The sequence below is a fragment of the Nerophis ophidion genome, linkage group LG15 (assembly GCF_033978795.1).
Source record: "Nerophis ophidion isolate RoL-2023_Sa linkage group LG15, RoL_Noph_v1.0, whole genome shotgun sequence".
NCBI classification, from domain to species: domain Eukaryota; kingdom Metazoa; phylum Chordata; class Actinopteri; order Syngnathiformes; family Syngnathidae; genus Nerophis; species Nerophis ophidion.
Window position 1 is genome coordinate 7,570,022 of NC_084625.1, and position 127,500 is coordinate 7,697,521.

Sequence of the window (127,500 nt, forward strand, 5' to 3'; positions counted from 1 at the left end):
AACATTTGATAAAAAGTTAAAGTAGTAATGACTAGGTGTGGTGAAATTTGACCCATCCCCTTGTTCACCACCTGGGAGGTGAGGGGAGCAGTGAGCAGCAGCGGTGGCAGGGCCCGGGAATCATTTCGGTGATTTAACACCCAATTCCAACCCTGGATGCGGAAGTAACGGGTCCCATTTTTATAGTCTTTGGTATGACTCAGTCGGGGTTTGAACTCACGACCTACCGATCTCAGGGGGGAAACTAACCACTAGACCACTGAGTAGGTTGAGCTTTAAGGGTCAATAATTCACAACAACATTGATTTTCACTAAATGACAGTTTGTTTGTTTTTAAATCCCACTAAAATCCTCAGGGACCCAAGGGGGTCCCACTCATAAAAGTGTTAAAAATAAGTCATGCATTTTTTGTTTTGTTTTGTTTACTTTAAACGCTTAAACCTCTAGATTAAACTTAATCCATCTGTTGGTTTTATGTTTCCAGAATTTATTCCAACATTTCCTCATAGAAAACTTTGTTTGTATTGGCAAACACACAACATGTGCAATATTTCCCCCCAAAATAGTACATAGTGGAACATTTGATGTGAAGTTATTGGAGATTTAAATAGGTCAATAATTCATAACATTGATTTAGATTACTTTTTTCTTCAAACCCACTAAAATGCTCAGGGATCCAAAAGGGTTAAAAGTCATACATATTTGTATTTTTTTTACTTTTCAGTGCTTAAATATATAGTTCAACTTCATATCCGTCGATTGTAAGTTTATTTTTTTTAAAGTTCTTTTGTAATAAAATTGATTTTGATTCATTATTATTGTCGAGTATAACTAAACCAGGGGTCAGTAACCCGCGGCTCTTTAGCGCCTTCCTAGTGGCTCCCTGGACCTCTTTCAGAGATGTGTGAAAATGGAAAAACATGAAGAAAAGAAAAAAAGTTTTGTTTTAATATATTTTCTGTAGCAGAACAAACATGACATAAACCTTCTTGTTAGAAATCCCACTGTTTATATTATACATGCTTCACTGATGAGGGTATTTGGAAAGCGTCGTTTTGTCCTACTAATATCAGCCATCCTTGAACTCTTCGTAGTTTGTAACTTTTTCCAATGCTACCACAAAAAGTTTTTTTAGAGTTTCATGCCACTCCTTTATCTCATTTTGTCCACCAAACATTTCATGCTGTGCGTGAAAGCTCTGTTTTGTCCTACTAATATCAGCCATCCTTGAACTCATCGTAGTTTGTAACTTTTTCCGATGCTGCCACAGACAGGTTTTTTAGAGTTTCATGCCACTCCTCCTTTGTCTCATTTTGTCCACCAAACATTTTATGCTGTGGGTGAATGCACAAAAGAGAGCTTTGTTGATTTCATTGATTTGCTGGAGTGCTAATCAGGCATATTTGGTCAATCCATGACTGCAAGTTATCTCACCCTCTGAGAAGCCTCCATTTTACTAATGTTTTCCAATGTTGCAAAAATGTATAGAATAAAAAATAAAATACATTTCAGGGAACGGAGATTTGCGGCATCCTTTGATAGTAGGCTAATATAGACACTTACACCATGTGTTGCCTTCATTATAAGACTTATATGAGGCTTTGAATTTTTTTTGTGGCCCCAGACCGATTTTTTTTTATGTATTTTTGGTTCAATTCAACTCTTTCAAAATTTTGGGTTGCCGACCCCTGAACTAAACTGTCTGCATGACAGCTTTGTTTTTAGAGTCAACATTGCATATTTTTCTCATTACATTTGACCTGTACGCTCTTTTATTCCACGTTTTGCTGTTTTTTGTAGTATTATTTTTAGAATATGCCGCAAACCTTTAAAAAAATGAGTTGTGGGCCACAAATGACTCCTGGGACACATTTGATCTAGACACACGGAGGTTATGTACCACAAACTTCATATGCAAAGAAAATATGAACTTAGGTGTGTTCAAGTGCGTGACTATTGTTGCGGTCGTCCTGTGCTGGTAATTGGACACAAAGAGTCAGATGACCTGCAGGGTCAGGTGACACCTGCAGCACCACAGAGTGAACACCAATACAGTTAGGACTTGGCCAGAAGTGGACATGAGGTTGGTGTTTACTTAATAAAAGGCAGCGGAGTGAGAACAGGGGCGTGAGATGTTCAAGCATTCCTGAAGCTGCACCCATGATGGGCAACAGATGAGCTGCTGGGACTGCATCCAAACGGCAGCTATTGCCAGTCAAGTGCTTACTTCCTCCTTTACAGTTCTGTTACGCTGTGAGGAGAGCAACCTTTTGTTTGTGGACATGCAAGCATGTTCTAATAGTAAGCAATATGTCAACACTTGATTGAAAAAAAAACATTCAAAACCAAATAAAGCAGAAGTCTCTAAAAAAAACCTGGTGTCAAATGAAGGCCACATCATTTTATTAGGCCTGTAAATAATATGCGTCATTAAAGTACCTTATCTTTTTTTACTTAATGTATTATTTTCTCCCATTTTGACAGATAATTGTACAGCACAAGCCAAATGTTTGGACACACCTTATTCAACGTGTTTTCTTTATTTTCATGACTATTTGCATAGTAGATTGTCACTGAATGCAGCAAAACTATGAATAAACACATGTGGAGTTATGTACCGAACAAAAAAAGGTAACTGAAAACATGTTTTATATTTTAGTTTCTTCAAAATAGCCACCCTTTGCACACTCTTGGCATTCTCTCCATGAGCTTCAAGAGGTAGTCACCTGAAATGGTTTTCATTTCACAGGTATGTTTGAAGCTCAGGGTGGCTATTTTGAAGAAACGAGAATATAAAACATGTTTTCAGTTATTCCAAACTTTTGGCCTGTACTGTGTGTACTGCATGAACATACATTTTAAACTTGAATATTACCCAATATTGAAACAATTATATCAGCGTATGTTCAAAACAATGTTTTTGACATAATACTTAAATATCTGCTTGACTTATGATTTCAAAGCAAGATATCCATTAAATTATACTCTGAAAAATTGGCTGTAGATTATACCGAAAAATGTACACAGGTTTTTTACAGCTTATTACTACAAATGTATACAGGTTTTTTACAGCATATTACTGCAAATTGAATTTACACACGTTTTTAAAGCACATTCCCGCAAATTGAAAAAAACTACCACTGCCAGGTTGTTTACCATACAATCTATGGTTGTTGTTTTCATGGTTTATTACTATAAGTGGAAAACTACTATTTTTAAGGCAAAAAATTAGCAGCTCATTTGCCAGAATTACAAAGAGGCACTGTTATTTCATAATGTTGTAAAAAAATATCGTATTTTTTACAGTAAAATTCTAGTATGTTATTAGTTTGTTTTATCTAGCGTATGTAAAAAAATGTATAATAATCAAATGCAAAAGTAAAATCATATATTTTACAAGATGACTCCCCTGCTCTAGAAGCTGCCATGAGACCTTTTTGTTACCTTCAGGTAACAATGGTCCTTCATCTTTGGTGCCATCTTCTGGCCATTTAGTGCACTGCAATAAAACCACTAACCAGCAATGGGAGTTGTTTAGCTGCAAATTTATTGTGCAATGTTCCACACAACAAGTCTACTCGTCTGCATCAGACTCTTCATCATCCTGGCTAATCTGGAAGTAGCGCAGCTCGTAGGTCTCCTTGTTGGACGCCACCACTCTCAGCCAGTCACGGAGATTGTTCTTCTTCAGGTACTTCTTTGTCAAGTACTTTAGATACCTGCAAGACAATAGGGAATTTTTGTACATAATGAAAGTGTACATGTATATATATATATAAATATATATTTTTTTTAATGATTCTTTTCTGATGTTCCCCACCTTTTAGAGAACTGCTTCTCTGATGTGACGTCGATTTTGTTCTTCACGCAACTGACCGACACGACGTTGGCAAGGTTACCGGTTTTCCCGTTGACCTTTATCCTCTCTTTAAGGAATATCTCCTATTGGGCAGAGCACAGTGACACGCTAGGGAAGGGAACCCTAGCAGGATGGGAGCTAGGGAAGGGCACCCTAGTCCAGAAGCAACGTTAGCAGCCTGCTAAGACCACTAAATGATAAGTATGGTGGTTCCAAGACTGGAATGGAATCGTAGTTGTCACCCCCCAAAAGACATTGCGTGTTGATTTAAGACTTACAAAGTTGGCAGAGTCCATGATGCCATCCTCCACAGGGTGGGTCAGGTCCAGGGTGAACTTCCACCCAGGACCCTTTTTACTCTTCTTGGGAACAGTAAACTTCTTCTGACGGATCTGTCACGTCACAAAGTGGGCGTTTTAAATCAATATTAGCAGCAAATGCTCCGTAATTATCTACGACGACAACCAACAAAAATTCCTAGTTTGTGAACCTGTTCTCAAAACAATGGCAATAAAACTATTTTGATTCTCATACTTAAGTCGTTGATAAAGTAGAAACGACAAATTCTTAAAGGCCTACTGAAAGCCACGACTAGCGACCACGCAGCCTGATAGTTTATATATCAATGATGAAATATTAAAATTGCAACACATGCCAATACGGCCGGATTAGTTTACTAAATTGCAATTTTAAATTTCCCGCGAGGTATCCTGTTGACGTCGCGGGATGATGACGTTATCGGTTAGAGCGGCTATTTTATCCCAGCGTCACTCACGGCTAAAAGTCGTCTCTTTTCATGGCATAATTACACAGTATTTTGGACATCTGTGTTGTTGAATCTTTTGCAATTTGTTCAATTAATAATGGAGACTATAAAGAAGAACGCTGTTGGTGGAAAGCGGTGGATTGCAGCTGCCTTTAGCAACCGAAACACAGCCGGCGTTTCTTTGTTTGTTGTGAAGCTTTAACACAGAGCGGTCGAGCGAACATGTTTCTTTACGTCAACCAGCAAGTTTTTGGATGGGAAAATTGTGATATTAAGTTGCCTCTTACCGGAGACATCAGTGGAGCTTCTATACTGCTGCAGCCGCGTGACTTCCCTCAGAGACACTCGCGGCCACACTCCTCCGACTTTAAGGTACTATTTAATCTCACTAAAACAACACAATAGGCAGATAAGGGATTTTCCAGAATTATCCTAGTAAATGTGTCTGATAACATCTGAATCGCCTCTTTTTTTTCTTTTTCTAGTCCTTTACAAATTTTCTCATCCACAAATCTTTCATCCTCGCTCAAATTAATGGGGATATCTTAGCTTTCTCGGTCCGAAATAGCTCTTGCTGCTGGAGGCTATTATTGTAAACAATGTGAGGAGCTCTACAACCTGTGACGTCACGCGCACATCGTCTGCTACTTCCGGTACAGGCAAGGCTTTTTTATTAGCGACCAAAAGTTGCGAACGATGTTCTCTACTAAATCCTTTCAGCAAAAATATGGCAATATCGCGAAATGATCAAGTATGACACATAGAATGGACCTGCTATCCCCGTTTAAATAAGAAAATCTAATTTCAGTAGGCCTTTAAAGGAGTTGAAAAACGTGTTCGGGTGTTACCATTTAGTGGTCAATTGTTGGGAATATGCAGTGTAAAGTCCACTAATAAAAGCATGAATGAAACATGAAAACAGACACGTGTGGACGCCGGGTCAAGCTAACACTGCTAGCTAAGCTACACGCTAACTCCCTTCGACGAATTAATATCTGCTCCAGGTCGCAAAACGAAGCATAGGTTGACTTTTACACCAACAGGTGATGTTAAATGTTTTTTACTTTTTGAACAAAGCCCTATAAAAATAGAAAAAAAGGCTTCGACGGAGAGAGCCGCCTCGACTCACCGGCGCCATGTTGGACAGAAAGAACCGGAAAGGGAGTTCCGGAAGTGACGAAGGTTCTCCACACGTGTGTGGACATGGCCACATTCACTATAGAAGACATCACATTTGGTACTTTTTTATAAACGACTGTAACATAGAAATGTTTGTCAACTGTATTATGTGCCAGTCAAAAATATTTTCTACATATATGTCGATGTTTGAAAGCAAGATCTGCATTTTCTAATTGGCTTAATACAGGGGTGTCCAAACTTTTTCCACTGAGGGCCGCACACTGAAAAATCAAAGCAAGCTGGGGCCATTTTGATATTTATTATTTCAAAAAACAATACAATATATGTTTAAAAATATACATTTAGGCCTCCACTCACAGCTTGATCCCGGTGACCCCAAAGGGTTTTGGTCCAAAAATTATAAAAATGTGTCATTATTCAGTATTATTAAATCTCCAGGTCAACATTAGGTCTATCTGTCAATATAGCATTAAAAAAAATGAAGTTTTATGCTCTTTTTGTCAAAGAAAACCATTTTTTTTATACAAAAAACACGAAATATGCAATATTTTCACCCAACAACATTTGTAAGTGGAATATTTTAGATTATATAATAAGTGTAGCTTTAAAAAGGTCAATAAGTCATAACATTGATTTTAATTCATTCTTATTTTTTGAGCAGTGACACTTAAAAAAAAATCACAATATAATTATTGGGGATTCAGAAGGGTCCTACTCATTAAAGTGTTAAAAAATAAATTATAATTATTTTGTTTACTTTTAACACAATAATCTTGAGATGAACTTCAGATCTATCCTTCAATTATGTTTTATTGTTGTTTACGTTTATTTTTTGTATGTTTTAAAACAAAAACGTGTGGCAAACAACATATGCAACATTTTACACAAAAAATATTTCAGAGTGGAATATTTATTGTGATGTAGTTGGAGCCTTGAATAGGTGAATAATTCACAATGACATTGATTTTGATTTTTTTTTTTTTTAAAGAAACAGCCTTCATGGCAGCTTTGTGTTATTAGAATCAAAATTGCAACAATTTCACCTGTTAGCTCTTTTATACCAGTTTATGTTTTGTATTATTTTAATCGTATTTTTAAAATGTGCCGTTGGGCCATTAAAAAATTGCCCACTGGCCGCACTTTGGACACCCCTGGCTTAATGGTTTACAATGATCAATCAAAACTTGGAGAATGATTAAGAGTAAAAAAGCTTTTAAATTGATGTTAAAAAATTTTTAAATTAATTTTGGTAGTCTTTTTTAATGTATTTATTAATATTTGATACGGTGTATTTGCTTGTTTTCTTTGGATGTTATTTTTTTTTAATTAATTTCAGTAGTCCTTTTTCTTTTTTTTAATTTATCATTTATTAATGTTAAATATTCTCTGTATTTGCTTGTTTTCTTTCCTTGTTGAAAGTGCCTTGACTGTTAAGTGAGTTATAAACATATTTTGTTCAATTAAAAAAAATTTAAAGTTCTCTCCAAACATCAGTGCAACATGCACAAACATTTATGATTGTCTGTTATTGCTGTTCTATGTTCTACTCGGGAAAAAATGCTACCCAACACTACTGAGCATCCGCACGCACGAATGAGTCAAACTAAACAATAGCAATTAAAGTAAAAAAAACCTGTTGCTGTACTGTGGTTATTTTTAGCATTATTTTACACATAAGGAAACAAAAAAAAACCGGTATAAACCTTGATTAACCTGAATGGCGACAGGTATAACGTCAAGGATGTTGACAAGCTCATATATGAATAATACAAACTACAAGACTTATTTTGTGCCATTAAAACCTGTCCATTACTTCTTTCTAATCTTCAAACCACCATTTCAAGGACAACCCAAACTCACCATGTGAATCATTAACCTTCCTCCACCCACGTATTAGTCACTAGAACCACAGCTGCTGATGTGTCCATCTGTCAATTGTTTGACTCAGCTGAGGAAAAAATGATTCATCAAAGGAAGTCACTTTGCATTTCAGCATCAAGCTGACCAGAACCCAGGCAGGCAGTAATAAGATACAAGCTCGGTATTTTAAGTCCACTTTGTAGGTATTCAAAACCGACACACAAACACAAAAGCAGAGTTGGTCAATTTGTTATAACGTTTTATTTCAGCCATCTCCAGTCAGGTGACAAAAGGCCTCGAGTGAACAAAAAGTTTGCGCCTGCCACCCTCCCCCAACCAGATTGAGTTCCTCAAACTGAAAGCTCACTGCAAACTGCCTCCCACATTTTTGGAAGCTCACAAAGCTTTTCCACACTTGCAACTCCCTTGAAAATTGAAACAAAACAAAAAAAAAGCACTCGTTTAGTACTGGAAGGATGGCTGCGGGCAGAGGGGCGGGGCCTCATATGCCTCCATGGGTTAAAGGTGAGCGCACGCGGCCCTCATGTCGTTCTGAGGCTAAATCACATGTCTTAGCAGACCGTAAAATAAAAAAACAACACTTGTGTTGGATATTTGTCACGCTGCGGTGGGCCTCACGCCAGTTGCCTGCGCCGACGACGCTTGACTGAGACCAGAGAGCAGGGCCGCGAGAGGGGCATCCAGAACCGGTAGCTACTATCTACAGGGACAACACCCCCATTTAATTTGCTCCTCCCTAAGAAGCTTTAAATCTAATGTTTAAAAATGATAGAAAAGCTGAATCCGTTATGTCAACATTCAGGAATGTGAGCAACACTTTCAAGGCAAAAATAAAGCAGGAATGAGCGGCTGATCATTATTTTTTGAAGTTGTTTTATATAAATTCAATTTTGTTACCAACAAAAAGTGAGTGATCAGGCAGCGAGCTGCACCGAAACATTCCCGACAGCAAATGGAGAAATTAAAAGGAGAGATAATGAAATGAAAACAATGATTGATGTTCGGTGGAGGCCGACGCTTTGGTGACAGAACCAATGAGAATGCAAGAGACTGGTTGTGGGCGGTGCTTGTTGCAGGGGCTGCAAAGTCCATCTCCTTATTTGATGGCCTGGACTTTGGTAGCCACAGCAGACTCCTCCCCCATGGCGGACATCACGGTGACCTGCGGCACACGTGTAACACCTGAGTGGGGTCATGTGACACGACAACACACAAGATGGGCGCCTGCACTCACCACAAACTCTTCACCCTGCTCAAACTTCAACTCGATTTCCTTGCCCAGGTCATTATCTGGAACGCGCAGATCCTCTCTGAGCTCGCCGCTGTCGTTCATCAAGCACATGAAGCCCTCGGTGATGTTGAGCAACTGCGATAGGAAGACCACAACGTTTATAAACCCGTCACATCAGTCTGAGGTAAGGGGCCATCTTTATGGCTTCAAATTTTACAATCCAGCCAAAAAGGTCTGGAACTAAAAGTCTACCCAGCAAGACTCAGATTAGACCAGGAAAACCTGACTCCCCCCTAGAAAAGTTTGATTGTTTGAGCAAATGGTAAGCAACACCAAGTTCCTGGGGGTGCAGATAACTGACAATATAACCCGGTCCCTACACATCAGAGCTCTTGTAATAAGAGCTCAGCAGCACATGCACTTTTTGTGTCGGATGAAAAGAGCACAGCTCCCTCCCCCCATTCTACAGAGGCACTATAGAGAGCCTGCTGACCAACAGCATCTGTCTGGACTGCAGCCTGCAATGCCTCAGACGAAGTCTCTCCAGAGAGTGGTGAGGACGGCGGAAAAGATTATCAGGACTCCTCTTCCTCCTATCCAGGAGAACGCAAAAAGCCGCTGCCTGACCAGGGCTTAGAAAATCTGCAATGACTCCTCCTACCCCCACCAAGGACTGTTTTCACTGCTGGACTCTAGGAAGGGGTTCCGCAGCCACTGAAGCAGAACCTCCAGGTTCTGTAACAGCTTCTTCCCTCAGGCCGTAAGACTCTTGAACGCATCATAATCAAATTATCCCCTCAACTCCCCCCAAAATGGATTAACTCACTGGAATAAAGTAGAAAATATAACATACATCCATAACGTGGACGCATGTGAAAAAGTGCAATATATTTATCTGTACAGTAATCTATTTTATAAATATATTTATTTTATTATATATGCACCTTATTGCTTTTTTTAATCCTGCACTACCATGAGCTTACTGAACGAAATTTTGTTCTTATCTGTGCTGTAAAGTTCAAATTTGAATGACAATAAAGAGGATGTCTAAGTCTAGTCTAAATAAAATTCCGAAAGGGGAGCACGCCTCAAGTGGTGTCGAGTTCCTGGTCTCTTCAGACCCTCAAGTCAGCACCCTGAGGTCACATTTCAGTGCAGAGTGCGTTCCAGAGATGTTTACCTGATAGTCTAGCCGCTTAATGGCTGGGACATCCATGTTGTGGGTGGAGGGACACATGTCTTCGTACTTCTTCTGGGTGAAGATGTCGATGCCAGTCAGGTTAACCTGCACAGTCACAACACACATTAGTTAATTCATCTTAGACCAGGGGTGTCCAAAGTGCGGCCCGAGGGACATTTGCGGCCCACAGGTCATTTTTTAACGGCCCCACGGCACATTGTAAAAATACTACAAAAAAACCCCTAAGTGTTATAAAAGAGCCAACAGGTGAAATGTAACAAGAAAATGTTGCCATGCAGGCCGTTTCTTTCTTTAAAAAATAATAATGAATCAAAATCAATGACATTATGAATCATTGACCTATTCAATGCTCCAATAATGTCACATTAAATATTTCACTTTGAGATATTCTTTGGGGAAATGTGTTTGCTATGTAAAAAAAGTAAGCATTTTTTAAAAATGTGTTTTAAAAAGGGCCTAAAACAAACAAAAAACATAAACAATAACATTTATAATCTGAATTTGATCTGGAGGTTAATGTGTTAAAAGTAAACTGTTTAAATGTATAATTAATTTTTTACACTTTAATGAGTAGGACCTTTTTGAATCCCCAATTGTTGTGTAATTTGTTAAGTGTCATTGCGAAAAAAAAAATAATGAATTAAAATCAATGTTATGAGTTATTGACCTTTTTAAGGCTCCAATTATTATATAATCTCAAATATTCCACTTAAAAATGTTATTGGGTGAAATTATATATTTTGTGTTTTTTTTACAAAAAGAGCATACAAATTAAATGTTTAATAACGTTATATTGACAGATAGACCTAATGTTGATCTAGAGATTTAAACCTTTAATAGTAATACAAATAATACTGAATAATGACACATTTTTTATATTTTTTGGACCACAACTTTTTAGGGTCTCCGGGATCAAGCCTGAGTGGAGGCCCAAATGTATATTTATTGTATTGGTTTTTATCTATAAGAAATATCAAAATGGCCCCCGCTTGCTTTGCTTTTTCAGTGTGCGGCCCTCAGTGGAAAAAGTTTGGACACACCTGTCTGAGACAGCCAAAACAACCCAGAGACCCCTTACCAAGAAGTCCAAGTCGGGGTCTCACCTTAGCGTGTCCGTGCTTGCCGGTCTTGGAGGTGGACATCTCCACAATCTTGCAGGGACGTCCCTTGAGCACCACATAGCCGTTCTTGCGCAGAGCAGAGCACTGCATGGGGTAGGTGGCGGAGGCGCCAGACTCGCCAGACGTGAAGTCAAGATCGGGATCTGACATGATGCGATGCTTCTGGGCTGCTAAAACATTCACATACATGGACTCATTTCAGTTTTGAATCCCATGAGGATAAAAAATTGTGACGTTTGCAAATGAACACGTCTTTTGAGTGAACGATGAAAAGCGTTTTGCGGTTACGAGCCAGTCGCCTGCAGGCCATTTTGTGTTGATCCATAAATGGTAAAACAATGACGGCACATCAAATAATAGCCCAGTTGGGACACACATGTAGGATTTGTTAGGTAGTACAGATGTACACGCCATTTTGAAATTCACTTAAACCTTTATTTCTATATTTCTTCTTGTGATCTACAGAGTTTATACAGTTGGAGGGATTGAATAAGCTTGGCTTCTTCCTACTCCTTTGTTGCAAAGAGCTATAAATTATACGATGCATCAACATGCTGTATGCATGTTGGAAATAAGTTTCAGAATAACTCCAATCAATAGAGGATATGTTGAGATGTTCAAGATTATTCATATGCAAATCTTATAACTGCTACAGTGACTGTAAGAAAGTTACTTCAGAAATAATGAGCCAGTCATTTATAGTCCTTTGAATAAAAACGGCTCGTGAAGACCTGGCTCCTTTCAAAGAGCCACAAATCACATCTCTGTGTGTACATGCACAATGTAGGGGAGGATGTCCAATTAAATATCTTTTTTTGGAAAACCCAATATATTTATGTAATTGTTCACATAAATAAATAAAAAATCTGTCTAATGTGAACACAATCTGACCCGTATGCTTCAATTCTAGTAGGTATCAGTGCTGTCGCATTTGTGGCAATTTTAAGGGTTCTGTGCAATTTAAGTCAGCATTTTCTGAATGGAATTATCGCACAGAGAATATTACAGAGGATGGCAAACAATTTTGCGTTCAATTCGCGGAAGACTTTCTTTGATGTCTGCTCCAAAGAGCGTGTTGGCGAGCAGTCGGAGACGGCAAGTTTGTTGAGTCCCTAAATATTAATTTTGCCTGTTTTATGCTCTTTTTAAAGCGGTATTGTCGGATTAATGCAACCGAAGCTTTCAGACTACAGTCACAATGAATAATATAAAAATACAAAAAACCTAAACAGAATTGCATTGTTCACATAGGCAACAAAAAAGCCGATGAAGGTGAAATATGAGCAAAAAATTTGAAATAATCTGCAGTACGTCCCTGTCATCCGTTTGGATAAAAAAAAAAAAAGAAAAAATAGTTAAGCAAAAAAATGTTTTCCCCATTTGACAATAATAAAAAAAAAACACTCACAGATTGATAGCCAATTGTATGTGTTTTAAACATCGAAAATGGAAATATTAAACTGAAAAAAATATTTTCTATATTTCCCATACAATGTTAAGAAACATGGGTATGGCCATGGTGTCTCTTCAGTATCTTTAGGAGTGACCCAGAACAACAGAAGTAGAAAAGACTAACAGAGACTTGTTTGTCTGCACGATGGAGAGTCAGTAAACCGTTCATGTCTGTGGACATTGACAAAAAGGACACTCTTGACCGCGGAATATTTGTTTAGACGACATCGTTTCTCGTCTTCCGTTTTTCCGGGTCACTTACAGACGAGGATACTGAAGAGAGACACTGCGCATGTGAAATCTACACATTGTCCAAAGCTTAAACAACAAATAGAGAATATATTTTTCCACAGTTTTATTTCCAATTTTCAAATTCATTTTGGATAACGATGCTTTTTGTTTTTATTATCGAACCCCTAAAAAAAAAAAGAAGAAAAAAAAAAGGGGAACATTGATTAATCAAATTATTTTTCTATTCCGAGACAAAAAAACTCATGGCCGCAACATACACGGACCCAGTGTGAACAAGGCCTGTTAGTATGGAGAAAACTTGGCTTGAAAAAAAAAAACTTGCACGATACAAAAAAATAAATTACATTACAGTTGGGTACGGGAAAATCGGCCCCTGACCTACTTATCGCTAGTGCCCGTTCAGAATAAGGCGGTTTGCGTCAATATTCTGTGTAGGGGCGGTATTATTGGACTAATTGAGGATAGAGGTTGATGACGTAGTTCACATTTCCTGGAAGTGCCATAACTTTGAATTTCCCGGGTGTGATTTCTCGGCAGTGCCGTTAATCAACATTCAAAATCTCTAAAATCATACAAAATCACACTTAAAAGTTTGCAACGCTTTACCTTTCGTTAAAGATGTTTTTTTTACACATGTCTTTATTATCCTGGAATGTGAAGTCAATGTAAGCATTCAATCATGTATTTGGTGCTAATTAAAACTGTCCGAGGTCGCCCCCATGAAAATCCAAACATTATCTAACTCCTCTATAGTGAGATATTATACACAACTATTCGTGCTAAACGCTGTTTGAGGTTTTTAAACTATTCATAATTTGTATTCAAAAAACGGTATCCGCTAATTTACCAAGTTCATTTTAAGTGATTTCCGTTGATTGATTGATACTTTTATTAGTAGATTGCACAGTTCAGTACATATTCTGTACAATTGACCACTAAATGCTAACACCCGAATAAGTTTTTCAACTTTTTAAGTCGGGGTCCACGTTAATCAATTCATGGTTGAGTTATTGAACTAATCCAATTACTTTTTATTTCACGAATGAATAACAAATAAGGAAGCTACGTTGTTTTAAACTTGAATTTCCAAAATATAGGTCACACATTTCTCGTCTTAAGGGATGATTCAAGACAAAAAAAAAGCGACTGATTCTTTAAGGTTAAATATCCATTGCTCCCTTAATATTTGGCGTTTCGCAATAATTAAAGTACAACTTGAATGTTTTTTTTTTTTAAGTCTTTACAAATGGTATGAATTGTTTTATGATATTTTGCCTTAGACCGGTTTGGTAAATTTGTGATTCTTCCAATTAGAATTAGATTTCTGCTTTTACTTTGGTGTCAATCGTTCTTGCATGACTTTAGCCCACATTCAAGTACACTTAAAAAGTAACTTTAATATAGAAAACAGCAATTACAGTCCATCCATCCATCCATTTCCTACCGCTCATTCCCTTTTGGGGTCGCTGGTGCCTATCTCAGCTACAATCGGGCGGAAGGCGGAGTACACCCTGGACAAGTCGCCACCTCATCGCAGGGCTAACACTTTTTTTTTTTTTTTTTTTTTAACTTTTTTTACAGTATTTTTTTTTTTAATATCTTGATTGCAGGTGCAGATTCAAATATTTAGAATAAATGTGCAAAAGAATGCAACTTGTCAACATGACTGCATATGTAATGTAACATGTATGTACTAAAGGCTGTTAGTCATTCACCTGTCAGACGTGTTATGGCTTAAACTGTATTGCTTCTCCAAGCGGTGAAGTGGAGCTAAGATTAGACAGTGAACATGTCAAACTTAATTGAAAGTTCATCCTAAAGTAAGATGACATATTACTTGCGTGCGGTCGTCCACACACTTGGAAAAAATAGCCGTACATGACGGCGACGAGCTTGGACTAGAGTAATTTAAGAGGGGGAAAAAAATCCAACTTTTAGCGACAGCGTGGACGCGCCGACGACGTGCCCGTTAGTTCACAGCTTTTTAAAGTGGGATTGAAAACATAATACTGCATGATACTGACAAAGCAGCTCCCCTCCCATCGCACTGCTTTAAATCATATTTCTACATTACTTTTAATTTATCTTAATAGTAAAACAAACTTATAATGTGATAATATAACCATTTCCCTTGTAGATCATTAAAATAATAGTCTTAGTCCATAGGTGTGTGTGTGTTCTTGTATTTCTACCCTACTTGAGACATCAACAAGGAAAAGTACCTTCCATATGAGGACCGGTGAACAAATTAGGACATAAATCATGGTCTCAATATGGGAAAAAATTGCATTTAATAGAGAATGTCCCATTTTCAAAACTGGTGGGTAAAATCTATCAAAATTAGGCTGGTCCTAAAAAAAGGAGGGATTTTTCAAATGGACTGTCGGTTTTAAAAGTGCTCCCTCTCTGGTCAACCTATGAAATAAGTGTGTGTAAAAACATTGAAGCGCTACCCCTCTGGCCAACATTTGTAATAAGTGTGAAAAATTGAAATGCACCCCCTTTGGCCAAAATTAATAAAATAAATATGCATAGAGACATACTGCAATAACTTGAATAATGAAGATTAAAAACCATTTAACCAAAATCACCCCCCCCAAAATAACTAAAAGCTTACCTTGTTTAATATTGGCATAGTATTATATCAGTGGTTCTTAAGACTTAATTTAGAGTTATTTGGACACTAGGAACATTTTCTAAGTAATAAAGACTTTTTAGAGTTATTTGGTTAGGGTTCTAATAAGGCCAAGCCAAATAAGGCATTAATTAGTACTTAATGACTAGTTAAGAGCCAAAGTTACTAATTTGCATGTTAATAAGCAACTAACTAATGGTGAATATGTTCCCTATACTAAAGCGTTACCATGTTTTTTTTTTAGTGCTGCACAAAATGAACCGTGCATGAACATCACCTTGTTCTAACAACAAAACTAAGACAGTGCATAAACTCACAACAAATTACACACCTGCAAATCAATCAGCTGTTGCTGTATCCATAATATGCCAACAGGGAGAAGTTTGTATTTACACGAAGAGTCAGGTGTGTTTTGACCTCAGCCGAACCCCTGAGGTCGACTCACCGAACCCATAGGGTTTGATCGAACCCTGGTTAAGAACCACTGATATATATATTATGAATGTTGTAAATTCAATCTTTATATATCTAGAAAGGGTGTTCCTAAATAGGTAGGCATTTTTCAGAGGTAACAAATACAAGAATGTGTTTGTGTGAGCGAGAAAAAAACGGTCTTCAATGAGTATAACATGTTTCTGGAATGTTGGAGGATTCCAATTAAATTTTCGACAAATTTGAATTGAAATTTGAAACATGTTTTACGAAAGGCTGTTAGTCATTCACCTGTCAGACGTGTTATGGCTTATTGGCTTAAACTGTATTGCTTCTCCAAGCGGCAAAGTGGAGCTAAGATTAGACGGAGTCAACATTTCAAAAGTTATCTGGAAGTTTCTCCCAAATAAAGATGACATATTACTTGCGTACTTTGAATAAAAAGCCACACATGATGCCGACGAGCTTGGTCTAGAGTCATTTAAGAAGGGGCCATTGAGTTTTTCAATCTGGCCCGCCGGACATTCCCAAATAATTGTTTTAGATGATTAAGATAGAAAGTGTAGCTGCAATTATGATGTGCATTGTTTTTTTAAGGACCGGAAGTCTTCTACTATACTAAGTCTTTCAATGCTTGGAATCTGCATCATATACTAGTTACTATGGTCATCCAATTAGTTACTATGGTCATCCAATTAGTTACTATGGTCATTAGGAGATATCTCAGATTGTAGGCGTTTTTTTTTTACTATGCTTCTTGCATTTTGGTTGCGTTTCGGCTAATTGTAAAATATGTTAATATTCAGTATTTTATCGTTCATAGCTAATATTGTAAATCCCACATTCTTTATTTACATGTACATTCTGGTTGTCTCATTCAATAAAAAAAGATTCATATTCCATTCAGTTTTTTTTAAGGCGGTCTGTCATAACTTTTTTAGCTTTCAATCGTTATTGTGAGGTTTTGTATTAGTGTTCCTAAAATTAGATATACCGGTCTCCGGACAAACTTTATCTTTATCTAAATCTGGCCCGAGTAAAATAATTTCCCAGGCCTGGTCCAACATATACATGTGTCTGGAATGTTGGGGGGATTCAAATTAAATTTGACATTTAAATTTGAAACATGTATTTACTAAAGCCTGTTAGTCACTCACCTGTCAAGACGTGTTATGGCTTGTATGAAATAAGTGTGTGTAAAAAGATTGAAGCGCCACCCCCTCTGGCCAACATATGTAATAAGTGTGTAAGAAATTGAAATGTGACCCTGTTGGCCAAAATTAATAAAATAAATATGCATCTAGAGCAGTGATTCTTAGCCAGGGTTCGATCAAACCCTAGAGGTTCGGTGAGTCGGCCTCAGGAGTTCGGCGGAGGTCGAAACACACTCGACTCAAAGTGTAAATATCAGTGTATTAGTGATACGGCAAAAGCTGACTGTTTTGCAGGTTTGTAATTTGTTTCCAGTTTATGCACTGTGTTAGTTTTGTTGTTTGAACAAGGTGATGTTCATGCAGGGTTCATTTTGTGCACCAGTAAAAAACAACAACATGGTAACACTTTTGTACAGGGAACATATTCCCCCAGGGATCAATAAAGTACTTCTATTCTGTTCACCATTAATATAGGTGCTTATTAACATGCAAATTAGTAACATATTAGCTCTTAACTAGTAATTAAGTTCTTAATGCTTTATTCGGCATGGCCTAAACCTCTAACCGTGACCCGAACCCTAACCAAATAAGTCTAAATTAAGTCTTTATTACTTAGAATATGTTCCCCTAGTGTCCAAATAAGTCTAAATTAAGTATGTGTTACTTAGAATATGTTCCCCTGGTGTCCAAATAAAGTCTTTGTTACTTTGAATATGTTCCCCCATACTAAAGTGTTACCAAAAACAGAACTTTGTCTTGAATTAGAAATAAATAAATCAGGGTTCGGTGAATGCGCATATGAAACTGGTGGGGTTTGGTACCTCCAACAAGGTTAAGAGCCACCTATCTAGAGACATACTGCAATAACTTGAAGTAAATAATGAAGATTAAAAACCATTCAACCAAAATCCCTTCCCCCCCAAAAAACTAAAAGCTTATCTTGTTTTATAGTTGCATAGTATGTATATATATATATATATATATATATATATATATAAATATATTATGAATGTTGTAAATTCAATCCTTATATACCGTATCTATGGTCCTAAATAGGTAGGCATTTTTCAGAGGTAACAAATTCAAGAATGTGTGTGTGAATGAGAAAGAACCGGTCTTCAATGAGTCGAACATGTTTCTGGAATGTTGGGAGGATTCCAATCAATTTTGACAAATTTGAAATTTGAAACATGTATTTACTGAAGGCTGTTAGTCATTCACCTGTCAGACGTGTTAAGGCTTATTGGCTTAAACTGTATTGCTTCTCCAAGCGGCGAAGTGGAGCTAAGATTAGACGGAGTCAACATGTCAAAACTTATCTGGAAGTTTCTCCCAAATAAAGACGACATATTACTTGCGTACTTTGAATAAAAAGCCGCACATGACGCCGACAAGCTTGGTCTAGAATCATTTTAGAGGTTTTATCCAGCCCGTGGGATGAGTTTGCTAAGTATAAAAATGAGCCGAAATTTTTGAATGAAATACAATTCTGTTCTAAATCTGTCCACTAGATGTCGTAATAGCAATTCTTTGTATCTTTGTAGATGATGCTACATTTACCATGAATTGATAAATGTGTTGAAAGTTGAAAAACTTATTCGGGTGTTACCATTTAGTGGTCAATTGTACGGAATATGTACTGAACTGTGCAATCTACTAGTAAAAGTTTCAATCAATCAATCAAACATATGTACAAAAAAATAAGTCGAAGAAAATGAGCAAACTACATAAATAACATTCTGTATTTTGATTTTGATAATTTTTTATCTTGAAGGATTGAAAATTAACACCGATGATGAACATTATCACATCCTTTACACACAAAGTATACATAATGACAAAGATATAGTACTATTAACCGCAACATGTAAGTGTAAAAAAAACCCCACCCACAACAAGATTTGTACATTTTCAAATTGTGCTTGTTCTATTTTTATACAAAGAAACCAATCGGAAGTTGTATTTATTTTTAAGTTATCGTGCCGTGATTTTACCAGTCCGGCCTACTTGAGAGTAGATTTTTCTCCATGTGGCCCCCCTTTCTAAAATGAGTTTGACACACCCCTGGTCTAACATATGTTTCTGGAATGTTGGAGGATTCCAATTACGTTTTTGACAAATTTGAAACATGTATTTACTAAAGGCTGTTAGTCATTCACCTGTCAGACGTGTTATGGCTTATTGGCTTAAACTGTATTGCTTCTCCAAGCGGCGAAGTGGAGCTAAGATTAGACGCAGTCAACATGTCAAAACTTATCTGGAAGTTTCTCCCAAATAAAAACGACATATTACTTGCGTACTTTGAATAAAAAGCCGCACATGACGCCGACGAGCTTGGTCTAGAGTCATTTAAGAGGGGGCCATTGAGTTTTTCAATCTGGCCCGCCGGACATTCCCCAATAATTGTTTTAGATCTTTAAGATGGAAAGTGTAGCTGCAATTATGATGTGCAATGATGTTTTTTTAATGACCGGAAGTCTTCTACTATACTAAGTCTTTCAATGCTTGGAATCCGCATCATATACTAGTTACTATGGTCATCAAATTAGTTACTATGGTCACTATTAGATCTCAGATTGTAGGTGGGTTTTTTTTTTTTTTACTATGCTTGTAGCATTTTAGTTGCCTTTCGGCTGATTGTAAAATATGTTAATATTCAGTATTTTATCGTTCATAGCTAATATTGTAAATCCCACATTCTTTATTTACATGTAATTTCTGGGTGTCTCATTCAGTAAAAAAAGATTCCAATTCCATTCCGTTTTTTAAGGCGGTCTGTCATAACTTTTTCAGCTTTCAATCGTTATTGTGAGGTTTTGTATTAGTGTTCCTAAAATAGACATACCAGCCCCCAGACACACTTTTTTAATCTAAATCTGGCCCCCCAAGTAAAACAATTGCCCAGGCCTGGTCTAATATTTACATGTTTCTGGAATGTTGGGGGATTCCAATTAAATTTGACAAATTTGAATTGAATAATGTAACATATATTTACTAAAGGCTGTTAGTCATTCACCTGTCAGACGTGTTATGGCTTATTGGCTTAAACTGTATTGCTTCTCCAAGCGGCGAAGTGGAGCTAAGATTAGACGGAGTCAACATGTCAAAACTTATCTGGAAGTTTCTCCCAAATAAAAACGACATATTACTTGCGTACTTTGAATAAAAAGCCGCACATGACGCCGACGAGCATGGTCTAGAGTCATTTAAGAGGGGGCCATTGAGTTTTTCAATCTGGCCCGCCGGACATTCCCAAATAATTGTTTTAGATCTTTAAGACGGAAAGTGTAGCTGCAATTATGATGTGCACTGATGTTTTTTTAATGACTGGAAGTCTTCTACTATATTAAGTCTTTCAATGCTTGGAATCCGCATCATATAGTAGTTACTATGGTCATCCAATTAGTTACCATGGTCACTATGAGATATCTCAGATTGTAGGTGTTTTTTTTTTTTTTTTACTATGCTTGTAGCATTTTGGTTGCCTTTTGGTTGATTGTAAAATACGTTGTCAATATTCAGTGTTTTATCGTTCATAGCTAATATTGTAAATCCCACATTCTTTCTTTACATGTAATTTCTGGGTGTTTCATTCAATAAAAAAAGATTCAAATTTTTAAGGCATTCTGTCATAAGTTTTTTAGTTTTCAATCATTATTGTGAGGTTTTGTATTAGTGTTCCTAAAAATAGATATACTGGCCCCTAGACACACTTGTTTTATCTAAATCTGGCCCCCCGAGTAAAAAAAATTCCCAGGCCTGGTCTAACATTTACATGTTTCTGGAATGTTGGGGGATTCCAATTAAATTTGACAAATTTGAATTGAATAATGTAACATATTTCCTAAAGGCTGTTAGTCATTCACCTGTCAGACGTGTTATGGCTTATTGGCTTAAACTGTATTGCTTCTCCAAGCAGCGAAGTGGAGCTAAGATTAGCCGGAGCGAACATGTCAAAACTTATCTGGAGGTTTCTTCCAAATAAAGACATATTACTTGCGTACTTTGAATAAAAAGCCGCACATGACGCCGACGAGCATGGTCTAGAGTCATTTAAGAGGGGGCCATTGAGTTTTTCAATCTGGCCCGCCGGACATTCCCAAATAATTGTTTTAGATCTTTAAGATGGGAAGTGTAGCTGCAATTATGATGTGCATTGATGTTTTTTTAATGACCGGAAGTCTTCTACTATACTAAGTCTTTCAATGCTTGGAATCTGCATCATATAGTAGTTACTATGGTCATCCAATTAGTTACTATGGTCATCCAATTAGTTACTATGGTCACTATTAGATATCTCAGATTGTAGGTGTTTTTTTTTTTTTTTTACTATGCTTGTAGCATTTTAGTTGCCTTTTGGTTGATTGTAAAATACGTTGTCAATATTCAGTATTTTATCGTTCATAGCTAATATTGTAAATCCCACATTATTTACATGTAATTTCTGGGTGTCTCATTCAGTAAAAAAAGATTCCAATTCCATTCCGTTTTTTAAGGCGGTCTGTCATAACTTTTTCAGCTTTCAATCGTTATTGTGAGGTTTTGTATTAGTGTTCCTAAAAATAGATATACTGGCCCCTAGACACACTTGTTTTATCTAAATCTGGCCCCCCAAGTAAAAAAATTTCCCAGGCCTGGTCTAACATATACATGTTTCTGGAATGTTGGGGGATTCCAATTAAATTTGAATTGAATAATGTAACATATATTTACAAAAGGCTGTTAGTCATTCACCTGTCAGACGTGTTATGGCTTATTGGCTTAAACTGTATTGCTTCTCCAAGCGGCGAAGTGGAGCTAAGATTAGACGGAGTCAATATGTCAAAACTTATACTTTGAATAGAAAGCCGCACATGACGCCGACGAGCATGGTCTAGAGTCATTTAAGAGGGGGCCATTGAGTTTTTCAATCTGGCCCGCCGGACATTCCCAAATAATTGTTTTAGATCTTTAAGATGGAAAGTGTAGCTGCAATTATGATGTGCATTGATGTTTTTTTAATGACCGGAAGTCTTCTACTATACTAAGTCTTTCAATGCTTGGAATCTGCATCATATACTAGTTACTATGGTCATCCAATTAGTTACTATGGTCACTATTAGATACCGAAGATTGTAGGTGTTTTTTTTTTTTACTATGCTTGTTGCATTTTGGTTGCGTTTCGGTTTATCATAAAATATGTTGTCAATATTCAGTGTTTTATCGTTCATAGCTAATACTGTAAATCCCACATTCTTTATTTACATGTAATTTCTGGGTGTCTCATTCCGCAAAAAAAGATTCCAAATCCGTTCTGTTTTTTAAGGTGGTCTGTCATAACTTTTTCAGCTTTCAATCGTTATTGTGAGGTTTTGTATTAGTGTTCCTAAAATAGATATACCAGCCCCCAGACACACTTTTTTAAATCTAAATCTGGCCCCCCAAGTAAAATAATTGCCCAGGCCTGGTCTAACATTTACATGTTTCTGGAATGTTGGGGGATTCCAATTAAATCTGACAAATTTGAATTGAATAATGTAACATATATTTACTAAAGGCTGTTAGTCATTCACCTGTCAGACGTGTTATGGCTTATTGGCTTAAACTGTATTGCTTCTCCAAGCGGCGAAGTGGAGCTAAGACTAGACGGAGTCAACATGTCAAAACTTATCTGGAAGTTTCTCCCAAATAAAAACGACATATTACTTGCGTACTTTGAATAAAAAGCCGCACATGACGCCGACGAGCTTGGTCTAGAGTCATTTAAGAGGGGGCCATTGAGTTTTTCAATCTGGCCCGCCAGACATTCCCCAATAATTGTTTTAGATCTTTAAGACGGAAAGTGTAGCTGCAATTATGATGTGCATTGATGTTTTTTTAATGACCGGAAGTCTTCAAATATACTAAGTCTTTCAATGCTTGGAATCCGCATCATATACTAGTTACTATGGTCATCCAATTAGTTACTATGGTCACTATTAGATATCTCAGATTGTAGGTGGGTTTTTTTTTTTTCCCACTATGCTTGTAGCATTTTAGTTGCCTTTCGGCTGATTGTAAAATATGTTAATATTCAGTATTTTATCGTTCATAGCTAATATTGTAAATCCCACATTATTTACATGTCATTTCTGGGTGTCTCATTCAGTAAAAAAAGATTCCAATTCCATTCCGTTTTTTAAGGCGGTCTGTCATAACTTTTTCAGCTTTCAATCGTTATTGTGAGGTTTTGTATTCGTGTTCCTAAAATAGACATACCAGCCCCCAGACACACTTTTTTAATCTAAATCTGGCCCCCCAAGTAAAATAATTGCCCAGGCCTGGTCTAATATTTACATGTTTCTGGAATGTTGGGGGATTCCAATTAAATCTGACAAATTTGAATTGAATAATGTAACATATATTTACTAAAGGCTGTTAGTCATTCACCTGTCAGACGTGTTATGGCTTATTGGCTTAAACTGTATTGCTTCTCCAAGCGGCGAAGTGGAGCTAAGATTAGACGGAGTCAACATGTCAAAACTTATCTGGAAGTTTCTCCCAAATAAAAACGACATATTACTTGCGTACTTTGAATAAAAAGCCGCGCATGACGCCGACGAGCTTGGTCTAGAGTCATTTTGAAAAAATCCAACTTTTAGCGACACAAACGTGGACGCGCTGACGTCATGCACGCGTCAGCACGAGGCTTGGCCGCTCGCTTATTTTAGTCCCCAAAACACATTTGAATAAAGACTAAAATAAAGTTGTACGTGTCGGCACAAAAAAGGGGAGATTAGACACTTGACAATGCGAAGTTTAAACTTGCTGCCACGGCAGTTTGATTAGCATATGCTACTTGACGCTAGCTGGCCTTTAATGCGTCCTATTGTCGCGCTGCTTTAAATACTTTGACACGGTTCTTAGACATTTATACACACATTAAGAGTGTTTGGAAGGAGATTCGAGTAAAAAGTGAGCTAAATTAAAAGAGTTCCGCTCATATTTAGCGGCGCGAGCTAACATGCGCGCAGTAGCTAGCCGCCTTAGATCTTCCATTCCTATTAACGTGATTAGACAAAAAAAACAAAAACCGAGCTGGGCCACAACCGTGACGTTGTTAACCGGCGAATAAAAGCGAGTGCTTTTCGTACGGGGGACGCGGCCACGTTAGAGGCGAGGACGGCCGTGTTCGCGGCGGCGATGACAAGCGACTTGTAGCGCGGGCGCCGCTAGAAAGGCCGCGTGCATGTTTCCATGAAGCCCGCCAGCGTGCACACGGCCACAACGCACGCCAACACGGACTAACATAGCCGACTAAAAGCCGTCGCGCCGGCCGCGGGGTTAAGTTAAGCATCCCGCCGTCCGCTACGGTCTCCGCTAAAGACCGTTATTTTCCCCTCTTTTCTCCCCCTGGGCAGAAACACGCGCCATGCCATACTTACCTTCCGAGAAAAAAAGAGGATCGAATGTGCGCAGGCGCGGTCAACTCACTGCAGCATCCGTAGAGGAAGCGGGGAGGGGAGGGGCTGTTTATGTGTTCCGCTGGTGGCATTGCGAGCCCGGGATGCCAGGTGGTAGGACGGACATGGCAACCCGTCAGATAGAAGCGCTCAAACAACACCAAAAAAAAGAAAAAAAATCACATTCTGGAGCAGGGGTCACCAACCTTTTTGAAACCAATATCTATTTCTTGGGTACTGATTAATGAATTGATTAACGTGGACCCCGACTTAAACAAGTTGAAAAACTTATTGGGGTGTTACCATTTAGTGGTCAATTGTACGGAATATGTACTGTACTGTGCAATCTACTAATAAAAGTATCAATCAATCAATCAAAGGCTACCAGTTTGATACACACTTTAATAAATTGCCAGATATAGCAAATTTGCTCAATTTACCTTTAAAGGCCGACTGAAATGAGATTTTCTTATTTAAACGGGGATAGCAGGTCCATTCTATGTGTCAATCAATCAATCAATGTTTACTTATATAACCCTAAATCACTAGTGAAACGGCCTTCTTTCATCTCCGTAATATCGCTAAAATTCGCTCCATTCTGTCCACTAAAGACGCCGAGATCATTATCCATGCGTTTGTTACGTCTCGCCTTGACTACTGTAACGTATTATTTTCGGGTCTCCCCATGTCTAGCATTAAAAGATTACAGTTGGTACAAAATGCGGCTGCTAGACTTTTGACAAGAACAAGAAAGTTTGATCACATTACGCCTGTACTGGCTCACCTGCACTGGCTTCCTGTGCACTTAAGATGTGACTTTAAGGTTTTACTACTTACGTATAAAATACTACACGGTCTAGCTCCATCCTATCTTGCCGATTGTATTGTACCATATGTCCCGGCAAGAAATCTGCGTTCAAAGGACTCCGGCTTATTAGTGAGTCCCAAAGCCCAAAAAAAGTCTGCGGGCTATAGAGCGTTTTCATTTTGGGCTCCAGTACTCTGGAATGCCCTCCCGGTAACAGTTCGAGATGCCACCTCAGTAGAAGCATTTAAGTCTCACCTTAAAACTCATTTGTATACTCTAGCCTTTAAATAGACTCCCTTTTTAGATCAGTTGATCTGCCATTTATTTTCTTTTTCTTCTATGTCCCACTCTCCCTTGTTTATAATGTGAGCCACCAGCACCTAGAGCGATTCGAACCGAGAAAAGGACGATTTCCCCGTTAATTTGAGCGAGGAGGAAAGATTTGTGGATGAGGACGTTTAGAGTGAAGGACTAGGAAAAAAAAAATACGAGGTCAGTGGGAGCGATTCAGATGTTATCAGACACATTTACTAGAATAATTCTGGAAAATCCCTTATCTGCTTATTGTGTTACTAATGTTTTAGTGAGATTATAAAGTCATACCTGAAAGTCGGAGGGGTGTGGTGACCGCCAGTGTCTCTGAGGGACGCCATGGAGGAGCCAAGAAAGTCGCAGCTGCCTCTTGGACAGCTGCAGAAAGAACGACACAAGCTCCGCTTATGTTTACGGTAAGAGCCGACTTATTACCACAATTTTCTCACCGAAACCTGCCGGTTGACATGTGGTAGAGAACCATGTTCGCTTGACCGCTCTGTTCTATATTAAAGCTTCACAACAAACAAAGAAACACCGGCTGTGTTTGTGTTGCTAAAGGCAGCTGCAATACACTGCTTTCCACCAACAGCATTCTTATATATAGTCTCTATTATTAATTGAACACATTGCAAAAGATTCAGCAACACAGATGTCCAGAATACTGATAAAAACAGACTACTTTTAGCAGTGGTGGGAGAACATGTCCGCTACCACCAGTGACGTCATCATTCCGCGACGTTTTCAACAGGATACTTCGCGGGAAATTTAAAATTGCAATTTAGTAAACTAAAAAGGCCGTATTGGCATGTGTTGCAATGTTAATATTTCATCATTGATATATAAACTATCAGACTGCGTGGTCGCTAGTAGTGGCTTTCAGTAGGCCTTTAATCATTTTCTGTTACATTTCACCCCTTCCCACTCTCCAACGCTACTATAATTAGTACTATTTGTCTAAAACAGTGGTTCTCAACCTTTTTTCAGTGATATACCCCCTGTGAACATTTTTTTAACTCAAGAACCCCCTAATCAGAACAAAGCATTTTTGGTTGAAAAAAAGAGATAAAGAAGTAAAATACAGCACTATGTCATCAGTTTCTGATTTATTAAATTGTATAACAGTGCAAAATATTGCTCATTTGTAGTGGTCTTTCTTGAACTATTTGGATAAAAAAGATATAAAAATAACCAAAAACTTGTTGAAAAATAAACAAGTGACTTAATTATAAATAAAGATTTCTACACATAGAAGTAATCATCAACTTAAAGTGCCCTCTTTGGGGATTGTAATAGAGATCCATCTGGATTCATCAACTTCATTCTAAACATTTCTTCACAAAAAAATAAATCTTTAACATCAATATTTATGGAACATGTCCACAAAAATCTAGCTGTCAACACTTGTATTTTCTTTCTCCACAGTTTATGAACTTACATTCATATTTTGTTGAAGTATTATTCAATAAATACATTTATAAAGGATTTTTGAATTGTTGCTATTTTTAAAACATTAAAAAAAAAATCTCACGTACCCCTTGGCATACCTTCAAGTACCCCCATTTGAGAACCACATGTCTAAGAAATGGTTATAAGTACACTTCTGCAAAGCAGTGTATCCTCATTAATGTGAAAGAAAACAACAAATAAATATAGCTCAACCTACAACACAGAATACCATTATTACATTGTTTTAGTCTGTAAGACAGGGGTGGCCATTACGTCGATCGCGAGCTACCAGTCGACCGCGGGGGGTGTGTCAGTCGATCTCCAGCCAGGCTTTTAAAAAAAATAGACCTAAAAATTAGTGATCATCAATCTTCACCAAGACGTCACTTAAATGACATTCACGGTACCGGAGGGTCTTGTGAGATGACGCTGGCTGCTGCAAGATCATTATTATTAAAATATGACCGAGAGGAAGGCGAGAAACACTTTTTTTTTCAACAGACTCTCGCGCCGTACCTTCCGTCAAAACTCTAAAGGCCAACTGCACATTTCCTATCTTCAAAATAAAAGCCCTACTTCATGCTGCCTGCGCTAACTAAATACAGAGTCTCGGAAAACTGGCGTGCACAAGTGATCCCTCAGAAAGCTGGCGTGCACATCACTTGTGCACGCCAGCTTTCCGAGACTCTTATTTTGTTAGCGCAGGCAGCATGAAGCAGGGCTTTTATTGTGAAGATAGGAAATGTGCAGTCGGCCTTTAGAGTTTTGACGGAAGGGACGGCGCGAAAGTCTGTTGAAATAAAAAGTGTTTCTCGCCTTCCTCTCTGTCATTTTTTCATAATAATGAACTGGCAGCAGCCAGCGTCATCTCACAAGACCCTCGGGTGCCGTGAATGTCAATCAAGCAAGCTACGGAATTTGCCGCCAATGTTTTTCTTGTAAAGTGTATGGAAGCTGGATGAATGAGATGCCAAAAACCAACCACTTTCATGTGGTATTGTACAGAAAGGACAACTTTTTTTCTCCTCCATTTGAAAATGTGGGCGTTATCATCATTACTGTCTGATTCCAATCAATGCAAGTCATCAGAATCAGGTAATACACCAACTTATATTCTTGTCTTCGTGAAAGAAAGACATCTATATGTGTTACACATGCTTGTATTATCATTAAACACATTTAACTTGTTTACAAAAATGTCTCTTTCATAAATAAATAAATATAAATGATATATATAAATGAGGTAGATCCCCTCGAGTTGGTCAATTGAAAAGTAGCTCGCCTGCAGAAAAAGTGTGGGCACCACTGCTTTACAGTATATTCCAGGGGTAGGGAACCTATGGTTCTAGAGCCAGATGTGGCTCTTTTGATGACTGCATCTGGCTCTCAGATAAATCTGAGCTGACATTGCTTAACATGATAAGTAATTAATAATTCCGCTGGTAATCACGATATTAAAAATAACGTTCAAATTATAAAACATTCTCATTCATTTTAATTCCTCCATCCGTTTTCTACCGCACCTGTTCAAGAAATAATAATGTTATTAAAAATAATTAGAGACTTCTTATACTCTTACAATGTTGGTCTTACTTAAAAAAATGCACACATTTAGTTGTATTCAGTGTTAAAAAATGTTATATGGCTCTCATGGAAATACATTTTAAAATATTTGGCTCTCATGGCTCTCTCAGCCAAAAAGGTTCCCGACCCCTGGTATATTCCATACGTAACTGTTGTACATATTGAACTAAATATTAATTACTATGATCCTCATGTAAAGTACAAACTATATTTTAACATCAGCAAACGTTTTTCATTGGCAATAGTGTTTCTTAAAGGCCTACTGAAAGCCACTACTAGCGACCACGCAGTCTGATAGTTTATATATCAATGATGAAATATTAACATTGCAACACATGCCAATACGGCCTTTTTAGTTTACTAAATTAAAATTTTAAATTTCCCGCGAGGTATCCTGTTGAAAACGTCGCGGAATGATGACGCGTGCTTGTGACGTTATTGGTCGGAGGGGACATTTCAGCCTAGCACAACTCACGGCTAAAAGTCGTGTCTTTTCATCGCATAATTCCACAGTATTCTGGACATCTGTGTTGCTGAATCTTTTGCAATTTGTTCAATTAATAATGGAGACGTCAGAGAAGAAAGATGTAGGTGGGAAGCGGTGTATTGCGGCCGCCTTTAGCAACACAAACACAGCCGGTGTTTCCTTGTTTACATTCCCGAAAGCTGACGGTGAAGCTTTACGATGGAACATAGCGGTCAAGCGAAAATGGTTCCCTACCACATGTCAACCGGCAGGTTTCGGTGAGAAAATGGTGGTATTAGGTCGGCTCTTACCGTAGTTATGAGCGGAGAGCTTGCGTCGTGCCACCTGCAGCTGCAGAATCTCTTGCCTCCTCCCACCGGCTGCCCCCGACCGTCGGATGCTTACACCGTGGAGGAGGGGGGGAAAAAAGACATTTCAGCCAGGCTGCCTTGCCTCGGAGACACTGGCGGTCACCACACCCTTCCAATTTTCAGGTACGACCATATAATCTCACTAAAACACTAGTAAGAAAATAAGCAGATAAGCGATTTTCCAGAATTATCCTAGTAAATGTGTCTAATATCTGAATCGCTCCCACTGCCCTCAACTTTTTTTTTCTTTTTTCTAGTCCTTCACTCTCACTATCGTCATCCACAAATCTTTCATCCTCGCTCAAATTAATGGGGAAATCGTCGCTTTATCGGTCCGAATCGCTCTCGCGGCTGGTGGCCATGATTATAAACAATGTGAGGATGTGAGGAGCTCCACAACCCGTGACGTCACGCGCACATCGTCTGCTACTTCCGGTACAGGCAAGGCTTTTTTATTAGCAACATAAAGTTGCGAACTTTATCGTTGATGTTCTCTACTAAATCCTTTCAGCAAAAATATGGTAATATCGCGAAATGATCAAGTATGACACATAGAATGGACCTGCTATCCCCGTTTAAATAAGAACATCTCATTTCTTTCGGCCTTTAAGTGAAGTGAATTGAATTATATTTATATAGCGCTTTTCTCTAGTGACTCAAAGCGCTTTACATTGTGAAACCCAATATCTAAGTTACATTTAAAGCAGTGTGGTTGGCACTGGGAGCAGGTGGGTAAAGTGTCTTGCCCAAGGACACAACGGCAGTGACTATGATGGCGGAAGCGGGAATCGAACCTGCAACCCTCAAGTTGCTGGCACGGCCGCTCTACCAACCGAGCTATGCATTTAACATCAGCAAACGTTTTTCATTGACAATAGTGTTTCTTAACCATAGGGCCAGTGCCCTCTGTAGGGCTGCTAGAAAAGATTCTGCGCGGCAATATTCACTTGTAATACACTTTTCCACCACTCGTGGCAGTAGTGACAACTTCAGACAAGCTGAAGTCATTGAGAAGTTTCTATCGTTCTAAAGCGGAATCTTATTTGCACTTTATTTATTTATATTTTTGTGAGAGAACATATTTACCAATAATTTGTTTATTTTAGCACTAAATGTATTTTTCGTCGGTCCCTTTCATGTTATATATTTGGTTAGTACTTATTTTTCTTATCAGCCTGACCTAAGTCTAGGGTTCATGTGTTAATCACAAATGATATTTGTGATTTAACACATGCTTTCATATAATTTGACAAGGTTGCAAACTAAGTAGGCTAGATAGAATTTTTAAACTCTATAATATCAAAAGTAGGATTACTAATTCTGTGTTAATACTCTTTTACCATGAAGCCACGCTGTTGTAACACATGGCTTGGCATTGTTTTGCTGAAATAAGCAGGGGCGTCCATGATAACGTTATTTGGATGACAACATATGTTGCTCCAAAACCTGTATGTACCTTTCAGCATTAATGGTGCCTTCACAGATGTGTAAGTTACCCATGCCTTGGGCACTAATGCACCCCCACACCATCACAGATGCTGGCTTTTCAACTTTGCGCCTCGAACAATCCGGATGGTTCTTTTCTTCTTTGGTGTGGAAGACACACGTCCACAGTTTCCAAAAACAATTTGAAATGTGGACTCGGCCGACCGCAGAACACTTTTCCACTTTGCATCAGTCCATCTCAGATGAGCTCGGGCCCAGCGAAGCATTTCTGGGTGTTGTTGATAAAGGGCTTTGGCTAATAGTTTTAACTTGCACTTACAGATGTAGCGACCCCATTGTAGTTACTAACAGTGGTTTTCTGAAGTAATCCTGAACAGACGTGGTGATATCCTTTACACATCAATGTCGCTTTTTGATGCAGTACAGCCTGAGGGATGGAAGGTCTGTAATATTGCTTACGTGTAGTGATTTCTCCAGATTCTCTGAACCTTTTGATATTGCGGACCATAGATGGTGAAATCCCTAAATTCCTTGCAATAGCTGATTGAGAAATGTTGTTCTTAAATTGTTCGACAATTGGCTCACGTATTTGTTTACAAAGTGGTGACCCTCGCCCCATCCTTGTTTGTGAATGACTGAGCATTTCAGGGAAGCTGCTTTTATAGTGAAGTGAAGTGAATTCTATTTATATAGCACTTTTTCTCTAGTGACTCAAAGCGCTTTACACAGTGAAACCCAATATCTAAGTTACATTTAAACCAGTGTGGGTGGCACTGGGAGCATGTGGGTAAAGTGTCTTGCCCAAGGACACAACGGCAGTGACTAGGATGGCGGAAGCGGGAATCGAACCTGCAACCCTCAAGTTGCTGACACGGCCGCTCTACCAACCGAGCTAAACCGCCCCATTATACCCAATCATGGCACCCACCCTTTCCCAATTAGCCTTTTCACCTGTGGGATGTTCCAATTAAGTGTTTGATGAGCATTCCTCAACTTTCTCTATCTTTTTTGCCAGTTGTGCCAGCTTTTTCGAAACATGTTGCAGGCATCAAATTCCAAATGAGCTAATATTGGCAGAAAGTAGCAAAGTTTTCCAGTTCGAACGTTAAATATCTTGTTTTTGCAGTCCATTCAATTGAATATAAGTGGAAAAGGATTTGCAAATCATTGTATTCTGTTTTTATTTACCATTTTACACAACTTGCACTTCCAAGTCCGAGTCTATTGTGCTCGCCCCGGAAAAGGGTGGAGTGCCATCTCCGGGTTGGGGAGGAGATCTTGCCCCAAGTGAAGGAGTTCAAGTACCTCGGAGTCCTGTTCAAGAGTGAGGGAAGAGTGGATGGTGAGATCGACAGGCGGATCGGTGCGGCGTCTTCAGTAATGCGGACGTTGTACCGATCCGTTGTGGTGAAGAAGGAGCTGAGCCGGAAGGCAAAGCTCTCAATTTACCGGTCGATCTACATTCCCATCCTCACCTATGGTCATGAGCTTTGGGTCATGACCGAAAGGACAAGATCACGGGTACAAGCGGCCCAAATGAGTTTCCTCCGCCGGGTGGCGGGGCTCTCCCTTAGAGATAGGGTGAGAAGCTCTGCCATCCGGGAGGAACTCAAAGTAAAGCCGCTGCTCCTCCACATGGAGAGGAGCCAGATGAGGTGGTTCGGGCATCTGGTCAGGATGTCACCCAAATGCCTCCAGAGAGAGGTGTTTAGGGCACGGTGAAGACCCAGGACACGTTGGGAAGACTATGTCTCCCGGCTGGCCTGGGAACACCTCGGGATCCCCCAGGGAGAGCTGGACGAAGTGGCTGGGGAGAGGGAAGTCTGGGCTTCCCTGCTTAGGCTGCTGCCCCCTCGACCCGACCTCGGATAAGCGGACGAAGATGGATGGATGGATTGACAATGGGCCAACTTCACTGGTTTCGGGGTTTGTATTATAACTTCCAAATTATGGAAAACGGTGAAAAAAATACTTCATTTCCCATAACGTGTCATGTTAAGTTAAAGTACCAATGATTGTCACACACACACTAAGTGTGGTGAAATTTGTCCTCTGCATTTGACCCATCCCCTTGTTCACCCCCTGGGAGGTGAGGGGAGCAGTGGGCCACGCCCGGGAATAATTTTTGGTGATTTAACCCCCAATTCTAACCCTTGATGCTGCGTGCCAAGCAGGGAGGTAATGGGTCTCATTTTTGTAGTCTTTGGTATGACTCGGCCGGGGTTTGAACACACAACCTACCGATCTCAGGGCGGACACTCTAACCACTAGACCACTGAGTAGGCTTCTCAAGTATTCAAAAGGTTTGCTCAATTTTAGTGTTTGGAAAATATTAAAAAAAAACTGTAAAATGTGGAAAGTTATTTTTGTTATTTGGCTGTAAGGGATTTGTAATGAATTTCTTAATCCAGGGGTAGGGAACCTATGGCTCTAGAGCCAGATGTGGTTCTTTTGATGACTGCATCTGGCTCTTGGATAAATCTGAGCTGACATTGCTTAACACGATAAGTAATGAATAATTCCACTTGTAATCACAGTGTTAAAAACAACATTCAAAATATAAAACATTCTCATGCATTTTTATGTTCAAGAAGTTGCGTTAATGGTAAGAAGTAATTTATTTATTATTGGTTAGGGTGGGGCTTGCCCTTCTGGGGTTTTTTCAGACCACCAAGAGCCTGTTTTAGGGTTACAATATTGTTTCATTTTAGTTTTCTCTCAGTTGCTTTACAGCAATTGTCTTTTTCTCTTTCGTCCTCACTCGCGCTCTGGCTCCAGCCCCAACTCTGTCTCTCCTTCTGGCTGCTGCTTATAACAGAGCGACAGGTGATTAGATAAAAAGGCCCAGGTGGGCCTTCTACATACCTGTCGCTGATTTCGAGGCCGGTCCTGGCAACATCCTACTTTGCTGCAGGGCCGCAGGCCACGCCCCCTCCACAGTTAGCTTCAGAATAACACTGTTATTACAAAGAATAAGAGACTTATTATACTCTGGAAATGTTGGTCTTACTTAAAAATGCACGCGTTTAGTTGTGTTCAGTGTTAAAAAAAATATTATATGGCTCTTAGGGAAATACATTTTAAAATATTTGGCTTCTTGGCTCTCTCAGCCAAAAAGGTTCCCGACCCCTGCTCTAACCACTAGACCACTGAGAAGGCTTCTCAAGTATTCAAAAGGTTTGCTCAATTTTAGTGTTTGGAAAATATAAAAAAAACTCTGTAAAATGTGGAAAGTTATTTTTGTTATTTGGCTGTAAGGGATTTGTAATGAATTTCTTAATCCATCTTCCGCTTAACCAAAGTCGGGTCGCGGGGGCGGCAGCCTAAGCAGGGAAGCCCGCACTGTCCAGCTCTCACCTGGGAGACACGCTCTCCCCACCGGTGTGAGGAGACCAAAAAAGGAGCCACACGGGTGTTGATGCTGTACAAGGAGAGGACGTTTATTGTAGAATTCCAACATCACCGATGTGTGTCCTTTAGATTCGAGGTTTGATTCCAGTGATCCAGACGAGGGTGAAAACACTCACATGCATGTCACACATCTGTACACACACACTCTGTCACTCACACACACACACACACACACAGACAGCTGTTCACAGTCTTGATACAAAAAATTGAAATACAAATACCACAATAAAAAGTGTCGACCTTTTTTTTTTTGTTTTTAAGAAATTGTCAGCTATGTTTTTTTAAATTGTAGAAAGACAGCTAAGCTTTCAGTGTTTTGTTTTTTGTGTCTTTGCCTAAAAGTGAAGAGTAAGATATACAGTGTAAATATATGTATAGAGAGAGCCAGCGCGTGAAAGTGAAGGTCCTGTGCATGTCGGAGGCTTGCTGCTCATCTACTTGTTTGTACGTCAACGCAATAAGTCAAAGAGGAGCCTCACGCATGAAAAAAAAAAGGTGTTTGTGCTCATGTCGGAGACCAACTCCTGCTCTAAAAATGAAAGTAATCCGTGGAAGATGAACTAACCCGTGATATGCATGGACTGGCGTGGTCGTCCACAGGTGCACTTCGCTCACCCCCCGAGTGGCAGTGGGGGCAAGACATGTCCAAGTAGCACGAATGTGTTTCCTGAGTGACGCTGGACCACCGTGGGTTAAAAAGATGCTGACTCCGCCTTTCTGTCCGTACGCCACTTGCAGACAAGTCCCGTCTGTCCCCTCTCGGCGTGTTTTTATTGACTCATTGGCAGCACACGGCGCGGAGGCGGCTCGCACGGGCGATGGACAGGAGCGCCGAAGGCTAGTCTGAGTGGGGATGCTGTCACACGCTGATGGGGTCCAGTCAAGGATTTTCTTAACCCTTGGGGATCCCTCTTGAAGCTCCCAAAAGAGTTTCATCCATCCATTTTCAGGGTCTTCAACACCTACAGTCGTAGTCAAAAGTTTACATACACTTGTAAAGAACATAATGTCATGGCTGTCTGGAGTTTCCAATCATTTCTATAACTCTTATTTTTTTTGTGATAGAGTGATTGGAGCACATACTTGTTGGTTACAAAAAACATTCATGAAGTTTGGTTATTTTATGAATTCATTATGTGAGCAAATGTGCTGGTATACATCCATCCATCCATTTTCTACCGCTTATTCCCTTTTGGGGTCGCTGGCGTCTATCCCAGCTACAATCGGGCGGAAGGCGGTGTACACCCTGGACAAGTCGCCACCTCATCGCAGGGCCAACACAGATAGATAGACAACATTCACACTCACATTGTGAATGAATTATAATTTATATAGCGCTTTTCTCTAGTGACTCAAAGCGCTTTACATAGTGAAACCCAATATCTAAGTTACATTTAAACCAGTGTGGGTGGCACTGGGAGCACGTGGGTAAAGTGTCTTGCCCAAGGACACAACGGCAGTCAGTGACTAGGATGGCGGAAGCGGGAATTGAACCTGCAACCCTCAAGTTGCTGGCACGGCCACTCTACCAACCGAGCTATACCGAGCTATACAGCTATTCACACACTAGGCCCAATTTAGTGTTGCCAATCAACCTATCCCCAGGTGCATGTCTTTGGAGGTGGGAGGAAGCCGGAGTACCCACGCAGTCATGGGGAGAACATGCAAACTCCACACAGAAAGATCCCGAGCCTGGATTTGAACCCAGGACTGCAGGAACTTCGTATTGTGAGGCAGACGCACTAACCCCTCTGCCACCGTGAAGCCCCAAAAGTATACAATGTTAATATTTGCTTACATGTCCCTTGGCTGGCCCTGTGATGAGGTGGCAACTTGTCCAGGGTGTACCCCGCCTACCGCCCGAATGCGGCTGAGATGGGCGCCAGCGCCAGAAGAATGTTTTAATGTAGACACATAGAATCATCATACTGCTGTGATTATATGCATCAAGTGTTCATTCAAGGCTAAGGCAAAATATGGAGATTTGTCATGACATGGCCTAAAAATATCGAGATATTAAAAAAAGGCCTATCGCCCAGCCCTAGTTTGGGGTCATTGCACTGTTGGAACAACCAACTGCGCCCAAGACCCAACCTCCGGGCTGATTTTAGGTTGTCCTGAAGAATTTGGAGGTACGGTAATCCTCCTTTTTCATTGTACAAATTACTCTCTGTAAAGCACCAGTTCCATTGGCAGCAAAACAGGCCCAGAGCACAATACTACCACCACCATGCTTGACAGTAGGTTTGGTGTTCCTGGGATTAAAGTCCTCACCTATTCTCCTCAAAACATATTGCTGGGTATTGTGGCCAAACAGCTAAATTTTTGTTTCATCTGACCATAGAATTTTTCTCCAGAAGGTCTTATCCATTGTTTTCCTCCTCCCCAAGGTTCTCATAGTCATCATTGTCACCGACGTCCCACTGGGTGTGAGTTTTCCTTGCCCTTATGTGGGCCTACCGAGGATGTCGTAGTGGTTTGCGTTGTGGTGCAGCCCTTTGAGACACTAGTGATTTAGGGCTGTATAAGTAAACATTGATTGATTGATTGATTATCTTTGTCCATGTGATGTCAGGTGGAAAAATCAGGTTAAATCAGGCTGGAATTAAGGTTTTAGATTGGCCTTCGCAAAGTCCTGACTTACACGTGTGGACAAAGCTGAAGAAACAAGTCCATGCCTTTGAGACACTAGTGATTTAGGGCTATATAAGTAAACATTGATTGATTGATTGATTATCTTTGTCCATGTGATGTCAGGTGGACAAATCAGGTTAAATCAGGCTAGAATTAAAGTTTTTGAATGGCCTTCGCAAAGTCCTGACTTACACGTGTGGACAAAGCTGAAGAAACAAGTCCATGTCAGAAAACCAACACATTTAGCTGAACTGCACCCATTTTGTCAAGAGGAATAGCCAAAAATTCAACCTGAAGCTTGTGGATGGCTTATTGCAGTGAAACTTGCCAAGGGACATGTAACCAAATAATAACACTGCTGTATGTCTACTTTTGACCCAGCACATGTTCAGTAGACCCGTAATAATTCTTAAAAGAACCAAACTTCATGAACGTTTTTGTGACCAACAAGTATGTGCTCCAATCACTCTATCACAAAAAAATAAGAGTTGTAGAAATGATTGGAAACTCCAGACAGCCATGACATTATGTTATTTACAAGTGTATGTAAACTTTTGACCACGACTGTAAATCTCCAGATCACATGTGTCAAACTCAAGCCCCGGGGGCCATATCTGGCCCGCCACCTCATTTTCTGAGGCCCGCAAAGGCCTGGAATTACCATGCACCTATTTCTTTCTTAATGTAGTCAACTTTCTATTTTGACAAGAAAAAAACAATACATGTGCAGGATGCAATTTCACATATTTTGAACTTAATCTCATGCAACAAATATATTAAAAAAAAGGACTGAAAGATCTGCTGGACTCATTATTTTGAATTAACTTATCCATCAAATTGTACATTGTAAAAAATATTTTTCTGTAAAAAACTGGTAGCTCAGTTGCCAGAATTTTACAGTAAAACCCAAAACGAAAAAATGTGCGATATTGTTTTTCCATTTACAGTAATACACCGTAAAAACGATGACCGTAGAAGTAAAACAGTGGTACTTTTTTCCCCGTTTACATTTGCAGTATCCTTGCCAAAATGTTACCATAAAAACGTAATACTTTATTCTAAAATCTACATATTTTTCTTACAGCCCACGTAAAAATATATAACAATAAATGATTGTGAAATGAAGCAATTTAAAATGTATATATTATTCAATGTTACAAGTGGCCCTCAGAGGTCAACAAGTTTGACACCCCTGTTCTAGATCATGGGTGCCCAAACTTTTTGGCTCCAAGGGCCGAAGTGAAAAAGTGCCAAACACAAAGTTAATCGTACAGCAGAACCATGAGTGAAGCGTTTGACATCGGGGTGTCCAAAATGTAGCCCGTAGCTCATTTAATAACAGCCTGCGTCAAAATTGTTAGCAACGTGCTAGTTTTGCAGTTACTTGACGTATGATACCTGTATGCTAGCTTTGTTTTTGTAGGTTTAAAGGCCTTAGTCGTATTTTCCAGGTAAAAACATAGTAATATATTTTAGTACTTGACGCATGTTACCGTTAACATTAGCATACTAGCTTTTTAGGTAATTCAACGGTTATTTAGTAATTAATCTTTTGGTATTTCACTAATGAGAACTAAGCATGTTATTGTTTGCATAGTCCTGAAGGAATTGCGTGTGAATGCTCCAATGGTGATGTGGAAGAATAGTTTGAATGTTGGAATGGTTTAAATGTTGAAGAGTTTGAATTTCCAGGAAAACCGGAATTTGGTTTGGAACTTGGGAAAGTGTTAGTTTGAATTTCCAGGATGGGTGGAATGTGTTGAAGTTGGTAGGTTTGAATAAGTTGAAAAATGTGGGAATTGCGCAAGTTAGACAAAATGTCCCATTTAAATCAATGAGAATTTCGGGAAAAGCAGGGATTTTTGGGAAAATTCTCACAAATGCGAATGCTTTCAATGAGTTTAAATTATTGGTGTTGGAATTTTTCAAATCGGCCGAGAATTGTTGTAGTGACATTTTTAATAGAGAAGTGGTATTATGGAAATTCGGGAAAACCGTAGATTTTTGCAGTTTAAAAAACAACTTTGTTTTTTTGTCCTGATTAAGAGGTACATTTTGACGGCGGAACGGTTAAGGTGGATTGACAAATGTGAAAGGAGTAGTCGACAGAAAAAAGGGTGGAAAAGGGGGTTGAAAAAAAAAAACGCAATTCTGGCAATTCCTGGAAAAAAAAAATTTACTTGGACAAAATATTGTTTGAATGTCCAGGATGAGTGGAATGCGTTGAAGTTGGAACGGTTTGAATAGGTTGAAAAATCTGGAAATTGTGCAACTTGGAAAAATGTCCCGTTCATTTCAATGGGAATTTCTTTGAAATTTGGTCATTTCTTTGAAATTTGGTAATTTCTTTAAAATTTGTGAATTTCTTTGAAATTTGTGAATTTTGGGAAAAGCGGGAATTTTTTTGAAAATGCTCAAAAATCTGAATGTTCTGAATGAGTTGAAATGGTTGGTGTCAGAATTTTTCAAATCGGTCGAGAAATTTTGAAGTAGTGACATTTTTAATTAAGAAATGGTATTACGGAATTCCTGGAATCTCGGGAAAAACGGGGATTTTTGCAATTCAAAAAGCAAATTCGTTTTTTGTCCTGATAAAGAGGAAAGTTTTGGCGGCGGAACGGTTGGAATGGGTTGAAAAATGTGAAAGGAGTTGTCGACAGAAAAAAAGACTAAAAAAAAAGGGGAATTCTGGAAATTCCCGGAAAAAAAAAAATTTAAACTTGGAAAAAATATTGTTTGAATGCTCAGGATGAGTGGAATGCGTTGAAGTTGGAATGGTTTGAATAGGTTGAAAAATGTGGAAATTGTGCTCCTTTGAAAAATGTCCTTTTCATTTCAGCAGGAATTTCTTTGAAATTTGGGGATTTCGGGAAAAGCGGGATTTTTTTTGAAAATGCTCAAACATGAATGTTCTGAATGAGTTGAAATGATTGGTTTAAGAATTTTTCAAACCGGTCGATAAATGTAAAATTTTCAATTGAGAAATGGAATTATGGAACTCCTGGAATTTCAGGAAAATCCGGGAATTTTTGCAGTTCCAAAAACATTGTTTTTGGTCCAGATTAAGAGGAATGTTTTGACGGTGGAGCTATTGAAGTAGGTTGAAAAATGTGAAGATGATCGACAGAAAAAGGGGTGAAAAAAGGGGTCGAAAAAAACCCCGGTAATTCTGCCAATTCCTGGAATTTTTTGGGAACATGGCAAAATGATCATTTGAATTTCCAGAATGGTGGAATATGTTGAAGGTGGAATGGTGTGAATCGGTTGGAAAATGTGGAAAAAAAAATGGCCAATTCTTTTTGAATGGGGAAAAATGTCCCGGAAAACCTGGAATTCTAGGAAATGTGGGAATTTTTTGGAGTTTGTCAAAGGAAAGTCTTATACAAGCTATCGGCTGAACAGTTTGAAGTTGGAACGGTTTGAATCAAAAGGAAGAGCAAGCCAAAATCTGGAGAAGAAGAAGAAATAGAGGAATTTTGATGCAGAAAACCATGAATGCTTTGGAGCATTCACACAATTAGTTTCACATTTGATGTGGGAATGCTGAAATGAAAGAATTTTAGCATGCTATTTTAATTTTTTGATTTCCAGCCGTAACTTGAGAGGGAAATACTTGGATTTAATATGTTCCCATGGACAAAGCGTAATAAAATAACAGGTTGACAGTATGCTGAAATAGCTTCATTATGTCTTCTTATTCATATACTCTTCCAAATGTTCGTGTAATCAGACCATATTCTCAATATATTACATGGAATCTGGCGCGTTGGTAGAGTGGTCGTGCCAGCAACCTGAGGGTTCCTGGTTCAATCCCTACCTTCTACCAACCTCGTCATGTCCGTTGTGTCCTTGAGCAAGACAGTTCACCCTTGCTCCTGATGGGTCGGGGTTAGGGCCTTGCATGATAGCTCCCGCCATCAGTCTGTGAATGAACGGGTGAATGTGGAAATAGTGTCAAAGCGCTTTGAGTACCTTGAAGGTAGAAAAGCACTGTACAAGTATAACCCAGTTACATATCTTTACCTGACATGTTTCCACTGGCGCCTTCAGAAGGGTCACCTGACCACTGTGACTTCTTGCCTATCAGCCGTTCTTAGAGGCGTGGCCCACCAGGCAGACCTGTCCGGTCTACCTGACTGGTAGACTGAAGAATTAAACAATGCATGTCCGCTCCCTTTTTGCAACTCAACGGCAAGAAAACGGAAATGCTGATTATCGGTCCTGCTAGACACCGACATCTCTTTAATAATACCACCTTAACATTTGTACAACCAAACAATTACACAAGGCGACTCGGTAAAGAATCTGGGTATTATTTTCCACCCAACTCTTTCGTTTGAGTCACACATTAAGAGTGTTCCTAAAATATTTAATCTCCGTAATATTGCTAAAATTTGTTCCATTTTGTCCACTAGCGACGCTAAGATCATTATCCATGCGTTTGTTACGTCTCGTCTCCATTACTGTAACGTATTATTTTCGGGTCTCCCCATGTCCAGCATTAAAAGATTACAGTTGGTACAAAATGCGGCTGCTAGACTTTTGACAAGAACAAGAAAGTTTGATCACATTACGCCTGTACTGGCTCACCTGCACTGGCTTCCTGTGCACTTAAGATGTGACTTTAAGGTTTTACTACTTACGTATAAAATACTACACGGTCTAGCTCCATCCTACCTTGCCGATTGTATTGTACCATATGTCCCGGCAAGAAATCTGCGTTCAAAGGACTCCGGCTTTTTAGTGACTCCTAGAGCCCAAAAAAAGTCTGCGGGCTACAGAGCGTTTTCTATTGGGGCTCCAGTACTCTGGAATGCCCTCCCGGTAACAGTTAGAGACGCTACCTCAGTAGAAGCATTTAGGTCTCACCTTAAAACTAATTTTTTAAACCAGTTGATCTGCCGTTTGTTTTCTATTCTCCTCTGCCCCCCTCTCCCTCGTGGGGGGGGGGGGGGGGGGGGGGGGGGGGGTTGAAGTGAAGTGAATTATATTTATATAGCGCTTTTCTCTAGTGACTCAAAGCGCTTTACATAGTGAAACCCAATATCTAAGTTACATTTAAACCAGTGTGGGTGGCACTGGGAGCACGTGGGTAAAGTGTCTTGCCCAAAGGACACAACGGCAGTGATTAGACTTTTTCATCCATGTTTCATTCATTTCATCCATGTCCGGTGGCCATGGATCAAATGCTGGCTGTCCAGAGGCGGGACCCGGGGTGGACCGCTCGTCTGTGCATCAGCTGGGGACATCTCCGCTTGGGATGGTCTCCTGCTGGCCCCACTATGGACTGGACTCTCACTATTATGTTAGGGCCACTATGAACTTGACTCTCACTATTATGTTAGATCCACTATGGGCTGGATTCTCACTATTATGTTAGGGCCACTATGGACTGGACTCTCACTATTAATTTAGATCCACCATGGACTGGACTCTTACTATTATGTTAGACCCACTTTGGACTGGACTCCCACTATTATGTTAGATCCACTTTGGACTGGACTCTTACTATTATGTTAGACCCACTTTGGACTGGACTCCCACTATTATGTTAGATCCACTATGGGACTGGACTCTCACTATTATGTTAGACCCACTATGGACTGGACTCTCACTATTATGTTAGGGCCACTATGGACTGGACTCACATTATTATGTTAGGGCCACTACGGACTGGACTCTCACTATTATATTAGGGCCACTATGGACTGGACTCTCACTATTATGTTAGGGCCACTATGGACTGGACTCTCACTATTATGTTAGATCCACTATGGACTGGACTCTCATTATTATGTTAGGGCCACTATGGACTGGACTCTCACTATTATGTTAGATCCACTATGTACTGGACTCTCACTTTTATGTTAGATCCACTATGGACTGGACTCTCACTATCATGTTAGATCCACTATGGACTGGACTCTCACTATTATGTTAGATCCACTATGGACTGGACACTATTATGTTAGATCCACTATGGACAGGATTCTCACTATTATGTTAGACCCACTATGGACTGGACTCCCACATTTGGCGGACCTCTCCAAGGTTTCTCATAGTGATTCTCATCGACGTCCCACTGGGTTGTAAGTTTTTCCTTTCCCTTATTTGGGCGCTGATCCGCAGATGTCGTTGTGGCTTGTGCAGCCCTTTGAGACACTTGTGATTTAGGGCTATATAAATAAACATTGATTGATTGATTGCAGTCTATAGTCTTTCGGGAAACATGTCAGGTAAAGATTCCATCTAATATACCAAAAATATGGACTGATTACAAGAACCTTTGAAAAAGGTTTACATTATATCGAAAAATGGCCATTATAAAAGGGAGTCAATGGGGGAGCTCAAGTGTAAATAGCTTGTACTAAAAAAAACTTATCGACTAACGGAAAACGCCAATTTTGAGATGAATCCCATTACAACGCCTGTTGCATGATGCAATCTTCAAAAGCAACGGAGATACCCTCAAAAGGTCCCAGGATCCCCAAGGGTGAAGGGAACCGTAACCAGCTCTGCTATGAACACGTCTGCTGGTACATTTCTGTTCCTGTTGTCACGTGGAGTCCGATCAAAGGGGGTGACGACAAGGTGAGTTGGCATGCACAAAGTGACAATGTTGTGCAAAACTCCCACCCGTGGAGGAGACTACAATCCGGGTGTGCCCCCCCCCCCCCCCCCAAAAACACAAAAAACAAGTGAGTATTTACACAGTTGCATTGCGCACAGACAGCAGCAGCCAGGTATGAAAAGGTGTGCCCTGGTGTCATTTTGCTGGCACTAGGCGAGACAAGAAGGTCTTTTGAGCAGCACTTTGATGAATGTGAGCAGCACCCTTTGTCAAGTGGTCTAAATGCAAGAGGAGCACGTCGCTCAAAGAATACTCCGAAGAATTAGCTACAAGATATCCGCCTCTGCTGCATCGCAAATTGTTGAGATTTTTCTTTTTCATGGGCCAACCAGCCCGCGGCTTGGTTCTCTGAGAAAAACAAACAAAAAAACGCTACTCTGTCTGAACTTGAAGGAAAGCAAGAGAAAATGTAACTTTCCGGTGACGGGACTAAGAAACGGCACCCAGTTTCCCAGGGAGGAATGGTCGAGTTAATCACGGATGTCGACTCCAGAAAAAGCTTTGCTATCATCTTTGTTGAGAAGTCGCTTTCCCTCTTTTTTCCTTCAAGGTGCCCAAAGTGATCTACTCGTTTGCTATTATTCGACAAAAACCCTTATTTCGCCCAATCGACAAGGGGTTTGGCCTTGGAGCAGATCCAGGAAGTACGGGGCGGGAGGGTAGGAAGTGATGTGCTACAACGCGTCCGCAGTTCCCCAGTCGGCCACAGGGGTGGGTGGGGGTGGAGTCAAAGGCTACTCGGCGTCATGTCATCGCAGTCCGTGGCTGTCGAGAGTGACCGCGAGCCTCAAGTGGAGCTCCTGGCCGACAGCGCCTGACGACATGGCTTCTACACCCCCATGACGTGTCAAGAGTGGGTTACCAGTTCATCATGGAGCTTCTGTTGAGGGTCATGAAGAAGACCTGGCTGCTGCCTCCGGAGCGCACCGACGCAAAGAAGACCTGGACACAATGCAGAGGGGGACGAGCTCTTTCTCTGCAGCCACGGCGCGCGCGGGCGACGGTCAACGTTAAAACGTCACGTGTTTTGCGGCTCCCTCACCTTGTCGTTCCTCTCCGACAGGAACTTTAGTCGCTGGGCTCGCTTGTGCATGAAAACGCCGTCCAGGTGTCCCGTCTCCACCGAGCGGATCTCGATGGCCTTCTCTCCCCAGCCCATGATCTGGTTGGAGTGGATGTAGGCTATACACACACACACACACACACACACACACGCACACACACACATATATGTATATATATACAAAAGGTAAGTTTTTAGTTGTTTTTCAAAATTTTTCATTCATAATTGGTTTTTAATCTTCACCCCGAATGGGACAAGCAGTAGAAAAATGGATGGATGGATGGATTATTTACTTCCAAGTTAGAGCTGGGCGATATTGGCATTTATTAATATCGCGATATTTTTAGGCCATATCGCAATATACGATATATATCTCGATATTTTTCCTTGGCCTTGAATGAACACTTGATGCATATAATCACAGCAGTATGATGATTCTATGTGTCTACATTAAAACATTCTTCTTCATACTGCATTAATATAAGCTACTTTTAAACTTTCATGCAGAGAGGGAAATCACAACTAAGTCAATTGAACAAAACTGTATTTATTAAATACTCTTCATTCTCTCACGCGTGACTTTTTAAATGAAAGAACAAATAAGTAGTGCTGCTACCTTTTTGTAGTAACACTTCTGATGCAAACTTTGAATATTGCTGTTGTCTGCTGAATATCTTCCCACTTGAAGCCAAACCACCGCCAGATGATGGACCTCCTGACGTTTTTTTGGGCATTAATTGTTCTTCCTCCATTTGTGATTAGTTTCGCACCTTCTCTCTCTTGTAATGTCACTCGCAATGCTGCACTTGCACCACCTGCCTCAGCTAACTTTAGCTATGCTGCTACCTCTCTGCTCGGCGAGAGCGTATGACGCTACACGCGCGACAGTATGTGACGTATGTAAGAAGGCGGGCTTGTTTTACGTCTCTATGAGAAGGAGAGACAAGAAGGAGTGAGAAACGCCTGTAGTGTAATGCCCGCAGCAAAAAGCAGCTGCGTGAGAACATATACTCGAATTAGGGCTGAGCGATATATCAACGATATGTCACGGTTTTGTCTCTGTGCGATACAGAAAATGACTATATCGTAATATTCGAGTATACGTTCTCACGCAGTTGCTTTTAGCTGTGGGCGTACACTTCAGGCTCTTCTCACTCTTTCCTTCTCCACAGACAAGCAGGCGCACATTCATACATACGTCACGTCATACGTCACATTAGTGTCCGCCCTCGCAGTGCAGAGAGGTAGCATACTGGGCTACGTTAGCTGCTAACGTAGCCGTACGAGAGAAAGAAGGTGCGGATCTGATGACAAATGAAAGAAGTGAAGTGAAGTGAATTATATTTATATAGCGCTTTTCTCAAGTGACTCAAAGCGCTTTACATAGTGACACCCAATATCTAAGTCAGGGGTAGGGAACCTATGGCTCTAGAGCCAGATGTGGCTCTTTTGATGACTGCATCTGGCTCTCAGATACATCTGAGCTGACATCGCTTGACACGATAAGTAATGAATAATTCCACTTGTTAAAAATAACGTTCAAAATATAAAACATTCTCATGCTTTTTTATGTTCAAGAAGTTGCATTAATGGTAAGAAGTAATTTATTTATCATTGGTTAGTGTGGGGCTTGCCCTCCTGAGGGTTCTTCAAACCACCAAGCACCGACATGAGAGCCTGTTTCAGGGTTACAATATTGTTTTATTTTTCAATAAGTCTCTCAGTTGCTTTCCAGCAATTTTCTTTTTCTCTTTCGTTCTCGCTCGCGTTCTGGCTCCAGTTTCAACCTTGTCTCTCCTTCTGGCTGCTGCTTATAACAGAGCGACAGGTGATTAGATAACAAGGCCCAGATGGGCTATCTACGCACCTGTCGCTGATTTCGAGGCCGGTCCTGGCACACCCTGCTTCGCTGCAGGCCCGCAGGCCACGTCCCCTCCACAGTTAGCATCAGAATAACAATGTTATTCCAAAGAATAAGAGACTTATTATAATCTAGAAATGTTGGTCTTACTTAAAAATGCACGCGTTTAGTTGTGTTCGGTGTTAAAAAAAAAAATTATATGGCTCTTACAGAAATACATTTTAAAATATTTGGCTTTCTTGGCTCTCTCAGCCAAAAAGGTTCCCGACCCCTGATCTAAGTTATATTTATACCAGTGTGGGTGTAACTGGGAGCAGGTGGGTAAAGTGTCTTGCCCAAGGACACAACGGCCCTAACTAGGATGGCACAAGCGGGAATCGAACCTGCAACCCTCAAGTTGCTGGCACGGCCACTCTATCAACCGAGCTATTAAGAAGACTTAATTTCCAATCAAAACAACAGGGTTTCCATCGTCTGGCGTTGGTTCGGCTTCAAGTGGGAATATGCCGAACAGACAACCGTAATTTGTCAAGTGTGGGGCAAAAGCGTTACTATAAAAAGTAGCATTACTGCTAATATGTAGCATCTTTTGAAAACTTACTCGCTAGAGAATGAAGAGAATTTCATAACCTTAGTAACATACCACATAGTGAAGGACAAATACTATTTGTTTTCCTATTACGCAGCTCATTTTTATTTGACACTTACTGTAAAAGGTCTCTGGCAATCTTGCACTTTATGTTTTGGAAATGACTTGAATGTTTGTGCCATTGCTTTATAACTTTAAAGGGGAACATTATCACCAGACCTATGTAAGCGTCAATAAATACCTTGGTGCAGAAAAAAGACCATTTATTTTTTCAACCGATTTCCGAACTCTAAATGGGTAAATTTTGGCGAATTAAACGCCTTTCTGTTTATCGCGCTAGAGGCGATGACGTCAGAATGTGACGTCGCCGAGGTAACACACCCGCCATTTTAATTTTCAACACAATACAAACATTGGGTCTCAGCTCTGTTATTTTCCGTTTTTTTGACTATTTTTTGGAACCTTGGAGACATCATGCCTCGACGGTGTGTTGTCGGAGGGTGTAACAACACTAACAGGGAGGGATTCAAGTTGCACCACTGGCCCAAAGATGCCAAAGTGGCACAAAATCTGCCGCCAGACCCCCATTGAATGTGCCAGAGTGTCTCCACATTTGACCGGCGATGCTAAGGCAGACATGGCACAGAGATGTATGGATAACCTGCAGATGCATTTGCAACGATAGTCAAGGAAATCACAAAGGTGAGTTTTGTTGATGTTGACTGCCAGCTAATCGATGCTAACATGCTACGCTAATTGATGCTAACATGCTATTTACCGGCGGTGCTAAAGCAGACATGGCACAGAGATGTATGGATTACCTGCAGATGCATTTGCAACTATATCACGTTTCCTTCCACCCACATTTAATGCGAAAAAAACACTTACCAATCAACGGATTTAAGTTGCTCCAGTGTCAAAAGATGCGAAAGTCCTGATCGTTTGGTCCGCACATTTTACCGGCGATGCTAACGCAGCTATTCGGCCATGCTATGGCTATGAATAGCGTCAATAGCTATTCGCTCAAGAGCTTTAGTTTCTTCTTCAATATTTTCATACTCCAACCATCTGTTTCAATACATGCGTAATCTGTTGAATCGCTTAAGTCGCTGAAATCCGAGTTTGAATCCGAGCTAATGTCACTATATCTTGCTGTGGTATTCCCATTGTTTGTTTACATTGGCAGCACTGTATGACGTCACAGGGAAATGGCCAGTGTCTTCGCAGAGAGCGAAAATAAGGCACTTTAAAGCTTTATTTAGGGATATTCCAAGACCGGTAAAATTTTGAAAAAAACTTAAAAAAATACAACAAGCCACTGGGAACTGATTTTTATTGTTTTTAACCCTTTTGAAATTGTGACAATGTTCCCCTTTAATAAATACACTTTTGGTCAATTGACTAAGTTGTGATTTCCCTCTCTGCATGAAAGTTTAAAAGTAGCATATATTAATGCAGTATGAAGAAGAATGTGTTAATGTAGACACATAGAATCATCATACTGCTGTAATTATATGCATCAAGTGTTCATTCAAGGCCAAGGCAAAATATCGTAATATATATCCTATATTGCGATATGGCCTAAAAATATTGCGAAAAAATCAATATCGTCCAGCCCTAACTGGAGTATTATGCTTTAGTCATTTTCTATATCGCACAAAGACAAACCCGCGATATATCGGTTGTATCGATATATCGCCCAGCCCTACTTCAAGTTATTACAGTATTTCTCTATGTATATTAATTTATTTATTTTTAACTAATTTTGGTCAAAAGGGGGCGCATTTCAATTCATTGCACACACTTGTCATTTCATATGTTGACGCCAAATTCCATCCATTCATTTTCTACCGCTTATTCCCAAAAACCGCAACAACAACAAAAATTGAATGTGGATTTAGTAGAATTTCTACCCATTGCTATACAGGACGGCTTTGTAAAAAATCAATATTAATATTCAAAAAGGTTTTGAAAAATCTTTTAAAATGGGGCCAGTTACAGACGTGGGTGCTGAAAGTTTAAACATTTAGTTATTCTTTAGCAAACATGCTAACCGGGCATGATGTCACTGTAAAAATGTGAATGCAATGTTAGCATGTAGCTCACATAGCTATGCTACTGTTGCTAATGTTTCTGTCTCCTGTCCTACTCCTTAATATTATGTTGTTGTGTGGAGTTACAGTAAATATGTAAACAAGTAGATCAACTACACCAGTGATTTTCAACCAATGTGCCGTGGCACACTAGTGTGCCATGAGTTACCGTCTGGTGTGCCGTGGGAGATTTTCTAATTTCACCTATCTGCGATACGGTGGCGACTTGTCCAGGGTGTACAACGCCTTCCGCCCGATTGTTGCTGAGATAGGCACCAGCGCCCCCCGCCGCCCCAAAAGGAATAGGCAGTAGAAATGGATGGATGGATGGGTTAAAAACATTCTTTGCAAACCAGTAATTATAGTCTGCAAATGTGTTGTTGTTGAGTGTAAAACTCGTCCATATCAGTAGGTGACAGCCGGTAGCTAATTGTTTTGTAGATGTCGGAAACAGTGGTAGGCAGCGTGCAGGTAAATATTTAACTAATGCTTGAACATAAAATAAACAAAAGGTGAGTGGCCCTAAGAAAAGGTATTGAAGCTTAGGGAAGGCTATGCAGGACCAAACTAAAACTGAACTGGCTGCAAAGTAAACAAAAACAGAATGCTGGACGACAGCAAAGACTTACTGTGGACGCAAAGACAAAGTACATCCGAACATAACATGACAATCAAGAATGTCCCTAAAAAGAAGGATAAAAACAACTGCAATATTCTTGATTGCTAAAACAAAGTAGATGCGGGAAAATATAGCTCAAAGGAATACATGAAATGCTACAGGAAAACACCAAAAAAAAAGAGAAAAAGCTACCAAGACAAGAACTAAAACACTAGAGACAGGAAACCAGCAATTGCGACGTCAACTTTTTACTCTCAACTCAGTTTCGTTTTTTTAACGATTTCTGCTGGAGGTGTACCTCCGCATTTTTTCAACGCATAAAATGTGCCTCGGCTCAAAAAAAGGTTGAAAAAGACTGAACTACACAATAGGGATTCTTGGCCAAACCCACCTAATTAGCATTAAAGCTACAGACACACAAAATGGTGTGCTTACTAAAATAATTTTCGGACTGTCAAAATTTAGCACACCTTCAATACACTTTTGTGGGACAAATAAATAATGGTGATATATATATATATATATATATATATATATATATATATATATAAATTTTCATTTCGGTGCATCCCTAGTATATATATATATATATATGTATATATATATATATATATATACTAGGGATGCACCGAAATGAAAATTTGTGGCCGAAGCCGAATAAAACTTAAACGCTTGGCCGAAGGCCGAATACCGAATAATGAATGCAGTTTTTCACAATTTTTTTATATTGCATAAATAGCCTAGAATAAATATTTAGACATGTTTTTCAAATTAAGTAATTTTTTATTGAATATCGAAATTTTTTTAATATTCCAGTAGCCTTTGCTTTTCAAAAAAAGCACAAAGTTTTTCATTTATATTAGGCCTTCAAACAAAACATGCATTCCCCAAAAAAATAAAGTGCATTAAAGTGGAAAAACCAACAACAGATGAATTATTGTCCTTTTGGCAAAAGTCTGCTTAGCCACAGTAGATATGCTAATAATGTAAACAGAAGGCTCAAGTAAATCTCAATTAAGTGTGTGCTTATAACATCTTACAATTATACAGGTAGCCTACACAACAGGCTAATAATGTAAACAGAGGCCCCACTAAATCTCAATAAGTGTGTGCTTGTAACCTCATACACTTATACAGGTACACAACATATCCCAACGTCACTGCACGTTGGTTGATTGCGTCACCGCGTCAAAAAATTGCGTCACACGCCACTATTCGGCCTTGTTCTTAACTCATTCCACCGAAGGCCGAATGTGGCTTTTTTTTGCCATATTCGGCCGAATATATTCGGTTACCGATTAATCGGTGCATCCCTAATATATACATATATATATATGTATATAGGAGTAAAGTCAGAGGACGTACCGACAGAAGTGGGCATCTCGCCCCACTGCAGCACCACATCCTTGGTGATGCGGCCGTAGGTGTTGACGTAGACGCCCTCGTCCTCGTAACACAGCAGCATCTCCATGCCGTCCGTCTTGGGCAGAACCACGATGGCGTGCGGGGTCACCTGACCCTGAATCTGTGAGGGGACGACACGCAGAGTTGAAGTGGGTCGCCACGGGAACCAGGTGATGCCGAAACCGCTCCTTCCTTCCCCCGTCGCACACTTACATGTGAGGGGATGTAGATGTCGTAGGGGTTGCCGGAGTCCACATCCACGACGTGGAAGCCTGCGCTGGAGCCGTAGATGACCTTTAACCTCTGCCCTTCTTCCACTGTCAGGTCTACCAGCAGGGGGCGGTGCTGCAGCTCTGTGAAGGACTGACATACACACGACAAAGTTGGTGTTTTATAGAGCTTGCATGGGCAGAAAAGGAACAAAGTAGGAAATGAAATGCAAACATCAGCATGCTAACAGTTAGACTGCTTGGAGTACTAAGTTATATGACTTGTGTATGGCTCCAAAATTAGCTAAAAAAAAATAAGCGTGATAGCATAATTAAAGTTTACCTTTTGCTAATCGTTAACAAGTGTCAAGTACCAACTTAGCATGCTAATGTTAGTTAGCATGCTAACAGTTAGACTGCTTTTCGAGTACTAAGTTATATGACTGTTGTGTATGGCTCCAAAATTAGCTGAAAAGTTAGCATGTGTCAAATACCATTTTACTCGATATGACTGATGTGTATAGCTCCAAAAATCCGGTAAAAATTAACTTGTGTCAAGTACTAAGTTAGCATGCTAATATTGGTATGCTAACACTTAACATGTGTCAAGTACCAAGTTGTAAGACTGATGTGCATGGCTCCAAAATTAGCTAAAAAAGAAAAAAATTGCATGCTAGCATTTTAAAAGTTTACCTTTTGCTAATAGTTAACATGTGTCTAGTACCAAGTTAGCACGCTAACAGTTAAACTGCTTTACAAGTATTAAGTTATATGACTGTTGTGTATGGCTCCAAAGTAAGCTAAAAAAGTTAGCATGTTTCAAATACTAATTTACTCGATATGACTGATGTGTATAGCTCCAAAAATCAGCTAAAAATTAAAGTGTATCAAGTACTAAGTTAGCATGCTAAAATTAGCATGCTAACACTTAACATGTGTCAAGTACAACGTTTTATGACTGATGTGCATGGCTGCAAAATTAGCTAAAAAAAAATAAGCGTGCTAGCATAATTAAAGTTTATCTTTTGCTAATAGTTAACATGTGTCAACTACCAACTTAGCATGCAAATGTTAGTTAGCATGCTAACTGTTAAACTGCTTTTCGAGTATTAAGTTATATGACTGTTGTGTATGGCTCCAAAATTAGCTAAAAAACTTAGCACGTGTCAAATACCAATTTACTCAATATGACTGATGTGTATAGCTCTAAAAATCCAGTAAAAATGTACGTGTGTCAAGTACTAAGTTAGCATGCTAATGTTAGTATGTTAACACTTAACATGTGTCGTGTACCAAGTTGTATGACTGATGTGCATGTCTCCAAAATTAGCAAAAAAAATTTGCGTGCTAGCACAATAAAAGTTTACCTTTTTGCTAATAGTTAACATGTTAGCATGCTAACTGATGTTAGCACGCTAACAGTTAGACTGCTTCGAGTACTAAGTTATGAGTGTTGTGTATGGCTCCAAAATTAGATAAAAAAGTTAGTATGTGTCAAATACAATTTACTGTATATGACTGATGTGTATAGCTAAAAAAATCCGCTAAAAATTAACGTGTGTCAAGTACTAAGTTAGAATGCTAACACTTAACGTGTCAAGTACCAAGTTATATGACTGAGACGCACGTATGCAAATTTGGCTCAAAAAGTTAGCATTTGTCAAGTACCAAGTTATGTGATGTGCATGGCTCCAAAATTAGCTAATAAAAGTTAGCCTGCTGTTAGCAAAAGTTGACCTTTTGCTAATAGTTAACATGTTTGAAGTACAAAGTTAGCATGTTAACTAACGTTAGTATGCTAACATACCATCTGTCAAGTACCAAGTTAAATGGTCCCGAAGTGTACGGCTGGAAAATTAGCTAAGAAAGTTAGCATGCTAAACGTTTCAATGCGTCAACTACCAAGTTATATGACTGAGGCATACAGATGCGAAATTGGCACAAATAGTTAGCATGTGTCAAGTACCAAGTTATATGACTGATGTGCATGGCTCCAAATCTAGCAAATAAAAATTAGCGTGCCAGCAAACTATAAACTATATATATTTTTAAGTATTTCTTATACATATATAAAAAATCCCTTCATGAATGAGTATATCCGTTCGGCCACCGTGTTGAATGGAGAAAGTCTGATCTACAAAATTTGCAGGCGAGCAAGCCCCTTCCCTTTAGAGCTGTCCTGGATGAACTGAATTTTTTTTTCTCCAATAATTTTGGAACTTACAAGCGTACTTCTCCTTCTTACTCGTCGTCGCCAAGTCTCTTCTTCGTTCTTCTGCTTTGTCTCTGGTATGTTTTTTGCACATTACTACTTGCCGTAGTTTTGAAGCAATGCATGATGGGAATCCGGATGTTGTGTGTCAGTGCATTAACGTGCCGGCTGGAATAAACACGCTGAGAAATAGCTCTGTGCCTGCCTACTTTATTGGTTATAAATAAACCTATGGATAACGGAGACGTATGTAATAGTCTCCTTTTCAGGTGAGAGAGGACGCTAAAGGCACGCCCCAATATTGTTGTCCGGGTGGAAATCGTGAGAATGGTTGCCCCAGCAAGATTTTCGGGTGGGGCACAGAAATTCAGGAGTCTCCCGGGAAAATCGGGATGGTTGACAAGTATGGCCACATCTATAAAATCCCGCCTGGCGATCCTGATTGGTTCGTTATTTTTTGCTATCTTGAAGGAGTTTTTGCATTGCCCTCGAGCCAAGATCTTTGTGTGGAGCTCAGCGAACTACAAGGATCTGGCGAGAGTCAGTTTATTGAAAAGTAGGAATTCTGGGGAAAACCGGGGAATTTTTAGAAGTGGGAAAAGTAGTGTTTTGACGATGGTTTTCAGCATTGACCCATCGAATGTACTTATTGATGTCTCACCTTGAAGGCCATGAACTTGTGGTAAGGTTTGGGAGCCCAGGCGTAGATCTCCACGGCGTTCTTCAGGGCGATCACCAAGAACTTGATCCTCTCGTACTTGACTGCAGCACAGAAGAGTTGAGTTCAATGTTCTGTCATATGTTAAAAGAACGGGCGTCCTTCTTGAACTCCCTGTGACGCAAACAAGACCTCCGTACCGACTTTGTAGTGCACGCAACCCTCCAGCTCGCCCACCGTGATCCAGCCCTGCTTCTTCTCCACCTCGGGGTCGTTGTGGAGTATCCTGTTCCTCAGCCAAGACAGGTAGTACACGCGCAGCTTGTTCTTCTTGCCTGCTCCCAAGAAAAGCTGTTGAAATTGAACCTGGACGAGCACGTTCCGAGGAGCCCACCTGAGATGGTGACCAGGACGTTGAGACCCTCCAGGACGTCCATCTGCTGGAAGCGGCGGCGGTTGATGAGGTTGTAGACTTTGCCCTGCCCGCTGCGGTCCAGCAGCATCAGGCCGTTCTCGGTTCCCACCAGCAGGTTCACTCCTGTGAAAACGCACGTGTAAGAACGTGGACGGGAGCGACGTGGATCGTGCGAATGGCGGTGCCGGCTCACCCCACAGAGCGGCGCACAGGATCTCGGAGTTGAAGCGCTTCTTGTACTTGCGGATCTCCGGCGTGTCGCTGTGCGGTCGGATGTTGGTGGGGTTAACGTTGACCACCGAGATCTTGCGGGCTTCGTTGAGGCGCGCCTGCTCCTGCTTCAGCAGCTCGTCGGCAAACATGGCTGCAGCAAAACAGGTGGTTAGCACGTTGCACTGTGGAAACACGGCAAGCGATTAAAGGCCACCTGAAGCGGAGATGTTGTCCTCGTCGTCCGTCGGAGAAGTCCCGTAAACCCTCGGATCCACGAATGGCGTGAAGGAGGCCTTGGAGCTGAGGCCACCCCCGCCGCCTCCTCCCATCCCGTACTACCAGACAGAGAAAACACTGCTTAGCCACAAGCTTGACAGGCTCCAGTCAAAGTCTCCAATTAAACAGTTCCTCCAGGAATTCGCAGGGTCGCGCCAATTCACGCAAATTCTATTCCTTAGTTTCTTTTGTAGACAAAACAAGAACAAGGTGTAACAGGATATCAACTCTTTAGGTTTCGATGGTGAGAAGAGGTGCCAGGAATGAGACGATGCCAGAGTGTGAAGTTGGCCCCCCTTATCATGGCAAATATTAAAATAAATCACCCTTCGTTTGTGCTAGTTTGTGCCGTAAAAAAGGTGCAACAGTATATCAACTCCTTATTGATCGGGCTCAGATCTACTTCCGACTCCTGTCGACAGCGCTAAGCCTTCTGGGTAAGGTAATACATAAAAATCAACCAACACACCAGCGTCCCGATGTCCTCGGTTACACATATTTATTTACCTTTATTTATCCAGTGTAAAGCAACGTTAGCGAAATATTTTCCACCTAAAGCAGAGTGGAATACATAGGCTGAATATCTCGACATCCATTGCTTTCCTCCTCTCCAAGGTTCTCATAGTCATCATTGTCACCGACGTCCCAATGGGTGTGAGTTTTCCTTGCCCTTATGTGGGCCTACCGAGGATGTCGTAGTGGTTTGTGCAGCCCTTTGAGACACTAGTGATTTAGGGCTATATAAGTAAACATTGATTGATTGATTGATTGATTGAAGTTGGAACAGTTTTAATCAGATGAAAAATGTGGGAGTTGTGGAAGTTTGAAGAATGTTCCATTGATTTCAATGGGAATTTCCCAAAATTTGGGAATTTCGGGAAAAGCGGGAATTTTTCTGAAAATGGTAAAAAACTGGAATGGTCTGAATGAGTTGAAATGGTTGGTGTTTGAATTCTTCAAATCGGTTGAGAAATTTTGAAGTAGTAACATGTTGAACTAAGGAAGGGTGTTAAGGAATTCCTGGAATTTCGGGAAAACCGGGAATTTTTCCAGTAAAAAAAAAACAAACTAGTTTTTTTGTCCTGATTAAGAGGAATGTTTTGACAGTGGAACGGTTGAAATGAGATTTTAAAATGTGGGAGGAGTAGTCGCCAGAAAAAAGGGTGGAAACAGGGCTTCGGAAAACCAGGAATTCTGGAAAATCCTGGAATTTTTTTTTCTAACTTTGAAAAAAAGGTAGTTTGAATTTCTAGGACGGTGGAATGTGTTGAAGGTGGAATGGTTTGAATAGGTTGAAACATGTGGAAATGGTGAAAGTTTGAAAAATGGCCAATTCATTTTAAATGGGAAAATGTCCCGGAAAAACTGGAATTCTTGGAATTTTTGGAATTTGTGAAGGGAAAACTTCTGATTTCCGAATAGGCTGAACGGTTTGAATCGGATAAAAAATGTGGAAGGTAGAGCGCGCCAAAATCTGGAGAAGAAGAAGAAGAAGTTGATGCTTTGGAGCATTCACACAACGAGGGGATTCTTTGGGGTGGAGCAGTTTGAGGATGACAATCCTGGAGGGACTGTTTAAAGGTTGCTATGGTAACAGCTACCATATGAGCTCAAGGAAGTCTGGGAGGGACTTTGCGGGTCGGAGACTGGGATCTTGAAAGGAGCACATTTGTTTTTCTGCATGTCCACAGGAAGGACAGCATCAATAAAGGACGAGTGGGATCACGGCGTGGGGATGACAAGGTGAGGCTTTCGGGTTTTTTGGGCCAAACTCTGAATTTAATCGACCTACTTGGGCGACTGGGGGGGAAGTGCCTGGCTGCACCAAATCGGGGAGCTCGGAGGTGTCGGCAAAGAGATTAGCAATACCGAGGACGCCGTTGCTGGCGGTGGAGCTCCGCCTCCGCTCGCCACGTCTCTGGAAGAAGAGAGAAAAGGGGGCGGGCGGCTGTGAACGTGCAGCGAGGGGGCCGGCAGGACCCTGTGGGCTTTTTTGGATGGTGGGTGGGTGGCGGGAAGTCAAAAGTGAGGAGGAGAGCGACGGGCGCCGCCAGAAGGGTCTCACCTCACGCATCATTAGGGTGCCGTCCCGCGAGTTGTTTCCGTGCGAGTCGTTGTGTCCTCCCATCATGCCCTCGTTCCCTCCTTTGCTGGCCGCCGGCCTGCAAGACATTTATCTTTCACCGCTCGGTTCGTCCCTCCACGCCGGCGCCACCTGCTGGTACTCACATGATGCGAGGGATGTCGCTCACGGCCACCGTTCCGTCGTTGGCGCCGCCCTCGCCGTCCTCATCCTCGCTGCTGTGAGACTCCTCGCTGGACGAGGAATAGTCCGTGACCTTGACGGGCGGGCGGCTGGTTTCCTCGCCCTGTCGCAGCTCCCGCAGCTCCTTGGCCAACGCCGTGAGGTCCTGGAGGAAGAGGAGGCGGGGTTACGGATGGAGTTTAGAACGCCACCCAGTCATCGTAGAGCAGGGGTGTCCAAAGTGAGGCATTTGGTTTTAACGGCCCGTGGCACATTCTAAAAATACTACTGTATTTTCTGGACCATAGGGCGCACCGGATTATAAACCGCACTGCCGATGACCAGGTCTAGTCAGGTCTATTTTCATACAAAAGGTGCACCGGATTGTAGGGCGCATTGAAGGGGGTCATATTAGGATTTTTTTTCTTAACTGAAAAGACTACCTTGTGGTCTACATAACGTGTAATGATGGTTCTTTGGCCAAAATGTTGCATAAATGATGTTTTACAGATAATCTTCATTCTGGTTTCAGGGGGTGGTCTTATTTACGTGGCTCACCTTTGGCATCTGTGTTGTAGCGGTGTAGCATGCAAGGACGCGAGTGGAAGAAGTGTCAAAAGACGGAGCTAACTCTTTTAATGACATTCAGACTTCAATCAATAACAGAGCAGCAGCATCTCATCCGTGGCTCATTAGTGCAACAACAACGCCGGAAATGTGTCCCGTAAAAAAACGTCCAACCGGAACACTCTAATAACTAAAGTTCCTTGGGTGAATAATGTCAACTCACTACGCCGGTATGTTTTAGCGCTTTCATGGCGAGTTCACTGACAGATATAAGTAAGAACTTTACACTGCGTTACATTAGAAATGGCAACAGCGGAGGATGAATGTCCCAAAAAAAAAAGACAGAGGAAAAAAAAGAAGCTTATCGACTAAAAAGGCACATGCAAATTTTCAGGACTTATGCAGATCCCAAATACAGATCAGCAGGTACCATAAGGTAAGAAAAGTTGCTTTGGCATAAAATTGCGAAACAAAACGCCAGATAATATTTCTTACCTTATAACACACCATAATAATACTCCTATGTTGAGGCACAGTACAATCCATCAAGCGGTGTGGCTTCATAGCTTACCAAAGTAATATTAAAACATTTTGATAGAGTTTAGAGCGCCATGAGTAATGTTCTATACTTTCAATGGAACATATAAAATGTTGGTGTTGTTTATTTGAGTCATTATGCAGCCTACACTTATCTCTTATGTGTGACTGCCATCTACTGGTCACACTTAATATTTCACTATGTGCCAAACAAAATAGCTTCGAGGTCGGTAAGCACAACCAAAATTATTCCGTACATTAGGCACACCGGGTTACAAGGCACACTGTTGAGTTTTGAGAAAATGAAAGGATTTTAAGTGCACCTTATAGTCCGACCCCAGAGCTATTGACGGCCACAAAGGACCGTTGGAACTGGCAAAGACTGGCTGCTTCTTCATCGCAGTTATCCTTCCGACAACTTGACCATCATGGGAAAGAGTGAGAGTGAGTGTTATAGTACGAAAAATACGGTACTGTTTTTCGACTTACAGTAATATGCTGGAAAACCAATGTGTATTTTACCGTAAAATTGTGGCGACCGAACTGAGTTTTTTTGACTGCAAAATCTAAAATTGTATTTTACAATGTAAAAAAATATAATAATCAAATATATAGTATATGCGATTATATTATAATATCATGAGGTGAATCACTATACAGTTATAATCATAAATTATTTACAAGCACTAGAGACTTAAGTCTCTAGGGCTTGTAAGGAGACTAGAGACTTAAGCGTTAAAGTTAACCAAAAAATGTAAACTGTATGACTTATTTTTACTACCTTTATGAGTGTGGTTATTTTGGACCCCCAAGAATTTTAGCAGGATAGTGTTATTAAACGGTCAATGCTCAAAAAATAATAATATTAAAAAAATGTTGTGGTGCATTAATCACTTACTCAAGGCTCCGATTACTTCACATGAAATATTCCACTTTGAAAATCTTTTTTGGGGAAAATATTGCATAGTTTGTGATTTTGCATGTCAAAACAGGGTTTCTACATAAAAACATTTATAAAATGAACTTTTTTTTATCAACAGACAGACCTGAAGTTGACCTAGAGTGGGGGTCGGCGACCCGCGGCTCTAGAGCCGCATTCGTCTCTTTAGCGCCGCCCTAGTGGCTCTCTGGAGCTTTTTCAAAAATGTATGAAAAATGGAAAAAGATGAGAGGGAAAAAAATATATTTTTCGTTTTAATATAGTATAGAATAGAATAGAAAGTACTTTATTGATCCCTGGGGAGATTTCTGCAGGAGGACAAACATAACACAAACCTCCCTAATTGTTATAAAGCACACTGTTTGCATTAAACATGCTTCACTGAGTCGAGTATTCGGCGAGCACCGTTTTGTCCTACTGATTTTGGCGGTCCTTGAACTCACTTTACATGTATAACTTTCTCCGACTTTCTAAGACGTGTTTTATGGCACTTCTTTTTACGTCTCATTTTGTCCACCAAACCTTTAACGTTGTGCATAAATGCACAAAGGTGAGTTTTGTTGACGTTATTGACTTGTGTCGAGTGTTAATCAGACATATTTGGTCACTGCATGACTGCAAGCTAATCAATGCTAACATGCTATTTAGGCTAGCTATATGTACATATTGCATCATTATGCTTCATTTGTAGCTAGATTTGAGCTCATTTGGTTTCCTTTAAGTCCTCTGAATTCAATTTATATCTCATGACACACTATCTGTGTGTAATATGGCTTTTATTTTTTTGCAGCTCCAGACACATTTGTTTTTGTATTTTTGGTCCAATATGGCTCTTTCAACATTTTTTTAGGTTGCCGACCACTGACCTAGAGTTTTAAGCGCTGAACAATAATTTAAAAAATAATAATACACAACTTATTTTCAATATTTTTATGACTGAAAAACATACAGACAGGCCAAAAGTTTGGACACACCTTCTCATTCAATGTGTTTTCTTTATTTTCATGACTATTTACATTGTAGATTGTCACCGAAGGCATCAAAGCTATGAATGAACACATGTGGAGTTATGTACTTAAAAAAGGTGAAACAACTAAAAACATGTTTTATATTTAAGGTTTTTTTTCAGAATAGCCACCCTTTGCTCTGATTACTGCTTTGCACACTCTTGGCATTCTCTCGATGAGCTTCAAGAAGTATTCACCTGAAATGGTTTTGAGCTTGTTTTTGCAACCGCTTACCCCAGAGTCGTATAACTTGGTACGTGACACTTGTTAACTGTCAACATGCAAACGATTGCATGTTAGCAAGCTAACTTAAACATAGTATTGATGGCTTCAGTGAAAATCTACAATGTAAATAGTCATGAAAATAAAGGAAATATAAAAAAAGCCGCCGCATGCTTTGATTTTTCAGTGTGCGGCCCTCAGTGGAAAGAGTTTGGACACCCCTGTTGTAGCGCTTTCAAAGTAAAGACTGCAGCTGCTGCAAGGTGGATGCTAATCGCTAATTCAGACTAGCTGGACTTGGGGGACGTGGGTGAGGCATGCTGCGGGGGTTAAAGGTCAAACTTGATTGCTGACTTCCACCAGCACAGAAGAAGGAACGTTGACAGGAAGGAAGTGCAGGTTTTGATAGGGTAAAAAAAGATTGACTCCCCCAGCTTGGTACCTGGGAGTCAAACCTTGCGCCCTTTGGCGACAGGCCACATTTTCAACCACTTGTCCGCAGCTGCCAACCCTGCGGCGCATAGAGTCGTTAGCATGCTACACGTGCTAATGCGGGGCTGCATGTGAGGGGAAAGGCGAGGAATCACTGGGTGGGACGGGGGTTCTAACAGGGGGCGGGGCTTTAACCACTGACCTCGTCTACGGCTTTCTTATAGCTCTGATGGAAGGAAGGATGGAGGGTGAGAAGAGAGAAGAATTGGTAACAAACAAAGTAACGCCACAGTGTGTCTGTGTGTGTGTGTTCATGTGTTTCTACCCTTCTTGAGATATCAAGAAGGAAAAGTACCTTCCATCTGAGGACCGGTGATCAAATTCGGACCCAAATCATGGTCCCAATACGGAAAACCATTGCATCTAATAGAGAATGTGATGAAATCTATAAAAATGAGGGTAGTCCCAAAAAGGAGGGAGTTTAAAAATTAACTGTGTGTCGGTTTTAAAAGTGCTCCCCCTCTGGTCAACATATAAAATAACAAGTGTGTGTAAGAAATTTAAATTCGCCCTCTTTGGCCAAAATATTTACAGTATATAGAGACATACTGTAGTAACTTGAAGCAAATAATGAAGATTTAAAACAAATTACTCACAAAAAAGCTTAGCTTTTAGTAAGATTTTTTTTTTTTTACTAAAAACGTACCTTTTTTATATTTGCATAGTATGTAAATATTAATCTTGTAAATACAAATCTTTATATATCTAGAAAGGGTGGTCCTAAGGAGGTAGGCATTTTTCAGCGGTCTCAAGAAAGTATGATATACAAAAATGTGTGTGTGTGTGCTCACTGCAGGCCGGCTGGGTCGCGACACATCTCTGCTGTCGTCCTTGGTCTCGTCCGACGGAACCGTGCCTTCTGTCTTCATGGCTGCATTTGCTGAACACACACCATCATGATGACTCAACACACACACACACTTGAATAATGTAGGGACGATGTCAGCACCTCGCTCGTTGGAGCCCCCCTGTGAGCTGGGGGTGCTGGAGCTGGAGCTGCCACTGCTCGTCCTCTTCAGGGGTGCATCCATGGAGACATCAGTCCTCCGAAGATCGGGGTTGCTATGGCAACACAAGCACAATTTAATTGGTTCCTGTGGCAAACGTGACATTTAGTGGCGTCCCCTTTGGGATGTGGTTAAAAAGACACCGGAAGACATGCGGGCATTTTTGGTAATATCTTGAAAGTCAAGCATGGGCTGATAATACATTTTGCCGGATGGTATAATGTCCCAAAAAATATTGCTATTTATAGATATATATGTATCTTTTTCATTTGTATTTTATTTATGATTATATATAAATCGATATACTTTGTATTTCGTAAAAAAATCATCAAAACATAAAATTTAAATGATGCATGAATTCCTTTGAAATGCAAAAATCCTTAGTTTTTTTTTTTTACTATCGTCATGATTTTTACACCTTGCATTACTTTCACTACCATTTACAGTAATTTACTGTCTAATAACCGTTAATTAAGGGTATCGTCATTTGTTGTAATGTTCGTTTTGATACAAGTGGAAAAAAAACACTGGTAAATGCTGTGAAATCCTGGTATATTTTTACACATCCTAATAAGTAAACAAACCAAAAATAGCACCTTAATAAACATTGAACATTAGGAGTGTGACTCTTTGGGTTCCTAAAGATTTGACTTTGATTCCGATTCCTGCGGTGACGATCCGAGTCTTGATTCAAACAGATTCTAGCCATGTATTATTTGGTATAATAATTAAAATGACACTTTTGCATAACAGTTAGAAAAGCTCCCTCTGGTTGGATGGAGAAGGCTTAAACATTTCTTCTTAAACATTGATTCTTAAAATAAATCAAATGTTGTGTGTACATACAATACAGGCCAAAAATTTAGACACACCACATTCAAGGGGTTTTCTTTTTTTTCATGACTATTTACATTGTAGATTGTCACTGAAGGAATCAAACTATGAATGGACACATGTGGAGTTCTGTTTTTAACAGAAAAAGGTGAAATAACTGAAAACATGTTTTATATTCTATTTTTTTCAAAATAGCCACCCTTTGCTCTGATTACTGCTATGTACACTCTTGGCATTCTCTCGATGAGCTTCAAGCACACCTGTGAAGTGAAAAAAACATTTCAGGCGACTACCTCTTGAAGTTCATCGAGGGAATGCCAAGCTCTTATCCAATTTATACACACACACACACACACACACATATATATATATATATATATATATATATATATATATATATATATATATATATATATATATATATATATATATATATATACACGTATTTACATATATACATATATATATATATATATATATATATATATATATATATATACATACACATACATATATATATATACATATATATATATACACACACACATACATATTTATACACACACACACACATATATATATATATATACATATATATATACATACATATATACATATATATATACATACATATATATACACACACACACACACACACACACACACACACACACACACACACACAGGAAACGTGTGGGCACACCTACTTCAAAAGACTTTCAACACCATTTAAAGTCCCGCAGAAACCCTGCATACCTGGCCCGTATGAGGTGTGCTCCAGCCCGGGGTCCCAGTCCAGGCCCGTTCCCAGGCGAGGTCTTCCTGACCAAAGCCGGGGATATAGACGTGGTCCTCTGAGGAACCTGAGGGGCACACGTTGGGGGGAATGAGTAAAGGCCACAAAGATCTAAGGACTTCCAAAAACGAGGCACGACACTTAAACCCACAAGGAAAGACTCATGTACGGACACAACATGCACGCAAGAGTCCACACCGGCGGGCGCATGCAGACCAGAGACCTTGGGGGGCATGTCGTCGTCTTGCCGCAGCCAGGAGCTGCGGTCCAGCTTGTCAAGAGGGGGCACCAGGCGTGAGAGAGGCATGGGAGGAGGGGTGTCTGAGGTGGGGTCGGAGTTCTGCCGAGGCATGGGAGGTCTGGAGGGAGAGGGCGATACCGTGGAGGAGGACACGCCGTGGGGGTCGTAAAGAGACTGCGAGCCTGACAGCCCGTGACTCTTCACCTGCACCAGGTGGGCCATCTGCGTGCACGCACGCAAGCAGGAAGCAGGCAGGGAAAAGGAGGAAAAGGAGGAGGAGGAGGACAGCGGTGGTCAGGAAGAGAGAGAACATCATGCATGGCAAGGTCCATGTTCATTCACACCAAAGTGTAAAGATCCGTGCTCAGTGTGGTGGAAAAAAAACACGCACCTGCGGCTCCACGGAGCGGTGCATGGGCGGAGTCCGGGCCTGCTGGATGCCGCCGCTGCTGAAGGACTCGGAGCGGGGCGGCATCGTGGGGTCCGAGATTCGGTTGGAGACCTTATGCTGCAAGGCAGGAGAAGTCTGTCTGTTGATCACGTAACGCTCGTCCACCTGACACACACATCAGACCACAGTTACTCCCAGCATGCATTGGGCCACGTGGCGGCTTCTGACAGTGTGCATTAACGTAGGAGCGTGTGCGGATGCAGATCAGTGTGAGAGTTGGCGTCCCACAGAGAGACAGGCTGATTATAGCGCTCGCTGCCCTACATGTGTCCACCAGCCGCCACCAAGGGGCAACCCTGGAGGTCTGCCCTGAAAGTGTGCAGAGGGAAGCAGAGGTTAATGAAGCCTGTGCCTCAGGAGAAGTGTTAGTCAGAGCTGTTGGGGGTAAAAGTCACATGACACAAGGATGGCAGCAATGAATGTTGTGGCTCCGCCCCAGATTACAGGAAGTGAAGTGACCTGGTTAGACAGAGAAGCGGTTAGCAGGTGTTAAAGTGTTAGTTGGATTCAAAGGAGAGCACGAGGAGCTCCCGTCCGCCCCGCTGACTGACCCGGCGGCTGGGACTCCGCCCTCGGGAGTCCGGGCTCCCCCTTCGGCGTGCAGGGGTGGACTCCGGCACGCAGGTGACGTGGATCAGCGGCACGTGGCCGCCGCGCTGGTGCTTGTGGTTGTAACTCCTGGAGGGGCTGCCGTGGGCGGGGTAGGAAGGGGGGCGGGCCCGGCGAGGTTTGTAACCGGGAAGCAGGAAGAGGTTGTCCAGGTTGGTGTTGCGCGGCTGCCTAAAGGAGTGGTACTTCTTGGGGGGAACGCGAGGCGAGTTGCTCTGAGCTCGACGCATCACCTGAGGAGTGCGGCGGTGAAAGCGTGAGAACAAACAACTTATTTATCGCGACAAAGTTGCAGTGGTGCAGCACATGGTCACTAAGGATGTCCCGATCCTGATCATAGACCGGAAACGTGCACCCGTGAAAAAACATCCGACCGGAACCCTCTAATAACTTAAGTTCCTTGAGTGAATAATGTAAACTCACTACACCGGTATGTTTTAACCCTTTCATGGTGAGTTTACTGACAGCTATAAGTAAGACTTTTACACTAATTTATACTAGAAATCACAACAGCGGAGGATGAATGTCCCATAACAAGAAAAAGGAGAAAAAGAAGAAGCTTATCGACTACGTTGTCGCCACGGACTACAAAGGCAGACTCACGCAATTTTTCTGGACTTATGCAGATCCCAAATATACATTAGTAGGTACCAGAAGCTAAGAAAAGTTGTTTTTGCATAATGTTGCAAAACAAAACTCCAGATAATATGTCTTACCTTATACACACAGTACAATCCATCAAGCGGTGCGGCTTCATAGCTTACCAAAATCGTACTAAAACAATTGATAGATTTCTGAGTGCAGTGTGTAATGTTGTATATTTCTAATGCAACATATAAAATGTTGGTGTTTACTTGAGTCATATTGCAGTCTACACATATATCTTGTGTGTGACTCACATTTACTGGTCACACTTATCATTTCACCATGTATCAAATAAAATAGTTTCAAGGTCGGTAAGCTCAGCCAAAATTATTCTGTACATTAGGCACACTTATGAGTTTTGAGAAGAAAAAAAAAAGGATTACAGTCCAGAAAATACATAATAATTTCCATACTCTTTGCTACACACAAGCAGGAGTTGCATGAATTCCAGGAGGATGCCTGTCTTTCCAGAACACAGACTCGAATACTAATCTTCACCAACATGGCTTAAATAAAGTATGTTTCTTCAAAGTATCATTATCACTGGAGGACGAGAAGAAAAGGAATAGCTAGGCATGCTACACACACAACCCGAGTAGGATGACACAAGAAGCTAGCCGCTAATGCTGGGAGTGATCGATCTCGATGCCTAGTGTAGTACAATACTGAAATGATTGGGTCTGTATTTGCTTGTTGTTTTTATTATTACAAAATCATTGTTTGTGTTGTTGACAAAGTGAGGGGGTAAGTCTCTGGATACAAGAAGGCTTCAGGGGCAAAACCCAAATGATTGATATGGGAGCCAATAGTAGTTTTTGTTTACTTATTGTGCACTCAAACCACACATTAAATAAATCAGCCTATGCATTTATGACACTTTAAAAATGAACATGTAATAAGATAAGCTTTATAAAAATGTGTCATTGCTATAAAACATGCCCAGTTCTATAATCTATCCGACTGAAATCGGATCAGACCTGATACCAAAAAAATCAGGTCGGGATCAGAGGCCAAAAATGTTGATCGGGACATCCTTAAAGAGGAACTGCACTTTTTTTTTGGAATCTTGCCTATCGCAGTCTTTATGTAAAACGAGAAGACATTAGATTTTCTTTTTTTAATGCATTCTAAATTGTACAAGGTGGCTAACAATGCAGATAATGGAAGTAGTCTATTGTGCCCTCTAAAAAAACACCCAAAAAACGCCAAAATACTCCATTTAGATGTCGTGACCTTAATAATAACCAAGTATTAGCAATATTGTTATTACAAGCGCTAACGCGGACAAGCTATTTAAGCGGTGACGTGATCACAGAGAACTAACTAGCTTATGCTGCTTTATTTTATTATTATTATTATTTCTCCCCCCCCCCCCCCACTTGTTTACCTGCCTGTATCTCACCATTTTTGTAAGGGGCAGACCTGTAATGTTTGTCTGACCTTGAATGGGATTGTGCTGAAAATTATAATTTCCCCTTGGGGATCAATAAAGTATGTCTGATTCTGATTGACATATTGAGCCGGTGAGCTGCTGCATTGCCTCTGAGTTGGTGAAAGATAATTCTAGATTATAAATCATGCCTCTCACCTGGATAGTGGAAGGATGTGGACATAAACCTGAAGGGTTGTTAACTTTGACATCCAACTTTTGTGAGAAAGACACAAGAAGAAGTTAATTTGCGTTCATTCACTTCATTTTTATTTTAAACCTTTAGTGAGAATTTGTCATCTAAACAGAAAGATACAAACATCCCATCAGTTGGCATCCCAGTGAGAGCACACATTGTACAATAAGTGATTGTTTTATTATGTTAGGAATTTTTATTTCTTGCTTAGCACTTAGCATTACTGCTACAGGATGCTTAGTGTTTCACTAAACCTGTATCTGCTTAGCACACAGCTTCTAAAATATTTAGATCCCCCTCCTTATATTCAGGCTCAAAAATATAAGATTCTGGATAAATTATTTGTTCCAAAGTAGTCTTTTTTGTCTCTCATGGAGACTGCCATGATTAGTAGTGTTGTTGTTGTAGAAGTTTTGATGCATAAATTACTACGCTGAAATGAGCAAAATAGGTAAATATTATGTTTGTAAAGTAATAAATGTTACTATGAATATAAATGTTACTATATTCCATATATACTTACAGGTTGTATATGAAAATATGGTGGAGGCATTTTAGATGTTTTTTAGTGCACTTTATAGGTGGAATAGAGCGAATCCCATTAGCTCCATGGTTAGCTGTCTTTTACTAGCCTTTTTTTTAATGGGTTGGAATGTATTATTGGGCCTAAGCTGGCAAAAAAAATCCCAATAAATGATGAATAGCCCATGGAATATATTGAAAAAAATCCTGATTCGATGTTCCTTACTCCGACTGTCGAAAAGGAAGTCTTGGAGGTTATTCAGAAAAACAAGAACAAAACATCACGTGACATCTATGACCTTGAGATGAGGACGGTTCATAACGTAGCGGAAGTAATCATCAAACCATTCACACACATCTGCAATTTATCTTTTCGACTTGGACAATTTCCTTCACAAATGAAAATCTCAAAAGTAGTCCCCATCTTCAAATCTGGAGAAAAACACCACTTCACAAATTACCGGCCCGTCTCCCTTCTGCCACAGTTATCAAAAATATTGGAAAAATTATTTGATAATAGACTTCGTGGCTTCATTGAAAAGCACAAATTATTATCTGATTGTCAATATGGGTTCCGACAAAATAGGTCAACTTCATTAGCTTTAATTGACTTAATAGAGAACATTACTAATGGTATGGAGAAGAAAAAATTTGTTATTGGAATTTTTATTCACCTGCAAAAGGCTTTCGATACCATTGAGCACCAGATTTTGGTAAATAAACTGGAAAACTATGGCATAAGGGGATTGGCAGGGAAATGGCTGGAAAGCTACTTAAATGAGAGACAGCAGATTGTTCAGATGGACCAACATCAATCTACACTCATGAACATAACCCGTGGAGTCCCCCAGGGGTCGATACTGGGACCCACACTGTTTATAATATATATCAACGAAATATGTCCAGTATCAACACTGCTGAAATTCATCCTCTTTGCTGATGATACAACAATTACATGTGCAGGTGACGACATGAAGCAACTTCTGTTTTCTGTAACTGAGGAGATGATAAAGTTAAAAACTTGGTTTAATACAAACAAATTGTCTCTGAATTTAAAGAAAACCAAAATAATCATCTTTAGCAATTGCAAAAGTAATATACCGATCAGGATTGTTATTGATGGTACACCAATAGAATATGTTCATCAAAATTATTTCTTAGGAGCGGTTATAGATGAAAATATCTCATGGAAGCCTCATATAAGTTAGCTGAAGACAAAAGTTGCTAAATGTGTTGGAATGATGAGGAGATCATGTCATTTATTGAACACCAATGCTCTGTTGTTATTGTTTCATTTATTTATTATGTCATATTTAAACTATTGTGTTGAAGTCTGGGGAAATTGTTATAAATCACATCTACAGCCTTTAGTCACTCTGCAGAAAAAGGCCATCAGGATTGTGTCCAATGTTCACTACAGACATCATTCAAATCCACTATTTATGGACTTAAAGCAACTTAAACTGAACGATGTTATCAGGTTTAAAACTGCTCAAATTATGTTTAGGGCATCCCAAAACACTCTACCATCCAATATACAGAACCTATTCCATGACAGAGATGATCACCATAGTTACAGTTTAAGAGGAAACAACAAATTATATTTGCCTAAATTTAGAACCACTTTAAAATCAATGTGCATTTCAGTGCGTGGAGTCAGTCTGTGGAACAACTCAGGGGACAAGTTAAAAACGTGTTCTAACATGATTCAACTTAAAACACTGTTTAAAAAAGAAGTACGAGGAGGAAAGAGAGTGATAAACTCAGCACAGAGCGATGGGAGAGAGGTGTATGGTCAGAGAGTGTTTAGGGCCGTGTGTGTGTCTGTGTGTGTATGTTTTGTCTCATCTCATAGTATTGTTAGTGTACAGGAGTTTTTCTTGTTTTTGTTTATAGAGTATTGTTCTTGTATTATATTGATTATGTTAAATGTGGAATGAGTGAGAGGGGTTGGGCTATTATGAGCATCTGCTTCATCCAACCCCTTTTCAAGCCTTGCATAAATATCTCTGCCAAAATGTAAAAAACAACATGTGTTTAGTTGTACTGTGCAGGTTTGAAATAAATATTTCAATTCAATTCAATTCATATTAAAGAAAAACATGTGTGCTTGTCTCACATCAGGATAGTGAATGATAGGCAAAAAGTGCAGTTCCCCTTTAATGCTAACAGTGAATTTCCCCTCATTGTTTCATGAAGGAAGCGCTTCGAACATGCAAACACATAGAAGTCTCCTGTTAATGCACCTAAAACCAATCAGAGACGGCTCTGTTGACCTGCGTGTGTTCTGGAAATGAATACAACAAGTCGACAAGTGTAGTCACATCATCTGTACAGTACCTCATTAACAGTGTCTGTCATTACTGTAAATGCTGCAGACTTGCTTAGCCGCCATGTCTCCCAGAGTCGCCGGGGGCGTGGTGGACAAAAGCAATCAAACACCGAGTTCAGCTGTGGCAAGAGTAGAAGAAATGACCTACCTCTCTGCATGTATAGTGGAACCTCGATTTACGAAGCCCTTTATTTGCAAACTTTTCGGTTTACGAACTTTTCGATCATTATGCCTGTGTCTGCGAACGCTTAATTCAGTCATTTTGTGTCCTGCTGGCAGCCACCTTGTGCTTGCTTGTATTGAAGAGACTTAGGAAGCCGGCTCCGTACCACAGTAAGTTTTTAGTTGTGATGAGAACTGAATTTGTGGGGAAAATTTGGACTTATTTCACAACAAAGGAGAAAACACTACCTCTCGTTCAGCGGCGCCTCTTCCAAAGCACACACACACCATCACATTACCATGAATTGATTTACGTGGACCCCGACTTAAACAAGTTGAAAAACTTATTCGGGTGTTACCATTTAGTGGTCAATTGTACAGAATATGTACTGAACTGTGCAATTTACTAATAAAAGTTTCAATCAATCAAAACAAGTTGAAAAACTTATTCGGTTGATACCATTTAGTGGTCAATTGTACGGAATATGTACTGTACTGTGCAATCCATTAATAAAAGTTTCAATCTCCCTCTGTCTGCTTGTTTCTTTCCTTTCAGCAGCTCACAAGAGGACCTTTGACGTGGATAATTTACAGCGAGTAGATTTTACTTTTTAGAATGTTTGTTATTGTAGCAAAATGGTTGTTAAAGGCCTACTGAAATGAGATTTTCTTATTCAAAAGGGGATAGCAGGTCCATTCTGTGTGTCATACTTGATCATTTTGCGATATTGCCATATTTTTTCTGAAAGGATTTAGTAGAGAACATCCACGATAAAGTTTGCAACTTTCGGTGCTCAGAGAAAAGCCCTGCCTCTACCGGAAGTCGCAGACGATGACGTCGCACGTGTGGGGGCTCCTCACATATTCCCATTGATTTTAATGGGAGCCTCCAACAAAAAGTGCTATTTGGACCGAGAAAACGACAATTTCCCCATTAATTTGAGCGAAATTGAAAGATTTGTGTTCTAGGATAGCGACGGACTAGAAAAAAAAAGAAAAAAAAAAGTTTAAAAAAAACGCGATTGCATTGGGACGTATTCCGATGTTTTAGACATATTTACTCGGTTAATTCTGGGAAATCCCTTATCTTTCTATAGTGTTGCTAGTGTTTTAGAGAGTTAAATAGTACCTGATAGTCAAAAGGGTGTGTCCACGGGTGTGTTGACGCGCAGTGTCTCAGGGGAGTCGACGGCAGCTATGGACGGCACAAGCTCAGCTTTTCTCCGGTAAGAACTGACTTTTTAACCACAATTTTCTCACCTAAACCTGCTGGTTGACATTCGGTAGGGATCCATGTTGGCTTGACCACACTCTGATCAATAGGAAAGTTTCACCTCCAGGAATTTAAACAAGGAATCACAGTGTGTTTGTGTGGCTAAAGGCTAAAGCTTCCCAACTCCATCTTTCTACTTTGACTCCTCCAATATTAATTGAACAAATTGCAAAAGATTCAGCAACACAGATGTCCAAAATACTGTATAATTATACCGTTAAAGCAGACGACTTTTAGCTGTGTGTGTGTGCAGCACTCATATTCCTAACAGCCCGTGACATCATTACACAACGTTTTCAACAAGAAACTTCCGGGAAATTTACAATTGCAATTTAGTAAACTAAAAAGGCCGTATTGGCATGTGTTGCAATGTTAATATTTCATCATTGATATATAAACTATCAGACTGCGTGGTGGGTAGTAGTGGCTTTCAGTAGGCCTTTAAAGTTAATGATTTTTGCGATTTCTGACTGTTTGTAAGGGCACTGTGAGAATGAGATATTTTTAAGTGCTCTTTTTTAATCCATAGTCATGTTTAAAGCAGCTAGATGTTTTCCCGTGTAGTGTGTCTTCTCGTGACCTCCTTGCTTTTATCTTATGTCCGCTAGTAAACTCTTTGTTTTGTCTTAAGGGCTCCTGTTTGTCAGTTTACAGGGCTGTTTTGGCCAGTTCCTAATCTGTTTTGAAGATAAGGAACTTTATGGGCGAGAAGGGCTGTTTTTGTTTGTCTTTTTGTTTGGATTTAGACCTCGCTTGCGGATGCTATTGTTGCATTGGAAGAACTTGGGATTGACCAGTGGTTTTTTTTCCCTGAGAGGAAGACTGGTCGCGCCACAGCACCAAAGGGAATTCTGTGTGTGGCAGAGCAACTCATACAGGGGCGGTATAGCTCGGTTGGTAGAGTGGCCGTGCCAGCAACTGGAGGGTTCCAGGTTCGATCCCCGCTTCCGCAATCCTAGTCACTGCCGTTGTGTCCTTGGGCAAGACATTTTAACCACCTGCTCCCAGTGCCACCCACACTGCTTTAAATGTAACTTAGATATTGGGGTTCACTATGTAAAAGCGCTTTGAGTCACTAGGTAAAAGCGCTATATAAATATAATGCACTTCACAGGACAGTTTAGCTTGTCGTTTTTGTTTTGACTTGTTAATAAAGAGACAATTGATTCATCACTTCCTTGTTTTGTTTGTTTGATATACTTAACAGTACTCTATAGCGAAGGTCCTCAACCTTTTTGACCTCTAGACACAACTTTTCCACTCCAGAGGGGCCCGGGACCCACTGAAATATTAACACTGAATTAGTAATCAGACTTTTGATTTTAATATTATTCAGATAATATTAACACGGCTTGGGTCGGGCTGATTAGAAAAATAAATACTAATCAAATATACTGCAAAAAAGTGACTCATAAAAGCTGATGAAAAATACATTTAATTGCACAGCGCTAAAATAAATAAATCATAAGTAAATTAATAATAAATTAGAATATATATGTTTCTTAAACTGCCAATACATTTTATGTGCTAATGAAAAAAGACAGCTTAAGAAACTTCTCTATGACTTTAGACTTATTTTGTTTGTTTGATTTATTGCAATTGAGTACTGCATCGGACCATAGCTGAGAAACAGACAGCTTGAGGCCAAACTAGGGTTAACTTAGACTTAGACTTCCTTTTATTGTCATTCAAATTTCAACTTTAAAGTACAGATAAGGACAACATTTTGAGAAACACGTATTGTGTTCAAAGTAGGGTTGTACGGTATACCGGTATTAGTATAGTTCTGCAATACTAATGAATCATATTTGGTACTATACCGCCTCGAAAAGGGTACCGTCCCATCCCCACTCCCTTTTATTAATGGGCATGACTGCGCATCGTCATTGTGTCGTGGCATTGCTGGTTTTACGAGCAAAGGAGCATGTTCGGCAGCGCACAATCACAAAATACTTACACGCAGATAGTGTGTAAACAGAAAACCGAGAATGGACGCATTTTGGCTTAAAAAATAAGGATAAAGGTGAAGTTATAACACTGAAACACCCTCAGGAAGAGGTGCTTTAACACATGGCTAGCTGCTTTAAACAAGACTATGGATTAAAAAAGAGCACTTCGCTACTTCTAAATCACTAATCCTCGCCTCCATGGCGACAAAGTACGTTTTTACAAGTAACTGCAGGACGAGGAATAGCTAAACATGCTTTACTACACACCATGGTGGATACAATAGCTCACCGGCTTCAAAATGTAAACAAATGCCATGAGTGGCTCTACACCTGACATCCACTTTAATGATACCAAGTACAAGAGCGTATGTAGTCGATACTACTATGATTACATAGATATTTTTTGGCATCATTTTATTTTTTTTTGGTTTATATTTTGTTTATAAACTCAGGGAATATGTCACTGGATACATGAGGACTTAAATTATGATCACTGTATGATCCTGTAACTACTTGGTATTGGATCGACACCCAAATTTGTGGTATCATCCAAAACTAATGCAAAATATCACACAACAGAAGAATAAGTGATTGTTACATTTTAACAGAAGTCTAGATAGAACGTGTTAAAAGAGAAAGTAAGCAGATATTAACAGTAAATTAACAAGTAGATTAATAATTCATTTTCTACTTCTTGTCCTTCATAATGTTGACAAAATAATAGGTAGATAAATATGTTACTGCATAGGTCAGCAGCTAAATTAGGAACCTTTGTTTGCTTACTTATTGAAAAAAGAAAAGTTTTCTCGTATGTTCACTACTTTATTTAAGAACAAACTTGCAGTAAGAAACATGTTTAATGTACCCTAAGATTTTAAAGTTAAAATTAAAATAAAGCCAATAATGCAATTTTTTGTGGTGTCCTTTTTTTTTAAGAAAAGTATCAAATTACATATTGGTACCGGTTTCGGTGCAACCCTAATTCAAAGTAGACAAGCCTCAACTGAAATATGGGCAATTGTTGAGAATGGAACCCATTTTTCATATTTCCCTTTTTCTTATGGAGAAATTTGCTTCATTTTACAAACGTTTTGATTTATGAACCCCGTTGAAGAACTAATTCAGTTCGTAAATTGAGGTTCCACTGTATCGTCTGCTCCTAAGTAATACCCTGGATATAATTGGAGCATTTGCAGTACTGTACATCTATACATTGACCTGAGAAAGGAAATGTGACACAAGGTGGCATCAAAATGTTGGGCGTACCTTTTTAAAAAGAAGAATAAAACCGCAAAGCAGGTTGGTGCAGTGGAATGGAATCCAGTTCAAACAAGCTGAGATGTCAAACAAAACTTGGCCTACCTCTTTGGCCCAGGCGGGTTTGTCGTTGGCGGCACCAGGCGCCTGGTCCTTGTAGTGGTAGAGCTGCTTCTTATCCTGTGGGGGGCGCTGTGGGTCTTGCTGCTGCTGCTGTTGCAGGGACACCAGGTAGGCGCGCTCCTGCTGCAGCTGCCTCTGCAACCGCTCCGCCTGGCGCTGCTCCTCGATCTGCTTCCTCTTGTACTCCTGCAGGGGGCACAAGGAGGGTCACGGCCAGGCAGTGTGGTGTTGCTTTCGCCTCCTCTGATTATGGGTGATCTGACTGAAAACTCATTTAACGACAGAAACGCCATTGCCTGACAGCACCGGGGCTGTGTGCCTCACTGACACTGTGCGGTTGCCGTGGAGACGATTGACATTACCAGCAGTAAGGCCTGCTCCTGCAAGAGTTGCTGCTGCAGAATCTCCAGCTGCCTCTGCTCCTCCTCCAGCTGTCTACGGATATACTCCTAAACGCCATCGGCGGGGGCGCGATCATAGATCAAAGGAGCCAATCAGAGACAGCCACGTCACCACAGCAGGAAGAGAATTACAGAAGAAGAGGAGGATAGAGGAGTTAGAAAAATCCGGAGGGAAACACCAAGGTAAAGGTGTGCGTTAGTCTTCAAGTGGAGCCGCCATGCAACCCACAGCAAGGCAGTCTACAGTCACGCCCCCCCCCCCCCCCCCCCCGGTTTTACGACCTTTAACGAGGTGCCACCGCCTCACCTGTTCCCTCTCGGCGTGCCTCCTCTCCTCCTCGCGGCGGATCTGCTCCATTTCCTCGTAGCGCCTCCTCTGCTCGCGCTCCTGCTGCTTCCTCATGTCCCGCTCGCGGCGCTGTTGCTGCGGGTGCAAATGCAGAATGTCACACGTTGGAAAACGCAACAAAACACTACGGTCCAGCGGGTGATGATAAAGCGCTCAAAAAGGCTCATTATTTTTTGTCGTTTATGTACTTTTCAAATGTTGTGTTAGTCCAGGGGTGTCCAAACCACAGCCTGCTATCACTTTCAATTAGCTTGTTTTAATGTCTAAGGAACTCAGTTCGGTGACCATGACAAGTACTTTTTTTAATGTCGTTCGCACAGCATTTACTTGTACGACTCAATCCAAACAACCTTTCCTAGTCATGGTGCAGAAAAAAAAAAATCAACCAGCACAAAAAGTCAACAAACATGGTCTAATATAACACAACCTACTCACTGAAATTTGTGAATATTATTTTTTTTGAAAGTCCCATCACCATAAAAAAAAGAAGAAATTACCCATATTAATCCATTGCGAGGCATTATGGGTAAAAAAAAAAAGTTTGGACACCCCTTTGGATACGGGATGGAATTTTGACCTGACATGTTTCGCCCACAAAACGGCGCATTCTGAAGCAACTGTCAAAAAACGACTCGAACAATGGTCTGTAAAACATCATCTATGCAACATTTTGACCAAAGAACCACCATTACATGTTATGTCGACCACAAGGAAATCTTTTAACATTTAGAAAAAAAATAAAATAATATGACCCCCTTATAATCCGGTGCTCCTTATATATGAAAAAATACCGAAAATAGACCATTCATCGGCAGTGCGCCTTATAAACAGGTGCGTCCTATGGTTCGGAAAATACGGTATATATTTTTTCTCACTTTACATATATATTTCTAATTTACATACATATATTTTTCAACTACATGTATATACACATTTGAATTTACAGCTTGTATATATGTATATATATATATATATATACACACTGTATTTCCTTGAATTGGCGCCGGCCATATAGTATGCGCCTGCCTTGAATTACTGCCGGGTCAAACTCGCTTCGCAAAATAATTAGCGCATGCTTAGTATTACCACCTGGTCAAACTCGTGACATCACGAGTGATACTTCCCCTGTCATCATTTTCAAAATGGAGGAGGCTGATTTCAATATCGGTAATTTGAAATCGCATAAAGGGAAGAAGATTAAGAGCTATTCAGTAGGATTTAAGGTCCAAGCTATTGAATATGCTAAAAAGAGCAGTAAGCAGCTAAGTTTTATTAATATACCGTAGCTGCGTCTGTCAAATATGAGTCATTAAATGACTCCCGCCTCCTGGTGGTAGAGGGCGCTAGTGATCCTTCTTGCGACGTGACGTGATATGTGCTGGAAACGCATATGACGCGGGGGGTGCACGACGGACCTTTTTAGGATGTGACACCACTACTCCTATGCTGGTTATGTAAACAACCGGGCTGAAATAAAACATGTTCCAGTCCTAAATACCCAGTGTATTATTTATAAAATAACACTTTATGGTGGCAGCGGCGGGATAAAGAAATCACCCACAGAGCAGATCGAGAGGGGGAGTTGTCCCGAGGATAATTCTGTCATCGCCCGCACGTGAGGAGCCGAGCTAACTGATAGCAGCGGTCTGATAGCAGTTTTCTAAACTGGACTTTCAATCGAAGCAGGAGGTAATAAAGGAAGATCTCCATCGAGACAGAGAGACTTTTAAAACTGAAGAAAGATAAGGAAGACTTCTATAAACAAGTTATCGATGCTTTTGATCAGAAGGAGCTGGCATGGACTTCATTTATAAGTAAAGGTAAGACCATAATAAAAATTGTTTTATTAAATGTGCTTTTCATGATGGTATCCTTACAGCACACTCAAATTTTTACCGCATGCCTTTGGTAAGTGCCGGAGCAAGAAGAGGTTTTAAAATAATTAGCGCATCCTTACCTTTACCGCATGCCTTTGGTAAGCGCCGGAGTGAGAAGAGGTTTTAAATTTATTAGCGCCCCGGCGGCAATTCAAGGAAATACGGTATATATATATATATATATATATATATATATCCATCCATTTTCTACCGCTTGTCCCATTCAGGGTTGCGGGGGTTTTTTTGTAATTAAATTTTCAAATTATGGATTGATTTATAATTGAAATAAATATTGTGATTTGGATGTGAACCCCTAAAAATGTAATTCAATTAATTTATCATTGTGGTCTATATTTGGGACACGCAGCAGGCCATAATAAAAACGTAATTCATCAAAATAATCCAATAACCTCCTCCAGCCGCCGCCTCTGCTCCTTCTGCTCCTCGATGCGTTTCTGCCTCTCGGCCAGCAGCTGGCGCTTGTGCTCCTCGTTCTGCTGCTGCTCCAGCTGCTGGCGGCGGATCAGCTCCGACCGCTCCTTATTGGCCAGCTGGAGACGCAGGAAGTCCCGCCTTAGAGTGGACTCCCCGGGAATGTTGATGATCGAGCTGCAGGACGAGAGAGGAAGGTGAGAAGTGGTCCTGCCAGGAGAGGTGGGGGCTGTCTAGTCCTACCTCGGCTCGCCGATGTCCCGCTCTTCGTCCTCTTCCTCGCTGCCACTGTACTCGTACTCGGTCTCATCTGGGAGAGAAACAAAGGTCAGGTAAGGTCATGATGAGGATGATGATGATGATGTCCTCACCTCTCTCGCCCCTCCTTTTCTTGGTGCGGTCGATGTGGTCCTTCAGCTGGATGCGGACCTGCCGCTCGTTAGGAAGGTCCCTGATGAAGGGGTGCTTGAGGAGCTGCTCGGTGCTGGGCCGCTGACCGTGACTCTTCACCAGGCAGCCCTCGATGAACGACTGGAACTTCTTGGACCTGCAACACGGCAACACTCAGCATCTCACAGAACCAACGTGTGTCGGGCGGATCGATCCCAATGTCAATAATATCGATACCAAAAACATTCAAATGGCTTGAAAGTATTGTGATACTGGCCCTGTAATTATCTGGTATTGCTCCAATACTAGGGATGGGCGATACGGCCTGAATTCTGTATCGCCACATATATCGCAGCGTCCTCCGATAGCGATATATATCACAATATATTATTTGGCCTATGAATGACAATAGAACCATTTCAAAACGCTCCTAATTTGGCTGTTAAATGATGCTGTAGCATCCTTTTCAGTTGTACTATTGTGTGTATATATATATATATATATATATATATATATATATATATATATATATATATATATATATATATATGTATATGAGGTGGCGACTTTTCCAGGGTGTACCCCGCCTTCCGCCCGATTGTATCTGAGATAGGCTCCAGCGCCCCCCGTGGCCCCAAAGGGAATAAGCTGTAGGAAATGGATGGATGGATATATTATACTATTTAATATATATATATATATATATATATAAATAAAACAGGGTCGTACACCACCTTCCGCCCGATTGTAGCTGAGATAGGCACCAGCGCCCCCGCGACCCCAAAAGGGAATAAGCGGTAGTAAATGGATGGATGGATGGATGGATATACCGTAAATATAAAAATATACACGTATATACACATGTATATATACATGCACATATATACATACATATATCTATATGTATATAAACACGTATATATGTACAGTATATGTATACATTTACATGTTTATAAATATTTGTATTATGTATGTATATGTATATATACATAAATATATGCATATATATATACATACATAAATATATAAACCTGAATATACATATTATATATATATATATATCAATCCATCCATCTTCTTCCTCTTATATGAGGTCGGGTCGCGGGGGCAGCAGCCAAAGCAGGGAAGGCCAGACTTTCCTCTCCCCAGCCATTTCTTCCAACTCTTCCCGGGGGATCCCGAGGCGTTCCCAGGCCAGCCGGGAGACATAGTCTTCCCAACGAATCCTGGGTCTTTCCCGTGGCCTCCTACCAGTTGGACGTACCCTAAACACCTCCCTAGGGATGCGTACGGGTGGCATCCTGACCACATGCCTGAACCACCTCATGCAGCGGCTTTACTTTGAGTTCCTCCCGGATGGCAGAGCTTCTCACCCTATCTCTAAGGGAGAGCCCCGCCACCCGGCGGAGGAAACTCATTTCGGCCGCTTGCACCCGTGATCTTGTCCTTTCGGTCATAACCCAAAGCTCATGACCATAGGTGAGTAAATTAGGAGCTTTACCTTCCAGCTCAGCTCTTTCTTCACCACAACGGATCGATACAGCGTCTGCATTACTGAAGACGCCGCACCGATCCGCCTGTCGATCTCACGATCCAGTCTTCCCTCACTCGTGAACATCTAATTGCAATGTATATTAATTATTCCCAACCATTGCTTTCTATCTTTTAATTTTTACCTTTAAAGTCCTCCTGTGTCAGGGGATAAATATAAACATATGTTTATATATATACACATACATACCCAGTATATATATATATATATATATATATATATATATATATATATATATATACACACACACATATACATACAGACATTTACATACATATAGAAGTAAACACATATAAACATACATACATACATACATATATGTACATACATATATACATATATATATATATACATATACATATATATATACATATATATATATACATATACATATATTTATAATTATATGTATTAATTGTTTCCAACTATTCCTTTCTATCTTTTAATTTCTACCCTTAAACTCATCCTGTGTCAGGGGACTAATTTCCTGAGTTTGTAAACGATAACGATTTTGTGATGTCAAAACATATCAATCTAACCCCAGTAGTAGCCTTCATGTACTGATATCACACTTGGTAACGTTACTGACGATATGTGTATCGATTTGCCCACCTCTGTTTACATTCAATAGCTCTAGCTTACCTTTTAGCACAGCTTATTATTATCCTCCTACGGTGTGTAGTGTAGCATGTTTAGCTTGTCCCCGTCCTCCAGTGATAATGTAATTAATTGTTACTGTCAGGTTTGAGGGACACAGCCAAAATATGTCATCAATATATTTCCCTATATTCAAACACAGTGTTACTGTTCAAACTGTGTGTCATCGTACAGTGGACAAAATATTAAATAGACTTGTTGGATAAAACCTTGGTCTTGTTTTTCATGAATACTTAGACCTACTATGCTACTGTATTTTACTCTTAGTCATTATGGTGGTACTTGGAGAGCCAAGTACCACCATAGGTGATACTTGGCGGAAAAAGTTTGAAAACCAATATTACCCAATACCCGAGTTTGCGGACGTGTGTTGTATCAAAGGACTCACCACTTCTTTGACTTGAGTCTGGGGGCGGGGTTTCTGGGGATGAGGAAGAGCGCTCTCATGGGGTGCATGTCGCACAGCGCTGAGGAGAGAAAGGAAGACGGCGTGAAGAAAGGGGCGAACGAGAGCTCGGCGAAGACGCTCGACACTTACGTGGCGCTCCCTCCGCCATCTCTATGGCCGTGATGCCGAGCGACCACAGATCACTCTGCACGAGAGAGAGAGAGAGAGAGAGAGAGAGAGAGAGCAATGTTCCTGTAGCTAACGTGCTAACAAGCTAACTGCTCAGTGTACTTGTTAAGTCATTAAAATACCCGCCATCTGTCCCCGCTCGCATTCTTCCACTCTCACTTCACAACATTTCAGCAGCAAACTGAAGATGCGGCAGGGGGAAGGAAGCACTTTTTCGACATTATTATTGCTATCTATTATGCTATCTCAACTAGCAAGCTAACATTAAAGTTCTAGCTTTTGGAGCTAATTTTGCAACCGTATTCACTAGACGAGAGGTCACCAACGCGGTGCCCGCGGGCACCAAGTTGCCCGTAAGGACCAGATGAGTCGCCCGCTGGCCTGTTCTAAAAAATAGCTCAAATAGCAGCACTTACCAGTCAGCTGCCTTTATTTTTTAAATTTTATTTATTTACAAGCAAGCTGGTCTCGATTTGCTCGACATTTTTAATTCTAAGAGAGACAAAACTCAAATAGAATTTGAAAATCCAAGAAAATATTTGAAAGACTTGGTCTTCACTTGTTTAAATAAATTCATTTATTTTTTTACTTCGCCTCTTATAACTTTCAGAAAGACAATTTTAGAGAAAATAATACAACCTTAAAAATGATTCTAGGATTTTTAAACACATATCATATTTCCTTGAATTGCCGCCGGGGCGCTAATTAATTTAAAACCTCTTCTCACTCCGGCACTTACCAAAGGCATGCAGTAAAAATTGAGTGTGATGTAAGCGTGGACCTTAAATCCTACTCATTAGCTCTTAATCTTCTTCCCTTTATGCGATTTCAAATTACCGGTATTGAAATCAGCCACCTCCATTTTGAAAATGATGACAGGGGAAGTGTCACTCGTGACGTCACGAGTTTGACCAGGCGGTAATACTAAGCATGCGCTAATTATTTTGGGAAGCGAGTTTGACCCGGCAGTAATTCAAGGCAGGCGCATACTAGATGGCCGGGGGCAATTCAAGGAAATACGGTATACCTTTTTAACTTTTAGATTCCTTCCTCTTCTTTCCTGACAATTTAAATCAATGTTCAAGTATTTTTTTTTATTTTCTATTGTAAAGAATAATAAATACATTATAATTTAATTCTTCTTTTTAGCTTCTGTTTTTTTGAAAAAGAATATTTGTGAAATATTTCTTCAAACTTACTAACTGTTAGCATGCTAACATGAAAGTATTAACTTTTTAAACAAATTTTACAAATGTTTCTTTAATTCCCCAGCCATATACTTTAGTGTCATATAACTTAGTATGTGACACAAGCTAACTGTCAGCATGCTAACTTTAGCATGCTAACTTTTTGAGCTAGTTTTGTCACCGTATACACCGGAGTCATATAACTTGCTATGTGACACTTGTTAACTGTCAACATGCTAACATGAAAGTCCTAACTTTTTAAACAAATTTTACACTTTTTTTTCTAATTCCCCAACCATATACTTTAGAGTAATATAACTTAGTATGTGACACAAGCTAACTGTCAGCATGCTAACGTTAGCTTGCTAACATGCTAAAATTAGCATGCTAACTTTTTGAGCTACTTTTGCATTTACACTAGTCATATAACTTGGTATGTACTAGCATGCTAACATCAAAGTTTTAACTTTTCAAACTAACTTGACACTTTTTTCTCTAATTCCCCAGCCATACACCTTAGAGTCATACAACTTGGTATGTGACACTAGCTAGCTGTTAGCATGCTAACATGCGCTAATTTTTACAACTGTTTACACCAGAGTCATATAACTTGGTATGTGACATTTGTTAACTGCTAGCGTGCAAACCATAACATGCTGGCAACTAAAGCTAACTAAAGCATGCTAACTTTGTCATCTATATCATTTCATAGTTTTTTTTTTCTATTTCTATTTACTTTTATGAAACATGCTAACTGTTATCACGCTAACGATGCTAAATTTTAGCAATTTTATGTAAGCATGCTACCATTTTAGGCTAGCTCTGTAGCTCATTTTGTACAGTTACAACTAAAAAAAAAAAAGATTCAGACACTGGGCGCCATCTTCAAAGTACGACGGCTTCCAACGACCCCCGGCCACAGTTCCAGGCCACAGATGGCAGGCCCATTTAAATTTCCGCAGGAATTTTCTAGTTGTTCACATAGCGTATTTCCTTGAATTGCTGCAGGGCATATAGTTTGCACTCAAACTCGCTTCCCAAAGTAATTACCGCATGCTTAGTATTACCGCCTGGTCAAACTCGTGACGTCACGAGTGACACTTCCCCAGTCATCATTTTCAAAATGGAGGAGGCTGATTTCAATACCGGTAATTTGAAATCGCATAAAGGGAAGAAGATTAAGAGCTATTCAGTAGGATTTAAGGTCCAAGCTTACATCACACTCAATTTTTTACTGCATATACCTTTGGTAAGTGCCGGAGTGAGAAGCGGTTTTAAAATAATTAGCGCATGCTTACTTTTACAGCATGCCTTTGGTAAGTGCAGGAGTGAGAAGAGGTTTTAAATTAATTAGCGCCCTGGCGGAAATTCAAGGAAATACGGTACTAATTACTACCAAACTCAAGGCCCAGCGGTCAAATCTGGCCCGCCAGGTCATTTAACGTGGCCTGCGAAAGCCGTGAAATATTATGCATCATTAAAGTACTTCATCTTTTCTTTCTAAATCAATTAGTTCTTTCAAAACACGTTTAATGAAAGCAACTGCATCTGTTTTAAACCTTAATAAATGTCCAATAATGCAAACAATTTATACTATCATACATTTTTTTTTTAGATAATATCAAAATAACAATAATAAAGATATGATTTATAACTTCAAATCATATTGTCCATGAAACTGTACACCGTAAAAAAAACCACAATAAATTTTACGGTAAAAGAAAAAAGTTTTTCCATTTTCAGCAAAATGCTGTAAAACCGCTGTTAATTTTATAGTAAAATTATGGCGATTGAGCTGCCAGTTTTTACCGTAAAAACTAAATAATAATTTTTTTTACAGCGTCTGTAAAAAATGCATACATTTATAATCCTAAATGATTCATGGCGGAGGGCAGTGGTAGCTGCGATGTGGTCCTCGGTGAAAACCAGTTTGACACCCCTGCTCTATATCGTAGCTTTGTGGTGCAGCTGACAAGTGAGTGTAATATCTAATAATATATCTCAGGGCTGTCAAAACTTTTGACACTGAGGGTCGCAAACTGAAAAATCAAAGCATGTAGGGCCCTCCTTGATATTTTCCATTTTCAAAACAACTACAATATATTTATTTTTATAACCACTCAAGTATTGTCCCGGGGTCTCAGTCATAAAAATGGCAAAAATAAGTCATGTACATACACTTTTTTTTCCACACTTATAGCTGTAGATCAACATCAGCTCGATCTGTTGATATAAAGTCATTTTTGCTATGTTTTATGCCCTTTTTGTTCAAGAACACACCATGTTTATTATGGCAAAACTACAAAATATGCAGTATTTCCCACATAAAATATTACAAAGTGGGATATTTGAAGTAATTGGAGCCTTAAATAGGTCAATAATTTATAACAAAATTGATGTTGATTAATTATTTTTTTAAAGCAATGAATGTTAAAAAAAATTTTAAAAAATCCAACTAAAGTCATTGGGGATGTAAAGCCCCGACTCATGAAAGTTTTGAAAATAAGTCTTTTTTTTTTTTTTTTTACGGTCACCCTTAAATCTCTAGATCAACTTCAGAACTATTAGTCCATATTACAGTTATGTGAAGTAATTGGAGCCTTTAATTGGTCAATAAATCATAACAACATTGATATTGATTTAATATTATTTTAGAGCAATGACAGTTTTTAAAACAAAAATCCCACTAAAATTATCAGGGACCCAAAAGAGTGTTAAAAATAAATCACACTTTTAGTTTTTTCATGTTCACTCTTAAAGGCCTACTGAAAGCCACTACTAGCGACCACGCAGTCTGAAAGTTTATATATCAATGATGAAATATTAACATTGCAACACATGCCAATACCGCCTTTTTAGTTTACTAAATTACAATTCAAAATTCCCGGGAGTTTTGTCTTGGAAACGTCGTGTAATGATGACGTGTACGCAAGAATTCACGCGTTTTTAGGAAGTATGAGCGCTACGCACACACACAGCTAAAAGTCGTCTGCATTAACGGCATAATTACACAGTATTTTGGAGATCTGTGTTGCTGAATCTTTAGCCACACAAACACACGGTGATTCCTTGTTTAAAATTCCCGGATGTGAAAATTTACTATGAATCCAGACCAAATGTCAACCAGCAGGTTTCGGTGAGAAAATTGTGGTTAAAAAGTCGCTTCTTACTGGAGAAAAACTGAGCTTGTGCCGTCCATGAAGCTGCCGTCGACTCCCCTAAGACATTGGCGTCAAGACACCCATGGACAAACCCCTCTGACTATCAGGTACTGTTAATCTCACTAAAACACTAGCAACACAATAGAAAGATAAGGGATTTCCCAGAATTATCCTAGTAAATGTGTTTAAAAACATCGGAATCCGTCCCAATGCATTTGCGTTTTTTTTCTAACTCCTTTTTTTTTTTTTCCCCTAGTCCGTCACTATCAATATCCTCAAACACGAATCTTTCATCCTCGCTCAAATTAATGGGGAAATTGTCGTTTTCTCGGTCCGAATAGCACTTTTTGTTGGAGGCTCCCATTACAAACAATGTGAATATGTGAGGAGCCCCCACACTTGCGACGTCATCGTGGATGTTCTTTACTAAATCCTTTCAGCAAAAATATGGCAATATCGCGAAATGATCAAGTTATGATACATAGAATGGACCTGCTATCCCCGTTTAAATAAGAAAATCTCATTTCAGTAGGCCTTTAAATCTCTTAGGGACGGCGTGGCGAAGTTGGTAGAGTGGCTGTGCCAGCAATCTGAGGGTTATTGGTTCAATCCCCACCTTCTACCATCCTAGTCACGTCCGTTGTGTCCTTGGGCAAGACAGCTCCCGCCATCAGTGTGTGAATGTGTGTGTGAATGGGCGAATGTGGAAATACTGTCAAAGCACTTCGGGCTCCTTAAACAGGGGTAGAAAAGCGCTATACAAGTACAACCCATTTATCATTTACCATTTAGATAAACTTCAGATGTATCTGTCAATTATAAGTTTTTATCAGTTGTTTCTCAATCGATCAATCAATGTATATTTACATAGCCCTAAATCACAAGTGTCTCAAAGGGCTGTACAAACCACAATGACATCCGCGGTTCAGCGCCCACATGAGGGCAAGGAAAAACTCACAACTCAATGGGACGTCGATGAGAATGACTGAGAAAAACCTTGGAGAGAGTTTGTTTTTTTGTTTGTTTTATGCCCTTTTTTAAAAAATAAACAAACAAAAAACCAGTACAAAAATTATTTTTTTATACGACAAACACACAAAATATGCAATATTTCCCCCTAAAAAATATTTCAAAGTGTAATATTTTAATATTTGATGTGAATTAATTGGAAATAGGTCATTAAATAATAGCAACATTGATTTTTATTCATTATTATTTTTAGAGCAATGACCGTTCTTAAAACAAAAATCCCACTTAAATTATCAGGGACCCAAAAGAGTGTGTTAAAAGTAATACTTTTTGTTTTTTTACGTTCACTCTTAAATCTTTTGGATAAACTTCAGATCTATCAGTCAGTTATAAGTTTTTATCAGTTGTTCCTGTTTTTTTTGTTTTTTCTATGCCCTTTTGTAAAAACAAACAAAAAACAGTACAAAACTTAATTTTTTCTATGAAAAACACACAAAATATGCAACATTTCCCCCTAAAAAATATTTCAAAGTGTAATATTTTAATATTTGATGTGAAGTAATTGGAGCCTTAAATAGGTCAATAAATCATCGCAACATTGATTTTTATTCATTATTATGTTTTAGAGGAATAACAGTTCTTAAAACAAAAATCCCACTTAAATTATCAGGGAGCCAAAAGAGTGTGTTAAAAGTAAGTACCGTATTTTTCGGACAATAAGTCACATTTTTTTTTTTGTAGTTTGGCCGGGGGTGAGACTTGGCCAAAGTATACAAAAATAAATAAATAAAAATAATAATAATTTTTTGGGGGTTTTTTTTTTTTTTTTTGGTTTGGCCGTGTGTCACTCCCTGCTGGACTGTGGAAAAGACTGCGACTTATAGTCCGAAAAATACGGTAATACTTTTTGTATTTTTACATTCACTCTTAAATCTCTTAGATAAACTTCAGATCTATCAGTAAGTTATAAGTTGTTATCAGTTGTTTCTGTTTTTTTTGTTGTTTTATGCCCTTTTGTAAAAACAAACAAAAAAACAGTACAAAACTGAATTTTTTATACGACAAACACACAAAATATGCAATATTTCCCCCTAAAATATTTCAAAGTGTAATATTTTAATATTTGATGTGAAGTATTCTGAGCCTTAAATAGGTCAATCATAGCACTATTGATTTTGATTCATTATTATTTTAGAGCAAAGAAAGTTTTTAAAACAAAAATCCCACTTAAATTATCAGGGACCCAAAAGAGTGTGTTAAAAAGAAGTCATAGTTTTAGTTTTTTTACATTAACTCTTAAATCTCTTAGATAAACTTCAGATCTATCAGTCAGTTATAAGCTTTTATCAGTTGTTCCTGTTGTTAGTTTTTTGCCCTTTTTGTAAAAAAATAAAAAAATAAAATAAAAATAAAAAAGTACAAAACTTAAGTTTTTATACAGCAAACACACAAAATATGCAATATTTCCCCTTAAAAATATTTCAAAGTGTTATATTTGATGAGAAGTACTTAGAGCCTTAAATAGGTCAATTATTCATAACAACATTGATTTAGATTTATTATTATTTTTAGAGCGATGACCGCTTTTAAAAGAAAAATCCCCCTAAAGTTATAGGGGACCCAAAAAGGTGAGTTAAAAATAAGTCATGCTTTTTTTTACATTCACCCTTAATTTTATTAAGTAAACTTCAGATCTATCTGTCAATTATGAGTTTTTGTCAGTTGTTACTGTTTTTTTTGTTTTATGCCTTTTTGTCAAAGATAAACAGTACCCAACTTAATTTTTTTATACTACAAACACACAAAATAAGCATTATTTCCCCCTAAAAATATTTCAAAGTGTAATATATTTGATGTATACTAAATGGTGCCTTAAATAGGTCAATAAATCATAGCAACATTATTTTTGATTCATTATTATTTTTAGATCAATGACAGTGTTTTAAAACAAAAATCCCCTTAAAATTATTGGGGACCCAAAAAGAAGTGTTAAAATAAGTCATACTTTGTTTACGTTCACCCTTAAATCCCTAAGATAAACTTCAGATGTATTTCTTTTTTTTTTTTTTATGCCTTTTTGTCAAATAAAACTTTGTTTTTTATACAGCAAACACACAAAATATAAAATGTTTCCCCCTAAAAATATTACAAAGTGTAATATTTGATATGAAGTAATTGAAGTCTTAAATATGTCAATAATTCATAACGTTGATTTTGATTCATTATTATTTTTTGAGCAATGACAATTTAAAAGAAAATACCACTAAAACTATTGGGGATCCAAAGGGTCCCCACTCATAAAAGGGTTTTTTTGTTTCTTTTTAGCTCTTTGTTTAAAACAAAAAAAGTTTTTTAATGACAAAAACAAGAAATATGTAATATTTTCCCCCAAAACATATTTCAAAGTGTAATGTTTGATGTGAAGTAATTGTAGACTTAAATAGCTCAATAATCCATAACACTGATTTTGAATAATTAATATTTTTTGAGCAATGACAGTTTAAAAAACAAATCCACAAAAATCCTTTGCGATCCAAAGGGTCCCACTCATAAAAGTGTTAAAAATAAGTCATACTTATTTAATTACAGCACATCATTCCGTCAATTTTTACTAATTTTACATGTTTTTTTGTTTCTTTTATGCTCTTTTTGTTTAAAAAAATGTGTTTTACTATGGCAAAAACACAAAATATGCAATATTTTCCCCCAAAACATATTTTAAAGTGTAATATTTGATGTGAAGTAATTGTAGCCTTAAATAGGTCAATAATTCATCACATTTATTTGGATTATTTAATATTTTTGAGCAGTGACAGTTTAAAAAAAATCCCACAAAAATTATTGGGGATTCTAGGTTTCCATTAATAAGTGTTCAAAATAAGTCATACTTGTTGTTTACTTTCAGCACTTCAATCCGTCGATTATAAGTTTTTATCACTTTTTAATGTTAATTTTGCTTGTGTGATGCTCTTTTTGTTAAAAAAATGTTTTATTATGACAAACACGCAAAATATGCAATATTTTCCTCCAACACATATTTCAAAGTGTAATATTTGATGTGAAGTAATTGTAACCTTATAAAGGTCAATAATTCATAACCTTGATTTTGATTAATTAATATTTTAGAGCAATGACAGTTTAAAAAAACAATCCACTAAAATTCTTGGGGTTCCAAAGTGTCCCACTCATAAGTGTTAAAAATAAGCCATACTTATTTAATTTCAGCACATCAATCCGTCAATTATAAGTTTTTAATACTTTTTAATGTTTTTTTTGTTTCTTTTATGCTCTTTTTGTTTAAAACATGTGTTATTATGGAAAAAACACAAAATATGCAATATTTTTCCCCAAAAGATATTTCAAAGTGTAATATTTGATGTGAAGTAATTGTAGCCTTTAAGAGCTCAATAATCCATAACATTGATTTTGAATAATTAATATTTTTTGAGCAATGACCGTGTAAAAAACAAATCCACTAAAATTATTGGGGATCCAAAGGGTCCCACTCATTAAAGTGTTCAAAGTAAGTCATACTTGTTTTTTTACTTTCAGTACTTCAATCCGTCGATTATATGTTTTTATTACTTTTTCATGTTCTTTTGGTTTGTTTTATGCTCTTTTTGTTTAAAAAAATGTGTTTTATTATGGCAAAAACACAAAATTAAAAATATGTTCCCCAAAAAGTATCATCAAAGTGTAATATTTGATGTGAAGTAATTGTCTTAAATAGGTCAATAATTCAAAACCTTGATTTTGATTCATTATTATTATTTGATAAATGACAGTTTCAAAGAAAATAACTTTGTGTTATTAGAATCAACAATGCTACTTTTTCTCATTACATTTCACATGATTGCTCTTTTATTCCACTATTTTATGTTTTTTTTTAGGTAAAAATATTTTTAAAATGTGCAACGGACTGTTAGAAAATGAGCTGCGGGCCGCACTTTTAATAAAGAATGTATTATATTTTGTATAAGTGCCAATAAAAACTTCCCCCCTGGGACCGCCTTACAAACACGTGCACGCTCCCTACCTTGAAGTCATAGGTGGCGTCTGGGTTCTCGTCACACGCGATGACCTCCGGGGCCATCCAATAAGGCGTCCCGATGAACGTGTTCCTCCGTCCCACCGTGCGATCCAGCTGGGCGCTTACACCAAAATCCACTGCACACACACACACACACATCAATTCATCATCAACTTCATTTACCTAAAAAAGTCATTTTGCTCACCTAGCTTGACCTCGGCGTTCTCTGTCAGCAGCACATTCTGACCTTTGATGTCCCGATGGATGACCTTGTGCTGGTGGAGGTGGGTGAGACCCTGCAAGGACGGCACGCGTGCGTGAGTGACTGCGGCGTATGGTCGCCGCGCTGCGAGCTCACCCGGAGGATCTCCCTGCACACGTAAGCGATCCATTCCTCCTTCAGGGAGTTGCCTTTGGTGTTCTTGATGAGATCCGTCACTGAGCCGGCGCCGCAGAACTCCATCACCAGCTGGAGCACACCACCAAAGTCAGCACTATTAGCAGCAACACGCCGTTTTGCGTGTTTGTAGCTTCAATGCCATAGAGATGCGTGTCTACCCGTCTAAATTAGGGACAGCCTCCAACCCCAGGGGTGTCCAAAGCATACCGTATTTGCGTGAATTGCCGCCGGGTATATTGTATGCGCCTGCCTAGAATTACTGCCGGGTCAAACTCCTTTCGCAAAATAATTAACATATGCCTAGGACTTATGCAGATCCCAAATACACATCAGCAGGTACCAGAAAGTAAGAAAAAATGGTTTTGCATAATATTGTGAAACAAAACGCCAGATAATATCTCTGCTAATGGGTGCCATTTTGCGGCCCTTTTTACACACACCGTAGTAATACTTGTATCTCTGACTACGGTAGCCGTAATGGGCCGACAATCTATCAAGCAGTGCGGCTTCAAAGTCATACAAAAACATTTTGACGGCTTTTTGAGCGCCGTGTGTAATGTTCTTTATTTTCAATTGAACATTTAAAGTTTTGGTGTTGTTTACAGTCGTCATATTGCAGTCTACGTGTAAATGTTATGTGTGACTGCCATCTGCTGGTCACACTTATTACTAGAGTTGTCCAATATTGTCCAACTCTTAATTATCGATATCAAACGATACCGATACATACAGTCGTGGAATGAACACATTATTATGGTCTAATTTTGTTGTGATGCCCCGTTGGATGCATTAAACAATGTAACAAGGTTTTCCAAAATAAATCAACTCAAATTATGGAAAAAAATGCCAAAACGGCACTGCCATATTTATTATTGAAGTCACAAAGTGCATAATTTTTTTAACGTGCCTCAAAACAGCAGCTTGGAATTTGGGACATGCTCTCCCTGAGAGAGCATGAGGAGGTTGAGGTGGGCGGGGTTGAAGTGTGTTGTGTGTGGTGGAGGTTGCGGGGGGCCAGGGGGTGTATATAGTAGCGTCCCAGAAGAGTTAGTGCTGCAAGGGGTTCTGGGTATTTGTTTTGTTGGGTTTATGTTGTGTTACGGTGCGGATGTTCTCCCGAAATGTGTTTGTCATTCTTGTTTGGTGTGGGTTCACAGTGTGGCGCATATTTTTAACAGTGTTAAAGTTGTTTGTACGGCCACCCTCAGTGTGACCTGTATGGCTGTTGACGAAGTATGCCTTGCATTCACGTGTGTGTATGTGAAAAGCCTTAGATATTATGTGACTGGGCCGGCACGCAAAGGCAGTGCCTTTAAAGTTTATTGGCGCTCTGTACTTCTCCCTACGTCCGTGTACCACTCCGTACAGTGGCGTTTTAAAAAGTCATACCGATCATTTCTGATATCACATTTTCAAGCATTTATCGGACGATAATATCGGCAGTCCGATATTATCGGGCATCTCTAATCATTACACCATATACCAAATAAAATTGCTTGGAGGTCGGTAAGCACAACAATAATTTTTCCGTACATTTGGCGCACCCGGTTATAAGGCGCGCTGTCCATTTTTGAGAAAATTTAAGAATTTTAAAGGCCTACTGAAATGAGATTTTCTTATTAAAACGGGGATAGCAGGTCCATTCTATGTGTCATACTTGATCATTTTGCGATATTGCCATATTTTTGCTGAAAGGATTTAGTAGAAAACATCGACGATAAATTTCGCAACTTTTGGTCGCTCATAAAAAAGCCTTGCCTGTACCGAAAGTAGCAGACGATGTGCGCGTGACGTCACGGGTTGTGGAGCTCCTCACATCCTCACATTGTTTACAATAATGGCCACCAGAAGCGAGAGCGATTCGGACCGATAAAAAGTGACGAGTTCCCCATTAATTTGAGCGAGGATGAAAGATTTGTGGATGAGGAAAGTGAGAGTGAAAGACTAGAAGAAAAAAAAAAGACAAGGGCAGTGGGAGCGATTCAGATGTTATCAGACACATTTACTAGGATAATTCTGTAAAATCCCTTATCTGCTTATTGTGTTATTAGTGTTGTAGTGAGATTATACTGTCACACCTGAAAGTCGGAGGGGTGTGGCCACGAGGTGTGTGACCGACAGTGTCTCTGAGGGAAGCCACGCAGCTGCCTCTTTGACAGGTGCACCAGGAACGAAGCAGGCTCCGCTCATGTCTATGGTAAGAGCCGACTTATTACCACAATTTTCTCACCGAAACCTGGTCGGGAACCATGTTTGCTTGACCGCTATGTTCCATAGTAAAGTTTCACCTTCGGGAATGTAAACAAGGAAACACCGGCTGTGTTTGTGTTGCTGAAGGCAGCTGCAATACACCGCTTCCCACCTACATCGTTCTTTTTTGACGTCTCCATTATTAGTTGAAGAAATTGCCAAAGATTTAGCAACACAGATGTCCAGAATACTGTGTAATTATGCGATTAAAGCAGACTACTTATAGCTGGGATCGGGTTGGAAAAAAATGTCTGCTACAATCCGAGACGTCACGAGCACGCGTCATCATACTGACGTTTTCTACATGATACTTCCAGGCAAAATTTAAAATTGCAATTTAGTAAACTAAAAAGGCCGTATTGGCATGTGTTGCAATGTTAATATTTCATCATTGATATATAAACTATCAGACTGCGTGGTCGGTAGTAGTGGCTTTCAGTAGGCCTTTAAGTGCGCCTTATAGTCTGAAAAATACGGTAATTAAAAAAATGAATCACCTGACAGCACTCGTATTGTAATATTATTTTTATAATGTGTCACGTCTCAAATGGCCCCCAGGCCGCACTTTGGACACCTCCACTATGCACTGTAACTGCGCCACCCCTAGGTAACGGTACAAACCCATAGCTGGTCGTCCATGCCGGGAGGATTCTTCTTGATGAAGGCGCCGTAATAGGTGGCGATGTTCCTGTGGTGGCTGTACTTTTTCAGCATGTTGATCTCCGCTTTAATCTCCTCCTCCTCATCCTGACACATACACACACTTGTGAGAACATGTGCAAGTGTGTGAGCGTGCGTGTGTGTGTGTGTGTGTTACATACTCCTGTGACGTCCATGACCTTGATGGCAGCCAGCTGGCCAGTCTTGACATGGCGACCCTGTCGCACAAAGACAAGTTTTAATGATGACAATGTGTCACCTGTGCTCAGGTGTAATGTTCCGCACTAGTCTCTTCTGTAAATGTAAATATTAACGAGATGTGCTCAATGTCAGTCGTGGCTGATGTGTTTACGTCCTTGTGGCAAAGAAGAGGACAGCAGCTCCTCCGTGCTTGCATTGTCATCAGCGGAATATGACATTTGTTTATTGGATTTTTCACATATAAAGTCCAGAAATACAAAACCAGTGAAGTGTAACTTTGTGTAATTGGTAAATAAAAACAGAATACAATGATTTGCAAATCCTTTTCAACTTATAGTCAATTTAATGGAATGCAAAGACAATATATTTAATGTTCCAACTGAGAAAATATATATTTTTTGCAAATAATCATTAACTTAGAATTTAATGGCAGCAACACATTGCAAAAAAGTTGTCACAGAGGCATTTTTTTACCATTGTGTTACATGGCCTTTCCTTTTAACAACACTCAGTGAAAGACATATTTTTAAGCTTTTCAGGTGGAATTCTTTCCCATTTTTGCTTGATGTACAGCTTAAGTTGTTCAACAGTCCCGGGTCTCCGTTCTGCTATTTTAGGCTTCATTTTGCACCACAGATTTTAAATGGGAGACAGGTCTGGACTACATGCATGCTAGTCTAGTACCCACACTCTTTTGCAATGAAGCCACGCTGTTGTAACACGTGGCTTGGCATTGTCAGGCTGAAATAAGCAGGGGCGTCCATGGTGACGTTGCTTGGATGGCAACATATGTTGCTCCAAAACCTGTATGTACCTTTCAGCATTAATGGTGCCTTCACAGATGTGTAAGTTACCCATGCCTTGGGCACTAATACACCCCCATACCATCACAGATGCTGGCTTTTCAACTTTGCAACTATAACAATCCGGATGGTTCTTTTCCTCTCTGTTCTGGAGGACACAACGTCCACAATTTCCCAAGACAATTTGAAATGTGGATTTGTCAGACAGCAGAACACTTTTCCACTTTGCATCAGTCCATCTTAGATGAGCTCGGGCCAAGCGAAGCCAGCGGCGTTTCTGGGTGCTGTTGATAAACGGCTTTCGCTTTGCATAGTAGAGTTTTAACTTGCACTTATAGACGTAGCGACAAACTGTAGTTACTGACAGTGGTTTTCTGAAGTGTTCCTGAGCCCATGTGGTGATATCCTTGACACACTGATGTCGGTTTTTGATGCAATACCGCCTGAGGGATCGAAGGTCACAGGCATTCAATTATCTGTTTTCAGCTTTGCTGCTTACATGCAGGGATTTCTCCAGATTCTCTGAACCTTCTGACGGTATTAAGGACCGTAAATGGTGAAATCCCTAAAGTCTTGTTGTTTTTTTTGTCAAGATATAAATAGATTATGTTTTTTTACTGGAAGTAGTGAAGTGAAGTGAAGTGAATTATATTTATATAGCGCTTTTCTCTAGTGACTCAAAGCGCTTTACATAGTGAAACCCAATATCTAAGTTACATTTAAACCAGTGTAGGTGGCACTGGGAGCAGGTGGGTGAAGTGTCTTGCCCAAGGACACAACGGCAGTGACTAGGATGGCGGAAGCGGGAATCGAACCTGCAACCCTCAAGTTGCTGACACGGCCGTTCTACCAACCGAGCTATGCCGCCCCAGTAGAGAAGTAGAATACCATTATAGGGGTGGGCCCAAAAAAAAAAAGGCAAACTGAAATAAATACATTAAGTGGGTTGAAGAGAGACCCCGAGAGGTAGTTGTAGGGTTTCCCCAGGTAAAAGACAGATAGTTAATCATAATGGACCCTTATTGTATGTACATACATACATACATACATACATACATATACATATATATATGTATATATATATATATATATATATATATATATATATATATATATACACACACACACATATACATATATAGGTATGTATGTATGTATATATATATATATGTGTGTACATATGAATATGTATATATGTATGTGTATATATATATATATATATGAATATGTATATATATAGATATATGAATATGTATATATGTATGTATATACATACAGTATATATATATATATACATATTCATATGTACACACACACACACACACACACACACATATATACACATACATACATACACACATATATATATATATTAGTAAAGCTAAAAATAAACAGTTGAATTTTTACTTGTCACCTTTACGTATGATTTATCCATTAATTTGTACATGCAAAAATCTAAAAAAAAAGTGCATAGTCAACAATGTAATAATATGAGAGGATTACTGGTACACATTTATAGCAATGCTGTCCAATGATGTCTGAGCTGCTGTGACCGAGATTACTCTTGTGTCCTGGGCCTGACGTTAAATTGCATCCGGCAGGGAAGGCTGCTCTATGGGGTCTTGGGGCACTAGGAGCTTAACCCCGGGTGGTCCTTGGCAGAGGCCTAGTACCTAACTGCCCCCTAAGATACGGTGAAGACCTCAACGGCGGAGCAGGCGGAAGACGGTAGATTTAAGAACTACCACAATGGCTGCGATGGCGGATGAAGGCTGCAGCAGAAAAGGGTCCCGAGTCGTTTTGGACTCCATGGCACTGGACCTTGACCCGATTCTGTAAAGGATCGTGTGGTGACTAACTGTGCTCCAGTCTCCCCACGTAAAACGAAGTCTCGCACAGGCATCCTCCATGGAAGGATACACCTCTACCAGGAAGATCGTCATACTCGTTCGAGTGACCGCCGATGATGATGATGAGATTACCGTAACAACTCCTATGACACCACAAAGCGCAGAATTCGACCATTTACATAATTTCTATAGATCTGGGGTCTCAAACACGCGGCCCGCGGGCCGCAATTGGCATTATTTTACGGCCCGCACCTTAATATGAAAATCTAATGTTGGTGCGGCCCGCGAGTTTTATAGCGCCATACTTGTATACCTTCCATTTTTCCGGGAGATTCCCAATTTTCAGTGCCCTTCCAGGGGTAATCATTCTCCCGAATTTCACCCAAACAACAATATTAAGGGGGCACCGCGGAGACACTGCCTTTAGCACCCTCTACAACATGTACAAACAGCGTGCCAGCCAAGCCACATGTTGTATTTGGCATCGAAAGACGCAATAAGCGACTGCTAGACATAGTTGATCAACAGCCATACAGGTCACACTGAGGGTGGCCGTATAAACAACTTTAACAAGTATGCGCCACATTGTGAACCCACACCAAACAAGAATGACAAATACATTTTACACAACATAAACACAAATGAACAAATACCCAGAGTCCCATGCAGCCCTAACTCTTCCGGGCTACAATATACATCCCCGGCCCCCCCATTATAGCCCGGAAGAGTCAGGGCTGCATTGAATTCTGGGTATTTGTTCTGTTGTGTTTATGTTGTGTTACGGTTCGGATTTTCTCCCAAAATATGTTCGTCAATCTTGTTTGGTGGGGGTTCACAGTGTGGCGCATGTTTGTAACAGTGATATAGTTGTTTATACGGACATCCTCACCTCAGTGTGACCTGTATGGCTGTTGATCAAGTATGCCTTGCAGTCACTTCCGTGAGTCTGCAGAAGCCTCATACAATGTGTGACTGGGCCGGCACATTGTTTGTATGGCGGAAAAGCGGATAAGACGACATCAAGGAACGGCCTAAATATTGCTGTCCGGGCGAAAACCGGGAGAATGATTGCCCCGGGAGATTGTCGGGAGGGGGCACTGATTATCGGGTGTTTCCCGGAAAGATCGCGGGAGTCGGCAAGTATGTTGCTAGGGCGGGCTAGCCAATCCAAGAAGGTTAATTCATTCAAAAGTGCATGATAGATTTTTTTAAGAAATATTTTCTTACGGCCCAGCCTCACCCAATTTCTGCATCCAGTGGCCCCCAGGTAAATTGAGTTTGAGACCCCTGCTATAGTTCAAGACTTAAGGTCATTTAAAAACCGCCCTGCACATCATAATGATGTTAAAGGTCTAAAAAAATTATTTAAAACGTCCGGCGGGCCGGATTGAAAATCTTAATGGGCCGTATTTTGCCCAAATCTGCTCTTTATCTATGTCATTGCATCAACTAATTGCATCTATAAGCACAACGTGCTGTATATAAACACTTGTTTTGTCCAGACGAGTCAAATGCAGGTTGAGATTGCGGGGGCCGACCTGCCACCGCCAGCGCTAAGCAATAAAAGTGTGGCAAGATAAAAGGCGAAAGGAAGCGATCCGATCTCTGTGGGCTTATCTCACTTCCTGCAACACTGCCACACAATCGCTATCCTCACACAGGGACGGAGTGGACGTCACATGACTTCTTCTTTTTCAGCTGCTGCAGCCTCCAGCACAACAACGCTGCTCAGGTCCCGACAGGCCTCACATTCTGCACGCCGGCGTAATGGTTACGTGTCCACGACATCACGCCTGACACCTGAACTCACTTTACCTCAGTCTGCTCCCTGGAATATCTTTATTTTCACAAGCTCTTCCGTCAACACTCCAATATAGTGTCTGAGCGTGTGGATTTTCAATGTTTTGTTTACAACTCTTCAGCCGCCATTATGTCATGTTTATTTATTCATTGGTATATTTAAGAGGTACATTATAATAATAACCAACATTGCAGTAAATGTACCAGATTTAGCCAAAGGACTATTTAAAGAATAAAATTGTCTTCCTAAAAATATACAGTGGAACAATCAATTTGATTTAAAGAGCAGTAAAATATATGTCACTATAAAACTCCTGTTGTTTGTACCTATAAACTAAACCAGAGGGGCCCAAAGTGGGGCCCGTGGGCCAAATTTGGCCGGCTGAGTCGTTTTTTTGGCTTTGGCCAAAGGGTGGAAACTTTATTATTTACATTTTGGTTATTTGTGTTTCACATTTAAAATAAGGTGTCCTAAACAAACATTGATATAGGACAGAGGTGTTAAAGTCCTTTACACTCAGGGCCACATGGCAGTTATGTTTGGCCCCAGAGGGCCGATTCTAACAGTGAATACGATTATCACACATTTTCTTAATGCATTCTATTGGGAGATTTATTTTTTTTAAACCAAAATGCAAAGAAAATATTGCATTTTGTGGCTTTAAATGCCTCACAATCAAACACTTTTGTATTAAAATACTGAACAGATGTTTATTAGGATAAACATCTGTTGAGTATTTTAAAGGCCTACTGAAAGCCACTACTACCGACCAAGCAGTCTGATAGTTTATATATCAATGATGAAATATTAACATTGCAACACATGCCAATACGGCCGGTTTAGTTGACTAAATTACAATTTTAAATTTCCCGCCGAGTTTCTTGTTAAAAACGTGCGGAAAGAGTTTGTGACGTCTCGGGTTGTAGCGGACATATTAGCCCAGCACCACACACGGCTAAAAGTAGTCACTTTTTATCGCATAATTACACAGTAATTTGGATATCTGTGTTGCCGAATCTTTTGCAATTTGTTCAATTAATAATGGAGACTATAAAGAATAATGCTGTTGGTGGAAAGCGGTGGATTGCAGCTGCCTTTAGCACCGAAACACAGCCGGAGTTTCTTTGTCTGTTGTGAAGCTTTAACACAGAGCGGTCAAGCGAACACGTTTCTCTACGTCAACCAGCAAGTTTTTGGATGGGAAAACTGTGATTATAAGTCGGCTCTTACCGGAGACTTCAGTGGATTATGGGACCTCCTCCTGCAGCTCAAAAAGGCAGCTGCGATCTTGGCTCCTCGGCTTCTCTCAGAGACACTAGCGTTCACCGCAGCCATCCGACTTTCAGGTATGACTTTACAATCTCACTAAAACACTATTAAAACAATAAGCAGATAAGGGATCTTCCAGAATTATCCTAGTAAAAGTGTCTAATTACATCTGAAACGGTCCTACTACCGCCGCATTTTCTTTTTTTTTTTCTTCTTTTTTTTGTGCTTCACCTTAAGTTTCCTCATCCACGAATCTTTCATCCTCGCTCAAATTAATGGGGAAATTGTCGCTTTCTCGGTCCGAATAGCTCTTGCTGCTGGAGGCTATGATTATAAAAAATGTGAGGATGTGAGGAGCCCTACAACCTGTGACGTCACACGCACATCGTCTGCTACTTCCGGTAAAGGCAAGGCTTTTATTAGCGACCAAAAGTTGCGAACTTTATCGTCGATGTTCTCTACTAAAACCATTCAGCAAAAATATGGCAATATCGCGAAATGATCAAGTATGACACATAGAATGGACCTGCTATCCCCGTTTAAATAAGAGAATCTCATTTCAGTAGGCCTTTAACATAAAAGTGTTGGATTGTGAGGCATTGTGTGTCCATCAGACCCACAAACACTGGCTGAGTAACAACAAAATGAACATTATACAAGGGTTAAATCAGCCACTTAAGTTGTTTTTTTAAACGGTATCCTATGCACACATAAAGATTAAAACAGTGGGACAAACTGAAGAGAGGTTGTTTATGCACAGTGAAAATAGCAAAGGCCCCAAAACGGAACCTCGCGGGACACCTGTTGACACAGGGAAAGGAGCTGATTCCGACTGATCGATTTTATGAATATGATCCCATTAATAATGTTAGTCCCCCCTTTTGCGCTCCACAGCCCAGGGTGCTAAGTGGGTACTGACAGTGCACTTTTCAGTGTGAACGCAACGATGCACTCAAAAGGCCATAGGCACTTTTGCACTTCCACTTAGAAGAAGGTACATATTACCATCCTCATTTCTGAGCAGTATTCCATATGGGACACTGTCAAACTTTGCATACTCAGCAATCACACAGTGTGCACATTGAAGTGCACTGAAGAGAGGGCGCCAACTGAGACAGAGCAACTGTGTTAGCGTTGATGCTAAAGCTAGATCCACACCTGGAAGTGTTTACAGTTGAATGAGCTTAAAGAGAATACACAACACACGAGGAAAGAACAGTTTGAAGCCTTACCTTGTACACTTGGCCGTAGGTGCCATTCCCAACCAGTTCAACCAGCTCAAAGATGCCAGCCGGGTCCTGTGAGGCATGAGAGGAAGAAGGAGTTAGCAAGCAGGAAATGCAACCCTTCAAGAAACAGCAAATCTAAATGGTAAATGGGTTGTACCTGTAAAGCACTTTACTACCTCCAAGCTACTCAAAGCGCTTTGACACTATTTCCACATTCATACTGATGGCGGGAGCTGCTAACCGTGACCCATCAGGAGCAAGGACACAGCGGACTTGACAACAGGCGGAAGCTGGGATCGAACCTGGAACAATGTCGCTATGTTTGCTAGCAGTATGAATCTTTGGGGACCTAACGATTCAGTCCAATTCCGAATTTTGGGGTTGCAATTTGATTCAGAATCAATTCTCGATTCTTGATTCCAATCGACCCCCTCAATAACGCGTACACTAAATCAGTGGTTTTCAACCTTTTTTCAGTGATGTACCCCCTGTGAACATGTTTTATTCAAGTACCCCCTAATCAAAGTAAAGCATTTCTGTTTGAAAAAAAAAAAGAGATAAAGAAGTAAAATACAGCACTATGTCATCAGTTTCTGATTTATTAAATTGTACAACAGTGCAAAATATTGCTCATTTGTAGTGGTCTTTCTTGAACTATTTGGAAAAAAAAGATATAAAAATAACTAAAAACGTGTTAAAAAATAAACAAGTGATTCAATTATAAATAAAGATTTCTACACATAGAAGTAATCATCAACTTAAAGTGCCCTCTTTGGGGATTGTAATAGAGATCATGAACTTAATTCTAAACATTTCTTCACAAAAAAAAAATCTTTAAGATCAATATTTATGGAACATGTCTACAAAAAATCTAGCTGTCAACACTGAATATTGCATTGTTGTATTTCTTTTCACAGTTTATGAACTTACATTCATATTTTGTTGAAGTATTATTCAATAAATATATTTGTAAAGGTTTTTTGAAGTGTTGCTATTTTTAGAATATTTTTTAAAAATCTCACGTACCCCTTGGCATACCTTCAAGTACCCCCAGGGGTACGCGTACCCCCAGGGGTACGCGTACCCCCATTTGAGACCCATGGCACTAAATGATCGATTCACATCCAAATCGTATTTCTTATCTATCTCAATTCTGATCGATTCATAATTTTCAGAAATCGATCAAAAAATATACATACACATCTACATAGACATATATATAAATACACATAAATATATAAATATACACGCACATATATACTGTATATGTATATCTACATACAGTATATATAGACATACATATACACACAGTATATATATATATATATATATACATACTATATATATATAGACATACTATACATTTATACATACAGTATATATATATATAGACATGTATACTATATACATATATATCTATATACAATATATATAGACATACATATATATATATATATAAATATATTTACACATACACACAGTATACATACAAATATATATATATCTATATATAGATAAATATATATACACAGTATGAATACATATATATCTATATATAGACATATATACAGCATATATACATATATATCTACATATAGACATATATATACAAAGTATATATACATATACTGTATATATCTATATACAGCATGTATACACATATATATATATATATGTGTATATATGCTGTGTATAGATATATGTATATGTACTGTGTGTATATGTCTATATATATATATATATATATATAAACATACATATAGACAGTATATATACATATATATATACATACATATACATATATATATATACACACATGCACAAACATATATATATATATATATATATATATATATATATATACACACATGCACAAACATACATATATATACAGACATATATATATATATATACACACATCTATGACATAGCGAGCCACAATAAAAGAGTAGCAGACCACATTGAATGATGTGGCAGTGGCATATTTATTGACATGATGGACCACGTTAAATGATGTGGCGGACCACTTTATTAAATGATGTGACAGACCACGCTAAATGATGTGACACACCAAATTAAATGACATAGCGAGCCACCATAAAAGAAATGGTGGGCCACCTTTAATGACGCGTTGGACAACTTTAAATGATGGATTGGGCAACATTAAATGATGTAGTGTACCACATTAAATAATGTGGTGGACCACACTGAATGACACGGCGGGTGACTTTGAATGACGTGGCGGACCACATTAAGAATGATGTAGCGACCAATTTGAACGACATGGCGAACCTCATTAGATGACGTTACAGGCCACATTATATAACTTGGCGGACCACGTTAATTGATGTGACATACCTAACTGATGACATGGCGGGCCATAATCAGTGACGTGATGGACCACATTACACAAAGGGGAGGGCCTCTTTAAATGACGTGTGTGACTACACTAAATGACATGGTGGGCCACTTTGAATGACGTGGCGGATCACATTAAAAATGATGTGGCAGACCAAATTGAATGACATGGCAGACCTTGTTAAATGACATTACAGGCCACATTATATGACGTGGCGGACCAAATTGATGACATGGCGGGCCAAATTAAAAGGAGTGGCGAGCCATGTTTGATGACAAGATGGACCACACTGAATGATATGGTGGTCCACATTACACAAAGGGGAGGGCCAACTTAAATGACGAGTTGGACCAAACTGAATGATTCGGCGGACCACACTGAATGATTCGGCGGACCACACTGAATGATTCGGCGGACCACATTACACAAAGGGGAGGGCCACCTTAAATGACGTGTTGGACCACGCTGAATGATATGGTGGACTACATTACACAAAGGGAAGGGCCAAATTAAATTACGTGTTGGACCACACTGCATGACATGGTGGACCACATTACACAAAGGGGAGGGCCACCTTAAATGACGTGTTGGACCACACTGCATGACATGGCGGAGCACATTACACAAAGGGGAGGGCCACCTTAAATGACGTGTTGAACCACACTGCATGACATGTCGGACCAAATTACACAAAGGGGAGGGCCACCTTAAATGACGTGTTGGACCACACTGCACGACATGTCGGACCACATTACACAAAGGGGAGGGCCACCTTAAATGACGTGTTGGACCACACTGCACGACATGTCGGACCACATTACACAAAGGGGAGGGTCACATTTAATGCCGTGTTGGACCCTATTACACAAACGGGAGGGCCATTTTTAAATTACCTGTTGGACCACACTGAATGACATGGCGGGCCAGATTGAATGACATTAAAAATGATGTGGCAGACCAAATTTAATGACATGGCGGACCTTGTTAAATGACATTACAGGCCACATTATATGATGTGACAGAACAAATTGATGACGTGGCGGGCCATGTTTGATGACGTAATGGACCACACTGAATGATATGGCGGACCACATTTCAAAAAGGGGAGGGCCACCGTAAATACGGTATCGGACCACACTGAATGACATGGCGGACCACATTACACAAAGGGGAGGGCCACATTTAACTGACCTGTTGGACCACATTTAAATGACCTGATGGACCACACTGCATGACATGGCGGACCATATTACACAAAGGGGAGGGCCACATTAATGATGTGCTGGACCACATAATGATGTGCTGGACCACACTGAATGATATGGCGGACCACATTACACAAAGGGGAGGGCCACATAAATGACGTGTTGGACCACACTGAATGACATGGCGGACCACATTACACAAAGCGGAGGGCCACACTAAATGATATGGTGGACCACATTACACAAAGGAAAGGGCAACCTTAAATGACCTGTTGGACCACGCTGAATGATATGGTGGACTACATTACACAAAGGGAAGGGCCACCTTAAATGACGTGTTGGACCACACTGAATGACATGGCGGACCACATTACACAAAGCGGAGGGCCACACTAAATGATATGGTGGACCACATTACACAAAGGAAAGGGCAACCTTAAATGACCTGTTGGACCACGCTGAATGATATGGTGGACCACATTACACAAAGGAAAGGGCAACCTTAAATGACCTGTTGGACCACGCTGAATGATATGGTGGACTACATTACACAAAGGGAAGGGCCACCTTAAATGACGTGTTGGACCACACTGCATCACATGGTGGACCACATTACACATAGGGGAGGGCCACCTTAAATGACGTGTTGGACCACACTGCATGACATGTCGGACCACATTACACATAGGGGAGGGCCACCTTAAATGACGTGTTGGACCACACTGCATGACATGGTGGACCACATTACACAAAGGAAAGGGCAACCTTAAATGACCTGTTGGACCACGCTGAATGATATGGTGGACTACATTACACAAAGGGAAGGGCCACCTTAAATGACGTGTTGGACCACACTGCATCACATGGTGGACCACATTACACATAGGGGAGGGCCACCTTAAATGACGTGTTGGACCACACTGCATGACATGTCGGACCACATTACACATAGGGGAGGGCCACCTTAAATGACGTGTTGGACCACACTGCATGACATGGTGGACCACATTACACAAAGGAAAGGGCAACCTTAAATGACCTGTTGGACCACGCTGAATGATATGGTGGACTACATTACACAAAGGGAAGGGCCACCTTAAATGACGTGTTGGACCACACTGCATCACATGGTGGACCACATTACACATAGGGGAGGGCCACCTTAAATGACGTGTTGGACCACTCTGAATGACATGGTGGACCACATTACACAAAGGAAAGGGCAACCTTAAATGACCTGTTGGACCACGCTGAATGATATGGTGGACTACATTACACAAAGGGAAGGGCCACCTTAAATGACGTGTTGGACCACACTGCATGACATGTCGGACCACATTACACATAGGGGAGGGCCACCTTAAATGACGTGTTGGACCACACTGCATGACATGGTGGACCACATTACACAAAGGGGAGGGCCACCTTAAATGACGTGTTGGAACACACTGCATGATATGGTGGACCACATTACACAAAGGGGAGGACCACCTTAAATGACGTGTTGGACCACACTGCATCACATGACGGGCCATATTTAATGAGACAGATCAACTGAGTAACGCGACGGGGTCACTTTAAAAGTCGTGACGGGCCACAAGATTGGTTGAAAAACCTCTTTGCGGTGGGACTTAGCCAGCAGTTGTCTAGAAGTCATTGACCATGTGATGATAAAGTCTTGCATGCATGCTAACATGTCCTCCTAGCATGTGGAGCTAAAAGATGCTCAGGTGAGCAAAATGAGGACATCTCAGCGCCTGTGACCTCATTTCTCATGGCTGCTGGAGACATCTGAGGCCTACAAGAATCTCTGCTCCAAACACGCAGCAGTCCCACCCTCCTTCAAGTCCACACTTGATCCTGGCTCTGCAGGTACAATGGTGGGTGGGGGGGAGAGGAGACGCGCGCATGCACGCGCAATTGCACGCCCACACATTCCTCAGCTGTCTCCTTTCTGTGCACTAAGCGCGCGTGCGCGGACTTCTAATCATGTCACCGCGAGACGAGGCTGGTGATGCCGCGACCACAAAATCACGAAATGGCGGAAATCGTCGTTCTATTCGGACGGGGGACGTGCGCGCGTACGTGCGCGTGGAGCCACACATCTGCAGGAGCCTAGTGGCGGCCATTGTAAAAACAAAATAAAAATAAATAAATAAAAACACACACACGCACGCGTGCACGCGAAATGCAGCACGTACACACGTTAGACGCACACCGGCGGGATGGACAGGTGTTCGCGCGCACATGCACGCGGTCGTACCCGTAGAGCAGACAGGTCGATCTCGTCCAGACTCCTGGCGGGGGAGTCGCTCGCCATGGTGGTGCACTCAAGATGGAAGCTTCCTCAACGACCATCGACCATCGGACGTGCGGCAGCCAGGATTAACGCTCCTCGACCCGACGGGGGCAAAAAAAGATCCCCTTTTCCCCCCGCCACCGGGAGCCTCGCGGCGGGAAAGGCGGACGGGCGACGTCGAGGGTGAGGAAGAAGAAGCAGCAGCGACGTGCACGGAGATCCAGGTGCTGCTACATGCCTCCACCTGCACGGAGGGGCCGAGTCGCGCGCGGACGCAAGCACGCGGAGGGCGAGAGCGCGTGCACGGCACGGCGGCGGCGCGCACTCGACTGAGGCGTCACTCGCGAGTGCTCGCGTGCGGAGGCGCAGCAGGGGCGCGCTTGCACGGGGCGTGGCCAGCGGGGAGGAAGCGCTTCCCCGTGGCCACGCCCACAGAGGCACGCTTAAAGGCCTGCTGAAATGACATTTTCTTATTTAAACGGGGATAGCAGGTCCATTCTATGTGTCATACTTGATCATTTCGCGATATTGCCATATTTTTGCTGAAAGGATTTAGTAGAGAACATCGGCGATAAAGTTCGCAACTTTTGGTCGCTAATAAAAAAGCCATACCTTTACCGGAAGTAGCAGACAATGTGCATGTGACGTCACTGGTTGTAGGGCTCCTCACATCTTAACATTGTTTACAATCATGGCCAGCAGCAGCTAGAGCTATTCGGACCGAGATAGCGAAAATTTCCCCATTAATTTGAGCGAGGATGAAAGATTCGTGGATGAGGAAATTTAGAGTGAAGGCCTAGAAAAAAAAAGGCGAGGGCAGTGAGAGCGATTAAGATGTTTTAGACACATTTACTAGGATAATTCTGGGAAATCCCTTATCCGCCTATTGTGTTGGTAGTGTTTTAGTAAGTTAAATAGTACATTAAGGTCGGAGGGGTGTGGCCACAGGTGTTTTGACGCCAGAGTCTCTGAGGCAGGAGGACGCTGGCTCCGCTGATCTCCGGTAAGAGGCGACTTATTACCACAATTTTCTCACCGAAAACTGCCGGTTGACATGTAGTCGGGATCCATGTTCACTTGACCGCTCTGATCCATAGTAAAGCTTCATCTTCGGGAATTTTAAACAAGGAAACACCGTGTGTTTGTGTGGCTAAAGGCTAAAATATTCCCACCTCCATCTTTCTGCTTTGACGTCTCCATTATTAATTGAACAAATTGCAAAAGATTCAGCAACACAGATGTCCAGAATACTGTGTAATTATGCGATTAATGCAGACTACTTATAGCTTGGATCGGGCTGGAAAATAATGTCCGCTACAACCCGAGACATCAAACGCACGCTTCATCATACGAGTCATCATACCGCAATGTTTTAGCATGATGCCTCCGCGCAAAATTTAAAATTGCAAGTTAGTAAACTAAAAAGGCCGTATTGGCATGTGTTGCAATGTTAATATTTCATCATTGATATATAAACTATCAGACTGCGTGGTCGCTAGTAGTGGCTTTCAGTAGGCCTTTAAGGTAAAAAAATCCAAAACGTGTCAACTGAAAGATTTTTCACCAAAAAGTCGTTGGTGACGTCATAGCCTTGCGTGTGATGTCACCAGAGAGCTCAAACGCTGACAGTGACACGTTCACTATGAGCAGTGACGTCACGCCCCCTCGTTAGCAAACCTAGCATGACGGGACAGTCATAGGCATCTTATAAGTAGACGCAGCATTGGCTGCTGTGACCCGAGAAATTCGGCCGCCATCTTGAAGTGGTGATGAGGAGCCGGCGAGCAGCCTAAACTGACAGTCGACAGGTAGAAAACAAAGATGGTGTTCACAGCGTTTTCCTGCTCAAATGAGCGGACTGTTGAAAATAGGAATCAGGGAATTACGACATAGCTCGGTTGGTAGAGCGGCCGTGCCAGCAACTTGAGGGTTGCAGGTTCGATTCCCGCTTCCGCCATCCTAGTCACTGCCGTTGTGTCCTTGGGCAAGACACTTTACCCACCTGCTCCCAGTGCCACCCACACTGCTTTAAATGTAACTTAGATATTGGGTTTCACTATGTAAAGCGCTTTGAGTCACTAGAGAAAAGTGCTATATAAATATAATTCACAATTCACTTTTCACAAGTAAGATTTAACATTAACATACTATTGGTTGCATTTTGTGAAAAGAATATTACCACAGAGTTGAGAAGGAGCAATTAGATCTTCATCCATCCATCCATCCGTTTTCTAGCGTTTATTCCCTTTGGGTCGCGGGGGGCGCTGGTGCCTATCTCAGCTACAATCGGGCGGAAGGCGGGGTACAACCTGGACAAGTCGCCACCACATACCAGGGCCAACACAGATAGACAACATTCACACACTAGGGACCATTTAGTGTTGCCAATCAACCTATCCCCAGGTGCATGTCTTTGGAAGTGGGAGGAAGCCGGAGTACCCGGAGGGAACCCACGCAGTCACGGGGAGAACATGCAAACTCCACACAGAAAGATCCCGAGCCCGGGCTTGAACCCCAGACTACTGAGGACCTTCGTATTGTGAGGCATATGCACTAACCCAGGGGTGTCAAACTCAAATACAGAGTGGGCCAAAATTTAAAACCGAACAAAGCCGCGGGCCAAGGTTGAACAAATTAACCTTTTAATAGGGACCCAAACAAGTTTTGCATTGAACATTGAACAAGCAAGGCTTATATTCAGTAACTTTATAGTGACATGCAAAATTGAGTTTCAAATAATAATAATAATTTTAAAATATCAATGGCAAATCAAATAAAATTTAAATAAAAATTTAATGACTCTTCTATTTGCAGCCTTCTGAGGTAAATATCAAAATATATTGTAGCGTCCCAAAAGAGTTAGTGCTGCAAGGGGTGCTAGGTATTTGTTCTGTTATGTTTATGTTATGTTACAGTGCAGATGTTCTCCCGAAATGTGTTTGTCATTCTTGTTTGGTGTGAGTTCACATGGTGGCGCATATTTGTAACACTGTTAAAGTTGTTTATACGGCCACCCTCAGTGTGACCTGTATGGCTATTGACCAAGTATGCCTTGCATTCACTTAAGTGTGTGTATAAGTCGCATATATTATGCGAGTGGGCCTGCACGGTGTTTGTATGGAGGAAATGAGGGCGTGACGACAGGTTATAGAGAATGCTAAAGGCAGTGCCTTTAAGGCACGCCCTCAATATTGTTTTCCGGGTGGAAGTCAGCAGAATGCTTGCCCCAGGGGATTTTCAGGAGGGCCACTGAACTTCGGGAGGATTGGCAAGTGTGTGAAATTGCGGTGTTACAGCGGCACCGCTGCTGTGTAATAACGGCGGGCCAGCTGTAATGTTAATTTAATATTGCCTCAAGCGCCAAATTAAATTACACGGCGGGCCAAATTTGGCCACCGTGCCAGAGTTTGACACCCATGCACTAACCCCTCTGCCACCGTGAAGCCCTAATTGCTTGTCAATTAAATTAATTACATTTAAAAATGTCTTACTTGAATAACATCAAGTTGAAATAAATGACGACGATAAAGATTGTAAAAGCCAACAGGGGTAAAAGTTGGGACCACCCCACCCCTTTCAAGTGTGCATATTGGATATAGTTCTCTGCAAACCTATGGTGGCATCATGCCTTCAGTGTGCATATTGTATATAGTTATCTGCAAACCTATGAAATGTTCTATTTTGGCTTCATTATTTTGTCAGAATGCTTCATTTGTATGTGAAAATCACAAAGAAATCTTCTCGGGGGAGGATGACCCCCCCCCTACAGGAGTTTGGTTTCCAAACTTTCCGCCCCACCCAAAATTCACCAGCCACCACTGATTATGATGCATTCTCATTTTAGGCAAATTATAAGACAATACTTTCTTAACAGTATAATTGTAACCAGGAATAAGTCCTCAAGTAACAATATTCAAATACTAACATTGTTGAGTAAGACAGAATTTGGTTTTGTTCTGAATCCAGTGAAAAAGATTGGTGGTTTTAGCTGATATAAAGACCTTCAGGTGTTTATATATGTTTAAGTATTTAGCAGACACTTTTATCCAAAGCAAAATACATAAAAAAATAGACATAAAATAATCACTGTAAACATGATCATTTAAGGCATGGGTATCAAACTCTGGCCCGAATTTCACTTGGGCCTTGAGGCCATATGAAATTAACATTAGAGCTGGCCCGCTCCTGTAACACCGCATTCACCGCTAATACTTGCCAACCCTCCCAATTTTCCCAGGAGACTCCCGAATTTCAGTATCCCTCCCGAATTTCATCCCGGGCAACAATATTGGGGGTGGGTCTTAAAGGCACTGCCTTTGGCGTTCTCTACAACCTGTCGCCACGTCCGCTTTTCTTCCATACAAACAGCGTGCCAGCCCAGTCACATAATATCTGCGCCTTATACACACACACAAGTGGATGCAAGGCATACTTGGTCAACAGCCATACAGGTCATACATGAGGGTGGCCGTATAAACAACTTTAACACTGTTACAAATATGCGCCACACTGTGAACCCACACCAAACAAGAATGACACACTTTGGGAGAACACCCGCACCGTAACACAACAGAACAAATACCCACAACCCCTTGCAGCACTAACTCTTCCGGGACGCTACAATATACACCCCCCGCTATCATCAAACCGCGTCCACCTCAACCCCGCCGCCGAAAAGAGGCATTCCATTTTTATTTAAATTTTATTTGATATGCCATTGATATTTTTTAATTACTATTATTATTTGAAACTGGATTTTGCATGTCACTATAAATGTATATACTGTAAGCCTTACTTGTTCAAAGTTCAATGCAAAACCTGTTCGGGTGCCTATTAAAAGGTTAATTTGTTCAACCTCGGCCCGCTGCTTTGTTTGGTTTTAAATTTTGGCCCACTCTGTATTCAAGTTTGACACCCCTGATTTAAGGGAAGAATGTGCTACATAATATCAATACAAAGTGTCAAGACAGAACAAACGCTCTGCTGCTGCAGCAACAGAGATGCAGTCTATAGGTCCCCAAGATATATAGATATCGACTGTATTCATATATTGTTTATGTAGGATATACGCATTTATATATAACCTAAACATTCTTTCTTGAGTTTAAAAATAGCTGACCTTCTCTGGGATTATATTCCCAGTTTTGATCTCAAACGTCTGGTATCTTATAGAAGATAAGAGTATTCTATTACTGTGAAGCAAACTACCATGAATTGACTTAAACAAGTTGAAAAACTTATTGGGGTGTTACCATTTAGTGGTCAATTGCACGGAATATGTACTGTACTGTGCAATCTACTAATAAAAATTTCAATCAATCAATTTCAATCAAACTATGAATAATAAAACACGCCAAAACATGTGTCCTTTATCATAGCGACACGTATGACAAAAAAACGGGTGAATATCAGTGGTATTCAGTGAGGTAAGATGAATTCAATGCACTGACAGTTCATTGCTGCTGACAAATGAATTGCACCGAGTGGAGCGGATCACCACTCCAACATGGCGGCCCCATGTCTCGTCAGCGCCAGTAGGCAGTAGCGCTCCATGCTGTGTCTACTTAGAACGGGGGTGTCCAAACTTTTTCCACAGAGGGCCGCACACGGAAGAATTTAAGCATGCGGGGGCCATTTTGATACTTTTCATTTTCAAACCATAACAAATAAATGGATTTTTTTTTTAATCTTTAGGGCTCCTGGGGAGCATAGAGGGTCTCAGTCACTAAATTGTTAAAAATAAGTCCAAATATTATTACTATTTTTTATTTAATGCTTACAGTAAATTTCTATATCAATTTGAGGTTGATATAAAGTAAAACAAATAAGGTTTTATGCCTTTTCTGAAATATGCAGCATTTAGATTGATAGATAGTACTTTATTGATTCCTTAAGTAGAGTTACTTTAGTTCAATCAATCAATCAATGTTTACTTATATAGCCATAAATCACTAGTGTCTCAAAGGGCTGCACAAACCACAACACAAACCACTACGACATCCTCGGTAGGTATTTAGCAATTAAAGCCCTCAAAGATCAATAATGCATGACAACATTGATTTTAATTATTTAATATTTTGGAGTTATCACAGTGAAAAGTTAAATCAAATCCTACTAAATATATTTAAGATCTGAAAAGTTACCCACTCATAAAGTGATGCAATTTTATTATTATTTTTTTTAAATTTTAACACTTAAATTTCCAGATCGACTTCCGATATATCTGTCGACTTTAAGTTTGAACTATTATTTTGTTTGTTTTATGCTCTTTTGTCAAAACTTTGATGTTTTTATATGGACAAACACACAACATATGCAATATTTTTCCCACATAAAACATTTTAAAGTGATAATTTTTAAGTAATAATTCATTCTAACATAGATTTTTGTGTCCTTTTTTTTTGAGCAACGGAAAAAAATTAAATAAAGACAAAAGGAAAAAAAACTGCCTGCATGGCAGCTTTGTGTCAACATTGCCACTTTTTCCTCATTAGATTTCACCTCATTCCACTTTTTTTAAATGTTTTTATTTTTGCAATACTATCAATTTAGCAATTTTTGCGATTAGCTGTGGGCCACAAATGGCCCCCGGCCACACTTTGGACACCCCTGACTTAGAAGATGTCTATGACTACAGTTGTTAGCCGTGAATATTACTGTTTTGTTTTTTTAAGAATAATAAACAAAACGAGTACAGAAATAGTACAAAACGGCGCCAGAGTGTTGTAAACTCTATAAAGTGACTAAAATAGAATACAAAATATATGTATGTAACAAAATGTAAAGCCATAGGCTCACACAAGTTCTGTAAATAATCCAAATTTGAAACACAGCATCAAAGTTTTCACAGCTTTTCGGTTGTTAGAGATAGAAAGCGTTTTTAAAGGCCTACTGAAATGAGATTTTCTTATTTAAACGGAGATAGCAGGTCCATTCTATGTGTCATACTTGATCATTTCGCGATATTGCCATATTTTTGCTGAAAGGATTTAGTAGAGAACATCAACATAAATTTAGCAACTTTTGGTCGCTAATAAAAAAGCCTTGCATGTACCGGAAGTAGCAGACGATGTGCTCGTGACGTCACGGGTTGTGGAGCTAATCACATCCACACATTGTTTACAATCATGGCCACCAGCAGCTAGAGCGATTCGGACTGATTTCCCCATTAATTGGAGCGAGGATGAAAGATTCGGGAATGAGGAGAGTGAGAGTGAAGGAATAGAAAATAAAAGGCGAGGGCAGTGGGAGCGATTCAGATGTTAATAGACACATTTACTAGGATAATTCTGTAAAATCCCTTATCTGCTTATTGTGTTACTAGTGTTTTAGTGAGATTATATAGTCGTACCTGAAAGTCGGAGGGGTGTGAGCACAGGTGTGGTGACCACCAGTTTCTCCGAGGGAAGCCTCGTTTCTCGACGAGGCAAGAGAGCCGGGCTGAGATTTTTTTTTTTTCCCCTAAGCATCCGACGGTTGGTGGCAACCGGTGGGAGGAGGCAAGAGAGTCCGCAGCTGCAGGAGGAACGACGCAAACTCTCCGCTCATGTCTACGGGCATATCTCGGTTGGTAGAGTGGCCGTGCCAGCAACTTGAGGGTTGCAGGTTCGATTCCCGCTTGTGCCATCCTAGTTACTGCCGTTGTGTCCTTGGGCAAGACACTTTACCCACCTGCTCCCAGTGCCACCCACGCTGGTTTAAATGTAACTTAGATATTGGGTGTCACTATGTAAAGCGCTTTGAGTCACTTGAGAAAAGCGCTATATAAATATAATTCACTTCACTTCACTACGGTAAGAGACGAATGTAAACAAGGAAACACCGGCTCTGTTTGTGCTGATAAAGGGGGCCGCAATTCACCACTTCCCACCTACATCTTTCTTCTTTGACGTCTCCATTATTCATTGGACAAATTGCAAAAGATTCAGCAACACAGATGTCCAGAATACTGTGGAATTACGCGACTAAAGCAGACTACTTATAGCTGGGATCGGTGCTGGATCAAAATGTCCGCCACAATCCGTGACGTCACCGCGACGTTTTCAACAGGATACTTCGCCCCAAATATAAAATTGCAATTTAGTAAACTAAAAGGGGCGTATTGGCATGTGTTGCAATGTTAATATTTCATCATTGATATATAAACTATCAGACTGCGTGGTCGGTAGTAGTGGCTTTCAGTAGGCCTGTAAATAATCCAAATTTGAAACACAGCATCATAGTTTTCGCAGCTTTTTGGTTGTTAGAGATAAAAAAACGTTTTTAAAGTAGAGTTATAATTAGTTTTTGAAGTGACTACTACTGTTAGGTGACGTTAGCAGTGACGTAAAACCCCACATTGTTACCTACCAGAAACATTAGCGATTAGCTTGTCGTTAGCCATGTTAGCACAGCATCAAGCGTGTCCTCCACGGCAACTAAGGGGTACAAGAATAGTTAGCATTATATTTCAGACAAATTCACAAGGAAAATGATGCACGTTTTCGGACCAAACGTGAAAGATGAAGCTTGAAAAGAACGACTGAGGCCTAAAGTTGGTGGAGCTGTCGGTTCAAACACACGTGACCCATTCGGAGCATGGCTCGACACCGCCACTCAGCGGCTTTGAAGGAGAACTGCAAGCATAAAGAAGGGTAAAAACAACTGAAATATTTTTGATAGCTAAAACAAAGTAGATGCGGGAAATACAATACATGAAACTGCTAGAGGAAAATACCAACAAAAAAAGAGAAAAAGCCACCAAAATAAGAGCGCAAGACAAGAAGTAAAAGACTACACACAGGAGGGTGTGTTCCAACCATCATGGGATCACACTCCTCAGCCTTCCCGGTAAGGTTTATTCAGGTGTACTGGAGAAGAGGCTACGCCGGATAGTCGAACCTCGGATTCAGGAGGAACAGTGTGGTTTTCGTCCTGGTCGTGGAACTGTGGACCAGCTCTATACTCTCGGCAGGGTTCTTGAGGGTGCATGGGAGTTTGCCCAACCAGTCTACATGTGCTTTGTGGACTTGGAGAAGGCATTCGACCGTGTCCCTCGGGAAGTCCTGTGGGGAGTCCTCAGAGAGTATAGGGTATCGGACTGTCTTGTTGTGGCGGTCCGCTCCCTGTATGATCAGTGCCAGAGCTTGGTCCGCAACCCTCACTTTTCCAGTGAGGGTTGGTCTCCGCCAAGGCTGTCCTTTGTCACCGATTCTGTCTTTTATGGACAGAATTTCTAGGCGCAGTCAAGGCGTTGAGGGGTTCCGGTTTGGTGACCGCAGGATTATGTTTCTGCTTTTTGCAGATGATGTGGTCCTGATGGCTTCATCTGACCGGGATCTTCAGCTCTCACTGGATCGGTTCGCAGCCGAGTGTGAAGCGACCGGAATGAGAATCAGCACCTCCAAGTCCGAGTCCATGGTTCTCGCCCGGAAAAGGGTGGAATGCCATCTCCGGGTTGGGGAGGAGACCCTGCCCCAAGTGGAGGAGTTCAAGTACCTAGGAGTCTTGTTCACGAGTGAGGGAAGAGTGGATCGTGAGATCGACAGGCGGATCGGTGCGGCGTCTTCAGTAATGCGGACGTTGTATAAATCCGTTGTGGTGAAGAAGGAGCTGAGCCGGAAGGCAAAGCTCTCAATTTACCGCTCGATCTACGTTCCCGTCCTCACCTATGGTCATGAGCTTTGGGTCATGACCGAAAGGATCAGATCACGGGTACAAGCGGCCGAAATGAGTTTCCTCCGCCGTTAGAGATAGGGTGAGAAGCTCTGCCATCCGGGAGGAACTCAAAGTAAAGCCGCTGCTCCTCCACATCGAGAGGAGCCAGATGAGGTGGTTCGGGCATCTGGTCAGGATGCCACCCGAACGCCTCCCTAGGGAGGTGTTTAGGGCACGTCCAACCGGTAGGAGGCCACGGGGAAGACCCAGGACACGTTGGGAAGACTATGTCTCCCGGCTGGCCTGGGAACGCTTTGGGATCCCCTGGGAAGAGCTGGTCGAAGTGGCTGGGGAGAGGGAAGTCAGGGTTTCCCTGCTTAGGCTGTTGCCCCCGCGACCCAACCTCGGATAATCGGAAGAAGATGGATGGATGGATGGACAGGAAAACAGCAAACAAGTGAAAATAAGTCCGGGCGTGACGTGACAGTACACCTACTTTGAGACAAGAGCTATAGTCATGCATGCTTGCTTATGCTTTAAAGTCATAGCCAAGAATTGCGACAACGACTTTTTACAGTCAACTGAGTTTCGTTTTTTAATGATTTCTGCTGGTGGTGTGCCACCGCATTTTTTCAACGCAAAAAACGTGCCTTGGCGCAGAAAAGGTTGAAAAACACTGGGTTATACGACCCAAATAAACACATTTCGTATTAAAACAGCCTGAGTAGTCCTGGGTTCAATCGAGATCTTTCTGTGTGGAGTTTGACTGCGTGGGTTCCATCCGGGTACTCCGGCTTCCTCCCACTTCCAAAAACATGCACCTGGGGATAGGATGATTGGCAACACTAAATGGTCCCTAGTGTGTGAATGTTGTCTATCTGTGTTGGCCCTGTGATGAGGTGGCGACTTGTCCAGGGTGTACCCCCGCCTTCTGATTTATTTGCCACTTAAGGCTGCTGTTCAGGTTTTTGTACGGTTTCCAAATAAATACTGTAGTCTTAAGTAATGTTTGTTTTCTTTTGTACGTCATATTTTATTATAGGATATTGTTATTCAAATCAAGATAGGCTGACCTTATTGTGAGATCCATAAAAAGAGGACAAGGCTGGGACGAGGTGACTATTTGCCAATGATACTCGAACTTGCTTTATAAATAATATATTTATTTAAATAAAGCATTTTTTTTATCCTCTGTTGACAGCATTGTTGGCGCTAGGAATTTTCAAAATGGGGTCCCCGGGACCCCATCAAGTCATAAAAATGGGGTCCCACTTGTTTGTAAGCGTTTTGAAAACAAATAATTGTATGCATTGTCCTGTTATATCTCACATTTTATGTTGTGTTTTGGAAAAAGGTTGTCATAAACGTTACTTCATTTATTAAAAGAAATAATAAAAAAAGAGGACAAATATGTATGCATATGTAAATGTTTTCAGTTATAAACATTCATTCACTTTCTTCTTTCCTTCATGGATCTAAACTTCACCGCTGCTGGTAGTTTTTTCCATGTTTTTATGTTATAAGTTGGTGTATTTACTTCAGTATAAAATTGTTTTGCTTGGGTCATGAAATGATGATAATTGTGTGGTGTGCAAGAGCATACGTACATTTTATATTTGACGCTTAAATCTCTGGAGCAGACCTGGACAATCATTTTGACTCGGGGGCCAAATTTTGAGAAAAAACTGTGTCTGGGGGCCGGGATATCTGATTTTTCGGAACACTAATACAAAAACCTCACAATAATGTCTAAAAACAGACCGCCTTTAAAACAAAATGGAATTTTTAATTTTTCTATGAAGGATAAAACACTGAATATTGACAACATATGAACATCACACACCCTTTCGATCGACATATTTTACAATCAAGTGAAATGCAACAAATAGTGAAACATGAACACAAAGGGTACAAAATAAACCCACCTAAAATCTGATATTTGCTGAATTTCCCCCAGGGATCAATAAAGTACTTTCTATTGTATTCTATTCTATTCTATATATCACTAAGCTTTACAACTTTGTTGTGAAAATCTCCTTCTGCGTCTGTGGAAACGCTCCCCACCCACACTGCTTGGTGCCTCGTCTGAGCTGCTGTGACATAAATGACCATAGTAACTAATTAGATGACCATAGTAACTAATTAGATGACCATAGCAACTAATTAGATGACCATAGTAACTAATTAGATGACCATAGTAACTAATTAGATGACCATAGCAACTAATTAGATGACCATAGTAACTAATTAGATGACCATAGTAACTAATTAGATGACCATAGTAACTAATTCAATGACCATAGTAACTAATTAGATGACCATAGTAACTAATTCAATGACCATAGTAACTAATTAGATGACCATATTAACTAATTAGATGACCATAGTAACTAATTAGATGACCATAGTAACTAATTCAATGACCATAGTAACTAATTCGATGACCATAGTAACTAATTAGATGACCATAGTAACTAATTCAATGACCATAGTAACTAATTAGATGACCATAGTAACTAATTAGATGACCATAGCAGCTAATTAGATGACCATAATAACTAATTAGATGACCATAGCAACTAATTAGATGACCATAATAACTAATTAGATGACCACGGTACGTAGATGACTAATTAGATGACAATAGTAACTAATTAGATAACCATAGCAACTAATTAGATGACCATAGTAACTAATTAGATGACCATAGTAACTAATTAGATGACCATAGTAGCTAATTAGATGACCATAGCAACTAATTAGATGACCATAGTAACTAATTAGATGACCATAGTAACTAATTCAATGACCATAGTAACTAATTAGATGACCATAGTAACTAATTAGATGACCATAGCAACTAATTAGATGACCATAGTAACTAGATGACTAATTAGATGACCATTGTAACTAATTAAATGACCATAGCAACTAATTAGATGACCATAGCAACTAATTAGATGCCCATAGTAACTAGATGACTAATTAGATGACAATAGTAACTAATTAGATGACCATAGTTACTAGATGACTAATTAGATGACCATAGTAACTAGATGACTAATTAGATGACAATAGTAACTAATTAGATGACCATAGTTACTAGATGACTAATTAGATGACCATAGTAACTAATTAGATGACCATAGTAACTAATTGGATGACCATAGCAACTAATTAGATGACCATAGCAACTAATTAGATGACCATAGCAACTAATTAGATGACCATAGTAACTAATTAGATGACCATAGCAACTAATTAGATGAACATAGTAACTAATTAGATGACCATAGTAACTAATTAGATGACCATAGCAACTAATTAGATGAACATAGTAACTAATTAGATGACCATAGTAACTAATTAGATGACCATAGTAACTAATTGGATGACCATAGCAACTAATTAGATGACCATAGTAACTAATTAGATGACCATAGCAACTAATTAGATGACCATAGCAACTAATTAGATGACCATAGTAACTAATTAGATGACCATAGCAACTAATTAGATGAACATAGTAACTAATTAGATGACCATAGTAACTAATTAGATGACCATAGCAACTAATTAGATGACCATAGTAACTAATTAGATGACCATAGCAACTAATTAGATGACCATAGTAACTAATTAGATGACCATGGTAAGTAGATGACTAATTAGATGAGAATAGTAACTAATTAGATGACCATAACAACTAATTAGATGACCATAGTAACTAGATGACTAATTAGATGACCATAGTAACTAATTAGATGACCATAGCAACTAATTAGATGACCATAGTAACTAAATGACTAATTAGATGACAATAGTAACTAATTAGATGACCATAGTAACTAAATGACTAATTAGATGACAATAGTAACTAATTAGATGACCATAGCAACTAATTAGATGAACATAGTAACTAATTAGATGACCATAGCAACTAATTAGATGACCATAGTAACTAATTAGATGACCATGGTAAGTAGATGACTAATTAGATGACAATAGTAACTAATCAGATGACCATAACAACTAATTAGATGACCATAGTAACTAGATGACTAATTAGATGACCATAGTAACTAATTAGATGACCATAGTAACTAAATGACTAATTAGATGACAATAGTAACTAATTAGATGACCATAGTAACTAAATGACTAATTAGATGACAATAGTAACTAATTAGATGACCATAGCAACTAATTAGATGACCATGGTAAGTAGATGACTAATTAGATGACAATAGTAACTAATTAGATGACCATAACAACTAATTAGATGACCATAGTAACTAGATGACTAATTAGATGACCATAGTAACGAATTAGAAGACCATAGCAACTAATTAGAAGACCATAGCAACTAATTAGAAGACCATAGCAACTAATTAGATGACCATAGTAACTAATTAGATGACCATAGCAACTAATTAGATGACCATAGTAACTAATTAGATGACCATAGTAACTAATTAGATGACCATAGCAACTAATTAGATGACCATAGTAACTAATTAGATGACCATAGCAACTAATTAGATGACCATAGCAACTAATTAGATGACCATAGTAACTAATTAGATGACCATAGCAACTAATTAGATGACCATAGTAACTAATTAGATGACCATAGCAACTAATTAGATGACCATAGTAACTAATTAGATGACCATAGTAACTAATTAGATGACCATAGTAACTAATTAGATGACCATAGTAACTAATTAGATGACATAGTAACTAATTAGATGACCATAGTAACTAATTAGAAGACCATAGTAACTAATTAGGTGACCATAGCAACTAGTATATCATCCGTAAGCGCAAATTCCAAGCATTGAAATACTTTGTGTAGTTGAAGACTTACAGTCTAGAAAACATGAGTGCACATCATAATTGCAGCTACACTTTCCATCTTAAAAATGTAAAAAAATGATTTGGGAATGTCCGGCAGGCTGCATGTGGCCCTCGGGCTTTAATTTGCCCAGGTCTGCTCTGGAGTCTACATCAACTATCTCTCATTTAAAAATGTTTTAGTTTTTTTATGTTGTATTTTTGTTTGTTTGTTTTGCGCCCTTTTTTGTCAAAACAAAACTATGTTTTTTTTATGGCAAACACACAAAATATGTAAAATCTTCCACCAAAATAATTTTTCAAAGTGGAATATTTTATGTGATGTAATCAGGGTTGTGCTGAGGGGTTTCGGGGGTAGCAGGGGGTGTATATTGTAGCGTCCTAGAAGAGTTAGTGCTGCAAGGGGTTCTGGGTATTTGTTCTTTTGTTTTTATGTTGTGTTACAGTGCGGATTTTCTCCCGAATTGTGTTTGTCATTTTTTTTGGTGTGGGTTCACAGTGTGGCGCATATTTGTAACAGTGTTAAAGTTGTTTATATGGCCACTCTCGGTATGACCTGTATAGCTGTTGACCAAGAATGCCTTGGTTATTAACGAGCAATCCACTATCTCTCTCACGGATTCTGCTGCGTGCACACACCTTCACAATTTGTTTTGTTTCCAACCCCTTCTTAACCTTGAATGTACATTGAAAATACACACAACCCTGACTCAAAACACCGGACATTTGAGGAATTTAAGAAACCCCGCCCAGACACCCCAGACAGTTCTGCAAAAGAAGACATGTCTGGGGAAAAGAGGACATATGGTCAGTCTAAATAAAGATTACAAAAGAAAATTAAAGCTGCAAGCAGCGATGGACGGGACCGACTTTTGCTGGTGTTTCCTGCCTTTACCCATTCAACATATCTTTACCTGCACATTACCTACCTTCCCTGCATCCTGGGGTCACACTGGTGCTTCTTTCTTTCACCCATACATGCTGGTTTTTCCTGTCATCACCCAGACAACATATCTTTACCTGCACATTACCTACCTTTTCTGTATCCTGGAGTCAAACTGGTGCCTCCTTCTTTCACCCAGTCAACATATCTTTACCCGCACAGTACCTACCTTCTCTGCCTTGTGTGGTCACGCTGCGGTTCTTTGAAGGGTCGTAAAATCAAAACCGGAGCAGTTAGAAAAACTCTTTCCGCAACTTTTGATCAGAAGGGTTCAATCTCTTTCCTGTGCGAGTTTGAAGCCGACACAACAAACACGCTCAGAGGAAATAATGTTTGAAAAAAAAGTGACGGGTTTTTACTAAACTTTTGTTTTGAAGGGGTAATTGCCAACTTCCTGTTGGATTTTGCTGAAGGATGCAAATAAATGGCATATAGGTCTAAGTGAGACCTACATAGAGGTTTTTGTTTCATGTCTCTACGACATTCATACCGGAAGTTACAAGCAGTTTTCTCTGTGTTTTCTTCCTAGGAGCAGTTTTGTCTGTTTTATTCCTAGGGGGCGCTAGATCGCAATTTTGAGTTTTTTTTAATTTTTTTTATTAGATCCCAATTTTCGCCAGTCCTGATGTGTGTGTCCAGTTAGGTGAGTTTTGAAGCATTTTAAGGGGGTCAAATTACAGCTCAAAGAGGAAAAAATGACATTTATCAGGAAACTTTAGTTTTGAAGGGTTTTTTGCCATCTTCCTGTTGATTTTTGCTGAAGGAGGTCAGTGTATGAAATCTAAGTCTAAGTCAGACTTACATAGAAGTTGTTGTTTCATGTCTCTATGACATTCCTAACGGAAGTTACAAGCAGTTTTGTCTGTGTTTTTTCCTAGGGGGCGCTAGAGCGCAATTTTGAGTTTTGGTTTTTTGATTAGACCGCAATTTTCGCCAGTACTGATGTGTGTGTTAAATTTGGTGAGTTTTGAAGCATGTTAAGGGGGTCAAATTATAACAACAATAATAAAACCTTAGAAATACAAAAGGGTCCTCTGTCCCAAAGGGACATTCGGTCCCTGATAAACTATTGTAAAAGGGAGGACAGTTTGACGGAAATGACGTAGTCTTGGCGCATGCGTGGACCGATCGACCGGGAAAACACATTCAATAATAGCTAACGTTAAAGGCCTACTGAAATGAGATTTTCTTATTCAAACGGGGATAGCAGGTCCATTCTATGTGTCATACTTGATCATTTCGCAATATTGCCATATTTGTGCTGAAAGGATTTAGTAGAGAACATCGGCGATAAAGTTCGCAACTTTTGGTCGCTAATAAAAAAGCCTTGCCTGTACCGGAAGTAGCAGAGGATGTGCGCGTGACGTCACGGGTTGTAGGGCTCCTCACAGCCTCACATTTGAACATTGTTTACAATCATGGACACCAGCAGCAAGAGCGATACGGACCGAGAAAGCGACGATTTCCTCATTAATTTGAGCAAGGATGAAAGATTCGTGGATGAGGAAAGTGAGAGTGAATGACTAGAAAAAAAAGAAAAAAAAAGACGAGGGCAGTGGGAGCGATTCAGATGTTATTAGACACATTTACTAGGATAATTCTGGAAAATCCCTTATCTGCTTATTGTGTTACTAGTGTTTTAGTGAGATTATATGGCTGTACCTGAAAGTCGGATGGGTGTGGCGACCGCCATTGTCTCCAAAGGTAACCACGTTACTCGACGAGGCAAGGCAGCCTAGCTGAGATTTTTTTTTTCCCCCTCCTCCACGGTGTAAGCATCCGACAGTCGGGGGCGGCCGGTGGGAGGAGGCAAGAGAGTCCGAAGCTGCAGGAGGAACGACGCAAGCTCTCCGCTTATAATTACGGTAATACCTGTGTATCGGTTGGGGACATCTCTACGATGCTGACCCGACTCCGCTTGGGATGGTTTCCTGTGGACGGGACTCTCGCTGCTGTCTTGGATCCACTTTGAACTGAACTCTCGCGGCTGTGTTGGAGCCACTATGGATTGAACTTTCACAGTATCATGTTAGACCCGCTCGACATCCATTGCTTTCGGTCCCCTAGAGGGGGTGGGGGGGTTGCCCACATCTGAGGTCCTCTCCAAGGTTTCTCATAGTCAGCATTGTCACTGGCGTCCCACTGGATGTGAATTCTCCCTGCCCACTGGGTGTGAGTTTTCCTTGCCCTTTTGTGGGTTCTTCCGAGGATGTCGTAGTCGTAATGGTTTGTGCAGTCCTTCGAGACATTTGGGATTTAGGGCTTTATAAATAAACATTGATTGATTGATTGATACCACCATTTTCTCACCGAAACCTGCCGGTTGACATGTGGTCGGGAACATTGTTCGCTTGACCGCTCTGTTCCATAGTAAAGCTTCACCGTCAGCTTTCGGGAATGTAAACAAGGAAAAACCAGCTGTGTTTGTGTTGCTAAAGGCGGCCGCAATACACCGCTTCCCACCTACATCTTTCTTCTTTGACGTCTCCATTATTGATTGAACAAATTGCAAAAGATTCAGCAACACAGATGTCCAGAATACTGTGTAATTATGCGATTAAAGTAGACGACTTAGAGCCGGGTTCGGTGCTGGATCGAAATGTCCGCTACAATCCGTGACATCACGCGTCATCATACCGCGACGTTTTCAACAGGATACTTAACGCGAAATTTAAAATTGCAATTTAGTAAACTAAAAAGGCCGTATTGGCATGTGTTGCAATGTTAAAATTTCATCATTGATGTATAAACTATCAGACTGTGTGGTCGCTAGTAGTGGCTTTCAGTAGGCCTTTAAAAAAACTTAGCGGAATCGCTGTCGATAGTAAAGCTTCACCGTCAGCTTTCGGGAATGTAAACAAGGAAAAACCAGCTGTGTTTGTGTTGCTAAAGGCGGCCGCAATACACCGCTTCCCACCTACATCTTTCTTCTTTGACGTCTCCATTATTCATTGAACAAATTGCAAAAGATTCAGCAACACAGAAGTCCAGAACACTGTGTAATTATGCGATTAAAGCAGACGACTTATAGCTTGGATCGGTGCTGGATCGAAATGTCCGCTACAATCCGTGACGTCACGCGTCATCGTACCGCGACGTTTTCAACAGGATACTTAACGCGAAATTTAAAATTGCAATTTAGTAAACTAAAAAGGCCGTATTGGCATGTGTTGCAATGTTAATATTTCATCATTGATATATAAACTATCAGACTGCGTGGTCGCTAGTAGTGGCTTTCAGTAGGCCTTTAAAACAATCTTAGCGAAATCGCTGTCAATAGTTAAGCTTCACCGTCAGCTTTCGGGAATGTAAACAAGGAAACACCGGCTGTGTTTGTGTTGTTAAAGGCGGCCGCAATACACCGCTTCCCACCTACAGCTTTCTTCTTTGACGTCTCCATTATTAATTGAACAAATTGAAAAAGATTCCGCAACACAGAAGTCCAGAATACTGTGTAATTATGCGATTAAAGCAGACGACTTATAGCTGGGATCCGTCGTGGATCGAAATGTCCGCTACAATCCGTGACGTCACGCGTCATCGCGACGTTTTCAACAGGATACTTCGCGTGAAATTTAAAATTGCAATTTAGTAAACTAAAAAGGCCGTATTGGCATGTGTTACAATGTTAATATTTCATCATTGATATATAAACTATCAGACTGCGTGGTCGGTAGTAGTGGCTTTCAGTAGGCCTTTAAAGCAAACTCAGCAAAATCGCTGTCAATAGTAAAGCTTCACCGTCAGCTTTCGGGAATGTAAACAAGGAAACACCGGCTGTGTTTGTGTTGCTAAAGGCGGCCGTAATACACCGCTTCCCACCTACAGCTTTCTTCTTAGACGTCTCCATTATTAATTGAACAAATTGCAAAAGATTCAGCAATTTTCACGGAATCGCTGTCATTCGCAGACCACACGCAATGCTAATTTGGTTCGTGTGAGTTACGGACGCAAGGTGGCAAACGTCCATAACGACATCACACTTTCTTCACCTCAATATTAGTTTATTTGCAGGAGTACATGCACAGTGGGGCGCCACCACAACACCAGGGCTCTGTGCAAATAGTGCATTTTTAATGGCGACTTGGGAGGGGGGGGGCGTGCAGAGAACTCACTTCCTGGTCAGCTTGCGGTCTCAAGGCAACTTTTAAGAGGACGTCGGAGGGGGAATCCAGGAAGGTCTGAGCACGGCGAGGTAGAGCGGAGGACATGCAGGCCACGATCACGGAGGACACATGCTGCCTTCGGCGCTTCACAAATCCACGGACTACACCTGAACACATCGCGTCACTTCCGGTTGTCGGCCGGAACGCGCACAACGAGCACTGAAGTTTCTCTGTCGGGGTTTGGCACTTTGGACTTGATGTGGGAGCAGGCGTGGGCGAAGGGGGCGTGGCCAGGAAGAAGGAAGTGGGGCTTGTAGTGTGGTGAAGTTCCATCCTGCCTTCAAAACGTCCACAATGCAGCTGAGAAGCTGCTTGCGTCTCCATGACAACCGTAAATGTGACGTCGCTCAGCTTCTCCACTTTTCTTTTTTTTTTTTTTGGCCATACGAGTTAGAGGGACGCTTTTATTTTAAGGTTAGGGCCAAAAAAAAAAAAAAAATGGATGAAGTTGTGAAGAAGCAAGTCCTGCGAGTCCCACCCGGGCTCAGGTCCACACCTCCATGGGCATCATGTGCTCTTTGGTGCCGATGGGAGGGAGAAGGCTCTGCTCGGACAGGAACTGCAGCGGGAACTGAACCACGAAGCCGCGGATCTTGGTCAGCTCTTCCCGAGCTTGGACCGGGTCCTCCGTGTCCAGGCCCTGCTTGGCCAGGAAGCCGTCCAGCTCCAAGATGGTCCGCACGTCGCTGGACGGCAGACATCGGAAAACCTGAGGGAAGGAAACGGGTTTACTTCCCGGACGGGGAGCGTGGTGGAGGTCTCACCTTCTGGTAGATGGTGGCGTTACGAGCGCAGGTGGTCACCCAGACCTCCTTGTAGAACTGATCACTGATGGGGTCCGACACGTCGATGGTGGTGTCAGCGTGCGCGCCCAGAATCATCCTG

At 40.3% G+C, this 127,500-nt stretch overlaps 4 protein-coding genes across 12 annotated transcripts in view; all 4 read right to left on the minus strand.

Moving 5' to 3' along the window:
* Positions 1-3,524: 3,524 nt before the first annotated feature.
* rpl22l1 (ribosomal protein L22-like 1) lies at positions 3,525-5,839 on the minus strand. The gene is made up of 4 exons (XM_061921396.1): positions 5,755-5,839; positions 4,138-4,251; positions 3,821-3,942; positions 3,525-3,719 (listed from the first exon to the last, which is right to left on the minus strand). The coding sequence occupies exons 1-4, from the start codon at positions 5,836-5,838 to the stop codon at positions 3,575-3,577; spliced, it is 465 nt and encodes a 154-aa protein (XP_061777380.1). The 5' UTR covers position 5,839; the 3' UTR covers positions 3,525-3,574.
* A 2,028-nt stretch (positions 5,840-7,867) lies between these two features.
* Positions 7,868-24,673, minus strand: eif5a (eukaryotic translation initiation factor 5A). Its single transcript, XM_061921395.1, has 5 exons — positions 24,528-24,673; positions 11,182-11,369; positions 10,058-10,162; positions 8,881-9,012; positions 7,868-8,808 (listed from the first exon to the last, which is right to left on the minus strand). The coding sequence occupies exons 2-5, from the start codon at positions 11,347-11,349 to the stop codon at positions 8,743-8,745; spliced, it is 471 nt and encodes a 156-aa protein (XP_061777379.1). The 5' UTR covers positions 11,350-11,369; positions 24,528-24,673; the 3' UTR covers positions 7,868-8,742.
* A 9,727-nt stretch (positions 24,674-34,400) lies between these two features.
* On the minus strand, positions 34,401-107,338 carry tnikb (TRAF2 and NCK interacting kinase b). 6 transcript variants are annotated; one of them, XM_061921397.1, is made up of 35 exons: positions 106,978-107,338; positions 101,154-101,219; positions 94,159-94,215; positions 93,959-94,084; positions 91,046-91,156; positions 90,893-90,983; positions 90,694-90,824; positions 81,302-81,356; positions 81,152-81,230; positions 78,536-78,711; positions 78,408-78,474; positions 78,143-78,341; positions 75,814-75,930; positions 75,468-75,554; positions 75,088-75,291; positions 65,160-65,450; positions 64,549-64,713; positions 64,140-64,379; positions 63,877-63,983; positions 62,229-62,341; positions 62,071-62,159; positions 61,422-61,445; positions 57,499-57,680; positions 57,335-57,431; positions 57,062-57,187; positions 55,208-55,328; positions 54,974-55,144; positions 54,760-54,903; positions 54,566-54,700; positions 54,369-54,469; positions 51,500-51,649; positions 51,248-51,407; positions 44,700-44,839; positions 44,520-44,599; positions 34,401-35,354 (listed from the first exon to the last, which is right to left on the minus strand). In XM_061921397.1, the coding sequence occupies exons 1-35, from the start codon at positions 107,032-107,034 to the stop codon at positions 35,348-35,350; spliced, it is 4,266 nt and encodes a 1,421-aa protein (XP_061777381.1). In that variant the 5' UTR covers positions 107,035-107,338; the 3' UTR covers positions 34,401-35,347. The 6 variants fall into 6 exon arrangements, with proteins under 6 accessions (XP_061777381.1, XP_061777383.1, XP_061777386.1 ...); XM_061921399.1 differs by lacking the exons at positions 34,401-35,354; positions 65,160-65,450 and having other exon boundaries at positions 44,153-44,599; positions 106,978-107,336; XM_061921402.1 differs by lacking the exons at positions 34,401-35,354; positions 65,160-65,450; positions 75,468-75,554 and having other exon boundaries at positions 44,153-44,599; positions 106,978-107,335.
* Positions 107,339-124,014: 16,676 nt separating this feature from the next.
* Positions 124,015-127,500, minus strand: part of LOC133569194 (phospholipase D1-like) — an 85,442-nt gene continuing 81,956 nt past the window's right edge. For all 4 annotated transcript variants that reach the window (XM_061921406.1, XM_061921403.1, XM_061921404.1 and 1 more), the window contains 2 exons: positions 127,380-127,497; positions 124,015-127,324 (listed from right to left, as the gene is read on the minus strand). In XM_061921406.1, the coding sequence (XP_061777390.1) occupies positions 127,100-127,324; positions 127,380-127,497 (343 nt within the window). In that variant the 3' untranslated portion in view covers positions 124,015-127,099. The remainder of the gene's footprint in view (positions 127,325-127,379; positions 127,498-127,500) is intronic.

Bases quoted from the DNA above. Each gene is read 5' to 3' on its own strand.
- eif5a (XM_061921395.1), bottom strand. From the start codon at position 11,349: ATGTCAGATCCCGATCTTGACTTCACGTCTGGCGAGTCTGGCGCCTCC. The intron at 10,163-11,181 runs GTGAGACCCCGA...GTGACTGTGCAG, and splicing joins GCAAGCACGGACACGCTAAG to GTTAACCTGACTGGCATCGA. The intron at 8,809-8,880 runs GTGAGTGCAGGC...CGTGTGCCGCAG, and splicing joins AGCAGGGTGAAGAGTTTGTG to GTCACCGTGATGTCCGCCAT.
- tnikb (XM_061921397.1), bottom strand. From the start codon at position 107,034: ATGGCGAGCGACTCCCCCGCCAGGAGTCTGGACGAGATCGACCTGTCT. The intron at 75,292-75,467 runs GTAATGTCAATC...TGCCCCCTGCAG, and splicing joins AGGAGCAGGCCTTACTGCTG to GAGTACAAGAGGAAGCAGAT. The intron at 65,451-75,087 runs GTAGGCCAAGTT...CGCACTCCTCAG, and splicing joins AACCCGCCTGGGCCAAAGAG to GTGATGCGTCGAGCTCAGAG.
- rpl22l1 (XM_061921396.1), bottom strand. From the start codon at position 5,838: ATGTGGCCATGTCCACACACGTGTGGAGAACCTTCGTCACTTCCGGAA. The intron at 4,252-5,754 runs GTGAGTCGAGGC...GTGACGTGACAG, and splicing joins TTCTGTCCAACATGGCGCCG to ATCCGTCAGAAGAAGTTTAC. The intron at 3,720-3,820 runs GTGGGGAACATC...ATTGTCTTGCAG, and splicing joins GAGAAGCAGTTCTCTAAAAG to GTATCTAAAGTACTTGACAA.